Here is a 115,930-nt window from a genome sequence, read left to right on the forward strand (position 1 = left end):
GGTAGTTGTTAAGGGGTTGGGGATGGGCCAGAGGTTGACATATTTCTAGGTGAAGGGTCGTGGAAGGCCTTAAAGTCGTAGCGTGGGTAGTCCTCAGCATGGATTTAATATGGCAACGATCTTCTCCTATCCGAGCAGTCACTAACTCACGATCTTCGACGTTTCAGGAAGTAAACGGCTAACCTCTTCGGAATAAAGGCCAAACGACGTAGTAGAAACTTTAGCCCCTTTTTCTTCATCCTCCTTTCATTTTTCCTCCCTTTTCTAGGTTAACCAGCAGCAGCAGCACCAGCAGCAGCAGTAGCAGTAGCAGGGGCTAGAGTGAAAGAAGCGAAGGAAACGAGCTAGAAGAGAAAATCACTTTGGAGAAATCATTTCCTTCAAAGGTGTCGCAAGTTTTGATACATTGAGAGCTTTTCAAAGATTTTTCGGTTGTCATTTCTTCCCCGTTTAAACGTATTACCATTGACAAATTGTAAGCAGCGATATTTAGGTGCGACTCCTCGATGATCGGTGATCAAAGTTACGGGTCAGTCCTGGTACTTGGTTCCAAAGAACTCGTCCAAGTTCTCCACGTAAGAGATATCTACCTAGGTACGTACATAGACAATATATATATAGATGTATATGGGTGGCAGGTGTAGCGTCACGGACAAAAGAGCAATACTCGCTTGTTCTCTCAACGGTTCCGATAGCGTATTGTCGTTCTTCTTGCCGGCAGCGTGCAACGACGACGTGTATTGTCCTCGGCATGGAGGCGAGTCCACTTGATCACGATCCAGCGGTACTCTAAGCTCGCTCGTGTACCAGATAAGATGTCGATTGAAATTCATGCAGACCTCTCGAGCATCTTCCACCCCTTCGTAGGGGTAGGTGGCGTAGCCCTACTCTTGGCACCTATCGCAGCCGCAAATCGCGGTGGTCCACGAGTATTGTTTCCGGCCTCGAACACATACACACACACACACACGACTCGATACTCATCCTCTCGGCTTTTCCATACTTTTCTTGCCTTTTCCATCCTCTGGAAGGATTTATATTACTTCAAAGAGAACCCTTGAAAAACGAACGAGTTGGTACGTAAGGAACTGGTGGCATTGCGTTTTGCATTGTCTTTCAGATTGGAGATAACGCTGTTCGTTGGAAAAGTAAATGTCAGGGTTCGAAGTGCGCGTCCAAAATTGACTCTAACATCCTCGGATAAAGGATTTGACTTTAGAAAAGTAGAGCAAACGTCGATAACGATTTACGCCGGCAACGTTTTTGGGAGAACAAATTCACAAGGATCGATCAAAGTTATAACAGAGGAGCCGACGAACGACGAGGGCAAGGATAGAGAGGGTCCTTTCTTTCTTTCTTTCTTTCACATCCCCGAGGAGTAACTAACTGAACGAGAGTCGGGATAGAGGGTGTTAAGGTAATGCCCCATTAGTATGTGGAGCCCGTAGTAACACCGTAACACCACCACAGACTGTGGTCAAACCGTGGTGGTTTGTCCCTTTTTTTCCTTGCACCAATACGTATACAAACGTAGTAAGGTGGTCTTAAGCACTCGTCTCTCGGATTTGTAGGAACCAACGTACGTACGCCACACACGTATGCGAACGTCGTAGGAGAGAACGAGACCTGTCAATAGCCGGCTTGTTACAGCGACAATGATCGGCTTAACCAACGGGAAAGATCCACCCACCCGCACGTACTGGATTTTCACGAGAAAGGACACGGGATAGCGATGTCAACATCGTTTCCTTTCCTCTATTTAATTCCGCAAAGATCTCGCGTCATCTTTCTTACCGAATTTATCAGGGATACGAGGCCAAACGAAGCCTGATTTACTGATTAATCGCATACAGGATAATTCGTTCTCTTTACTCGTTGAAATTTTTCTTTTCAAATATCTGTTTCGACAATGTAATTCGAGATAGGGAGAACAGTCTCGAGAGGCGCAATAAATTGGCATAGACAATTTCCGAGATTTCTTCTCGAAGTCGAGAAGAACGATGGGAATGGACGACGAAGGGATTAGGTTCTCTCTATATTTTTCTTCTTCGTAGGTTCGTGGGTCACACGAGACGCGTGCGTGACGAGAAGCTAACTTGGTTATCAGCCAACGTAGCGGCGTACATCGGTGCTATCGCTAAAACCATCGTCGCCATCTCTTTTTTCATTTCGTCTTCCGAGAAGCAAAACTGTACACTCCGCTATCAACAATTGTACAACACACCTATATGCAGTAGCAACTTTATCATTTGGATTTTATTCTTCGTTAACGGACACGTCTTAAACTATTGACTTTTCAAACGATACCTATGAGAAGACAATTTCTTATTGGGTTACGATTATTATGATTTTTCGATTTCACTTCTCCCACTTAGCTCGGCGAACTTTTGGAGATAGCAAAAGGCTTCGTCGTTGTTTCACGACAGTTGTTAGACTCGTTGTTCTATCTCGATCTTCTCTCCGTAACGTGCCAATCCAATTTTCCTCTTTCCCTTTAGAGTTCTAATACCAGAATTATCGTACATAAGTTTTCCTTTATTTCTCGCACTTTATTCTTCGACTTTCCAAAATGATATTGTTCTTTGTTCGAAGAAAATTCGAAGAACGTGCGAACACCCCCACCCGCGCACGATCTAAACCACCGAACTTATTTTCCAAAGGACAACAAGAGATAAGAACGAAAAGAGATAAAAAGATATAATACCAGCTCTTTCTCATTGTATTGTATGCGCGCGCGCGCGAGTTTACTTTATTTTCTTTTTCATAGTTTTCCAAGGAAATGTAATTTAATCCCTTAAATCTATAAAGAAACTCTATCTCGAGATTAGATAAGCTTCGCTTGGAAGGCCTTAAAACGTAGAATAAAACACATATTTTCTGCCTTCGGATTTACAACTGTGCGATATAAGCGGGGTATTGAGAAACGAAATGAAATAATATAATATAGAGAATCAGGTGTGTTTTTTGGAGAAAGATGCAAGTTAAAAATAATTTTGGATATAATAAAGTAAAAAATGTTGGCTTAGGAAATATTGAATTGAAAAGAGAAGGTGGGGAGTTAATATTTATGCATTAAGAAAAACAATTGTGATATGGATAATATTTCTGTAAAAAGAAAAGATTTTAACTGAAGCCCTCCAACACCCGAAAACGGCGGAGTGTAAGAATAAATGAATAAATAATAATAAATAATATTCTTTTGATATACGGTATCCCTATAAAAGAGGCGTAGTTAATTATTTAACGAATTAACGCCAACATATTCGTATTACTCCTCTTATAACTTTATAATATGTACATAATACTCGATAACTTTATCCTAGAAAGTTGTAGGAAGGAACGTGACGTAAGTAGAGGTATCCTCTTTCGAGAGCCACCACCACCCATCGACTTATCTCGATTCTGCAACAAGGATGCAAGTCACCCAGCACGTACTATAGGAAGACGTTGATGTGAATTAATGGAGGCTTTAGTCATAGTTAGCTCGCACGAGAACGACCGAGAAAGATAGGGGTGGGGGTGGGGGGTGGGGATTTGTCGGCGGTACGATATTAATTAACTCGACCCCAAAATCGCTTCTTAACCCCCGTGAACTCTCTTCTAAACGATGCCGCGTCTCCCGTGCCAGGGGAACGTAAAAAGGGGGAACGTTGGAGACTCTGCACTCCATGATTCTCTAACAAATCTCCCATAAATATTACCTTATTCTCTCTCTCTCTCTCTCTCTAATACAAATATGGCCCGTTTGGTGTGGAACGATAGTCTAACGCGTTTTTTCTTCTCATTCATATTACCTCGAGTTTGACAATAATTATTGCGAATCCAGGTATTCTGATATCGAGTAAATTCGAGTCGAATAAGATCCTCGTTGAGAGTAATACGTCCGTTAAGGAGAAATAATAATATTTCACGTATTAGAAGGATCGAGGTTCTTGGTGTAAGAATGATTTAATGGTAAGGAGAGGGTCGGTCGGTGGGAGAAAAGGATTTCTCCGAGGAAAGGAAAGAAAATGTTCAGGTGGAGAAAAAGGGGTGTGCTGGAACGAGCCGAGAAGAGAGGGAAGGATCGGCCTCCGAGAGTCCGAGGGAAGTAAAAAACCAAATTTATAATCCGTAAAAACAATTATGGAGAGCACCCACCACCGCTACCCATCGCCATCGTTCTCTGCAAAAACGGCCAATATCTTTCCTTTGATTTATAACTCTCAGCGGTGGTGTGTGCGTTCGTAGTTCCCAGAAAAGCCCTCATATTAAATAGAATATTCAAGATTTAGCGTGTCCGATCCGTCCAACTTTTCCTAAATCGCGTATGTGCGTGTGTGCGTCATTATAGGTTAAACTTTCACTACAAATCGAATTTAGACGGCTAACGTTGGTCCTAAGGAAATCAACCTAGTCGTCGTCGTCGTTTCAATAAATTCAACGCCATAAATCTTACGCGGGACACGTTATATTCTTTATATGCGTACGCATGTCTACATTCGTGTGTAATACGTGGCGCGTATGTATGCATTTTATGCATATGCCGTCTATGCCCACATCCGGTGCCGCAACGTTTTCGCATTCTACTAAAAGTACTGCCTCCTCCTGGCTTACCCTGGACAGATCATCCAAACTTTCGACCTTTTTTGATTTTCTTATTTTTCCTATCTACGAAAGGCTCGCTGATTTATGTTACATCCGATGCAGTAGACGAAAGTTATGGGACATTTTTACGAAGATTAACGGTCTTAACGAAACGTGTCGTTGACGACACTTTCTTTTTTTCCGAGAGAGAGAGAGAGAGAGAAGAACAAAATTCATTATGATTTATTCCGATTGATCATTTATCGAATTTCCCTATCCCCCATCTTCTAAATCGAGTACGTAAAAATTTGTACGCGCCTCTCTTTTTTTTTTTACACCTCGAATTTCTCCGTTAGTACGTACGTCCGTCCATATCTTTCGTCCAGGAATATCCCCTTCTGCGGTCGGGCAATAAAATCGGACTGTGGGCAGTTTCGAACAGGCGGGACGAACGCCTTATTGCATGTAAAACATTTATGCTCCGTGGATATTGGTATAGTCTCGCGTCCATTCAACGCTCTCGCTTTATTCTTTTTTCTCCAAAGAAGTAAAGGAAACGATAAAGGATAATAACGATCCGCCTTTTGAAAAAGGAAAATAAAAGAAAATAAAATAAAAGAAAAGACACCAAAATCAAACGTGAAAATAGTCATTCGCTATAGTAGGTAAGATGAATAAGCCTTATTAGGCATGTCACGTAGAACAGCACGCGTCCCGTGACGGGATTATAACGAGCAAGATTTTCGCGTATCCATCCCATAACGCAACGTGCGACACCGTTCTGCCGTTACGTTGAACCGGTCGGTCACGTTGACGTTCAACAGTTGCGTAGTGCGTCGCGACGGCCGACGTTAATAACGCGTCGAGACGTCACGCCGAGGATTTTCCCCCTTGACGAACTTATTACCCTCGTTAGTGCAACCCAACAACGACGAGACGTCGTTTCCGATATTCATTTTTTTCCTAACAGATCTCGAATCAATTTATTTGCCAACAGACGCGATTCATAATTTTTAATATTTCCAAAAAAGAGTTACGTGCCACCGTAGATGTAGGTTAGTTTTGAAATCAGTGTCCCGCGACGAGCATAAAATAGCGCTTTATTTGGAGGAGTAGAGGTGGTGGAAATTTAGGGTAGAACGCGGGCGATCGTCTCTCGTTTCGTATCCGTCCACCATCGTGGTGGCCACCCTCGAAAGCTCGTAGTTACACGCTTGAAAATTCGATTCACTTGACAGTTCTCCTCGCTTGCTTGGCGCCCCCTTGAAAATTGAACGCGAGTTTGGCGCACCCAGGGACCGTTTAAATGCCCTTTACCATCTATTTTAAACAATTGTCTTCTTATCCCATTGGAAACTCGTATAAATCAAACTCTCTGTAATGGATGTTCCTCGGCGTTTGTTCGAACGACTCGCGTATATTCAGCCCTTCCAATATTTTTCTTCGAACATTCCTTTCGCGTTGTCTAGAGTTAACGATCAGCTGTTGTTGGCTCGTGTCAAGTATGATCCAATTATCGTTGACCCTCCACGCTATTGACATAATACCCCGTAGAATAAGTAGCCCCCGTTCGCTGGTACACGTATATAGAATATAAGAACGAAATATACGCAGTTTGTGACACACACGCACGCACCCACACACTGTGGGGCTTCGATTCGCGCGGTGCCGATGAGGTAACTTTGACCACATTTACAGTCTTAACGCCAAACGGTCTTACCCCATCCCTCGTGTCGTCCGTTGCAACAGTGAGGCTTCAGTTCTCGACTCAATCTGCACCTACTTAACCTTATTACGATCGCCGTTGAATTCCTTCTTCGGTGTCCGAAAGCGCGTAGCAAAAATACGAATCTCCCTGTGGGCTTGCTTGGTTGGTTGGTTGGTTGATTGTACCTAGCAGAAAGAGAATCAAAAGAATATAAGATAAGTATTTGGAAAGGAAAGAAAATAATAATAATAAAAAAAAAACAAAAAAAAAAAACAAATGGAACCAAGAGTCTTCTTTGTCTTCGGTATCGAGTTTTTCGACTGGGTCCAGAGATCTTTCTAAAGCCTTCGGTAAATTTCTTTTTATGGGCCGAATCTCTGACATCATCGACACCCATAAAATAAGACAGACGAGGACCTCCTCCTCCTCCTCCTCCTCCTATTCTCTTTTGTCGTCTCTTTCGAATCTCAAAGCGACTAAATCAATCGTGCTCTTGCGAAAAAATAGCGAATTCTTCGTTGCTCGATCTTTCGATAATATCAGTATATAAAATACAAAATTAAATACCGTGCCGACGTTGATATAAGATGCGATCTAGGAGAAGGGGATCGACGTTTTTACCGATAGATCTTTTTTCTTTTGGGGGTGGGGAGGGGTGGAGGGAAAGCAGAGTGAAACACAAAGTGCCATATGAGTTTGATTTTTTGGAAGAATGCCATAATGATTCGAGGGAGAGAAGACACCCTCTTTTCCATCTCTCTCTCTCTCTCTCTCTCCCTTTTCTACAAACTTATCCACCGGTCCAAAGCTATCTGATGTCGGTGCGTTATCTTTATGGCAGTGGCGCATACCTACGCATATGTAACACGAGAGAGAGAGAAATGGTTATACTTCGTTCTCGTGGAAATACATTTTTAGCGCATTAACGAATGTCGAAGGAACGACGCGAATCGATTAAAATAGACAAGATCATATAAATACGTACCCTATGCTAATAAGAAAAATAAGTTGGAAGACATTCGGACATTTCGTAGCACTTTTCTTTGTCCCTTTTGAAAAAGTGTAAGAGAGAGAGAAAGAGAAATATCGTCAACGGCACCCTTCTTTCCGTCTTCCCACTGTAGCAAGGGATGATCTGGCAGTACGGCGATCGCGCAATAATACTAAAAAGATAAAACCTCTGGGATGAAGGAAAAAGTAGCGAAGCCGAGCGAAGGACAAAGTAGAAGGAGACGGGAAGAAAGGGGGAAAATGGAGGGTGGTTCGGTCCACCCTCCGGTCCACCCTTCGGACAGGGTCTCGCTATTGCCTCGAAGGCCAGCACGAAGGAGAAGTAGAACCACCATAAGCTGCCGACCACCGCCGACACACTAAGATTTCTTAGACGATCGGACGTCCGATCGGGTGCGTGTTTGTGTGCTGCGCTAATAATGGGCGGGTGGTTGGTTCGATCAGCCAGTTGACCGTGACTAGATAAAAAATACTGCCGGACTACTACGGCCGTCCTATATATCCACTCCTCCCCCTTTCTCTTTCATCCCTTGCAAACTACCACGAATATATTGTAGGGGTAACTCGCAAAGCCGTCTATGTGTGAATCGCCACAAGGGTGGAAGAGGGTAAGAAACTGTCGGCCACTACCGTCGAACGCGTTGTCATGCTAATCGCGTACGAGTCCAACGGTGATACGCGATAGCTTTCCGCACTGTGGCAGGGTGCACCAGGGGATGGGCGGGGGCGGGGGAACAGTTTTACGAAGCTACCAAAAGAAATAAGAATAGCAAAACTTTGACGTTAGGTGCCCGCTTTCGACACTCGTAAATCCAAACTAGGGACTACTAGTTTCTACATCTTCCTATAATGCAAAAAATCGAAATCGTATCCACGCTCGCTAGCTCGCTCGTGTTCCTACCAATACCCCCACGCGAGAACTTGACTTATGAATTCTCTCGGAGGATGGACGACGGTCAGATGCCTCGAGACATAATAAAATAAACTGTCAGCGGCAGCTCGCATAAAAATGCTAAGGAACCCGATAGCCCATATCATTCCCTGCGCGTGCACCGCACAGATGTTCTTACATCGAGTCAAAGAAAATAAGAGGGAAAAAATCACAAATTTCTTCTAACGGTTTCCAACCATTGTCTTATATATTTAGATAATAATAATAATAATAATAATAATATATAATAGTCGAGATATACAATTCCAAATGCCAATGGACTTTACCAAATGGAATTGTTTCTATCGTTCGATGGTCATTCGCGAGTGCGTCCTTGATAAACGCATCGTCGATCGATCGATATCTCTATTTCACCCTCCTCTAAATCATTGCCGAAACATTTAACCTTTGTATCGTAGACGACTACTCCGTCGCCAATTCCATCCTATATCGTAACGATCCATTCATAAATTGGTCTTTCGTCCGATTCGCTATCTGTTATCTTAGTAAAAGAAATGTTCTATGGTTGCAACGCGACCACACCACAATGATTAATAATAATAATAATTAATGATATTCTAGCGTTGTGTGTTTTCCTACGCTTTAACGAAAAATATACACTGTTACGAAAATATACGTAGATTCCAATTTGGAATATCCTTACGGATTAAAGAATTTGACTAGAGTAGTAGCAAGAGGGATGGAGGAGAATAAGGATAGTCGAAGACAGCGTGCTTGGAATAATGATGATAATAACTGGACGCGGTACTCGGAGGAAGTGAGAAGTGGGGATGACCCAGGGGTGGAGGCCCAGGGGTGGAGGCCCAGGAATGGAGGAGGGTAAAGGAAGAGATGGTCGAAGCTTGTATCGCGAGTAGGCGGAGCAAACGGTGGCTGAACTGGCGCCAGGCGCCTCGATCGCAAACCAGGAGTACCAGAACCACCCTACGAGCCGATAGGTATTTCCCTGTGCCTCCTCGTGGGAACACCTCGTGGGAACACCTCGTGAAGAGCGACGGCGCGAGAAAAGCCTGCTACTACTACCCTGCTACCATCTCCCTTTACGACCCCCTCTCCTGTTCTCTCTCTCTCTCTCTTTCTCTCTCTCTCTCTCTCTCTCAATCTTACTCGCTAATTCTAAGTCGGTCTTCGTTTCCATAAAGTATTTTAGTTAAAGTCTTACGCGACATCCAATCCTTATGGAAAGAAACAATTTCAATAAATTTCTTAATGCGTGCAGACTTGCGTGCAAACTCTTGCGTCAGGGTTGCGTAACGGTTAATGACAAAAAAAGAGAGAAGAAAACGAGAAACGAGAAGTTAGGGAAGGGCTGAGAAGATTTTTAACGAGATCATCGCGGTAGATCGCACTCGCCTTCCAGGGGGTTGGTTACCTCTCTTAAAACCGTTAACGATATCACTCGTCAATCACGGTTGATGACGAGCCGATGAATGAGTGATCTCTACACGAAGCGAGAAAAATGTGAAAAAGAGAGAAATAAAAGGAGTTGAAACGCAATCAAATTTGTCTTTTGCCGGGTTGAGGGGGTGGGGGTGCTTCGCACCAGTGGGTGTCCCTCGTGGCTACTCGCATGAACGATCGCGAATCGAATTCACGAGACGACGACGACGACGACGACAATAAAAGTAATTCCATCTGGCCCAAACAGACAGACAGACAGGAGCTGTCACGTTTTCTAACACTTTTCGTTGCATTAAAAAATAGATGATATTTAGGATAAAAAGTAAGGAATAAAGATTGTGGTTTTCGTCGAGGCGTCGTAGCAATTGCCACGAACAATTTGGAACTCACCCCTTGCTATTTCTCTCTCTCTCTCTCTCTCTGTCTTTTTCTGCACTCTCCTCTTAAAGGGAAAAACGAGTGCCGGCACCCCGTAGCTGTTTGACTTAATTTTATGAGGGGTCGCCTGGGACGTTGGGAGGGTGCCGAAGTCATCCTCCGTAGCTCCCCCTCCCCCAACCCTGTTCACCAACAGCACCGACAACCAAAGGAGTCCCTCCTTCTCATCTCGTGGCAATCGGCCCTCGGTACGAGGAGGACGAGGAGAGGATTGGGAGATGAAATCTACCAGCGTGGTGGCTTAGCGGATAAAAATTATCCGTTTAAAGTCGAGAAGCGCTATAAAAGTGTAGTTAAGCTAGGCGACCGAGAAGCGAATCGCACTTCTGCCTGCTTTTTCTCTCTTCTTTATAAGGACGATAACTATAATTGGTAAATAACCAAGGCAAGGGTGGCATCTTCAAGATTGAATCTTCTTCTTTATATAAATTACATTTTTACGAGATGACGTCTAGTTTTAGCTAAAACTTTTTGAGAGAAAATATTTTGAATATAATTGACGCGGGAAACGAGAAAGGAAAAAAAGAGAAATTAATTAAAAAAAAATGGAAGGGAGAGTAAGATAAGGTAGACAAAAAGCTGGTCTTTTGCAAAGAATTGAAAGAAATCCGAAGAAGAAGCAGAAGAAGAAGAAGAGAAAGGGATGTTCTCGGTAGGGAGAAGACGAATGTGCTGGTAGTCCAGCAAGCTTGACTCCCTTGGTCAGAGGTCACACATTGTTCGAGAAAGAGGAAGAAGGACGAAGCTATCGCGTTACGTCGTCTCACTTACGCAAGCACTCTCGTCTAGCGTGGTAAAAAAACACCTGATATTTATGGTCCAGCTGATCGGATGCTTGGACTTTACTCGCTGATCGGATCGCACTAAATCACTAGCGGTCTACGCCTAGGAAGGTCCTGGCTCCGTCTGCTATAGCTGGAACGAGTCCCAGAATATTTTCTGAATAGATCGAATTTCGGTAAATGTTTCATTTGTTTCTAATTTAAATACGTGGGATTAGGATTATCGCAAATGATCGACCATGCTATTAAAAAACAACGTTAATTAGCTCGAATCTATCTGAAATAACGCGTGAGATGTCTCGCGTTGTACTCGATCGTATTTGCGAGCATCCGCGATAGAAAATAAGGAATGGTAGGGTAGTTTGATCTGATTAGCGAGTATCGATCCTTTTTGACGAGCCGACTGTACGACTGGGTCAGGGTAGTCTTCTTCAGGGTCGTTACACCGGTCTCCATCAATGTCCTACCTAATATATCTGCGAGAATTATTGAAAAGTGTGTTAAATAATATTTCAACGAATAAATTAATTTTGTAGTACGGGATATAGTAGGCGTCGTATCATCGTCAGGAAACACCAAGGAAGTGGGAAGGAAATGATAGGAAATAAAAGTCGGAAGACGAGATTTTCGGTATCGATCTGCGATTGGTGGTGGCCGACGAGACTCGGTCAAGGTACTCGTCTTCGTGATCTCTTTACTTCCGCATTTCTCTGCAGGTTTCGTTCATTCCTTCTCATTCGGTGATATGCGACAAGTTTCCATGTGTTTCCTCTTAAACGTGTGTACGTAAGTCTGTGTGTCTCTAGCTACGGATATAACGTACGTGCCGCGTCATCAACCACCGCGAACCTACGTCGTCATCAGAAGTGAAAGATGCTGGCGTCGCCGAATCTTCCCTTTCTCTGGCTTCTCCGTCGCGGAGAGAGTAAACGTGACGTCACCGGCTTAAAGCTGCGACGACGAAATGAGCTGGACCGATTGATTCGTCCTTCCCTTGATTCTCCTCCTCTTTTCCCTTTCTATTCCAATCCTTCCTCGAGTTTTTTTTTTTTCACCTTTCACGACCACACAACCAAAGTCTCGAAAAATATTTTTCTTATCGTTTGGGAGTTCGACGTCCTCTTCGAAACGATGAGAAATGTATTTGTTTGATAACGTATATACCTCTATTCTTTTCATTTCACCTATCCCCTTGACGTCCTTAATCGGTCACTGGGATAATGTATGCATTATTGAAAGAGAAAGAAAGATATGCATATAATATATATTAGTTACATGTTACACGTGTGGTCTACGATAAGACATCGGGGATTGAAAATATCGAGTTGCGAGAAGAAATATTTTTAAGATTAACGACTATAAACAATGATCATTCGACTTGGTAACAATGAGAATTGACTCTTCTCGCATAACCGAGAGCCCTGCGATAGAGTTTAGTGTCAACGTTAAGAAATACGCGATAAGCAACGTGTCTCTGGTCTGATCTAATCTCTTTTGATATTCGATTTAATCCAAATTCGTATACGTAAATCGATTTCTCGATAGGACCGAAACGAAAGAGAAAAAAATATATAGACGAGTACTATGAACGTTCAATAGAAAAAGATAGACAAGACGTGCACGTGCGCTGCGCTATTGCAGGAAAAAAAAGAAAAAGAAGCAAGGTGGTCGAGAAGAGTAGCTACAGAGAAGGGATGTTGATAGTGGGAGGTGATCTACGTCACCGAGAGAGAAAGAGAGAGAGAGAAAGAGAGAGGAAAGAGACTGCAAGAAGGGTGAAGCTGGTAGATAGAGATAGGCCACGATGCTGGCGTGACTTGACAATAAAGCTCGTCTCACCTCCAACTCGTTTCCTGCCTTGTCCTTTCCAACCCCTCGCACGCTCTCTTTTTACTATTTTTTATTCTCCTCCTCTGCAACCCCTTTGTAACCTAATGTAATCTTTCTCTCTTCAACGTCGTTCCTACCTATCGTTTCGCAGAAGATATTTTTCTTCTTATTTACGCGAAAGCAATGCACATTATACTTTTATCCGTGCCTACTGACTTGATTAATTATATTATATCATGCATATTTAAATATTACGGAAAGATTTTTCAATGAAAAATAATCATCGAACGAGAACCTGTTGGAGAACTGTTGGAACGATTAGTTTTAATCCTGTCGAGCAAGAAAGCAACTGTCTGTAGTTAGGGGAAGCTTGTTCGAAATCGAAGACAAGCCTATTGTCAAGCAACCCTCTGTGGACGAGTCGGTTAAATCCTCGTTAGAAGTTTATCAAACTTCAAGCTTGTCAGCGGGCAACAGCTCGTGCGATCTTTCGCGCTCTCCAACGTTGGTAGCTTTAGTTTCGTGTAGGCAATAATTATTTCAATGTAATATGTCAGCTAAATAAATGCACGAGTATATATTGTAATTTTTTCCATTCGTTAAAGAGAGAGAGAGAAAGAGAAATTAATTGACGGGTAATTTAATAGATAATTTAACCAAGGGAAAAAGAAAAACTGGCTTCCAAGGGTCTATGAAAAAATATATAGTTGCGTTAAAAATGAACGCTCAAATAATAATAACAATATAGGTATGAAATAACTCCATGGAGAATTGACGCATAGATAGAGATGGAAAGAATTGTGGAACGCAAACTCGAGCAAAGTTTATCGCGAGCTAGGGGTTTCGGGAGGTGATGCTCGTGGAGGTGGATGGTGGGGTCAGGTTGGAAGAGGTGAACGTTTTGTTTACCGACGTTCCATCCCGATGGATTCATCGTCGAATCGACGCAGTCAGCAGAAACGGCGTTGCAAATAAAGCGAGGGAAGCAGCGCGAGAACGGCAAAGCTTCTCCGCATCCATTTTCTCTTTCCTCTCTGTTTCCTCTCTGTTTCCTCTCTCTCTTTTCTCTTTTTAATGCGTCTTATTTTGATGATTACCTACTACTGTACAATTTGGACATACAATTTGGACATACAAAATTCGGTATTCGACATTTTTCGAAAGGAAAAATATGGGGAAAATGATATTATTCATTAGAAAAGGAAACATTTCGATATGAAAGTTGACAAAGACAAATCGTGTAGCTGGAATTCTTTAAATAAAGATTAACTCGATGCATGACACATAGCAGGAGGATTTAATTACTACGACGTAAGCAAGATATTGGTTTCGCTACTTGAAATTCGAGTAGGTAGAATGCGCGAAAATGTGGCTCTAAGCGAGCAGAAGGAAAGTTTTTAATTGGAAGAGGATACGCGAGAGCTTTTCCATTCTTTTTCGGTTGCGTGCGTGGACTGTAACGAAACGCTGACTCCACGATATTTTTATTTTTTACTTTCATTTTGTTGTCTTATATTAAAAGGTAGTAGGTAGATGGTAGTTAGCAGGTAACGCCGATGGAAACTAACAAAGGTAAATCCAAGGAAATGGTTTTGGATGTTTCGAAATAATACGACTCCGTCGGCTATCTGAAACTGTCGGATTGCGTGTCGACGTTTATTTATAATAAGAAGTATAATAATTACTTTTATGTACACACGAGAGACGATGTAACGGGAATTAAAACATTCTTAAATCGAATCGGACAAGTTTCGGCCAGTGGTGTTTTGGCCGAACGTGACCCATACGAGAAAACAATAATATATATATATACAATAATATATATATATATATATTTTTTTTTTTGTATATGCATAATATTCTTCTAATTAGGATCGGTGGCGTAACTTTACGCGCAGGTTCAGGTATTTTCCTTAAAATATGAACGATTAGCACCGGCCTGTTCATATTTCGTTACGTCCAATAAAATTGTTCCTTTTTCTCGTTTATTATTTCATCTAATCCTTCGTTCGCAAAGTTACGCCACCGTCTAACGCATAAACAACTCGACTTCTTCTTCTTATCGTCGAATTCGTAGAATAGACAAATGGAGATTCTTTCTTCGTCGAAGAAGTCAAGTCGTAGAAATACCATACAGGTATTACCGTATACCGCGATTACTTTTTGTGCCAAAATCATATTAAAACGATATATTTCCCTTTTTACCCCACTTTGGCCGTTTAAGCGCGTGATCTGATCAGTCCAAGTTTCCTTTTTTCCTTTAGTTCTACTCGACTCGCAATTGAGAGAGACCGACCCTATGATAGATATCATTATAATAATGTAGATATAAAAATATAATTTAAAGAAATAAACAAAGTAAGAAAAAAAGACAAAGTTTGATAAGAAAATCAAATGACAATATCGTGTCTATTAGTAAGAAAATGAATAAAAGCATCGAATAATAATTGGACGAAGAAGAGTCCCTATCTCGTATCAAAACTTATACGAATGCCCTAATTGTAAGTAAAATTGACGTTTAGAAGAGAGCGCGCGAAGTTCTTCATTCGCGATAATCTTGAGAAATCATTTTTACGATGGCCTTAACAAGATCCGATAGCTATTACAAGCGATGCGATCATAATATTACATAAACAATGTAGAATGAATCTATGTACACGCGTAGATCAAACGCTAGAGACGAGAATTCTTCAAAAGTAATGAAAAAAAAAACAAAAAAAAAAAGGATCTGCATTTGTTCGCATTCATGCGCGTTCCTTAATCCTACATTTGTCTTAACTTAATTGTAGACACCTTCCCTTCCTCGGCGGCCTCTTCTTCATTAAAATGCACCACCATCCTATGCACGCAGAGGAACGAGGAGAAGACGTTCCTGTCTCTGTGTATCGTCGAAAAAAAAGGAAAAATACAAAAAGAAACAAACGAAAATTCATCTATCCTCATATAAAGATTGCGTTGTTTGTTAACGTTTATGCACGCACGCACGCACGCACGCACGCAAAATAATAGCTTTTTGCTTCTTTACTTTTGTTCGGAATAATTTGATTATTTTGCTGCCGAGATAACGCCCAGGATAGATCTCAGAGAGGTATCGCTCGAACGTTCTTCCCCTTCTATCTTCCTCCCCATTACTCGATCCACAAAAGTTCTCGAAACGCTGTAAAAAAAAAATTATCGAGAAACCACAAGTGATAATAATGAAAAACATCTTGCAACAACCCTTTCGATTAATCAATTTTCAAATGGACATTTAACTAGTCTCTAACGAAACAAAACTTTGGAGAAGAAAATATCCTGAATCGTGGGAAGCAATGCGAGGGATTACAATGTTGATCCGATCCGGAAAAGCTGCTTGCCGCGAGCTTAATCTTATTTAAATGCTGACCCCGAATCGACCTCGGCCTTAATATCGTTACAACGCGTAAAACCGCGAGCAGAAAGTCAACGTTACTCTCTTTTATCCTACGAAATAGGCGAATGAAATTTTAATCGAAGTTATTTCAATCGTTCCGCCTAGAAAATATAAAGGTAGAAAAAAAAAGAAAAAAAGAGCTAACGATATAATCGTTTATAGCGGCATCAATCTCGTTATTTTTCCGACGGAGCACGTAATCGCGGTGGTAATCTAGCCGGCGACGCGCAGCCTCAACGACCACGATGATAAACTTGTAACACTTGGGAAACAATGATGTAATAGTTTTTACGAAGGCTTTAACTTTTCAGCTACCGTCGCGCCGTTTATCTCGTTGCACATCTTTCCGCGTAAACGCATTTAAACGAGCCCCGGTCTGCGATGCCCGGTCCTGCTTTAATGAATTTTTATGCTCTGATACACCGTCCGAAATTTAAAACCAGAAAATATTTACCAAATCATTTGTTTTCCATTTGGAAAGGATTTTCGATCGACTCACCGATTTAAGCATTCGATTTATCGATAAAATCGCGTTCAGGTCCAGCAAGCGCCTCCTCGGCGCTGTCGATGTCATAGGTAAACTTCCGGACTGGCCGGGCCCGGTTGTTGTTGTTGTTGTTGTTGTTGCGGGGGTGCTGGTGGTGGCTGCTGCTGTTGTTGTTGCTGAGGATGTTGATTTTGCGATTGATGTTGTTGCTGAGGTTGCGCTTGCGCTTGTTGTTGCTGAGATTGAGGAACTTGCTGTTGATGATGGTTGTGATTATGACTGTGATGATGATTCTGACGAGCCCTCAATATTTCACAACGTTGCTTGTAAAGATCCCGCTCTTGTTGGGTTCGAGCCAGCTCGACTTTTATTCGTTGAAGTTCGTTTTGCAGATTACTATTGGTCGTCTCTAAATCGTGACGTTGTTGCAATCGTTTGCTGCGACAGTTTTGCGCGTAGCCCCGGTTCTTCAAAGTTCGACGTTTTTGCTTCAAGCGGACAACCTTCGCAAGAGGATCGATCGCTTATAACGTTTTCGTTCGTCCACTAATCTGTTATCTAAATTTCTTTTTCTCTCTCTATCTTATTCGCGCAACGATTAATCGCCACCTCGAGAACCCTATAAACTTTCGTATTCTATGCGGACGAATGAATTCTATTAAAATGTTGTTAACAATTTAACGCGACATTGCGATTAAATGAACGTTTCGGAAAATAAATTCGTTTGTTTCTCGAGGTAGTCGAAGATCAGTCGTTTAAAAGCAACAGAGGTAAATTCTGATCGATCTTTCTGTGAAACGCGTAATAGAAAAATAAATGATCAAGCGGTTATTTGATAATACTTCCTCTCGTCCATAAAACGAATTGAATAAAAATACGAAAGCGATCGAGATCTTACCCGTATTACCTTGATCGAATGGTTGAAAAAATGAGAGACCTGACTCACCTCTTCCCGCGGGCAACCGTGGAGGCGTTTGTTCAATTCGCGTACGGAAAGCGACATGAGGAGCTCGTCGTTCATGAGCTCTTCCTGTGAATTGGCAGGTCCACAGCTCGAATAAAGTCCATTGGGAGTTCTGTGAGCAGGACTGGGACCACTGGCACCACAAGAACTGACCGAGCAAACGCTCAACGGCCTACCCGGTTGCATGGGCATCCCTTGCATGCTATCATCCATGCTCTGCATGACACCCCCGCCCGCGGGAAGCATCCCGCCGCCTGAACCTGGACCACCATAGTACTCGATGTGACCGGACATCGTGATGTACCCACCTGCGAGCGATAACGAGTCTCTCTCGTCGTTAAATTCTCTTATCCGATCGCGTTAGCTACTATTCGATCTAGAAAATCGGTCTAGACTAAGATACTCATTGAAGAATACGATTTTCGCGTATCATCGATAACCAAGTGAGATATGTAAGAGGTAAAAAATACGTTATAACCGTGGGGATATATTACCGGGATGCCTGGTGTGTCTCGGCAAATGTTGAAGCTCCTGAAAATGATGATGATTCGGGGTCGACGAGGACCAAGCTTCGTGATGAGGTTCCTGCGCTTGTTCCTGAGGACAATGAGGTCTCAAATCGAGGGGTTCTTGCCTGAGGGATTGAGTAAGCCAGCCCATGCTGACCCCGGGCCCAACTTGCATGTCATCCTGCAATACGGATCCCGGTTGTTGCAAATGCAAGAGGAGTCCACTGCGTTCGCGAGGATCTCGCTCCGCGCGATGCAGCTGCAACGGGGGTGGAGAGGCAGAGACCGGTGGCGTATCCGGCGGGGTGCCTGGATGCGAAAGGGTCGTCAAATGCGGTGCACCACCAGCACCACCGCCGGGTGGTGCCTTTACCAGCACCCCGTGTTGCACTTGTATATGAGGTTGCCCATACAACGGATGGGGTTGTTCTAATTCGTGGGCCGGTGGGGTCAACGGTGCCAGAGCTAGGCCCTGAGCTTGTACCTGTCCTGGAATTTGCACCACGCTTCCGTTCACCATTACGTTCGGCGAACCCATTCGTACCTGAAACCAAAAATTCGATATCGCCGACTGTAATTATTATTATTATCTAAAATATCAAGTATCTATGATATATATACATATATATATATATCGGTATAATCGAGGGAATCGTATCAAATGAATTCTCACGCAATAAATATGTTTAATATCGCACAGTTCAACGGAATCACAGTTGCGTGGAATCGATCGATTTAACGATCGAGAATAAGTTTGCGAGAAAAGAAAATCGTCGAAGTTAATGACGTTACACGCATTAATCGAGCGAGCAGCGATATCGTCATTATCTCTTGAACTTCACTAACGAACTTCAACTTTTATTAATGACACCAGGGAGATAAGGATATAGAAACGTAAATACTCGGACCGACCGGCACGCTGCTGCTGCACCGTCATCGATATTTTCGCGTTATGCAATCAACTTAAAGATTTATTCCTTAACGTTCCGCGAAGAGAAGCACCACGTGTGCTCCGTGTTCGTGCCTTGACGTACGGACGATCCCGCGATCGGCAAATGCACGATGATACTCTCTCTCTCTCTCTCTCTCTCTCCCCCTCGTTCCTCCATTTACTAAGATTTTTTTCCTTTCTTCTTTATAATTTATCGGCAAACACGTTTTTCATTTTTTCAGTGTCCTTTGGAAATCGAGTCTTTTTTTTCTATTTAATAGGAGAATGAAAAAAGCCAAAAGAGGAGGAGCACCTCTCGCTTGACGTCGGCGGGATCGAGATGATCTAGGACAAACTCCTGGACGTATTCCCTCGCTAGGTGGTCCTCGGCTTCCATCTTAACTTCGTCGACCTCGACCTCCACCTCCTGCGCCTCCACCTTCTCTACCGCGTCCGTTGCAGCTGCATACGTGAGCGTCTCCTCGGTGACAGCAGCTATTCCTCCTCCGGTTCCTCCTTGACAACTCGTTGTTGCTTCTAACGTCGTGACCACCTTTCTTGGGGCACCCTTCCTTACAGCCGAAAAGAAAAATAAACTAAAAGAAAAAAAAAAAAACGAGTAGCAGGTAGCTAGCTATCCACGTGAGTCTTTTCGACGATGCACGACGAACAACAACACTTTCCAACGGAAGAACGATTTGTTTCCTCCTTTCCTAGATCACTTGACACTTTTCCTTCAACTTCGATAACACTCTCGAAGCTTCTTCTTTCCCGCCAAATAATAATCCCTTTTTTTCTCAGACCTTTGAGCAAAATTTTTCCTCGTCAAAATAAACGCGGGTGTTGGTACCGAGAGTCGTCGTTATCACTCCGACAAATATTTCGATATTAACACGAGAGATGGGGAAATGGACAAGGAGAGAGAGAGATGGTTAGATAGACAGATAGATGGGCAGATAGAGAGAGAGAGAGAGAGAAAGAGAGAGAAAGAGAGAGAGATAGAGGAAGAAAAAGAGAGAGAGAGAGAGAGAGAGAGAAAGGTATTAAGAGAAAAAAAAAGAGAGGGATGCGCGCCGGCAGAGCAGAGAGATGCGTCGTCGTCGGTGTCTCCGTTATCTGAGTGGTGGCCGATACGCTCGAGCGCAGCGCGCCGCGCCGAACGTGACGGGGGTGACATGACATTGGCGCGCATGTCACTAAGTGACGTCACCTATGGGGTGGGCGTACTCTCTGGGACCACCCCAAACAACTCTCACGAGTTGGGATTCGTTCGGTTGCCGCCATTTGCTCCCGCCCCTTATCTCCAACTCCTTCCATTTTCAACCACTTATTTTCTCCTTTTGTTCTTTTCCTCTTATTTATTTTATTTCCTTCCTTCAAAGCGTTTCTCTTTTCCAAAAACTCCTATATTATATACAAGGTGGGCCCACCACCAACCACCTCTAACTTTGGAACCACTTCGACATCTCTGCAAATGTTAACTTTAATCTAAGAGCCTTGGTTCCTAGATGCACCCTTTCAATTTCCTTCTTTTTTCCCTTCTTGGATTTTTTTTTTTGCAATTGGTCCCCCTCCACCCACTCCCTCCTCGATATTTTCTCAATATGTCGCGGATAAAAACTTGGCAGAAATGTTTTGCCAAAATACGAAGAAAATTGTAGAATTAGTAGAAGCTCATGGGGGTTATTATTCGTAGCAGTAGTTATATTTCGATTGAATAATCGTTTAACGATCCGTCCCCCCATCTTTCTTATTCTTTTTAAGTTTCGCGTAAACGAGGAACGATCAAATTGGGGCGCGAATATTTTCACGCGAGGACAAGGGAGAATGAGAAAATCGCGGACTCGTATCTAAATAGCTTTTCGCAGACGTCCACGGGTCTTAACCTTTAGCACTTCTTCCTACCCATTCCCGAGATGCCACGACTTTAAAATACTTCATGAATATCAAATTTTCCTTATTCGCTGTCGCACCTACCTCTCAAACCCTCATCTTCCTTTCCTTATTTTTATTCTTCCTCTCTTTCCTCTTCTTCTTTCTCGTAAGATACCAACCAAAATTCTTAACCGTTTTACTTCTAATCCTTTACAAAGGTTTAATCGAATCGAACGCAGATAAGATGCGTAACCTCGTCTAAGTAATTTCTCAAGGTAGGAGGGAAGCTTTAAGGTTCTATCCGTACTTTAATCCTAGGAGAAAATAAGGTGACGCCGAAAGAAAAATTCGTAGAAAATGTTGTTGGTCTAGACGGGTCGAATGTTGGCGAGGGTCGAAATAGAAGGAACAACGCCGATAGGATTGGCCATTTTGTTTGAGAGAGGAATTTGTCGACGCTGCACCTCCGACGACATCCTTCGACCCCCCTCCTCCTTCCTCCTAGTACTCTTTTCTTTCGCACGATCGTCGCTTACGATTTCTCAAGGTGTTCGCAAAATTTTCCGTTTCGCGATACCGACAGCTACCTACCTCTTTGTTCGGCTTCAAAAGTCAAATCTAATTATATTACACATGGGGAGAAGGGGGGCTTTTTAGGTACCGATTTTTCCAATGGAAAAATAAATATTTACCTATGAAATGTGTCGAGATGAACAAATAACTTGCAGTAATCCTAAACTGTGAGGTGAAGACGTTCCAGATTGGTCCCTGTAGAAAATCAATTCACAAACGAGAACTAGAAGAAGTAGAAGAAGAAGAAGACAATCGAATCGTTAGATGCAATCGGAACGACGTTTGCTTGATATCTATGTCAGAAGGCGTGATCGATCTTCCTCAAAGGCGAATAAGTTTGCTTGACTTCGCGCCACTATTAAATCTTTATACCGCGAGGTCAAGAGACGCTGATCTATCGTATCGTTTGGATCAGAGGGAAACGTCTGGCATGCCGCGGTAGTATAACCGCGCAACAAACTTTACCGCGAGATTTACGACTGCAATTGCATTCGAAAAGCAGAGACGGACGAACGAACGAACGAATCAAAAGAAAAAGAACTTTGAAATCGGACGAATCGTTCTTTTCATCTTAACTCCAATGCCAATCTTCGAGTCGTTTATCTATCGGCGTTCAAGATTTCGGAAAACTCCTCGCAAAATTACAGGCTTATCCGATCTTTATATATATCTAAACGATAGAAAAGTTGTTCGCGCGAGATTTATTTGATATTAGTCGAGTTTTCAAACTATACGAATGAATCCTGCTAGTGTTATCTTTAAAAATCTAATTAAAGCCGATACTCTCTGACACGAATATTGGTATTTCTCCAAAATGACCTGATAATCGATTACTTTCCAATTTGCCGTGTAGTATTATTTCTTTCACTTCTTTTTACCATGGCTATTGCTCCTTTCGTAGGTCGTCAAAATTAAGTCATCAGCGTAGTACCTAGATGGTACTAAGAAGGTTAAGTTTATGGACGAGTTTCGGGATGATGTCGAGACCAAGGCTATCCTAGGACAAAGAGAGGAGTAAAGGTGGAACAGAGAAATTGGAGGATGGAGGAAGAGAGGAACGGGAGAAAGAAATGGAGGAGGATGGGGATGAGGATGAGGATGAGGATGAGAAGGGTAGAGGAGGAGAAACGAGGGAGAGTGCTGAGCCAGCATAGCCGGCTTGCCAGGCTGCACATCGATACCAAGCAGTCAGCCAGCGAGCCAACCTACCGATGAACCCACCTCTATACTCACCTAACACCCACAACTCTCCCTCTCTCTCTCTCCCTCTCTCTCTCTCTCTCTTTCTTTTCTAAAAGAAGACGCCATCGACGACGATAGGATACAAATTATTGCACAGCGATATGATACAAGAGAAATTCTACGATTTAAGAACGTTCGATATGATCCATCGTAAATTATAACCCGATAAAAAAAATCTATATAATTTATATCTTCTCGTATATATACAGTATATATAGGAAATAGTAGAAACGATGGTTTGCTGTTTATCCAATGAATAAATTATTTCTCGTCGATAGCATTTCGAAAAGTGCCTTCTATCGGCATTTACTATTGGCAAGTATAAAAAACGTTTAGATTGATCAGCTATGTCAATTCGCGTGGGTTAAATATTTTCTTAAAAAATAGACTGCGAGGGCCCGCGAATCGTTGGATAAATTTTAAAAATGTCCTTCAAAAATCTACTTCCAAATGTATTATAATAAAAGGGTACTTCGCCGTAGAAGGTTCCTTCCGGAAGGTCTCGGAAGTCGAACGTTTAGAACGTTAGTCAGGCTTGCATCAATTCTCTTCCTCGTGTTCTTCCTCGAAGATGAATCGAGATAATGCCTCGGATACGATCTCGGAGGTCTATGCGCAAACTGTTGCGGTGATCGAGTGGCCAGAGCCGATATTTCGAAGGAAACGCTACACCCACCCTCGTTCCATTCATGAGCGGATGAAACGAGAAAGAGAGAAAAATACGAAGACACAAACAGGGGAAACACAGGGAAGAAGAGAGAGAGAGAGAGAGAGAGAGAAAGCATTCGAAGGATAATCCTCGAGTCATTTGTCTGGCAACCGTTGAGACGTTCATTTGTTCGCAGTGCGATGACGGATGACACAATGAAGTAGAGATCGTGCGACGGTCTTCGAACGATAGTCGAGAACAACCCTCTCCCTGTAACTCACTCACCCCTACTAGCTTCTACTTTATCTCTCTTTCTCTCTCTCTTTTTTAGGAATCTGTTTGCCGTCGGTGGTTCAATTATTCTCGGATCATCGCTGCTTTGCATCGGCTTCGCGAACAATCGAATCCTCGCTATTTGTGTCGCAGCGATTAAAAACATAACGTTCATTGACAACAGTTTGGTCCTTCTACGTTTTTAAATGGGGGGGGGGGGTGGTTGACAGGGGCTAAGGATCGCAACGGAACGAGACCGAAAGAGTTTTCTTACTGCGATCCCTTTTATTCGACGATGAATATTAAAAATTGCGGGAGGAAATTTCGAAATTGGTATTGGTATTTCTACAACCACCCACGTTTCCATCTCTTTCTCATCCCCCAAGCTAATATATTTAATTGGATAATAAAGCATCCACATGCTACGAGTAAATATTATATAAAGAAATAATCGAGGAAGGCAGCGGCGATCATCACGCGTGACCACGATGCGGAACACGCGAAAATAATACGAAACGGAAGCAAACGCATTTGGTGATTTCCGTTCGGTGCCGGAACTCCCGTCATATTTGTCACTGGAACGTTATCAACGAGCAGCACTTTATTATTTCAGCTCGATAGGTATGAGCAAAAAAAGGAAAGAGACCAAGAAGATCCTTCGGGATTTCAAGAAAGAATCGTACCGCTTCCCTTTTTGAAGTTATACTTTTTTCTTTAGCGCGTGCTACTCAATTTAATAGCCCTTCGTGTTTTTCCCTCTATAAATTCACTTTTTATGTAGCTAATAAAGTAGCTCGATAATATGCGAGATGATCAATATATAATAATACATTTAAATAGAATTTGTGGACTTTGGTCATTTGAACAATTTTGTCTCGGTATTTTGTTTTTTTGGAAAGAGCAACAAATTGTCAATATAATAAGCGATCGTATGTTAATTAATTATATGATGGAATAAAGAAGTTCTTGGTGTCGAGTCACACCTGGCATCTACTATCCATGGTCGTGAGTTCCAGTGACGTCACGTCCGGCAGTATGCAGAATAAGCAGAAATCGTGTAATCGGATTCCGGCGCATTTTGTAGCATACAACTTTGAAAAAAAGAAGAGACACGCGCGTTACGCAAAATACGAATTAATAAAAATGAGCGAACTTTACTAACCAATTTTTGTTGCGAAAGGAATTTCTGCTTGATAAGGGAAAAAGAGTAAGAGTAGGAAGGAAAGGAAATTTATTTAATTTGTTACCATGTCGTGGAGAATTTTTCGATATAATTCTCAATCATGTTAATCGTTGATAACATTATTATTATCAATATTTTGTCGAAAGAAGAATATTTGCATTGGTCTTCCTGTTATAAATAATTTTGTAACATTGTATATGATCCGATGAAAAAAAAAAAAAAAAACAAGAAAAAGCAGCGTTATCTTAGAAACGTTGCATTTATTCAGAGGCTATCTATCTTCTTATCGTAGACTTTAACATTTTTTCTATTATCTTCCTATTAATATACATATATCATTCCACGTGGCATATTTTTTTTATTTCCATTGCAAGGCCGTCATTTTTTTTTCCTACGCGTTAACGCGTTTCGATAGAAACTGAAACTTGGTCTAGGAAAGAAATAAGAAGAGCGGACGCAGCAAGAAAAAATACGAGCAGAGAGAGAGAGAGAGAGAGAGAGAAGAGGTAGGAATCAAGACAAGGGAAAAGGGTTGAGAAAGCAAACATCGTTAATTTGCACGCAGGATGAATCTGGCAAAAGGTCAACATTACCACCGCGGTATGTATATGCTCGGCAAATACTCTGCACTGGACCGTGTAATCCGTTGGTTCGTTCTTCTTCCAGCAGCGAATTTTGCCAGGTCTCGCGCGGCCCTTGCCCTTTTCGGCCGCTGTTAATAGTCTAATTGGCAAATAGATCCCGCTGTTTTCCAATCGGCCGGTCCTACGTATGATAGATCGATATAACTTGAGTTCGCAGCGGGTGTTTCCACGCCGCTTCCCCCTCGCTTTGATCCAACATCTGTGAACGCGATCTAACCAAATTTTATTTATGACACGAACGGATCTTTTTCTGGTCATTAACGATCGTTAATTAAATACCCACGGAGAATATCAAAATCGTAGGACAGATTGCTGAAAATAGAGAAACAGAGTCGAACGATTACCGGACAATAGTTTGTTAGTGGAGATTCAACCTGGATGTATTGTTCTCTCGAAAATGTCTATTCAGCTTTAATCCCGCGAATCGTTCCTTCTCCAATCGAGTAAATCATCAAACGATGTACATGTTTTTTCTAATTCTTTCCAAGCCTTAGCAAACTTTTCAACCCTTATCGTCTTAGGCTCCAAACTTCTTTTCAACTTTCAAAAAGGATAAGGAAATTTATAATCGTTTACGGGTTTTAGTCAAATTATTCGGAATAGTATTTATAAAATTGTTTATTCAATTTTAATCTTATCTATTTCTACAAGAGATACGAGAGTGGCTTATGATAATTAAAATATGATACAAATATGGTACTCTGTCTCTGTTTTCTCCTCCCTATCGCACATAAAAATACGATTAGCTGCGTAAAAGAATTAGGCGAATACGAAAGCTCGCGCAAAGATAGAAAAATCTTTATAATTGATTCTCTTTCTCCCTTTCTCTATATATTATTCCTAACTACTAGGATAGATAATCGATTAATTACACATTTACATGTTCGCTTGCGAGATAAATAATATCGTTGGCTAAGAAAGTCATGTTCTAAAACATTTTTGTGAAAGAAATACAGGACGTATTTTGCCAAATTACATACGAGTAGTATTTTTAGGTTTCTTTGGAGAAAAAAAAACAAACGTAAGTGCATCAATTATCGAGGATCAACCATTTGTCGGTGATTTGTTCTATCTGTTTGGCGAGAATCGGATTTCTAAGACGTATCTTCAACTCGAGCTTTCCTCCTGTTGGCTTCCTCCCTTCCATTAACTGTAACAAAGAAGCCATCGTGTTATAAAATAAAATAACGGTAATAATATTATACTATGTGTTATGATTACAAAACTTACTGGAAACGAATCATGTAAAATGCATTTCATCTCGAGCGGATGCAATTTTACTGTCACGGTACCCAGCAAACTATCGCTTCTGAAAAATCCTCTATAACGATACAAACGTATGAATTCGATTAGAAAAATTTCAATCGTTCGAAAAATGCAGCATTACAATCTTAACGTTGCTACAGCTTGCTCATGAAGACACTCACGTTAGAAAATCTTGTGCAGCATACGAAAGACAGAGAATATTTTTAAGTGAAAATTTTTTTTTTTCTTCTTCGTTATTCAAGAGAAGAGCTTTATCTTTAATCGAAATAATTACTGTCAATGTGTGGTAGGTCACTTGACGATCAAGTTTACGCGATTTGAAATATTTTGAACTTTTTCGTGAGGTATTTAACAATTGCATAAGCATCGAATTGCATCGAATTGCACATCGAATCAATTGAATTAAGCACTTATTTTAAAGCACTATAAGAACAATTATACTTTAAAAGCCCCTTATATGTAAGTCACATTGAGAACAAAATAAAAATAAATCTGTATTTCTTGAGCACGAAAACTTCATACCTTGGATGAGTGCAACACAGGATGGGGTTCAGCGAGCATCTGTAAGCAACGTCCTAATCCATTTACTATAATAATCTAATAATATCGACTAATAAGTATCTTGAAAAATTCTCGGCATCCAAGATTTCGTGTTTTCAAGTTTTAATAACATTCGATATCAATTTAACGACACCTTGGCAATCAATGTTGAAAAAAAAAACATTATAGAGGATTACTAAGTTTAGAAAACTATGGATAGAGATGGGTGAGTAGGAAGCATTTATTTCTAAACAGTGGGAAATGTTTGCTTATTAGGAGCTGCAAATGATAGCTAGTGAATTATTAAACATGCTAATATTATATAACACAATTGTCTTTTACATCTTTAAAACTTTCACGTCTCAATAAAAATAAATAACAAAATTGCAAGAGGAAACAATATTAACTTTACCCTTTTGCCCATACTTGACACTTGAGAGCATGTCGTTTGAATGACCGTTGGCATTGTCGTGAGGTGCGATCTAAGATTCCTGTTATTGGGAAGACAGCTTGGTACTCTGGATTGCAAGTACCTTTAATCGTCGATGTTCTATCTGCAGGGGGATTGTCCGAAGGATAAGGAAACTCAAACATAACATAAGTATCTGCTTCCCGTGCGTAATTGATACCTCTGATTATCGATATCTCAATATCGCTATCGTTCAAGTCTGTACAACTCCTAGAAAGTAAATCAAATGTTATATTTTAGGTGTTATAGTTTTCTAAGAATGAAAACTCATTTCTCGTACTAACTGAACTATCGCATAAGTTTTAGTTTCATAATGATGCAACGGAGGCGGTAAGGAATCGCGTCTTCTAACGCGTAACATATCCAAATCTCGGGTATATCCTAGGGCGAGTCGTTCCCATCTGTTATATCCCGGAACGTCTCCCAATTGTTTCGAATGATCTCTCGTAGAAAGGCACCACTTAAATAAAAACATATAAATATTTCAATTTCGATTATATTTTCCAATATATTCATTGGAATAGGAATTCAATATAATACTTTTATTTGTTTAATTAATTGATTCTCCAAGTTATCGTAAATTTGTTCATCGCTTCCACCAGATTCCTCCAAACAGTCTTCGCTATTGACCAATTGAAAATTTTCATCTGTTTGACCCGTTAAACCGTGCGCACTAAGTTCCATTTTAGCAACCGGTGACAAAGGTATAGAATTCATATCAACTGGTAAACCAGCTATACTAGCTTGAATCAATGGCTGTATTCCTTTCGCTTGTCTTAAATAATCGCGCGCCAATTCTAAATCTCCATCTTTTTTAGCTTTTAACGCGGCCTGTTTTAATTCGTGTTGACGTTGCTGCAACTGTATCATCTGTTTATCTGCCCGTGTAGTAGCGTGCTTTTGATTTTTATTTACTACTTGAAAGAAGAAATATATATAATAATAATTAAACATTAAGGAAGAGAAAAAGAAATCTTCGAGTTCTTGTTATAAGTGTGTAGAATTCGTGAAGAAATTGGCCGTATGGTTGACTGGACCGGAACTCGAACCCGGATCTTTATCCAGAGCCTTTCGGTAAACCTCTTCGCGAATGTCTATTTATTTTCAATGGAGGTGCTCGTTTTCCGCGTAAATACTTAAAAGCAAACAATTAAATATAATTATAGACAAATACCTTGATTTCTTCTCGGAGGTGGACTTGGCACACCTATTCCGGATGTTCCTTCCGAATTAGATTCTAATTTAGATTTGTCATCTTCTTTCTCTCCTTCTGTCACAGGCACACCAGCAGACTGAGTACTTGTAGAAAGTGGTGAAAATCCTGGTGGAGTAGGAAGTTCATCTAGAGGCACGGGTCTTCCGCGTGCGTGATTTTTAAGTGCTTCCTCGAACTGCTTGCAAATACGACCATATCTTCGAGCTTTAGAAGAATTTCCTTCGGTTTCTGCTGCTGCTTTCGTTCGTTTGTATACTTCAAGACGCTCTTTGAGAGCGCTTTCTATATCTTCTATTCCATATCTTTGTTCCAATACCCCATCATCCATTTTATTTGCAGCCGGTGTATCTGGTTCGGCATGTTGTTGAATTTCTACGTCTTCTTTTTCAACCGATCGTGATGCAGGATCTACAGCTGATGCAGAAGGCCCAATTGGCGTAGGTGGCATATCGGATAAATCAATCGCTTCTCCAGCATTAATTGCCGCAACAACTATATCAAATTGTTTAGCAATTTTTACATATTGCATAGCCTCTTGCATATTACCAGCTTTTTTCCATGCAAGTGCAGCAACCTTATATTCCTGCTGTCGTTTCTTTAACAAAGTTAATGCTTCCTGATCGATTTGAACAACTGGAGCAGCTGGTTCAGCTGGAGCAGATTCTGAATCGGCATCATGTTCAAGACTAGGCGGGGAAGGATTCTCTTCTGGCATTTTAGAGGATACATCGTTGTCTATAATAGATGTAGAAATAAAAATTGGTAGATTCTTTAAAGGTAGACAATATACTAATAAGTCAAATAATACCTGTAGGTTGTTCTGTGGATTCAGAAGTAGCTGAAGGAGGTAAAGGAGGTGGAACATCAGCTTCATTTATAGCAATACCTGACTGAGCGTCCTTTAAAAGCTGTTGCAACGTCTTAACTCCTCTACCAAATCTCCTAGCTTTACTAGTTTCATTTTGTTGTTTTGCTTTCTTCTCAGCTTTTTGATAAAGAGTTAGTCTATCTTGCAGTAATTGTAATTTATCGTCTATAGGACTATCATTTGCCTTGTCAAGATTATTTTCAGAAATTTCTTCTTCAGGATGTACTTCTTCGTCCGACAAAGTAGCCTCATTCTTGGTAATCATATTGAGTTCTTCCTGTTGCGAAAAAGTTCTTGCACATAATTGTGCGAATAAAACATATATTTAAACAACAATTATATATTAAAGTGGTAAAAGTTGTATGTAATTGTACATACCAATAAATCTGGATCATCTTCCCCATCGGATACATCCTCATCTATATCTTTTATACTTTCAGATACCATTGCGTTTAGTTCGGATGAATCTACCCTCTGAACTATTATGATAATAAGTACATTGATATAAATTACATTGACGGTTCAAAATTAACATTATGACGTCCGGCGACACCACAATGGTGTCATACCGCGAAGTGTTGCTCAACGGCCAGTGGCCCCACAGTTGTGCCATGCACAAAGCGTAGTTCTACACCCGGCGACATGCAGTTAGAATACGGCCGGGCGTACACTAAGTAATCCGAAATAGCGCTGCCGGCGCCAAGCGAAGAAATTTTTTCGAAACGCCCGGACGTCAAATGTTAATATGAACAATAAAGGAATATTGAATCTTACTTTTAGGCTTTTGTTTTCGCATTACATTACTGTTATTTGTTAAGGCAGCCAATTCTGCTTCCAAATCTTCGTCATCTTCATCTTCTACAGAAGCTCCAAGGTCGTCAAAATGATCAGGTACTTGGAATATTCCATACTTCAAATAAAAATAGTATTATTAATAAAAGTCAAGTGAAATATGAAAAGTGTATTATGAATAGGTATATGCTAATATGTATTATTAGTGAGATTTACCTGTTCAAGATTTCCAGACCTGGATTGCCTCTTTGGCTCTTTCTTTTTACCAAACATATTGAAATATTCCTCTAAATAAGAAAAATACTGACAAAAGTAGAAATCCGTCGACAAATCACTAAATTATCAATGATCGTACTTGTATCAATGATAACAATACAAAAATATTTGTTGCACCTGTCATCCGTGTTCATGCAATAAAGTCACTATAACTTATCGATATATCGTAAGCTATCGACATATAAGCAATCGATATATCGTACACTATACATAATCGACTTACATTTGCGTCACGAGTGCATGAGTTATTTAGATTAGAGTCAAGCCATGTGCTAGATGAAAACAAAGTTTTATAACCTTTAAAAAATCTTCCTTAAAATGCAGAAATATCAGGAAAAACGTTTGACTCCAAAACACTTGGATCCAAAATGTTTAACATTTTCAGTTTTTACAACAGAAGATATAGAAAAGTTGAGTGTTATGAAAATTAGAACTCCTCTGTCATTCAATATATTGGGCCACCCGTTGAAAGGTGGTTTATATGATCCAGCACTAGGTAATTTCACATTCTTTAAGTCTATATCATTTACTTATATCACATAATTGTAGTATTAAAAACATTCTATTTAATCTGTAACTACATTAACGTTTATCTAATTACAGGACCTTTGCTTGAAAGTTCAGATCCTTGTGCAACATGTGGTTCTACGGTATACAAATGTCCTGGTCATTTTGGTCATATAGAATTACCAATGCCCACTGTTAATCCATTATTCCATAAAGCATTATTTTTGTTGATTAAGTTATCTTGTCTGAACTGTTTTACTTTACAAATCCCAACGCATATAAAGATGTTGCTATGCGCAAAACTAAAGATCCTAGAAATGGGCTTACTCAGCGACATAGATAGTTTGGAAGAAGAAATAAATTCTGTTACATCAAAGTCACAAGATATACCTGAATCCGATCTGGTATATATTCAAGATATAATAGAAACTTATATACGCAATCTCATTAATAAAACAAAATATATACCCAACGCTCAATCCAACAGAACTGTGCTGAATACAAAAAATATTAATGCTCAGCGGCATATGTACATTGATAGCATACTAAAAAAATACACCGTTGGAAAAATTTGCATCAACTGTCAGGAAGCTATACCTAAAATAACAGTTTTAAAAAATAAAATTATGACCACTAAAACCAGCGATGCCAATTTTACATCAACAAATATGATGTCGAGTATGGTAGTTCATAAATTGGAAACTGTCATTATAATGCCCGATCAGTCAAAAGAATACTTGAGAAAGTTATGGCAAAATGAGGAAGATTTTATTAAAATAATTATTCCTTGTTTAAATAACGTCAAAGCAGAGTATGCGACAGATGTATTTTTTTATGATGTCATACCGGTTTTGCCACCCATAGTAAGACCCATAAACTTTCTTCATGGACAAATGATCGAACATCCTCAGAGTCAAGTATACAAAAGTATCATACAAGACTGTCTTATTCTTCGGAATATCATACAGTATATTCAAAATGGTAACACTAATCAACTTCCAGAAGAAGGAAAAATGGTTTTTGATCAAATAAAAGGTAGTACGGCTGTAGAAAAGCTACACTATGCGTGGCAAATGTTACAAACAAATGTAGATCACTTAATGGATAGAGAATTAAATAGAACTCCAGATTCCGCAAATTGTCTTGGACTGAAACAAGTTATTGAAAAAAAGGAAGGTATCATAAGAATGCACATGATGGGGAAAAGAGTTAACTACGCGGCACGTACCGTTATTACACCCGACCCAAACTTAGATATCGATGAAATCGGTGTTCCGGAAATTTTTGCACTTAAATTGACTTATCCTATTCCCGTAACACCCTGGAATGTATTGGAATTGCGAAAGTTGGTTTTAAATGGACCAAATGTTCATCCAGGAGCAGTTATAATAGAAAACGAAGATGGATCTGTTCAACGCCTTAGTCCTATCGACGCAACTAAAAGAGAAGCTGTCGCAAAACGTCTTTTGCCGAGCAGCGATAAAGCTAATCGGTTTTTTAAGGGTATTAAAGTCGTTCATAGACATCTTCAAAATGGTGATATACTTTTGATCAATCGCCAACCAACATTACATAAATCTAGTATAATGGCTCACAAGGCACGCATTTTAAAAGGGGAAAAAACGTTGCGTCTTCATTACGCTAATTGTAAAAGTTTTAATGCAGATTTTGATGGCGACGAAATGAATGCGCATTATCCACAAAATGAACTCGCAAGAAGCGAAGGGTACTTTATCGCAAATGTATCTAATCAATATCTTGTACCAAAAGATGGTACTCCTTTGAGTGGGCTTATACAAGATCACGTAATTTCTGGGGTTCGTTTAACGATGAGAGGTCAGTTCTTTAATCGAACCGATTACATGCAATTAGTTTATTGCGGATTGGTGGGACATAAAGGAGATTTGAAATTGTTACCACCTAGCATTTTGAAACCTATCCCATTATGGTCAGGAAAGCAAATAATATCAACTGTTCTTATTAATATTATTCCCCCGAATACTGCAAGGATTAATTTAAATTCCACAGCAAAGATTAATGTTAAACAATGGCAAACTAATAAAGCTCGCCAGTGGAAATGCGGTACCGAATTTACAAGTCCTGAACAAATGTCAGAAGCAGAAGTTATTATAAGGAATGGCGAACTTTTATGTGGCGTACTTGACAAAATGCATTATGGTGCAACACCATATGGTCTGGTACATTGCGTTTACGAATTATACGGAGGATCGTATTCTAGTAAATTGCTAAGCGCATTTGGCAAACTTTTCCAAGCATTTTTACAACGAGAAGGTTTTACTCTTGGTATAGAAGATATTTTAGTCGTACCAAAAGCAGATATGAAACGTAAAGAAATTATCTCGGAAAGTAGAACGTTGGGAGAAGATATACAAAAGAGTCTATTGGAAATGCCGGCTGATACGCCTTCGGACGTATTATCGTCTAAAATAGAAGAATCTTATTGGGCTGAGCCTAAATTTCGTACTCAAGTCGACCGAAAATATAAGCATGTATTAGACGTCTACACTAATAATATTAACAAAACGTGCCTACCAGCAGGGCTTTTGAAAAAGTTTCCCCACAATAATTTACAATTAATGGTACAATCCGGAGCCAAAGGATCTATGGTAAATACTATGCAAATTTCGTGTTTGCTCGGGCAAATAGAACTGGAAGGTAAAAGACCGCCGTTAATGATAAGTGGAAAAAGTTTACCAAGTTTTCCTGCCTATGATCCAACACCAAGAGCAGGAGGATTCATTGATGGCCGTTTTATGACAGGGATACGTCCACAAGAGTTTTTTTTTCATTGTATGGCCGGTAGAGAAGGCTTGATCGATACTGCAGTCAAGACTAGCAGATCTGGGTATCTGCAAAGATGTCTTATAAAGCATTTAGAAGGTTTAGTTGTCAATTATGATTCTACCGTTAGAGATTCCGATGGTAGCTTGATTCAAATTTATTATGGCGAGGATGGTCTCGACGTACCAGCCTCAACGTTTTTAAAAAAAAATCAAATGGACTTCTTAGTAGATAATAAAAACGTTATTGTCGATCCAAATCTGGTAAGAAATTTAAAACAAGATTCCAATTATGAATCTACTTTAAAGTCTGTAAAGAAAATTAAAAAATGGTCAAAAAAGCATGGCAATTCGTTGAACACAAAGAGAAGAAATGAATTTTTCATATTTTCCGGAGAAAACTATAATCCTAATAGCTCGAAATCGAAACGTATCGATGGAAATAGTGGAAGAAGTAAAGGAACTCTGTCGTTGTTAAGAAAATGGATAAGGATGGACGAAGAAACGAAAAAATCATATAAAAAGCAGTGCGTCAGATGTCCAGACCCTTTAATTTCCAAATTCAGACAAGATACAGAATTTGGGGTACTTTCGGAAAGATTGGAAAGCTTAATGGACGAATATATGTCGAATAAATCTTCTGGATCTAACGGAAAAATCGAAAAGAACGAATTGAGAGATCTTTTGTGGATGAAAGTAATGAAATCTGTATGCCCACCGGGTGAACCAGTTGGCTTGCTAGCGGCACAATCCATAGGAGAACCATCCACTCAAATGACGCTAAATACATTTCACCATTCAGGACGTAGTGAAATGAATGTTACCTTGGGTATTCCGCGATTACGTGAAATTTTGATGATGGCTTCGAAAGTTATCAAAACTCCCTCTATGGAAATTCCTTTCAAAAGGGATTTGCACAATCTCAGCAAACAGTCTAATAAATTACGTCAAAAATTGACGAAATGTATATTGACTGATGTTTTGGAAAGTATTAGAATTGACAGAGAAATGGAACAGTTACCGCATAGACGACTCGTTCATACGTTACACATTGAATTTCTACCTCATAAATATTACAAAAGCGAATTTTGCGTTAATCCAAAAAGTATTATTGACAAAACCGAACAAATGTTTTTTAAAGCATTGTTTAAAGAAATAAAAAAGACTAAATTAACTGGTAATCTAATACACGTCGAAGAAGAAAAGAAACAAGGAAACAACGAAGATGCTTTATTAGACGAAGATGAGCCTGAAGATGAGCCAAAGGAACCTAAGGCAACTGTTAAGAGAGATTTTGGAGAACAACACGAATCGTCCGACGAGGAAGAAGTTGCGGAAGATGCAGATGCTACGGTCAGACGAACGATGTCCCGACACCAAGAAAATCAAGAGTATGAGGAAGATACGGAAGATGAAGTAGAAAATGGTAATGAAAAAGATGACGATAATGATTTCGTAGAAATGAAACCCGATGAAACGAGGAACGAAGATAGCAAGGTGGAAGAACGAGAAGAAGATGACGAGAGTTTAGAATATCAAAATAGTGATGCGAAAGATACACAAAAGAGACGTCAAAATGTATTGAAAACGTATTTGTATGCACTGGAATACGAATACGACCAAGTCAAATCGCTATGGTGCACATTCAAATTTTGGGTTAATAATTTATACTGTCATTATAATATATATATATATGTTAATAGTATACGTTTCGTATTACTAAAATTAGACATTTTGCATTACAGTTGCCACTTAGGATGATCAAGATAGATCTGCCGACAATTATTAGAAAAGCAGCAAGTAAAGTCACTCTCTGGGAAACTCCTAATATAAGGAAAGCATTTACTATTGAAGGTTCCGATGGAGAAACTATTCTTAAAACTGATGGATTAAATATAATAGTAAGTAATCGTTTACGACGAAAAATAAAAAGAAAAGAAAAAAATAGATATATTATAGGATATATCCTAACGCATGCTTGATTTCGTCTCTTTTTTGTTTCTAGGAAATGTTCAAGTACAATGAAATTTTAGATTTATCTAGATTATATTCTAACGACATTTACGGAATTTCGCAAACTTATGGCATCGAAGCTGCTAATAAAGTAATAATAAGAGAAGTTAAAGATGTATTTAAAATGTATGGAATAACGGTAGACTTTAGACATTTGTCTCTAATTGCCGATTACATGACGTTTGATGGTTCATTTAAACCTCTTAGTCGCAAAGGAATGGACGATTCTGCCTCTCCTTTTCAACAAATGAGTTTCGAAAGTTCTCTAAACTTTTTGCGAAATGCTACGTTGCAAGGTGATAACTCATCTTCTTTTTTTCTTTCTTTCTTTATTCGATTACAAAGAAATATTATAAATGATCTTGCGTTTTAATTTTCAGGAAAAAAAGATGATTTAAATTCGCCATCCAGTCGATTGATGCTTGGACAACCATGTAAGTCGGGTACAGGTGCATTTTCTTTATTAGCAAAAATACATTAAAAATATTTCAATACATTTAACGTTACTTAACTCATGAAAGAAACCTTTTTATTGCCATTTAATGGAATCTATCTTGTAAGCTGACTAAATTAATCGCGTAATATTTGACGCGAGTAATGTAAATGTTGTATAAAGAATATAAACATTTTTCTAATATTACAGCAAATAAGTTTTGCCTATGAAGGTTCATAAAAACCATGCTTAATTTGTACATATTGTAAGCCGAGTACACTTTATTTCGCAAAATAGATATACAAATGGGTAAAAGATATAACGTGTTACGGAGAAAATTTTGTTGAGATGTTATACCATTGCATTTGAATTAATAGAAAAGAAGACTATATATATATATACATATATATATAAATATATATAGTATTCAGATTACGATATAATATTTGTGTGACTCGTGCGTGCATATTATTGTTATGCGATAGATTATTTAGCTTAAAAATACAACACATCGAACCATTCGTTTTTATCTATTTGTGAGTTTGGATCGTGCTTAACAACAAATCGTAATTAGCACCAGAGAATTTTTCCAACTAGAACAAAGAATATTGAAAAGTACAGTAATAATACATTGTAATATTTCATTCGAACTACATTAACCGTTTGCGGAGGAAATGATACGAATATGGGTTCGAACTCAGAGCAGCTTTTTAATTATATTACGCGTCGTTGATCGTCCGCCGCAAAGGGTTAATAATTATTAATAATACGTTTGGTACAAGGAATGTTACATAGATTCTGTAATCGTGCTTAATATAAATGAAACAATATATTTTATAAATTTATACGTACCACTTTGCCTTCTTTGATAAAAACGAAAGTAGGCATGTTGGTTATTTCGTACTTGCTAACTATATCTTCACATTCCTCGACATCGACTTTAAGGAAAATGACGTCCTCTCTTTCCTAGAACCAATGAACACTTATTGTACGTCATTTGCTAGAGACGGAAAATAATTTCCTATCGGTTAAATTAATGTACCTCGGCTAATTCCTCGATCTTCGGTCCGATTATTTTGCAAGGACCGCACCATGTCGCGTAAAAATCGATTACAACTAAAGTTTTGCCAGCCTTTTCCAATTTTGCATCCAAATCTGCCTGCAAGTATAAAACAAATAATACTTTTTATCTAAATAAACGAGTGGGTGTACATAGGGCTAAAGGGATAAATTGAATAGAAATCAGTTTGCGATAAGTTATCAAACACTTGATAAATTAATATCTTCAATTCAAATAATTTATATTTGTGTTAAAAGTCTCGCTTTGTTGTGATCATGCGGTTTTTAAAAGATCTCGATAAATAATTTCACCAGATAGCATTGAGATCGAATTAGGAAGGAAAATAGGTGGCAGCAAGTAACAATGATGATATCATAAAACAATCTCGATTAAATCTCTTGCGACATAGATACGTAATATTACGTTAATACTACTAGTCATCGTGGGGAGTCCCTAGTCAACGTGCATAATTATTGATTACATTATTAGCGTTTGAGGAGGAATAACGAAAGAAATGCATTGGATAAAATCGAGTTGGTTTGCACATGTTTGCGGGTAAATTGAATATATCAGAACGACATGTTTTTTCTCATTTTGAAGATCGATCGATCGAAGGCCAGTTCCTGCCACGTAAAAGCATGATATAATCATGCTAAAGTATGTCACCATTGCCGCCTCGATGAGATGCATCCGCTTTTTTCGTTTTTCCAAGGTTATGCCATTACCTGCCGCCCATATACCACGTTCTTTCCTTCTTTCGCGCGAAAATGCGAAAAATAATAAATGATATATTAAAAGTACTTACGGAGCTTTCAACGTGTTCAACGGATTTCACCATCTTGCTATTTTTTTAGGTAGTATTGTTCCTTTGTAAAAGTACGTTCGAAGCAGCTAAGTTTTCGGAATAGACTGACCGACCGCGTTCTATGATGGAACGAAGTGAAACCTCGCGTGTCGCTCTACACTTTTCTCTTTTTCTCACACTTATGTGTACAAGTATATATGTATAAGCGTAATCTTTCTTCCTCTTTCCTCCGAACACGAATGAAGGAAACCGGTAAGTGGAAGGAGCGTGATTAGGGCGAGGCATAAATGCGCGCGAAGCTTCGCGAGAATTATCCAAGTTGGACAACACAATAAAAAGATTAATCGCTCTAATAGCTTTTCGGTTATTCCTAGAAATTCCTTATCGATTATAGCTATTATTTTTGTATAATATATGCGTATTTTTCTTTCTTTTATATTTTCTTTCTCTCCCTCCTTTGCCGATGACTCTTGAAAATGATTGGTAAGTTTCCTTTCTATTACAAGCGCGGGATTTTTAAATGAACGGAAAAAAGAACATTCCATTGTCTGTTCGCTGAAAGCATTGTTATAAAGAAAGACATGAATCGATCATTAGTTGGGGTTCTTCACGAAGGATAAGTTTGGATTCGGAGAAAGAACTCGTCACTCTTCTCTCCTACTTCTTCTAGACATTCACAGATTCATAATGCTCAAAAATGCATGCTGATCTCATGGATGTTCGAGAATGAAACACTTGAAACATGATGAGTAAAATATGTGAAACGCGTTCTTCGTTCATTCTTAGCTTCGCTACAATTAGTCGAGACTAATCGGCTACGTGATAGATTGCATTAAGTTAGTTATGACGAGTATACGCGCTTTTGTTACAACTAACAAATATTGTGGAAGACAATGAATAGGACATATTTTGAACAAATGTATATAAGTAGAAAGAACGTTCGTTCGTTCGTACGTTCATCGAAATTTATGCACAAAACAGCTTAAATTATCTCTTTTCAACTTTATTATAAATGCATCGATTACATCACACATAACATGTGCTGCAAATAATATTATTTTTGGATAATGTCTGCAAAAAGAAGATATTTTTAATGTTTACAAAATGGATCAATCTTTTAATAGATTTAGGATTTGTTGCAAATGTTCCGGGGAAACCGGATTTCCAATAAAAATATTAAAAATTAGGCTGATTTAAAAAAACAATCGTTAATAGTACAAGCGTCGTCATCGAGTAGTTGGAAGCCATAACTAAAGTATTCCTAAAACGACTGTTTAGTGGCATCTAGCGTAACAATATGAAGGAGGATTATTAGAAATTATCTACGTTACCAACAAATAGTTCCTATCATATTTGCTACTTTATATTGGCTAAAGAATACAGAAGTACAAAGAAGTTCAAAAGTCCACTTTTTTCCTAATTAGATTCATTTTTGTTTCTATCTGGATCACCAGTGAGCAATAGTAAGTACTTAACGCGACGACAGTACAATACAATCAGAGAATACAGTATTCTTTGATAACGATTAAATACCCGTGCACGTGTGAGAAGACTGCATTCATAAAATGCAGGGTATGTCGCAAATAAATTATATTTCGCATGTATGTACGGTGAATATTTTCATTTTGATGTAATTATTTTAATGCTCCTGCGCAGTGATGACTTAGTATTTTACCCCCGAAGTCATCACTGCGCAGGAACACTAAAATAATAACATTTAAATGAAAAAAATGCTAAAATCAGTTTTATAATCTTAAATCTTAGTAATTAGGTGCATTATCTCCTTTATACACATGCGCAACATTCGGAAGGTCCTGCAAACAACTTTCTCCAAAAGAGAACTTTAACTAAGAACAATAACTCATTTCAACGGTGGATTTCGAGGAGAACGGATCACAGAACATATACTCCGAGCTTTTATACTACGATAGACATTTGCAACGATTAATTAACAATTATTTCAATGCACTAACACATTTTACTTATATTACAGGAAAATACATTAAAATAATTACATCAAAATGAAAATATTCATCGTACATACACGCGAAATATAATTTATTTGCGACATACTCTGCATTTTATGAATGCAGTCTTCTCACACGTACACAGGTATTTTAATTCGTCAGATTTAACAACAAATCTTAGAGATTTTCGTCTAGTTGAACGTCCTAAATAACCATTTTTTAAAATCTATATATAAATGCATTTCTGAAGGCACACATATATAAAAATTTATACATTAAAAATTAATTATAATTATTTAAAAGTCTATTAAGACTTAGAGTATTCTTTGATAGTATTGTACAATCATAGCGTTAAGTATCTACTATCGCCTGCTGGTGGTCCCGGTAGTAACTATAATGAAACTAGGTGGATAAAAAAGGAGATTTATGAGCTTTTATGTAATTCTGTATTCTTTTACATTAGCAGTGAATTTAGATAGTCACACACACATATTATATACATATAGATCGTATTCCTCGAATACTTGCTTATGCAAAATATAAGGAAAACTTGAATGCGATGACAGCAAAGCGATAATATTTAGGATCGAGAAGCGCATGAGAAGGGATGGAAAAAGAAACGACGATCGTTTTCGCTGTCGAGTTTCGTTGGCTGAGCGGTAAATGGCTTAGAGCGCAGAATCGAGGAGGGCGCGGACGTCGGGTTAGAGAAACGAGAGGAGAAATCGTGTTGCTAAATATAATACGTCGAGGCACGCGGTTTCCAGGACCGAGCGGACGGTTCGTCGAAAAAGTCCGCGAAACTGTATCGTTCGTTCACGGGGCTCCTTGCCCGGACCTTTACGGACACGTTCGTCAGTTCGTCGTTCTCGTACGAGATTCGCCAAAGTTAGAGAAAACCGGTGGTGAATTATTTCTCCATCTCTTTCTCTTTCTCTCCCTCTCTCTCTCTCTCTCTCGCATTCGATTGCAAGGGGGTAAAAGTACCACGAACGCATTTTTCTTCTGTGTACGTATTTATATATATATGCGAGCGGGTGGGTGGGTGCACGCGCGTGATCAACCGTTCGTCAACACGAGTAAGCAGCTAACACCGCTGAATTTTCCTCGGTCTCGTGTCTAATCATAGAAAATAGAAGCACGTATCTTTTTTTCGTCATCGTTGCCCCGTGCGACTTTTTTTTTATTTAATTCAATATCCTATAGACGAAAATCACGCGCTATACTCTTTCGTAATTAATTTCTCGCGTTAGTTTTAGAGTGTCATCGATTGGCCCGGTAATGTAAAACGTACCACCATCATATCCATTTTGGGGTCCGGTGCAATTATTTTTGGCAATTTTTCTTTCATCTAGTTTAGTCAAATTAATGGCGGTGAAGAAGGCAATTGAATGACACTTATCTATCGATCGTATATAACGTATAAATCGTCATTTCGCGTGGGAGGTAGAAAATGAAATTGTTTGACGCAAAATTGAAACAATTCTCTAAGCTGACGGATAATTTATCGAGCCTGTCTTCGAACGTTTCATTTCTACGAACACACACACGTAGGAATTTATGTACATATAGTACGAGGTATATTCGTAGTAATCAGTTTGTTGACGAGTTAACATGTTAAATTCGTTTCGAACAGGCATTGTTCTTTTGGCATTATTACAAGATGCATAAGTAATACTTACATAGTACGAGCTCGTTGAACGCGGCGCAACAAACTCCAAATCACAACACGATCGATAGAATAGTAATATAATGATGAATGAGATGCGATCATGCGATAAGTAATCATCGAAGTATCTTTGCGCGAAATTGATTCGTCCCTGTAACGGAACGGAATATTTGAAACGCTTAAAAAAATAATAAGATACACGAATATACGCATAATAGAAAAAGAAAGTAATAAGGAACGTTGCCTTAATATTTTGTCATACGTTGCAAGTATCGAGCGCGAAGAATAAACGATTGCGTAGTCTCCGATGGGTTAGTTCCACCTATTTTTTCTTTTTTTTTTCTTTTTTTTGCTATTCAACGTTAAACGTATGCATAATGATGCGTATGGACTAACGTTTAAAAGTCAAGATACGTGTATACTTAAAGAGAATGATGACATAGCAAATAGTACCGAAGTAATAATTATATTTTTTATTCTCAAATGGCTTGCATATTTTCGTAGTAAAACACACAGTTAACACGCGCGAGTTCGACTTTGGAAGGGACGAAAGTTTTGAAAGCTTAAATGCTTAGGACGACAAGGGCCGCGAATCGATAAGGAAGAGTCTCGGTCAACGTTTTAAATCTCGTCAAAGGAAAATAAAAATGTTTGCTTGTTCGCCGCACGCGTCAAACTATATCTATATGTTTAATCACTTATTTCGTTCATAGAAGAAATAAAGGATCCAAGCCAATAATAGAGATGAATATTCCGAAAAGCGACGGCCTCCTGTCTGTGGTCCTACCTTCCGAAATTCCATCATCTGCCAGTTCGCAACAACTCTTTATAAATCAGGACCAACAGGTGTGTGTTTGTATGACATAGATAGCGCCTTATTATCTCTGGTTCACCCTTAAGTCACGTTTCTTCTTTCGTACCTTTCTGCAAAATCTGAAATCTCAACTAATATTAATAATAGGACGAGGAAGCTTCGGATTGTCCGCTTTTGACGCCGAGTCCACCTCCGGCCGTGCAGATTAATAATTCCCTCGAATCGGCCCCGATATACAGGCCTCTAGAAGGAGTACCTTTGGAGATGATAACAACGCCAACGCTCGAGAACATAAATGAGGAGGATGGACTTAATGCGTTTATGAATCTCGTTAACAGTTCGTGCAAACCTCTCCACGATGGTATGTACCGTGGTAAAGGCCTACAATCCATACATGTTTTTATTATTTTCCCCATTTATCTATCTTTCTCTGCAAAGCGCCAAAAAAAAATGGAGACACGTGTAGTAGATTTGTTTTTTGCTAGGTGAAATCGTTCGTTGCATGAATCGTAGACGCGATTCGATTAATGCGAGGAAAAAAAGGGAGGCATGTTACTCGAATGATTTAGTCGGTAAAAAGAAAAGAAAGGAAAGGAAAGGAAAGGAAAGGAAAGAAGAATTGATTCTCGTGACTCGACTGCATTGTTGTTGACATGGTCGTCGCGCGGCTCTAAATATCTTACGTAATCATTCGTGGTCGTCATCGTTGTAGTCATAAACGCATAGAACGCAACAAGGCGCCTGGTCACCAGGATCCAGTTTCAATTTATATCGCGATTTATCTTGACGAACTTGTTCTACCGCTCTCGTAGTTCCTACCCAGAGAAAAAGAAAACAAATTCATTGAAATAAATTGAAATTAATAAGAACGAATTAAAACTAATTGCGTTGATGATAAACGTACGAGTACAATTACGGCAGCATTATTATTTCATTTATAATTGTAGGATTAAAAATAGTATTGTGTCTTGTAAATCCTTATTTGATAAAATTATTCAATTTGAACGATTTTTAGAGCCGAGTTCGCGCGATCCGATGGTGGAATCGAGCACAAGCGGTAGCAGCAGCGATACGAACGAGCCGGTTTGCGCTCAATTACTTACACAGCTGAATACCGCTTATCAACATTTAGCACCAGACGCACAAGCTCTAGTAAGTATTTAATTAAAGTGATTAAAGTGTCGTCGGCAATCGAGTTACTTATCGCATCGAGTTTCCTCGAGTGTCGAAACTCGAGGTGTGCCATCGCAAACCCGACAATTTTTCTTTTTAAATTCTTAATATTCGCGGTTTATCATCATCGAATATCGAATCTATTTCATTCATGTACAATGGAATCTACGTTATTGGTATGTATATTGGATTACGTCCAGTGAAATTATTCATTCGACTCGTGAAGTTTGGGGGACACCCCACGTAGAAACACGTTCTCATTTTTATTTTCCGAGTTATACGTTGGGCTCTTTTTTCCCTGCTTTTTTTCCTCCTTTTTAGTCGACTTTTGTCTGGACGAGCAAGATGCGTTTCCAATTATTAACAAAGCCGTCAGCCGTCGTTTGGTATGAAACAATTATAGTAGGATGACAAATTTGACAATACGACGGAGAGGGATAAAGAAAAAAAACATTTTATAGAAAAGGGATGGCGGCGATTGGAAATCAATGCTACTTGCTGAACGACTAATATCAAAATTGGAAAGTTATTTAAATAAAAGATACAATATATATATATGAAATGGATTTGCAACAGGTTAGAGACGAATAAATAGGAATGTTTAGTTAGAGAATCAGCTGATAAATCATCGACGCGTTGTACTTACACTTATGCATACGTATCGTATATGCGTCCTATCACTTGCACGCCAATAAAACGATAATGAATCGCAGCTAGACGCAGATAGATAAACGCAGATAGATAGACGCGTTTGGTACACACCGGTCTAGCGTTATTTATAAATTGTTTGCTTGTACGCGCACACGTTGCGATTGACACTTGTAACTCGAGCCTTGGCCGATCACCTGCTTATTATTTTCCCCATTGGTCGCTCTGTGTCTTGCCTTCCTCGACCTCATGACCGGGGATAGAAAAATCTTGGTGGAAAGATGTGACACAAGCGGTGGTCATATGCCGTGTTGTCTATTAATATAATAATGCTGTGGATCATTCGAGCTCGTGACAGGATTTATTAATAAAATAGGAAAGACTGTAGAATAAATTTACGACGATTGAAGGAATATGGTGGTGGACATTGGCAAGATCAACGATACCGTTAACGGCCATTTAAAAGACCGAGAAGAAAGATCTTTGAACGACACCGTCGGGACGCCAATTCGGTAAAGGAACACATCGCATCGTATCGAGATATAGGCCAAATTATATTGAATATTTGCCAAGGATGTAATGCTCGCTTGCGAAATGAAAGAAAGGACGTCGTCGCGATGCCTCAATTATCAATGTCTCTTTCTCTACCTCTCTCTTTTTATTATTAAGCAACCAAATTTTGCGAATGAAAACACGTTTCGATAGCATCTTGGTATGAAACGCAAAGCAATGTATATACGGCTTAATTACGAATTCGTATCAATTTATGAATCCGACTTTTATGTTTCGTCTACTAATAACCAAGTGCTTATCGCTTTCTAACAAATCAAAAAGTATACTCACGCCATAACTCTACAGTTTTACAATCAGGAGAATGGTGGGAAGCCACCGCTCGTTGGGATACAACTGGTCGTCCCCAAATCACCGAAAGATTATCGATTTATGAAATGGAACTGGCCTCTGATAAGAAAGACTTGTTTTTGGTCGTTGATGTCGGTTTTGGCTGGATGCACCGCTCTTGTCATAGGTGTCCTCGCGACGATGCCCAAAAGGTAGGATTTATCTCATCATCCAGGTATAATACAATTAATTATCCAGCTGAATTCGACGATTTTGATCGTTTCTAAATTTTTAGATGCGATCCTTCGGTAGAATGGTGGCAAGGCAACGTTTTCTACGAGATCTTTCCAGCTTCCTTTCAAGATTCCTCGAAGGGCGGCGACGGTATCGGTGATTTACGTGGCATTACTATGCGCCTGGATTATCTCAAGAGACTCGGCATTCGTGGAATTCGTTTGAATTCGATCTTCCCAGCGCCGCACTATCCGGAATATTATTCGGACGTTAGCAACATGACAGACATTAACGTGAATCTCGGTACGTTGAAGGATTTTGAAAAACTGGTACACGAGATACATCGTAGAAACATGAGCATTATCCTGGATTTACTGCTTTATCCGTACGTAAAGACCCTCGAAGGTGAGGAAGTGGCAACGATTAAGCCGAATAAAACGGACAAAGCGATCCGCGAAAGAAGAGCTCTGCCAAAGAATTCGGTACTCGAAGATGTAGTCCTGACAACGCCTCCTGGCTCGATTCAAAAAGTTCAAGACACTTTGTCGATGGTTAGCAGTACTTTAGCACCCTTCGAAGAACCAAGAGCTCTACCAGTTTCCTCGGATTTCATCGGTAACGATCATCCGATAAGTTTGGCTATTAAAACGTGGCTTGGTAGGGGGGTCGATGGATTTTATTTGAAGGGTCTCGAACGTTACGTTCACGAAAACAACTTTCCAAGTATTCTAAGATATTGGAAATCGTTGTTAGGTCCTCGGAAGATACTCATTTGTCACGTGGATGCATTAAATGCTGCGATGCATTTCGACAGATCGAGAAACACCATACTTACGAGGATAGATCTGATCGACGTCGCTTTACGCGTATCCAATGGAACTGAGGATATAAAGGCGCAGGTGGAAAGTATTACGAAAGGTATACTTTTCGAAAAAGCATCTTACCCGTGGGTTCACTGGTCCATCGGTGGCGTTGATTTCAGAAGAATCGCTTCGAGTATCAACGTCAAGAACGCTTCGATGGCTGTCTCTCTTTTGGCTTTGATGCTTCCTGGAACACCTAGTATATTTTATGGAGACGAGGTAAACACAAGTTTCATTAAAACGAGATAAATTAATTTCAAAGGCTAAAAGTATCCTTAAGTATTTTTATATTTAGAAAGGTATAATTGATTGCGAGTGCGAAGATCATCAGGATTTGGAACATTTGCATAATCTTGCACCGATGTACTGGGAGAAGAAAGACGGATTAGATGATAAATTTACATCGATCGGGGTCACTGCCTGGTTGCCCGAGGCTTCGAAACCTTTGGAAACGAGTCTGATCGGTACGATAGCTGAAATGACCAAATTGAGGTCCGACACACCGCCGATTTACGTTAAAGCTATTGCCAAAGATAACGGAGTCATAGCTAACTGTGATATTAGGTAATTTCATATTTAGGAATTCTCATAGAATCCTATTAAAATTCGTTAGAACTTAAGTTGATTATTTCCTCAGATACACGAAGGATGAGATTATCGTGATAGAACGTTGGTATCCTCGAAGAAACTCGTACGTTTTCGTTGCCAATCTCGGCAACGAGTCAAAATCGAAGGATTTGTCGTCCCTTTATTATGGTGGTCACGTCGTCGTTGGACCAGCAAATAGATTGAAACAAGATGTTTTCTTCAAGGAACTTAACGTTCCACCTGGTGAGGCTTTCGTCATCAAATTGGACAAGTGAGAAAATTCGAGCAGAGTTCCTGAAAGCAACAAAATAAAATGTCGACTCATATATTTTCGGTGACGCGTCTAGTGCCAAGTGTTACACGTATTATCCTACGGAGGAAGCAGCTTCGTACCGTAACAGTTCAAGTTACTCTTTATAATTGTCTTTACGATTATCTCGAGACGAATTTTTTCTTTAACGACTTGATCGTGACCACCGGTAAGAAGCAGTTAATTAGGTACAAACACCGCTCGGTCACAACATTTTTATCGCGAAATGAAGTTTAAAGTACAGCAGGGAAAAAACTACGACGACTAAAATGTTCCGTAAGGTTCTACGATACGATCTACCGCGATCGGATTAATCGTCACGTCTGTAGAATCTTTATTCACATTCCGAAAGAACTAAGACAGTACGATTTCGTAGATCGAGTTGATTACTTTATACGAGTCTCTATGTGTTCACTTTGATAGTCTGCCGGCCTGTGGAACTTTCAATCTCTAAAGACACAACGAATGTTATTCTTTTTTAATTACACTCTCGTCAAGGATCGTCAATTCTCTTGAGTCTCCAAATAATTTGATTTACTTGGAATTTTTAACGGAGATGCGATGAATATTTACCGAAACATTTTGACATGGAGGGGGGGGGGGATACTTTTAATTAATATAAATATACACAAATATTTTCATGAGAATATATCTACCGCGATAAAACAAACGTTAATCTCTTTTTAATGCGTACTCGCGTCGACGATGATTTTAATCACGTCAAAGAATAAATATTTCATTCGATCAAATATTTTCTAAAAATTGAAATATATAAGTTTTCGATCGATCGATCGATCGGAATTCAAGCAATTTGCATTAGAATTATATCTTTTCTATGTAATATATCTTTGAATGCGTCTGTGTATGTTATTTCGGAGAAACCTTAACATTCCCGAAAACGTACTTATATGAAATACATATTGTACATAGCACAGATATTCTCTCTATCCTAACGTTTATAAATAAATGAATAAATGAATTGGTTTTCTTTTTAAGAACTCGACTCGATAGCCAACTTAATATCTGGATCGTTCGCGTAACCGTTGTATGGCCTTAAATGGTAACGTTATGTGAAAATTGTTGTCAGAGAGGTTGCCTTTTTCAAACTTTAATCCACCCATCGATTTTCAACGCTAAAGGCACAAGTTGGCAAAGTTATATCGAGAATAAAAAGTAGTTGAACAAGTTGAAAAAAATGCCTTTTCTCCATTTACCGTGAATAACAAGTTGCGATGAAGGATAATTAACTTATGCTCTCGCAAGAATAAAGCAACAAACTGATGAGTTTTTTAGCAACGGCTAGCTCGTTAATACAAGGGAGAAGTATTACGAATAAAGTATTAAAAGGATCTTGGCGAGGGAAAGCTTAGGCTCAAGAATAAATTGGTCAATTTTATGATCAGTCTATTATAAACGTTTGCGAGAATAAAATGGAAATGGACATCGAAGTAGGAAATTATAAGGAACTTGGTGGTTTCCCTTCAGAGTTTTGTTCGTATATGAAGTAACAATTGTTTCATTTCAGATAGCGAATTTCGAAGAGCTTTCCGATACTGTAAAAGTCTTAACATGGAACAGGAGATGCCTTAGTGTCGTGGGAATATGGCCTTTGAACGTTCACGATCCGATATTCCTTGGTTCCTTTGTGTATTTGTTAATTCATTGTATTTTAGGAGTCATGGATTTAACTAATTACTCGAAGAACTTTGATCTTATTGTTGCAAACATTACGGAAAACTTGGTTATGCTAAATACTCTCATCAAAATCACTATCTGCAGACTGCATAAAGATTCGTTGGCGCAATTTTTGCTAAACATAAGAGATGATTTTAAAATTGACAATTACAAGAATCGCAAAGAAATGTCGATATTCTTCAATTACAATAGATTATCTTTTCTATTCACTGTAGCCGCATTATCTTCTATGGGTTTTATCTCGATAATTTATTTCTCCCTGTCATTGATAACAAACGTGCAAATGGGTAATTATTCGGAACATTTACAATTTCAACGCTTGAATCGATCATTTAAAAAGTTCTAGCAACGCATCTGCAAATGTGACGAACGAGATTTTTTGCAGTTATGGATAATTCGTCTTTTGGTTATCATCTACCTTATAAGACACGGCCTATCATAGAAATCAATGGTAGTACTACCTATATTCTTAATTGTTTATACCAAGTTATTATATTACCGTTGATTACGTTCGGTTCCGTTGGTTTCGATTGTTTCTTCATTACATTGTCTCTCCATGTAACGGCACAATTGTGCTTACTAAATAGCAGAGTTAAATCAGCTTTGGAAGATCCGAATGGTTGCCAAATCGGAATGAAAAAATTGATTGATAAACATCATCGATTAATAAGGTAAACTTTTTCTTGTTATTTCTCAATGTTATTCGAATATGTTTCGGGAACGAGGACTTGAATTTCTTCGCAGCTTGGTAGATATCCTGGAGGATGCTTTTAACCTGGCAATTCTAGAACATCTCATTGGAACGATTTTTAATTTGTGCATTTCCGGTTATAACACGATAGTAGTACGTTTTATTCATCGATAATAGCAACAATACACGAATCAGTAAACAGTAAAAATCCTAATAAACTCTTACAATTAATCATTTCAGCGTTCATCCAGTGGTAAATTCCTCGAACTTTTTCTCTTTACCGTATTCTCAAGTATCATCCTGAGCACGTTGTTCGTCTACTGCTATATCGGCGAGTGCATCATTCAAGAAGTAATTAATATAAACGTGGACAATATTTATTACAGAATATTTTTAAAATTGATTAAATCTTCATTAATTTAGAGCACTAATTTTGCCGTGGCATTTTACGATTACGAATGGTATAACATATCTCCGATCGATTTGAAAATGGTATTAATTTGTATGATTCGAGCAAACAAACCGCTGCAATTAACTTCTGGAAAATTTTTCGTCTTATCTTTATGCACTTTCACCGATGTAAGAATTTTTCCATAATCACACTTTTTAATTACATAGACGGTAAGTAAATTTCCTTTTAATTTTCTCCGTGCTTTTATTCTTTTTTCACTTTTCTAGATATTGAAAACTTCACTTGGATACCTGTCGGTGTTACGAACATTGTTATAATCGAAGAAAATCGATAGAGAAATAACTCGTACGCAAATTTGTGTCCTATTTATGTTTGATTAAGTTGATTATGAATATGTCGTAATATGTCGTTAATAGAAATTTCCTTTTCGTACTTACTTACGTTCATTTTTTTTATTATATTAGTGTATTAAATATATTACGAGAGTTTGTATTTTTTAGTAAATTTGTCTAGAATTTTGCGATTTACTTTTTTCGAAGGAATTTGACGTCGATGGAAAATTCGCTGTTTCACTGACAGGAATCTATTTCGTTTCTAAAATAACTGTGCGACCTTTTCTTCGACGAGAACGGGAAAAAACGATAAATGTTTCGAAAAAAAAAGACAAATTGTATATCCTCACGGTTACCAAAGTTTTTTTTCTCGTATTTTCTTCTTTTCTTTTCCTTCTATTTCGTAGAGAATTCATAAGTTCGGTTATAGTAATTCCGAACGAAGGAACTTTTCAACTGAATTATAGGGTAATGAGAAAGGGTTGATATAATTGTAGAGCTTAGAAACTTTGAAAATGGAAGAGCTTGAAACTAGCTCTTCTTACAATCCAGCCATTATTTTTTACTAAAGACGTATTAACTACTTGATTAAGGGAAATTGCATAATCGATGGGCTAAAGAAGAAAAAGAAAAAAAAAAGTAAGAAAGAAAGGATAGGATAACTGTATCATTCATGCGCATTTACCATTCTATTGTTGTAATCCATTATTAGAGGTTCGTCGTCTAGCAGACCTATCAATTTTTCTTACCAAAACTTGGATAACTTTTTTTCCTTCGAACGTCCAAGTTTACCTCTGGAGTGGATCGGCAGTTCGAGGGCCAGTTTCTTGACAACTTTCGTGCGAATCAAATGGAAAATGAAGGAAAAGTACGAGTACAACTGTACACATCTTTTAATTAATTTAATACTAAGAAGAAATCCTTTTCTACGCGAGTTTACGTGTTCACAAAATATCAACTTTGTTGTCGTTCCAGGGTGTTGAATCCTCATATGCCATTAAAGTGTTAACATGGAACGAACGATTGCTTCGTATTTCGGGTATTTGGCCCTTGCAAGTACGCGACTCGATATTTTTAATATATTTTATCTACGGATGTCTCATCACGTCTGCGAGTTTTCTCAATCTCTTCGATCATTTGTTGGATTTCGATTATATTATCATTAACCTTGTAGAAAATATATTAATGTCTACTACTCTTATGAAGATGATCACTTGCAGAATAAACAGCCGACCGATTGCTCGGTTCCTGAAAGAAATTCAACAAGATTTCTCCGATAAAAATTATCGTAATACGGAGGAGAGATCGATATTTTATTATTACAATAAATTATCCTATAGATTTATCGCGATAACTGTATCATCGATGACCCTGGTACTCGTCTCGTATTTCGTTAGAGAAGCTCTAACGTCTGTGCAATCGGGTAACGTTTTACATACAATTATTAATGTTCTATTATTCGATTAGTGTCATTTATTTCAGTTATGCCCAATGCAACTTTCGAGTATCAATTACCTTACAAAATAAAGCCACTCATAAAGCCAAAAAATACGATGAGTTTCCTCCTTGGATGTATATATCAGAGCCTGTCCATTCCTCTGATCGTTTCCGCTTACGTTGGAGTCGATTGCCTTTTCGCTAGTTCGGCCCTTCATATAACTGCCCAATTCGCGATACTAAAACACCGAATTGCGGAAAGTTTAGAGGATAGCGAACGAGGTTTAAGGAAAGTAATCCTTGAACATTGTCGTCTAATCAGGTAAGAATTTGAGGCTCCTGTTAAAGTGCCAATAAATGGAGAAAAAAAGACTATGATAAATATTTCGAAAATTAGCTTTTTATTTTCACGCCAAGTCGCAGTGCTTTGTCCTTTGAATTGTTTTTTACGAGAAATCGAGACAAGTGAAGTTAGACGATTGACTATTGACTAATATAATTGTAAGTATCATTTCGAAAGTATACTCAACGCATTTCAGATTGGCAGAAACATTGGAAGATAATTTTACTGCAATTATTTTTCAACAATTATTAGCGACTACGTTTCAGCTTTGTTTGGCTGGCTATCAGATGCTCGTGGTAAATAAATACGATACTATACTTTCTTATTTACTTTTTTCCCCAACAGTTTCAATAATTACTCTTTTTCCTTCTCTTTTCCAGTCTTTGGCCAAAAAAGAAGATGATCAAGTTATTCTTTTTCTAATACATGCTTGTGGATTATCGACTACGTTATTTGTATATTGCTACATCGGCGAAGGTCTCATTCAGGAAGTAATTCGATTCGAAATTAATTTGATCTACCGAAACGCTAAGTTATTCGCAATGTAATCAAATTAGATATTTTTTAACTTAGAGCATGAACTTGAACGAAGCGTTTTACAACATCAAATGGTACGATACGTTATCGACAAATTTCAAATTAATTTACATTTGCATGATGCGCACGAGTAAACCACTCCAACTGACATCTGCCAAATTTCGCGCCTTATCGTTGTACACTTTTACCGATGTGAGCATTCAAATTTACTGAACTCTAACTGTACTTATATCTTTTTTCTTTAATACATTAATTCCAACCATAGAGAACAATTTCATTGGATAATCAAATATATTTATCAATTGTACTTGTAGATACTGAAGACATCTATGGGATACTTATCCGTTCTACGAACATTTTTATAAATTGATTTACCCGTTAAAGTGTTTATACAAATTGTTGCATAATAAATTAAATGTTATAATAAAAATCTTACTTGTTAGAGACACACGAGGAAAGATTGAGCCATTATTTTCGTGAAAATATATCAACAATTGCTTTGCTTTTATTTTTTATACACGTTGTATATAAAAAATAAGTTTATTTAAAGCTATAATCATGTATATAACCGTTGCAGTACAACAGCTCGATAGTGAGAGAACAGAGAACTAAAAAAACTTGTCGTTTTATGTGTTCCATAAATTGCCACCATATTTATGCCTGATGAATAGTTCTTTTCAAAACAGGTAGAGAGCGTTTCTACGTAGAGTCTTTTCTTTGGAGAGTTTGCTTCTTTAGAGTTTCCTTGCTTTTCGATGTACACAGCACGTGCCTTCTTGGTTATTTCCGGCTGTTTTTCCAATGTGTAAACTTTGTAGTGCGTGTTATACGTGTACCATTTATAACATTAATTATTAAATGAAATAGGCGTAATTTTTTGGAATAGTATATCAAAATGAAGAATAAACCGTTACGACACAAGGGAAAAAATACTTTTCAGGTACTGTAATTACATGATTTCTAAATACTTTCTTTGTAAGATACATTTTTTATTTCACATTTGATCTAGCATAACATTTTATTCTACAGTTTAAAAAGTTTTCCGAACGGGTAAATGAAATAGACATTGATATTTTTCATCGCGTTTTACACAAAAATGAGGAAGATGAAGAGGAGATTGAAACATATTTTCATGAAACACTGAAAAAATGGAACCTTTTGAATTTAACAGAGGGCTATTGTAGCTTTAAGAAACAAGTGCATGATATTGTTACTCTTCCTCAATTGTTAAATAAGAAGCAGTATGTAGTTGATTTACTTTTGGAATATCTAAGAAAACAAGATGTTTTGTTTTTACAACCTATACTAGAGTGAGTATTGCCGAATTTCAATCTTAATGTATCAACGTTTATTATTATAACGATAATTGAATGATATATAACATATGCACCGTTGTATATTACAGGTTGGTAGTAGCTTTAGCAAAAGATCTACAAAAAGATTTTTACGAATATTTTCCGGAATTTTTAAATATCATAGTCAGTTTATTAAAAACAAAAAACTCGGAACAAATAGAATACGCATTCGTAGCTCTTGCCTATTTATTCAAATTTCTATGGCGATATTTAGTGAAAAATGTAAAAACCGTTTTGGATTTACTATTGCCATTATTTAATGATACACAGCCATATTACATTAATAATTTCGCTGCCGAAAGTTTTGCGTTTGTCGTTAGAAAAGTTAAAGACAAAGAAGAATTTGTCAAATTATTGTTAAAATTAATGGAGAATAATGAACACGGTGCTATTGGTTGTGGAAAATTAATGTTCGAAGTAATATCTGGGACGCCAGGTCAATTTCATTCCTGTGCAGAGCAGATGCTATTGATTTACTTTGATTCTCTTAAAGATGAATCTATAAATCAAGATCTCGCGTATACAATCATAAAACAAGTGGTTAGTTGTATTCTAGAGAATATACATTATTCCAAATGCGATGAACTTTGGAACACATTCTTTAAAATATTAGATACAACAACCAAGGAAATTGTATTGGGAAGAAAGAATCACGTAGAACTTATTTTATCTCTCATGAATATTGTTCTCAAGCATAAAAATGGAAGGATGCTGAACAATCCTGCACCTATGATTAAAATGCTGACGCATATGATTGACGATTTTCCAAAAAATAATGTTTTATCGGAGATTATCAATGCGCTAATAAATATTCTTCTATCTGATGTCAAATTGACTCAAGGATGCTCTGGTATTATGCTTAATAAAATAATGTCTATAGATAATGTAGAATTATTATACGATGCGATTGAAAAATTGATACATTATTCTTCATTCGAGTCTCTGGTATTACCACATTTGCTGAAACGATGTAATACCATTGGAGTGAAATCTGAAGAAGTAAAGTTATTAGGTAAAATAATAAAACAAAAAGTACCTCCTTGCCTTTGGGGTTTAACTTTGAACAAATGGAGGAAATACAATCTGGATATGAGAGATATGTCGAAGGAAAGCATAGATTATTTCTTGAAAGAATTGAACGGCGTAATGGATTCTACGTCATTAGATGTTTTTTGGATTCTAATGATAGTATCACATATTAAATTTCTTCCCGAGGATATTAAGGGTTCGGTAAGGAAACAATTTCTGACAGTTTACGATGGAATACTGCATTACGAAAATACGGAAAATTCGGCAGATGTTATGAAACTTAAGAGGCTTAATTTTATATTTTTGTTTTTACTCGATACGATGATTCATATTTTGAGTAAAGACGAATTTGATGAATTTACCAAGACGCACGATATACAGATAATGCGGGTTTTAGAAAAACAGAGCGATGATCCTTTCATTCTCAACGCGGTAGATCTGTATTTAACGTTTTACAATGGATCGCAGTACAAGGAAAAATTCTTCAATCAAGTATTTTTTGACACGTTACACAGTTGCATAGTTAAAAAGTTAAATTCGCCTATTCATCTAATTCGTTTGGTCGTAACACATATTTATTCATTATTTGCTAACGTCGAAGGTATAATGCTATCCAAAGAAAATATTGATAAGAATCCTCTGGATCTGATTTATTTAGCTGAAAGTACGCCACCGACGATACAAAAATATCGAGATAAGTTGTTACATTTACAGAGTTTAACGTTTGACAATAATGCTATAACTAATTTAGATCCGAAGTATTACGAAATTCCTCTTAGATATTTATTAGGCAATTTGTATATTAATTTTTCATTATTATGGGATCCTGTAAATAATATAATAGCAAGCTACGCTAACAAAGCTTGTACTCAATTTTGGCCAGTATTTCTTTCCGAATTAAAGGATGCAAGTGCAACTAATAAGACATATCAGGAAATATATCGATGTGACATCATTGAAAGTTTGAAGTTAGAAATATATAAAATAGATGATAAACCAGATAGTAATAATTATCAAATTCTCCTTTGGAAGTGCATGTCTAATTTTGTTAACTACTGTGAAATGAAAAATAGAGATTTGACAAGTTTTTTCATCGAATTCGTAAATACGAACTTTTTCAAATTGAATTCCGAAGATGCCAAAGTTTGTAGCATTAAGAAACATGAAAATGCATCTATTGCAAACGATAATATGAACAAAAAAGACGGTAACGAGGATGAGGACGATGACGAGGACGATGATGACGACGATGAAGCAACCGAAAAAGACGTGTCTTCAAAAGTAGACAATACTAAATTACCTGTGCAAGACAGAATACACAAAGTAAAATTATTACTCGCTCAAATGGAGATATACGGGAAAATGAACAATCCAACTGTATTATATAGAGAATCAGAAATGCATCAAATATATTTGGATTTGCTTACTTCTAAGAATACTGAAATACAAAAGGCTGCTTTAAATTGCCTTTGTACATACAAATATAAATATCTTTTACCATACAAGGATCATTTGTTTAATTTAATTAGCGAAAAGAATTTTAAAAATGAACTCGCACGTTTTAATGTCGACACGGAAAGCAAATTTATATTGGACGATGATCGCGACGGGCTTATGCCTGTATTGATGAGAATAATTTATGCAAAAATGATCATGAAAACTGGAATGCGAACTGGTGGTAAGGCTGGTGGATTGTTAAAACGTAAAATTATATTGCGTTTTCTCGCTGGCTCTCGAGAGGATGAAATGATCATGTTCGTTGAAATGGCTTTTAAACCTTTTCGAAGATATTTATCATTTTCTACAAACATTAATGTCGATTTGAACGAATTAATAGAGAATATCGTAAATTCTATTGATTTAAATAACGTCATCCCACCAAAACGTTTATTAAGTATCGTGAATTTATTAGGAATAATGATTGAACAATTTGGGGCGAAAATGACAAATCAAATTTTACCCTATTTACTTGGCATACTGATGTGCATCGGGGCCAAAGTCAAAGGAATTTTACAAAGATCGGATCAAGTCCATTCTGGTTATTTATCGAGCATCAAAAATATTAAAACTAATTGTATCGCTATAATGTCAAGATTCTTTTCCCATTTTGAAGATTACCAATGGAAAAGGCACGAAATAGATGCCGTTTTAAATGTCATAGTATTTCCTTGGTTGGAAAAATTACCCATGGAAGGAATTCATAGTCCTACAGCTTTGTTAAAATTATTTATATCTTGGAGCCAAAATTCTCGTTATTATCCTTTGTTCGTAAGACATCAGGAGAGCAATATCGATATTACGGTTCTTCCATACGTCATGAAACTTTTATTGGGAACGAAAACGCATCCGTCCGTGATTAATGCAATTTTGGAGATGATTGAAAAGATGCTAACAATGGAGGATTACGGAAAAAAGAATTCAGATGCGAATCGTATGGATGTAGATATGCCTGTTGAACCATTAACGTCTGTCCTTACGAATTTACTTCCTTTAAATGATAAACTTTTATCGGAGGGTATTAATTATGGATCCGTTATTTTACTTCCACACGTCGATGATATTTTAGAATATATGAAGAAAAAGCTTAAGAACTTTAGCAGAGGTATGAACAAAACTGAATTAACTATTCTATCGCGTATCTCTGAGTTTGCAAAGGATCCCGATACGTGTGATACATTATTGGTACTTATTTTACCAATATTAATTAAAAAAGCAGCAACGTGTGAAAGTGAAGACATTATTATAGAATACTTAACGACCGTTACAAATCTCATAAAACACGTGAGATCACCGGAAAATCATGTTAGAGCTATCGCACCCCTGCTTGGTACGATATCGTCGGTACCTGCTCGCAAAATTTTAATACAATTGTACGATATTATTGCTGAAAGATCTGCCAAGGAGGAAAATCAATCACTGATCAAGCTAAATTATAATTTATTATTGGGGCTCAATGCGTGGGATCGCAAGTGGATTGAACAACCTGATTTTCAAAAAAGACTGGATACCTTCAACAATATTAATCGTTTAATCGAGTCGAATGAGATGACTTTAAATTGTGGCGTGTCTATTATTTATAATTGTTACTTCTTTTTAAAGCATGATTCGGATTTAGCTATTAAAGATTATGCTGGTCAGTGCCTTAAGACTCTTGGTCCTAATTTGGCAAGAAAATATAAAGATAATCCATCTGAGAGACGTTATATAATGGACGAAACGATCTTACAACTTATAAAGAAAGGAATAAACAATAAGTCTGAGGTGTTGTGCTTCCAATCGATCAGCTTTTTAGGACATATGTCGTTAGAATGTCCTGAAGTACATCCTATTTTACGCGACTTATCAGTGTTATGCAACAAAGCAGATCCCGAAGTAGACTTTTTCGAAAACATGCAACATTTGCAAATGCATAGAAGAGCTCGCGCATTGTTGAAATTCTGTAACGTATCTAAGACGTTGACCAAACGGCCAAATCCAAAAACTCTCACGCAATTTATTCTTCCACTTGCTTCAACCTATTTGTGTAATGAAGCTTATTTAAATAAGAACAACATGATAGATGCAGCTATTGAAACGGTTGGTACCGTTTGCAAACTTCTACCTTGGTATCACTATGAAATCATTTTGAAATATTATTTAAATGCGTTAAGAAGAAATGTTCAATTTCAAAAACAAGTCATTCGATTAATTGTGACAATATTGGATTCTTTTCATTACGATCTTTCGAAATACAAATCTTTGGAGCAAATTTCCCAAAAAGAATCGACATTGTCTACCGATGAAAACGAATTGCTGAATGACGTGAAAAACGACGATGAGGAAGAAAATGAAAATGAAAACGAAGAAGACACGGAAGAAAAACTAGATATGGAGTTGAATAATGAAAATATTCCTGATATAGAAGACAACGATGACAAGATACAAGCAGACTTGCCATTATTGGAAAGACAGATAATACTGTCCCAATATGGAGCAAAACGAGTTATATTTAATATATCAAAAAGACTATTACCACAATTATATCGTTCTATCACGGCAAGGACCCATCAAGATAGTACGCACAAGATTAATAAAAAAAAAGTAATAGCCGATACCGAGGAAGAGGATTTAACGAGAGTTCCTATTGCGTTGGCATTAGTTAAGTTATTGCAAAAGCTCCCAGAAGATATTTTGGAGTTCCATCTACCGGGGTAAGTGCATGCCTCTTATTCTTAATAAAATCATGCTAATAAGCACACTTTCCTGATCTCATTATACCTTATTAATTTTGTTTCTTTTTTCTTTTCTTTTATTTTTCTTCATTTTAGTATCTTCATGAAACTTTGTACATTCTTGAAATCTCGCCTAGAATCTGTAAGAAGAGTTACTCGCCAAGTATTACAGAACATAATGATTACTTTAGGACCAAAGTATCTTCATCATCTTTTAAATGAATTAAATAGTCTTTTAACAAAAGGCTTTCAAGTTCACGTTCTCGCGTATACGATACATTCTGTTTTAACTGTTTTGAAGCCACAATTTCAAAAATTTGATATCAATAAAAACTTGCAAAGTATCTTATCGGTAGGTCAAACTTTTTTATAATACGCAAATGTATATTATCAAAAATTAACTTAATTAATGTTTTAATAATATAGGTTTGCGAAATCGATCTCTTCGGATTAACTGCCGAAGAAAAGGAAGTAATTGGTATTACCAAACGTATTACAGAAGCTAAATCAACGAAAAGTTACGACATATTTCATATATTGGCAGAATATATAACAGAATCTTGCCTAATCGATTTGATAATGCCGTTAAAAGATGTTCTTGTAAGAACACATTCGCATAAGATGGTTCAAAAGGTTGTGGAATGTTTCAAAAATGTTTCCCTTGGTTTAGCAGATAATAATTTTATATCGTTGGAACAAATGCTTATATTTTTGTACGGGATCGTATCGGAAAGTATTCCACAATTATTGGCGAAAAAGAAACAAGAACGATTAACGGAAAAACAAGCGGAAGTATTGCAGAGGCAAAAACCAGATTGTTTGTTAATACCTGCAGAACCAAAAAATAGAATGGGAATAAAGGCAGCGTCTAAAACAACATCGAATACGAATTTTCACGTGATGATTGAATTCGGTTTAAAGTTGTATCATATATTTCTAAAAAGAGAGAAAGTATCCGATGTGGAATTCAAGCCATATTTGGAGCCCCTCGTATTGGTTTTAAATAATTGTTTGAAGTCCCAACATGTTAAAGTAAATTTATACATTATATTAATACTTATTGTTACGCATGAATTCAATCAATTTCGATCTTTCTCAATTTTTCTTTTCGTACGTTTCACAGTTGTGCACTCTAACGTTGCAATGCTTAAATTGGATACTCAAGATGGATTTAGTTTCTGTTCGCGAATCAATAAATGACATTTGCTCTACCATTTTCGACATTTTACACAAGTATGCAGCGGCTGGTTTGAGCAAGGGAGATAATTTTGATCTCGTGATGGCAGCATTCAAATGCATGTCAGTACTAGTTCGCGATGTGAAGCATTTTACAATTAGTACTGAACAATTAAAAATTTTACTTTTATACGCCGAACAAGATCTGCACGATAGCGATAAACAAGCAACAGCTTATGGATTGCTCAAAGCTATAATCAAAAGGAAATTAACGGCACCGGAAATGGATGAAATTATGAAAAAAGTAGCTACATTGAGTATCACATCGGAATTGGAACACGTCAGATTACAGTCGCGAACCGTATTTTACTCGTATCTCATGGAATATCCTCTTAAGAATCGTCTCGACGATCACATAGCATTTTATTTATTTCAATTGGAATACGAAATGCAATACGGCCGTATTAGTGCGTTAGAAATGATTCATAGCATTATTACAGGATTTCCATTGGTAATTTTTTTCATTTTTCTTTTTTTTTTTTTTTTTTTTTTTTTTTTTTTTTTATATTTTATAATTAGTGATAGTCTCGTATAGTTTTAATTTACATATATATTATTTGCAAATTTGTTCTTTTAGAAATCGCTTATTAAATATGCAGGACTTATATTTGTGAATACCGGTGCCCGATTGGTAAACGATGACGATCCGGTATGTCGAAAACTTTGTGCAAAATGCATTAAAGAAATGTTAATACGACTACCTCACAACGAGAAAGATAAACTTTTTGATATAGTGTTTACCTGGTTGAAAGACTCGCAGGTATTTTTTTCATGAAATCCCAATCTAATCATAAAAAGAATGTTTACATATTTTTTTTCAAGCAAATATTTTAAAACAACAAAAGAAAAAATAAAATAATTGTTTTTCCTTTAGATAATTCATCGACGTTTAGCTGCGCAATTATGTGGTTTATTTGTTGTTGTTGAAAAGGGGAAATTTGAGTCACGTCTGACAAATATTTTACCTGTTTTATCGCAGCAATTTTACGATAACATTTATCAATTTAAACAATTTAAACCCGGTTATTTCGTAAGATTACATTCCGAAAAAGAAAAGAATAAAAAGTTTTCAAAAAATTGCAATATAAAGGATCCAGAACGATTAAAGGATCATCACTTGTATCTGGTATTACAATTATTATTAAAATTGTCGGCTTACTGCCCAGGATTTCTAAAAAATAAAAAATACGATAAAGAAATATCTTCTTTCGCTGGTTGGTTAATAATTGATTATTTTAAAATGAATTCTATACGTACATAATTAATTTTGCTCGGCGGTACATAATTAATTTTGTTTTTATTTAGAGAACAGTCAATCTTTGTTGGCACATTCACATCTGTGGGTTCGTTTAGGAGCCACGCAGCTGATCGGTTTTGTACTCTCTGTTCTCGATGTGAACAAAATTACAGAAATTTTACAAAATCCCGATGAACATTCTACAGTAGAAAATTATATTTATTCTAATCCTATCGATACGTTAAAAAGTTTATCTTTGGATTTAATTGCACAACTACAACCAGATATGACGTTTGAAGAATTATCGGACCAAGTAATTAAAAACTTGATTTTCATTGGAAAGATTTTGAAATCAATTAAGAATTCAGACGACGATAACGACAAAGACCATAATAAGGACAAAGGTGACAATATTTTATCTCTTAATTGGCTGATGAGAAGATTGAGAAAAAGTGTGAATATAGAAATAATTCAAGCACCTAAATCGATATCGGTGGTAAGTAGCTGATTTAATGAAAATATTGCCAAATTTTGATAGTCTTTCTTTGTTACGAATACATAAATGCATTATTATCAGAGAAGTGCAGTATTCAAATGGATCGCCGGTATAGTGGCTACTATACCAATCGGAGAATTGAATTCAATTCTTTTTAATTTAATGTCTCCGTTGGTAAGAGAAATGTCAACGATCGAAGAATCGAATGCTCCTTTGCGTCAATTGGCAAAGGAGGTAGCTACAACGATTAAAAAACAAATAGGTGCCGAAGAATATGCGAGATTACTTAGTAACGTTCAACAAAAGCTCGATAGTAAGAAAACAGAACGGCGAAAGATACGGAAACAACAGGTAAATTAACTTTGATAAATAGAATGTCGTTAGACTTTGCTAAAGCGTAATTTTTTCTATCAAACGTGTATTTAATTACAGTTTGTGACGGACCCGGAATTAGCGGCGAAACGTAAAATTGCGAGACAGCAAAAAAAGAAAGAAAGTAAAAAGCGAAAGTTAGATAACGCAAGAGGTAAAAATGTATCCAGGAAACGGTCGAAAAAAGAAATTAATTTAGATAATTTTTAATTATAACGAAAGTATTTTGTACATATATATATGTAACATGTTTATTTAAAGTAGTAAATATATTTGGTAAAAATTTTTAAATACTATTTTCCAACTTACTGTAGACGAGTTTATAATAACAGGGATGTAATTTTTATCTTATCTAGTAATAGTCGGAATTTTCGTAATATTCTTATCGGTCAGCCACGTGGATGTATTGAACTACGAACTTTATTGAAACACGTCCATATACTCCCTTTCTCGTGATTCTTTCCGTTCAATTAAGTATTCAACTACACTTTAATTATCACTAATTTGTGATTCCGTATCCCAAGTCTTTAATTATGTATTTATTGCAATTGACAGTTATTTGAAAGAAATGAAAATGACGCTGACCTTCAGAATTAGACACAATCATAAACTAACTTTGTGTCGTAAGTTTATCGGGGTTTAAAAAGCAACGCATTTCAACGCCTACGCTAGAAATGGTTACATGCCGTGTGTCTGCGTGTATCCATATACATTCGTCGAAGTACGGCCAATTAAGAAACTTCTTGTAGCTCCGACATCCATTATAGTTTCGGGCAAAGAGCCAAGTACTTGATTTGAGTAACCTGTTAACTTTTTGTCAAAGCGTGATATAATTAATAGAACGTTTATTATTGGTGTGTACTTATTTAATAGGAATATTCATTAATCTTAGATTAATTTAAATAGATTTAGTAGATTTTTTCAAGTAGAGTTGTCAAAATGTACATCAGTGTATTATTATGGACAATAACAATTTTGTTAATAATTTTTGAATATATGCAACGATGGAATCAGAAGAAATATCCACCAGGTATAAATATTAATGATTAATATTATAATAACTGTATAAGATTGTAGTTGTATTAATTGATCGTGTGATCGAATCTATCGTATTCGAAGCTCGCTTTCGCATAACATCTATCCTATATAATATAATATTAGAAAAATATTCTATATGTTTATGTTACGTAAATGTAAGCCAATGAATTTTTAGGACCGTTTTCTTGGCCGTTAATCGGTAATCAATCTATTTTGAAAGGATTTGTTCGTAAGCATGGTAGTCAACACGTGGCATTTTGGAAGCTTGCTCAAAAATACAAAAGCGATGTAATAATGTTGGATCTAGGTATGCGTAATATCGTAGTAGTAGTTTCTGGCGCAAAGACTGTCCACAAATTACTACGTAACCATAACTTTGATGGTCGGCCTTGGAACGAATTTATTAAGTTACGTAATATGGGAATACGAAAAGGTACAACTATATTAACTATCTACGTAACGTAGATACGATGTATTAAGTGTACATACGAATAAATAAATATAATTGATTATATTTATCTTATAAATTACAATACGTAGGAATTACAATGAACGATGGAGATGAATGGAAAGAGATTCGATCGTGGGTAGTACGAATGCTAAAAACCCTTGGATATGGCAAACAAGAGATGTCAAAGCTCATCCAGGATGAAATAGTAACAATTGTAGAAAGTCTAAAGAATGGTGGTATATATCGATTGAAGCCGATTATCACACCTGCTGTCCTAAACGTTCTTTGGACTTTCACAACGGGAAAACGAATCTCTGATTTCGAAAAGTTTGTATTCGTATGCTTCGTTTAAACATTTGAAATATTATATTTCGAGATGTAGGAAAATATGTTTCTATATTTTTACGCACACGTATAGATTGCAATATTTTATCGGACTGATGGAACGTCGTTCTCGTACCTTTGACTTAGCTGGAGGAATTCTGTCTACTTTTCCTTGGATTCGTTACATTGCACCAGAAATTTCGGGTTACAATCTTCTCATCAATGTCAATAATGAATTGAAGCACATACTAACGGTATGTTGGAACAGTATCTTCGTCGAAGCCAATTTGTCAAACGATCCTAACGATTTTCTCCAATTTGTTTGTTATTTAGAATACGATAAACGATCACAAAGAGAATTATGTACCTGGCAAAGAGAATGATTTGATCGATATGTTCCTTCGTGAGATGTACAATGAGAAAGAATCTAATCGCAATTTTACAGGTGAAACTAACTCATTCCTTTCCTATCGACGTTTATCGAACTAATAATTATTTTCCTAGATGATCAGTTGCTATTGATACTGGTGGATCTCTTTATTGCCGGCATCAATACCACTGCAACTACCTTGGATTTCCTTCTTTTGCACATGGTCGTTTATCAAGACGTACAAAAGAAAGTCAAGGAAGAAATATCATCAAAGATAGGGTTGACCGAGTTTCCAAAGTTAGAAGATAAGTCCAAGTAGGTATTTAATTGATTATACGATGGTGCATGGTTCGTGGTGCATGGAATAGTGTCTAGAATGAAAAAGCCAAAATTCTTTATTGTCGCAGGCTCGATTATGTAGAGGCTGTTATTACCGAGGCTCAACGTATTTGCGGAATAATTCCATTAGCTGGGCCACGACGAGTTTTTGAAGATACGATTTTCGAAGATTATACGATACCAAAGAATGCCTCTATTCTCATAAATCAATACAGTGTCCATATGGATCCAGATATATATCCGAATCCGCACGAATTTAAACCAGAACGTTTCCTAAAGGATGGCACTTTTAAAATGGATCCGAATTTGACTCTTTTCGGCAAGGGTAACAACTACAAATTTATTTCTGACCTTGCAGTTTACCTTTTATAGCTGCCCATTGCACATGCACCGTTGTAACGCTGCTAAATTAGTTGACTTTATTTTTTAGGAAACAGACGATGCCCTGGCGAGAAATTAGCAAAATCCGCTATTTTTCTTCTGTTCGTTGGTATTATGCAAAAGTACACGCTACTTCCTATACAAGATAAAGGACCTTACGTCATCGAAATAATTCCAGGATTAACACTATCCCCAAAACCTTACGAAGTACTAGTTGTACCGCAATGACTATATAATCTTTATCTTATAATAACTGACTTATTATAGGATTTATATAAGAATTTTTCTTATTCTACTATAAAATAATTTCTTATAGTTAATTTTTAGTAATTATCTATGATATATTTATTTGTACATAAAATTAATTCAATTCGTATTTTTAAATGATATATAGGAAACGGAGGGTTTTATTCACTGGGTACTCTTCAATTTTTCTTTCTTGCTGTAAAAACGACTGTTTCTGAAATGACTAATAATAATAATAATTATTATTAGATTTATTTGAAATAGACATATATGTTAAACTCAATCGCAAGATCAAGCAATCTGTATAAGTTAAACGACGCCACATTTGTTTGCCGTACAACGCTGACTCTCGGAAGAAAATTTTCGTTAGAATACGGTTTGTTGTTTCAACAGCGTAAAAATCGTTTTACGCTTTCGAGGAAATCAAGCTATTTCGCAGAAGTCCAAATCTATCACCAGTGGCATGTGCCACGTGGCGTGCATTTCCCTACTTTATATCGGATCTCATCGAGAGCTTAAGGTAGTACGGTTTCGGTGATACAGTGAAACTATCGTAACCATTCGGATCCGGTATGCCATGGGCAGGTGAGATATCAAAGTCGAAATAATATATAAAGTAAACGAAATATAAGAAATATGTTGAACGAGCAAGTAATTCTCCAAGACAACGTCTCTTTCCTAAAAATGATGCAACAGAATATGATTAGATAACGAATGAAAATCATAAATATAGTTTTCAATGAGAAATCACCTAATCCGAAAGGTATGTTCCAATTGTTTTGACGAAATTGACCGTTCTCGTCGAGAAAACGCTGAGGTCGAAATTCTTCCGGATGATCCCAGTAAATTGGATCATTGTTAACGCTGAAAAAGTCGTAGAGTATCAACGTATTCTAAAAATAAAGAAACATCTTTTAAACGTCCTAGCTTATATGATGACATTTTTCAAATTAGCGAAATCTGACCTTAGGTATGCGATATCCATTAAATTCAACGTCAACAATGGTTCTGTGTGGTACCCCAAAAGGTGCCATGACCAAGTATCTTTGTGCCTGCGTTAATAATTACATAATATAAATACTTGACAACTTTCCTGATCTTATTAACAACGATAGGACGAAGTGTACCTCTGCTAAAAAGGCTTCTATCATTGGTAAAGCGGAAGAATCTTCGATTGTCGGTGCTCGTGTTCTACCGGTTTGCTTGTCCAATTCCTCTTTAAGCGGCTTTACCCATTGAGGATTCAACGATAAAAATAATATGGTAATAGCCAACATGTCGCTCGTTGTTTGGGTTCCGGCAAGCAAAAGATCCAGACAGAGGATCATTAAATTCTCCCCTAAGAATTATTTTTCTTTTCAAAAGAATCAAGAGAATAAAAGAAATATTTCGTAACGCGACGACTTACGGTCGAACACTTCATCGGAATTGTTTTCTTTTCGAGATGCTATTTCCATTAAAAAAGCTTCGATCAAATCTTGCGGCTCTTTTCTATCCGTCAAATCTAACTCGTGTTTGGTAATCTCGTCGTCGATGAACTTCCATTGCATTCTCAAAATTCTCATAGTTTCGTCGTAATTGCACCATTTCGGCGCGATGAAACGTAGAAACGGCATATGAGATAAGAGTCCACCCATAGTATCCGCTATCCTATATTTTACAAATCTTATAATTAGCATCTCATTTATATCTCGAATAATACTTGACAAAATATCTTAGCACCTGAAAGAAGCATGAACACTTTCTAATATTTCAGTGGACTTTTCATCGTCGTATTCGAATCTACATCCGGTCAACATCGTCCATAATGCATTAATTACAGCTACGTCAAAGGCGTTGTCCATCTGTACTGGCCCGTTTTTGCATTGCTTTCGTAAATTCTCTACGAGATATTGAACTTCTGTAGTCAATCTCGTGGCCATAATCGATTTACCGAAGCCAAATGATCGAAGATGACGCATCGTGAATCTTCGACATTGAGACCATGTTTGACCTTCGGTGAACAGCACTCCTTTCTTTTTACCAAAAGAACGGACTTTGAAGAAAAATGACTCTGGGCGACCATTAAATTCGTCTCGAAGCATAGCCTCTTTCACTAAATCATAAGTCGAGATAATAACAACTTTTTGCCATCCCAATTTCAATCCTAAAATCGGCCCGTACAATTTCTCCAATTGTTTAACCGCCAAATGCGTAAATCCGTGTTTGGATTGTAATCGTTTGAAAGTCACTAAACATCCTATTATCGGTAACCAAAAAGGACCTGCCAAAATGTATAAATTCTTCTTATTTTATTTCCATGTTGTATCACCGTACGACAGAGAGATACGGAAAAAAAAGACTTTTGCACGAGTATTATCGCTTTGAAATTTGTCTTTGATACACTTTTACTGTTAATGACACTTTTTTCTTATTCTTAAATTAGAACACGTTTAATTGATTCAACGTACCTGGTGGAAAATATTTTGGCTTAAGGCAATCGTAGATACAGTAGAGGCAAAAAATCGTGAAAATAAGAAAGACCGTCGTCAACAACATCTTTGTTCGCACTGATGCCGTCTTAATCCCTTGACGATCTATATATACACAAATGTCAAAAGACGTACTACATTATGCCTATCTATACAAAGTATAAAAACAAATTTATGGCTAAGATGTTATCAACGTAATCCTCGTGACCTAAGACGAATATAGTCTCTCTCTCTCTCTCGTAACGGAAAAATTGTAATAAAACAAATTTGATTTATTCATATTTGTTAAATTTTAACAGCAAATGAGAATGGATTTTTACTTTTTCTAAACGCTTAGCAAATTATAATCTGTTATATTTTAAATATAGATTTATCTCCATCGAGGTAAAAATAAATGGGCGTGTCGGTGAGCGTAGACACACGCATAGAATCAATAGAACGATAACTTTAATACATCTTTAATCATTATTCACTTTTTTTTAATCTTTCTGTCACATCGTTTTTTTTTTTCTTTTTTTTTAAATTACCAAACGAAACGTTTATATATGAAAGAAATATTTAACGTGTGTTGCATATATTTACAAATACTTTCTAATGATTTGAGTTTTCGATTAGAGTATAAGTGTATAGAGAGAAAAAAAAAAAGACAATTTTCTGAAGAGGACAGTCTAAACGCGCATAAAAAAAGTTTAACCCTTTGCTCTCAAAGCTTTTTTCGTTCGGGCGAATTAGCAACTCGAATAATAGGTCATTCTATTTCGTAGAATACCCGGCTTATGGTATTGTGTATGCTCAATACACATGCCTAAATAAACATCGTTATCCCTCGAATTATCGTGTTAAGTTGAACGATGATCGAGGATTACCTCTCCAATGCAAAGGGTTAATAATCTAATAATTCAGTAAAGTGTAGCACGACAAAAAACTGAATAAGTTCCATTTAAGTTGCGTGCACGAGTTCCATGTGTGTGTGTGTTTTTTTCTTATTATTTCTTTGTAATACAGAGTAGATCTTGTAACGGATCGATAAGGAAAGCCGACGAAAGTGAAAAGTAAACGTTTACAGTATTAGCTGTTTTCTCTTTTTGCTTTTCGATCGGTACATCGCGATCGACAGAACTCGGTCTTTTGTGTGTCTCTCTCTCTCTTTCTTTCTCTCTTTCTCTCTCGGTCATAGACTCGTCTACTTGACCAACGATTAAACTTTAGAAACGGATGGTTCTATGTCAGCATTTCATTTATACAATCGTCGGAGAGAAGAGGAGTGTGGGCGCCGAACACTTTCACCGAGAATACGGACATCGGTATAACGCTACTGCGATACTTTCACTCAAATGACAAAGGCACGAGTGCATATCCGTGGGGGCGTTGCATCATATAAACACACAGAGAGTGCATCGGTAAAAAGAATCAAAAAGATAGATAGAATCTTAACAAAATGTTTAATAAACTTTTTATTTGTAACATCATTAATTAACAAAAAGAAATAAAGAAAAACGAAAACTGGTAAAAAAGGAAAAAAAACGAACGATAAGAGCGATGAAATTCCCTGAAGCGTATAACAACAAGAGGAAGACTTGGTACCTCAACGGGATATCCTCAACTTAGGTTAAACTTACTAAGGTAATATATACAAGGACTTATGTTACAATACTATTACAGCAAAATGTTTGTACAGGTATCGAGTCGACGCTTTCGCATCAGTCCCTTCGACGCGAATTAACGAGTGCGAAAGGTAATGTTGGAAGACGCGCCGTTTTGATTGGACGTTGGAACCGGCGGAGGTAGCAAGCTTTCCGCCAATGAGGACGTTCTACCCCCTTGGATGGAGGGGCTCCATCTAACTTGGTTTGTTTCGACTAGCTGTTGCTGATTCCCTTTATTTTGATTTCCTGCAAACTGGGGATTTAGCGGGATCACTTGCGAGTTCTGTTCCCGATCGTCCTTTCGATCGGACCATCCCTGATGATGATGATGAGGATGGTGGTGATCCTCGCTGGGGAACCACTCCGATATCCATACCGGTTTCCAAATCTTCTTCCACGCGGGTACCCAAATCTCTTTCCAAGCCGGCACCCAAATCTGCTTCCACGCTTCCTTCCAAGCTAATTTTTTGTCTGGAATCCATTCGAGCTTTTTCTCCGTTTTCCAAATCTGTTTCCAAGCTTCCTTCCACTCCAACTTCTTGTCCGGCACCCAAATCAACTTTTTGTCTGGCTTCCATATCTGTTTCCATTCTTCTTTCCACGCCAACTTCTTGTCTTCAACCCAGATTTGTTTCTTAGCAGGTCGCCAGATCTGCTTCCACGCTTCCTTCCACTCGAGTTTCTTATCCGGTATCCATATTTGTTTCTTTGCCGGTTTCCAATATTTTTTCCATACCGGCTTCCAGATCAGTTTTTTCTTCCACAAATCGTGACTGGTATATTCCCAGCCGTGATGGTCCTTACCGTGATAATGTTCACCCGGTATACCAATTTTTACCCATTCCGGTATCCAAAGTTTCTTCCAAGCCGGCACTTGAATTTCTTTCCAACCTGGCACTTGTATTTCCTTCCACACGGGTTTCCAAATTTTCTTCCACTCGGGTACTTGAATTTCTTTCCAAGCTGGAACTTTGATAGGTACCCATATTGGTTTCCAGATTTTTTTCCACGCAGGTACCTGAATTTCTTTCCACACTGGCACCTGTATCTCTTTCCAGACAGGCTTCCAAATTTTTTTCCACGCCGGTACTTGAATTTCCTTCCAAACGGCCTTCTTAGTCGGCTCCCAAACAGGCTTCCAAATCTTTTTCCACGCAGGTTTCCAAATTTGTTTTTGAGCCGGTTTCCATATTTTCTTCCAGCCTACTTTCCAAGTCAATTTCTTTTTCCAATAACCATGATCATGATGATCATCGTGATGATCGTCGTGATGCTCTTGCGCGTGGTGCTCTTCTATGGCTCCACCAAGGTTATCGCCACCACCTCCGAAACCTCCACCGTAATCTCCAACACCTAAACTACTACCGTAGTCTCCTCCGGCATCTCCGTTCCAATCGGCCAATCGTTTTTCAGCCGCTGTACCGTACCTGCGCGTGTGTGTGCATGTATCAACATTTATCGATATTAATAATACTACCAATAATAATAATAACAATAATTGTGTGTTCATTTATTCGTTCTTGTTCTAGATACGCGAGAAAGTATAGAAATACACGTACGGAACTTGCTGCGGTTGCTGTTGCTGTTGCACTTGTAGTTGTATTTGCTGTATTTGCTCCAAAGCCTTGCCCGCCACAAGAAAGATTTGCAGTAGCACTACTAGTGCAGTCTGAAAACGTTGCAATTACAAGAAAATTATAGAATTTCACCGTGAGACATCGATCTATCCACTTCAATGGCATTCGTCATTCCATTATAATTTACAGGGAAACTTTCAGATTCGAGAATAAGTAAATACCTAATTTATATTGCTTTCAGTTTTGTCTGAATTAAAATCGTCGCAGAGATAACATAAATTCTTGTTGGTTCTATGTCACAGCTTTGGCTTCTTCAGCTGTAAAGGAGTATCGAACTCTAAAGAACGCTAAAGAACTTTCGAAATTCACTGGCGCACGATAATCAATGAGAACCGATCGATCGAGCATAATTCTTTGCGTAAAATCGGCTTTCGCTCTTTAGCACACTTGGGGAAAAATTGATTCCACTAAAATGACTTGAAGGAATTTCAATCATTCTTAACTGGGCTCGCCGAATTTCAGGTACAAACATAAACGTTTTATTATTTTGAATCTACTTGACAATATATTGAAACTAGACGGCTTCTGATTAGTCACTACTACTTACTCAGGTATCCCTTTTCAAGTCCATCGGACAGAGAAAGATAAAAATCACAGAAATATGAGGCAAAGGAAGAAGTTAGATAATATAAAATATATAATAAAGAAGAAAGAATGAATTCCAACTGACCGCGCATCCCGGGCGAATCCTCATATTTGTTGGAGTGCCGCCCGTTGGACTCGGGCTACACGTTCTCTTCTTCCCTAGGCGCTGGAAAACGTGGTTTACTTCGTTCAATCAGTGGAACGCCGTAGTTATATAGGCGCGTATCCTCCCTTGGGGACAGAAGGAAGGAGCCAAAGCGGAAAGTTGTGGCGATTGGAAACGCGGTGGGGCTGCTGGTTAAGTAAGCTGGAGGTAGAGGTGGACTTGACTGGGTGGAGAAAAAGATATTCACTGTGTCCTGGACACAGCGAATATACCTGATTCCGCAAGTGTACCTGACTCTGCCCATGTTTGTGTTGATCGTCGTCGCGGTAGTCGAACTCTCCCTCCTTTTGCTTTTTTCTTTTCTCTTCGTTCACCTGCTTTCAATTTTTTTTTAATCTATCCATTTGTTTTTTCTGTATTCCTTCTTTTTTCCTTCCTTCCTTCCTTTCTTCCTCTCCGCTCCGCTTGCCCTCATCAGGCAAGCAGGCCATCGGTCGGAGAAAGTGATCGAGCGTACGATCCAATCTTAACGGGCCATGTATATCAACTTCTTCGCTTCTTTGATCACGGACAAGTACCCATTGTACTTTCGACCATGACGAAGTTCACGGAGCAAGGTTATACGCCAAGGCTATACTACCTCTTGATCCAGATTCTTATCCGAGAATTACTGACTTCTAGGAGAACGTGCGATATTCGATAGTTATCTCGATTAATTTTCGAATTATAATTTTGTATTTATTCATAAGGTATTGTTTCAAAATGCTATTCCAAAAACGGTCACTGTCCTTTTCACTTTCCTTTTCCTATAGGTCAAGTTTATTGCTTACTGAGAAAACATAAATGACTTCGGATGCGCATGCGTGCGTGCGTGCGTGCGTAGTCGCGAAGCAATCATTGTTAGAAAAATGGAAAGTAAGGAAGAAACAAAAATGCAATTGTCTCGTCCAAAAACGGAACAACGTATCAATAGATGGCTATACCGGTTTCATCAATTGCCACGATTACGTGGTCGCTCCAGATTTCCAAAGGTAGATACGCGAGAGCAATCGGCATACCGAGAAACGTTTCACCATGACCCATATCGAAACTTCCGGAAACTTTAAAATAAGAATTATTCAAATAGATTTGCGTTTACAATCTACCACGACTTTTTTACTAGAAGAAATATGTACGTCAGCCCATCCAGGTAATGCGTAGGCGAACGGATTTCGCTTTCCATTATTTCATTGCGCAAAAATACGATTATTGATTTTCTATTTTATTTTATTTTTAGAACACCAGCGATTTATCTAATATTTGAAAAATGTCGAAGGTGCGACAACAGTAAATAGAGATAGATATATGTATATGTATTTTAGAAATTTCAAATTGAGGGGTCTGTTTGACGTAGGATTCAGCCTAGGACCTACGATTAACTTTCGAAATCTCTCTTTTTCGGTCCCTTTTGAAATATCCGTAATATAATACACGCTCTCGAAACTTGTCTTCTTTGATATTTGGGTCGTGTCGAAGGGAAAAGGGAAATACTCGTAATTCATTTCTTACGAAAGTAAAGCGAGTTCGTAACACAGTCGAAAGACTACTATAATCTGGTTCACTACCATAAACACGAAGAATAACGTGTTGGCTAATCGATGGGATAGCTTGTATTCGTTGTTAAATATCCATTCGAGACACGTCCCGATCGAGAATCCTTCCCGTGGTGCAAACGATTAGGTGCAAACGATTAGGCGCGAACGGTAACATCGCGTTACGTTATCGATTACAATTTCTACATACCGAACTAGATTTTATCTTAGTAATACTTCATAATTATTTATCTAGATGTGTAATTTGAAGGATCGTTAGTGCACCGTTATATCATTTCTCGTGTGGAGTTAGGCCGATTCCGTTCTGGCATTTGGCCTCGGCAAAATGCTCGAACGCGACGGTAAATAGAGATTATGGCTACGCGTGTATTCGGGCCCGTGTAAAGTCGAACATCCGGTCGTTTCGGCGTAGAAAGAAGAAGAGTTGTTCAGTGAAAGTAACAAGAGCAAGTGGCCAATTGATGTAAGAGTCCGCTGCTGCTATTGAACCATGGGTGTTTTATTGTTGCGTACCAACACCGTTCGTGGCTCTATATTCGCATTACGTACATTCTAATTATTTACGTAGCAGAAAAAAACTATTCTGCATCGAAATTTTGTCCGAAATGGAAAGAGTTAAAACGTACAAACGTTTTCCTATTTTCTCTGATTCATTCGAAATTAGCATTGAACGTGCTAATATTTAAATTATCTGTCATTAACTTTCCTCATTATAACAACTTTATGAAGCCGAACGCATTCTCAAGAATAGTAGTGGAAGTTATTAACGTAGAATGTACTATTTACGAAAAGAATTGTTACCAAGTATAAGCATTGCCATAACTTAAAAGATATGGTATGCAACTAGTAGCATATACTACAATATATATGTGTGTAGAGGTTGGAAAAATAGTACATTTTTCCGTGTCATTCTTTTTATTTACGTTTTCTCGTTTTTGTTTCATACATATAAATAAAGAAATTTCCCACGTAGAAGACGGTTCGTTGCTCTTCTACTTCAACCTTCGCTCCTTTGCTCCTGTCCACGGGAAAGTCGCAAATGGGAAAGGTATATAAATACATATACACGTATAATTCTGATTGAATCGCAAAGCCGTATTCCAAAAGGAGTACGCAGAGACACGACATGGCAATCTGAAAAAAAAAACAAACGTGACGAGCAGGTTTTCGACCTTTTTAAGATACCAATGGTACACACGCGCTTCCGCTATATGTAACGAGCGAGAGTCGCTTACATATACTATACATACTGGTATTTATTGTAAGTAGAAACCGGTATAAAGATGCACCGATACGTTCTTTCCTAGTATCACATCTCGAAAGTGAAATTTATTAAGATCTACGATCGTTGAGATGCGACCTATCAAGTGAAATCTTCGCATAGATATGTCTAATAAATGTTGACGATTAATGCACATATAACTTTTTACATGATCCTACTTCGTTCCCCCCAAAAATTGATACATCAATTTTTCTAATTATTAATCATGTGAATTTTGATATTTTTCGCCAAGTTAAAAATTGAGAACCGCTGTAGGGAAAAAAAAAAAGAAAAACCGGATGGAAGAGATCAGAGGGACAAAGAACCGAGGAAAGGAAAGAAACGTGCGCACATGCTCGTCGTCGTCTCTTTGGCCTGTATATATTTACGTGAAAGTGGCCTTGCCAGTCTCGACTTACTTTATGAGGACAATACTTGACTATTCGCGTACTGCATAACCTACGACAATTGGCCAACATCGAAAATGGCGCTCTTCAAATGTATTTAATATTGATACTTGTTACTTCAGAGACCGATTTCCAAAAGCTTAGCAATAGATCACCGTGACAAACGGTGGTAGCATCAAAGTTCTGCCCATAAATTCATGCACGTTTCACTTTCTATTGAGTAATACGGGCATTCGTATAAGTATTCGTGGTCTATGGCATATCGCACATAAACTATTAACGACTTTCGATAACAGAAAACAAAAGTTTTCGTAAACAATTGCGTTTTTTAAGAATCAACTACGTAATTTGTTAGACTAATCGACTAAAAATACGTTAAAGTGTTAATTACCGAATAATTATTCACTTATTTCAAATTCTATAGAGATAGCATAATTGGATTTGATAAGAAGAGTAGAAAAACTTTGACAAATGTACGACCACACTATTCTTAACTATAGAAAGTCATATAAAGAAAGATCTTGAGAAAGTATATGTAGTGGTGGTAAGAGTTGGAGCAATAATAGTAAACGCAGTGGGGGAAACAGCTTTTAAATTTGCTCTACGAGCGATCCCAAGTGTCATACTTTTGCGATATTCGAAGGAACGCCGTTACTCGATACCGAAATACGATCTTGGAAATATTCGTTAAATATTTATAGATATTTTGACGGTAGATCGTTCACGCTATGCTTATTTTTCTCTATTTATTATCCACACCACAGGTACACGCGCAATCCCTCGAAACGTCGATTCACTTTGCATGCAGATATAAGACGTGTCGTTATTTTCGGCATCGCAAATTGATTTAAATCATATTCTCGCTAGTAAATCATATTGAAATACATCCAAGTAGTAAGTAATATAGACATTCATAAATCAACTTGTATTTTCTATTGTATGATTTATGTATCTTCAAGTTACTTTCTACCAGATAGATAAAATCTCATCATCGTCCACTGTAAAGACGAATACAATAAAATCAAGTAGATAAACTTTTAACAAAGTTGATAATTAACTACACACAATTTGTAAATAAAAAAAGGGAGAGGGAAGAAGAATAAGTTTGAATAAAACAGAAAGTTGTAAAAGAATTCATAGCGGATTGATGGTCTTTCTCGTTTTTTCCGTAATTAATAACAATTAGGAAAAGATAAGAGAAACGTTGTCGTACATCTAGTTATATTAGGTATTATATTTGCTTATCTACCGTACATTTAATTCATTCATTAGGAATGATGACAACACGATCAATCACATTTTTAGTCGAATCGAAAGCGCCGTTCACTTTCTTCGGTGCGTTTACGCAAACGTATTCGTTTGCGTTCGTTGGTTTTTATCGCAACACGAAAGAAGATTAAGAAGATGAACCGGTCGTGCTACTTCCGTTCTCACAACGACTTCCCCATTCTCTCCTGGTAGATATTTTCTTTCTTAATCATCCCACACTCGTTCAAACACGATCATGGAGAAAGTAAAGGTCGTGAGTTCGTCTCGCGACCCTGGTAGCCTTCTCAACATCTACATGTATGCTTCTTTTCCCCATCCCACGATATCCTTAGAAAGCATCTTCCTCATGGTAATCCTTCTCCGTCATCTAAAAAACTGTACTTTCATCGACTAAACGCACAAAAGCGACTACCGATTAGGTTACAAACTTCAATCGATTTATTTGATTTCTCTTTCTTCATCGTCTATAGATCGAATAATTAAAATCTTGACATTCAATTAATTGTCGATTTGAAATCTATCGATTGGGGATATCAATCAATTGAACACGTGTTAGAAAAGAATATTTATTATAATAAAGTAGATGCAAAAAAAACGTACAAAAAGTATCGATGCGCGTGCAATAATCTAATCTTCTTATTTACAAGGGACAGGGACTTGTGATTTCTTCGGCACCTACAAAATAATGAAATCGCAATAATACGAGCCAAAAATATTCTTTGTCCTCCTTATTTCGATGCGATGGCTGAAACACAATACTTTATATTCAACTCGATAGGACAATCCCAAAGGATTATCGTCGAGCTTAAAGTTATCGATTTATACTTCAAACACGTTCTACGAATTTGAAGACAACTCTCTACCAAGTAGTTTACTTAGATCTTCAAGCGACTATGTTAAAGTTATACATTATTTATAGCCATGGTGGCCTTCGTCGTGATGGGATTCTATTTGTACCCAAACTTTCTCCCAAACGGGCTTCCAAACCTTTTTCCAGGCTGGTACCTGTACGTCCTTCCAAACCGGTACCCATTTGCTTTTCCATTCGTCCTTCCATACCTGTTTCTTTTGCGTGACCCAAATCTGTTGTTTTTTAGGTATCCAAACTTGTACGGACTCTTCCTTCCATACAAGTTTCTTATCCGTTATCCAAACTTGTTTCTTTTCGGTCTTCCAAATTTGCTTCCATTCGGCTTTCCATTCAAGCTTCTTGTCCGTAACCCAAACTTGTTTCTTCTCCGTCCTCCAAATTTTCTTCCAGACCGGCTTCCAAATGAGCTTCTTTTTCCAGAGATCGTGACTGGTATACTGCCAACCGTGTTGATCCTTACCAACGTATTGTTCACCAGGAATACCAATCTTTACCCATTCTGGTACCCAAATTTTCTTCCAGTCTGGCACTTGAACCTCCTTCCAAATTGGTACTTGAATCTCTTTCCAAATAGGCTTCCAAACCTTTTTCCAAGCCGGTACCTGGATCTCCTTCCAAATAGGCACTTGGATTTCCTTCCAAACGGGCTTTTGTACCTTTTTCCAAGCTGGTACTTGAATTTCCTTCCATTCTGGTACTTGCACTTCTTTCCAAATTGGTACCTGAACCTTTTTCCATTCTTGTTTCCACGTCAGTTTAGATTCCGTTTTCCAAATCTGCTTCCACTCGGCCTTCCAAGTGAGCTTTTTTTTCCAAACACCTTTTGGCTGATCATGAGCAGGTGGACCATAAGACGGTGGCGGGGGGCCGTAGGAAGGTGCCGGAGGACCGTAAACAGGACCAAGCGCGGATCCTCCGCCTCCTCCTCCGTGATGTCCTCCCCCAAACGAATCAAAACCTCCATTTCCACCGCCTCCGTGATAAGAATCGCCACCCCCATAGCCGCCGCCGCCACCGCCACCACCACCACCGCCGTGGTGAAAATCGCCACCCCCGAAGCCTCCGCCGCCGCCACCATGATGAGAATCGCCACCCCCATAGCCGCTATCGCCACCCCCGAAGTCTCCACCGCCGCCACCATGGTGGGAATCGCCACCCCCATAGCCGCTGTCGCCACCACCGCCGCCGCCGTGATGAAAATCGCCACCCCCGAAGCCTCCGCCGCCGCCACCGTGGTGAGAATCGCCACCTCCATAGCCACCGCCACCGCCACCGCCGCCGCCATGGTGAAAATCGCCACCCCCAAAGCCTCCGCCGCCGCCACCATGGTGGGAATCGCCACCCCCATAGCCCCCGCCGCCACCACCGCCGCCGCCGTGATGAAAATCGCCACCCCCGAAGCCTCCGTCGCCGCCGCCACCACCATGGTGAGCATCGCCACCCCCATAGCCGCCGTTGCCACCATCGCCACCCCCGTTGTATGACGATCCGTGATCGTCACCTAACGAACCATGATCTCCTCCGTAACCGCTATCGGAAGATCCTCCCCCAAAGGATCCATGGCTCGATCCATGACCGCCTCCCCCATTGTAAGAATCTCCACCGAAGGATCCGTGACCACCACCATTTCCAGAAGGCGCCCCATAGGACGACGAAGGAGCACCGTAAGAAGACGATGGAGCGCCGTAAGAAGACGATGGAGCGCCGTAAGACGACGAGGGTGGTGGTGGTGGTGCCCCGTACGAATCGGAAGGACCTCCGTTCGGTACTCCATAAGAAGTGGCAGGTGGGCCATACTGTGGACTAGGCGGTGCCCTAAAAATATTTACAATTAAACAATACGCGATTGATTTGTCATCGTTCAATTATATATTTTTTATTAGGAAATTTACTCTTTTTTCGTTCTGATCGGATCTCCAATGATAGAGACGACGAAAAGGGATCCCAGCAATACCTGAAAATTACGCAGAATTAAAATACACATATAGATATTGACTCGTCAAGGATAAAAAGCCTTTGTTTTACGCCCAATTAACCTGCAGTTCGACAGAAGTTACGCGCATGAACATATAATCGACGTGTAGCCGTAGAATAATTATACGCTTTTCGCACGATAATAGTTAGCGGTGCTGATATTAGGAGAATAGAAAAACAACGGTAAACGCTGATCGTTCAATTAAAAATGCTAATTGGAAGAAGAAACGATAATTGTTCGGCTGATTACACTGCGTCTCTTTTAATTAACGTTATACGACTTTTCACCGAGAGAATCCGATGATGTTAAGCATCTCGTGCGATTTTATGTGCGGCGCGTCATTCAAAAATGAAAGTCTCTGGAAATTGGGTCGAGAGAACCCTCGATACTCTCATCTTTTATTTCTTTTTTTTTGTTTTTTTTTTTCTTTTTTTTTCACAGCTGAAAGATCGTGAAACTTTGTCCATCCATTAAGTTGGACCAAGCGAAAGTACAGGTATGCCATCATTCCGTTTTTCTTTCTCATTTGATTTTTACCCTCGAGCAATTTCATCTTACATCCGGTTCTTTATTGCTCTTCTTCGGAAGATACTTTTATTACAAGATATTCGTTACGAAGCAAACAAGTATCGCCTATCAATATTAAGATGGAAGACCGAGCTTTTTGATTAAATGTAAATATTCTTCTGAATTTGTCCCTCATTGTTTTTTTTTCTCTTATACAACTTTCCATTTCATCTAGTGGAAAGTGATGAGAGGACTCAACATATTTGCCAGCTAGTAGAATACCAACAATACTCGTAAAAATGTATGTAATAAACCAATCATCAAATAAATGTTATTCATGAGATCCTAAAATACAAAACATACGTTTATTATGCTAGACGCTAGACTTTAGACGCTATAGGATAATAACGATACCATTCAACTGAAATAATTAGAGAAACGCGTTATGCGTTTTATTTGACGTGTATACGACGACAGTACCATTTCTATCTTGACCTTTTTCTCGTATCTCTTTACTGTAGATCGTAAAAAGAAGAAGAAGTTTTTAATATTAGTTAATATATTATATTTTTGACACACTCGACAAGTAATTACGTGGAATAATTCAATGTCCTATTCAATCCTTCCGATCCTATCGTGACAAGTTGATACACTTTCTCGCACGCAAAGGATTATGCGAAAGCATCAAGCTAGCAGAACGATACAATTTTCCCTTATAACGTTCGAATCTTTATAAAATGAATAATAATATTTCTATCGATGGAGACTTTACTATCAGAAGACTATAAAAATGTACTACGAGCATAGCCGATAACGTCAAATAGATCGAGACAAGGACGTTGTTGAAATTGAAAGAAGAGAATCACTTAATCGTTGGACAGAATAAACACCAACAATCACACTTTCCTCGAGGATTGCACTGTCCTCGCGCACTTGTTAATCACACCTAACGTAAGATCGTTAAAATTGGAGATAGAAGAAGACTGACCAGTGCGTGCAGCCGCATCCTCGATTTCCTGGAGTCCTCTCGTTCCCGACGATCAAACAAAAAGGAGCACCGAGTATTGGGTGCTGCTTTGTTTTTGTTACGGTTCGTCACTCTTCTGACGAATTACTCCTAACATGCGAAGCTTTTATAGTAAATGCGTTTCTCCGGTTAGACTCCTCTAGATGCCCTAGGCATAGAGACATACATAGAGAAGTGGACGAATAGGTGGAGGAGGGGCATCAAATAGAGGAAGAGTGTTCAGTTATACGGGACTCCCAAGCTACAACATCCTGAGTTCTCTTTTGGAGGGGATCCAACGAGGAGACGTCCTCGTTGCCCACCTCCTAGACGAGAAAAAAGACAAGGCGAAGGAGACGACCTCTCCTACTTTAGTATTCTTGTCTCCAAATCTATTTTATATCTGAATGCAACGAGATAGAAAATTGTATCTCTATCCTTCCGTAGAAAGGGAAATACCAATAAGATACGATCAAATAGTTAGGTATGTAAAAAAGGAAGAAGTAACAACAAGACAGGAAGTTAACGTGTACGTCTATCGACAAAAATTCTATCCCATCCCATAAGAAAAACAACTATTTGAAAGATCGCGCTTTCACTATCGCGAGAATACATAGGCGCTTATGCTCGAATAGGCTACGGTTAAGTTCAAGATCTTTTATAAAAAAAACGTTGCTCCGAAGCAGGAAGATTTGAAACGGGTTCCTTGCACAACGATCGAATTGCCTTCAACTTGCGCAATTAACTACGAAGATTAGATTAGACCACGTACGAGTTGCCTACAGATTACCGTTAGTCTATACAAAATATTCATGAAACAAGGCGTGAAAACTAATTTCCTTTTTCTTTTTTATCTAAAGTAAAATTCCAAAATAGTTTGGTGCTTTGACCTTTAACGGAATGATGGAAGATATTCTTCCTAGTTGTAAGAGAAGTAAACTTCCTGTAGGAAAACGTTTAACATCCATTAATACGCTTAAACGTGATTTAGCCAGTTGCATCTTTGACTTTCTTTCGATCCGAGGTTATGGGAAGATCATGCTCTTCCTTTCACTGGTTTCCTTTTCTATAATATATGAGAGAAAGAGAGAGAAATTACATTTTCATCGAACATCTTCTTTTCTGTGCATCAATGTTTTCGATGCTAATCTCTTTTCTTTTATTCTATATATTTTATTCTTGATTTTCTACAAATTCGTCCTCTTTTGACGTTTCTATGGAAGATTTATAGACTCGTTTTTGTCTGGTTTAGTGCGATTAACTTTCCACTTACGAAGAGAATCCTACCGGTTTTCTCGAAAGCACTTGGTCACTTCGAATTGTCCAACATAATCCTCGTTTGGTAATTCTCTTTTTTTCGAATGACGATACTTCAACTTTGAAATCTTCAAGTTTTATTGCCAGGAAATACAATACTCTGGCCCGATGTTCCTACGAATTAGACGCAAAACCGACAGGCCGCAATAGAACATTGTGGATTTCACTTTTTTTATAGGTTGCTTTCAAAAATGTACACATCGTAATATTCCCGATAGAACAATTTCCTTAAGGGAAGTTCTTTTTAATATTTCCAATTTTCGTAAATCCTTCTACCAACTAAGATAATATCGAATTTTCATCTATATATATTTTGTGAACAAATAATTATTTCTTATAGTTGTAACACTTAATCAACTTAGAACTTTGATGAAAGTACAAGGATTGAATTAAACCACCCGGCCACGCGTCCTAACTTTGATTAATAATCTATATTTAATGACGGACACTCAAGCAACGAAGATCTCTAGAACGGTCATCGTCACGAAACGTTCACTTTCTTTCCGTGTTTACATAGCAATAATCAGCTGGTCATTTGCAACAGCGAATAACTCTCCACGTATCTATTATATACGTAGATCTTCCTGTCAATGAACTCTCCGAATAAACAACAAATTACCAAAAATATTATAATTATTGGTTCAATAAAAAAGCTGTTTGAGTTTCAGCTTGTCTAAAACTAGGAAACAGGAAGGTATTTTTTTGTTACTTATTTTTTTTTAATTCCTCTGTCATTCCTAACTTATGCGGGTTGCTCGAACTGCTGGTGGAAAATTGTGCAATCGATTGATTATTTCGTAGCGTTACACAAACGCAAACTCGTCAATTTGCAATAACGATCGAAAGGTATGTAGGTACGAGCATTTATTATCTAGGAGATCCACTCTCGGCTTATTTTAAATATGAACATTAGAAATTATATTTGATGATGATGATAATAATTAGTCGTTTTGTTTTTGGCCGCACCGCCATGCATGCCATGAATATCATGTTTTTATTTCCTAACATAAGGCGTATTTGCGGTACGACGCTAAAGCGATCTGTTTCAAGCCATTCGTCTGTTACTACAAACTGACAGACTATTAAAATTCGCCAAAAATACCTTGTATAAACTACATGCCACGTATACCACAGTCGTTTCAACATCGAGTTAGCATTTATTTTGTATTTTCGTCCTAATTACCAAATTTTTTCTCTACGACAAGTTTCGTAGAATGATTAAAAATATCTGCTCGCGAAGGAATATCTCATTTGGCTATGGCTATGGTTATGGTTATATGGCCTTTGAGCGACAACGAGATCTATTTTCAAAAAATACATTCCTTTTTTAGAGAGCACACATATACAAGTAAGTTATGAGAATTTCACAAATTCAACATTCCGTTCACGCGAGGAGAAATACTTTCTTGTACGAATACGTACGTACGTGTAAAAGAAGAAAAAAAAAACTTATTTTGTAAGTATTAGCGTGTGAACTCGCGCGAAAGTTACCACCGTAGCAAGTAATGCAGGAAAAATTTTATCGATCGTATAACCAATAGAGTCGTTAGAAAAAGTATTGTGTAAGAAATAAGTGGATCTCTGTTTGATTTGTTCAAACTCCTATTGAGATTTCTTCATTTTTTTTTTTTCAAGGATTACAACGATCGAAGAAGAAAAAAGGTCGTACTCATTTTCTTAGCGATTCGTTATCGGCCAACCTCGATCGTTGCATCCTGTCCATACCTAGGATCGATCTTCCTAATTGCATCTACTCGTGTCAGCGCGTCGTCGATATCTAATTGATCTCGCTAATGACGATGCATCGTACATCATTTAGAATTTCGCAAGCTCCGCCGACGACTCACTCATCCCAGCTGTAAAAAATGTGCGTCATCGAGTTCATTATCAGGCAATAATCATTTCCTAACATGACAAGCAAATTCTTTTGAATTCTTCGATAGCTCTGATTTCAATCAAAATTATGATAAATCTTCGAGAAAATGCCATTAATAGAAAGAGAGAAAGGCTGATTTGCCACATGAAAATCCATGGGGGTCAATAATTGATAAGGTCCACGTTTAAAAGCCTTTCTTGTATGTATTTAAGGAAATATTTCTATATACATTTATACGTACCATAGTGAGATACATAGCTAGGCTTCTAGAAAATAGTGAATAACGTTGTATCTCAGCGAGAGTTTCTCGTATCGTCTTGTCGACACTTTTTTCTCTTTTCTTTTTTTTTTATCGTCCATACAACAGCCAAATACTCAAACGATGACGCCTATACCTTCCACTTTCTCCCAAGTGTCTATGTATTCCTTGCGACGTGCCGATGTGCCAACGATAATCGTCTTGCCATTTAGAATCTCTCCACGATTCATAATAGGAGATGGATACGTGTTCGCGAAAGAGGCAGGACACAAATGTTTTTATTTAATTATTATCCTTAAAATAAATGGTATTCATTTTTTTCTGTTATAATTTTTTCGTTTCATATTATATTAAAAAATGGTAGCCCCCTTTTTCTAAGTGGTATCTAAATTGTGCAAGAACTGTTAGAACGAAGGAAGTGAAGTAAATGTTGTAAATGATGTTCGTGACATGAGTTCTTATTTTCTCCGTGTAACGTGCCACATTTCTTTTTAACTTCGTAATCGTTTGTTGTATAACGCGAATTACGCGCATTAACATATTTAATCCCGATTAGACATAGTTACATAGCCTGGAACATGGTTTACTCGTTACTTTCGAAAAACCTTTTTTTAAATGTCTACGAATAAAGTGAAGAGAAAAATCACGTGAAACGTCTCATTTATACTTTACAAGTAAGATTCAATAGACGTTAAATAAAACGTTGACATTGTCGAATGTCATGAAAGGTTTCTCCAGGCATGGAATGAACGTATTAATTGGTGCATATGTCTTGTTCACTTTCGAACCTATATATACTTGACTCTCCAATTAAAAATGTAACTTTCTTCGTGTAAAGAAAAAAAAGTCACAGAGATACCGGCGCGATAAGATCATTATTAATTAATAATTTTATCATATTATTAGCTGTAAGAAATTCAGCAAATCATCAAGGTTTTAATCAAATAAAAAACATTTCAGAAGCGAATATTTAAGTCTTTCATTTTGGGTATAATCAGTTGTGAAATGTCCAAGTTCCTGAAATTCCAAGAACTGGAAATTAATCTGGAAATCAATAGATTAAGTAGACATTTACATATATACATATATACATCTTTAAATCCGCCATTTAGCACAGCTTCCTGTACAAAGAAAACCGATAGAGTTATCGCATGGTTATAGAAATATATTTACCTTGCCATTTCTTTAAACGTCTAGCAAATATACCTAAGCTAAAGTCAAGGTTCAAGTTAGTCGGACTACCTGTCTTTACATTATTAACTTTCCAATTACCGTGAGAGAAGTAACAAGACAGGTGATTGGAAATGGTATAATCTTAGGGAAGATGTTAAAAATGACTTAACAATCGAGTCAAAAATGATTGTTAATGTGAAGAATGAAATCCTGTTAAATAATCATTTACATTGGATTTGAAATAACGACGCGGGGCGCATAGAAAATCGTAAGAAAGGATCCCCCTAGGATAGAAATCGAATGCGCTGTGAATTTTCTCGCAGTCGTAAACGTCGCAAAAACAATAATCAAAAGTCAAGAATACGACAGACGCCGCCATCATAGATCTTATCAATAATCAAAGATTTGAACTTAACGTAGCTCGATCGGGTAATTGTTCTTATTGATTTCATTTAATCCGACTAATTTTGTACTAATAAAAACGAAAGGGAGAAACGCGAATACGTAAATAACGATTACTCCCTATGATGTGCTTCGAGATATTATTCTAAAATCGGTCGGCTTAAAGGAGAGCAGTAAATCGTCGCGGTTTTTTGGAAGAGACAAGGCTCTCCCTCGTTTATCTTTCTGTTTTTCGAGAAGATGCCGAACATAGTTTGAATACGTTAGCCTTCATCCATATCCATCCATATCCACTTTGATTTGTCTCTTGTAATTCTTTTCATATCATACAAGCATCGGGTACATAATAAAAGGAGTCAAAAGAAAATACAGGTCGTTGGCGTGTTGGAAAATTTTTTCAAAGCAACGTCCCCCTGCTGTTTGCGACGCAAGGGAGAAGAAGAAGAAGAAGAAGAAGAGTTTCCAAGAAAGCGAACGCCTTCTCGGTATAATTACCACAACTGCGTTTACATATTGGCTCGGTAACTGGCGGCGTGGGTGTTAGAAGAGCATATGTGTAAACAGTAATAAAACATGTTAGTCGTGGGGCTCCTGGACCGATCCAAAGCGTCCACCTCCTTCTCATCGTCAGCGAACACCAAACGAGAACGTTCCTTGAAAAGCTGCGATGGGCGGGGCTGGACCAACCTCTAAGATCTCTCCCTGTCAAATTAAAGACCCTAAAGAGCTTAGAAGAATCAGCTGAACGAGTCGGAGATCGCGGAAAAGCCAGTCTCGCGCGAACGACGTGCTGGCACGTTAAACGTTTTACCTTCGATGTAGAAAGAGAAAGAGAGATAAAGAGATATCAAACGATCAATGATGGAATCAAATGGGAATTTTGTATTAACGAGAAATCCAAGATTCCATTTGGAATTGTCGGGGAACAACAATTTTGCCAATTGGACTACAGAAATCTTACCAACGATCTGCACTTTATCAAGCGAATATTACTACAATTTTCCCGGGGTCCCGGAAATGTTGAGATTGGAGACTACTCGAACATCTACCAGCACGAACATGAACAGTCCTCGCCATCTCTCCTGTTGGACTTTACCTCTGATCGGTTACAAAGTAAACACCAGCTCGCCTCGTTACGAGAAACCACCCTATTCATACATAGCTTTAATAGCTATGGCTATTAATTCGTCACCGAAACAAAGACTTACTCTATCCGGTATCTACAAGTTCATCATGGAGAGGTTCCCTTATTACAGAGAAAATCGACAGGGTTGGCAAAATAGTATTCGACATAATCTCAGTTTGAACGATTGCTTCGTCAAGATACCACGCGACAAGAGTAATCCCGACGAAGACGAAGAACATGGGGGGACAGCAGGTAAAGGCAGTTATTGGTGTCTCGACCCATCCGCCAATGAAATGTTCGAGCATGGTAATTACAGGCGTAGGAGAACTCGCAAACAACGAGCCTTTTTACAGAGTCAAGAGGAATCCCGAAGATCTCTTTTACAACTTTTAGACGATGATCGAGGAAATATCGAAAGATGGTGCGATACCGTTGAGATTCGGAACACAGAGAACAACGTAGAGAAGGAGAAGGAAGTGGATTACGCGAGTGGTTCGGAACGTTGCGTTAAATCGACCATGTTTACGATCGATAATATTTTAAGGAAAGCAACACCCGAGGCTAAAAGTTAAATTTTTATTACCACAAAATCCTCTTATATCTATTTATTAAAGAGAAAGAGAAAAAATGAAAGAGAGAAAAAGAACGTGTTCCATTTCTTCCATATAGCGTTGCTGTTTTCGTTTTTTTTCTTCTATATACAGAGGACTAAAATGTATAACAAAGCTAGCGTACAATATACAATATAGATTACATTGTAATTACATATATTAGGTACAAATGAAACTACGACGTGAAAGCCGTTACTTTGGTGGAAGACAGTTAATAAAACGGTGATACGCAGCTTCTCTTACCGTTTGTGCGCAGAGCTTGTATGTTAAGCTTTAGTAAAAAATATCTTATATTTATATACACGCCTCGCAAGAAGCCTTAGTTTCTTTTAAATCAATTTATAAACAGTCATCGGTTCCTTGCACACGCGCACGCAAGCATACTCGCGCCTCTTTACTGACTCATACCAAATGTGATAAAAGAGAACGCGTTATTTTTTCAAATGCTATCAAATGAATGTCTGTGTTTCTTGTATTGCGTAAATTCTATATAAAAACTACTTTGTAAATGAACGATCGATCGCGTTCATGCTAGTCCGCGTTTGTTGTACAATTTATAATACTTGAAAAAGAATCCTATAACTTTCTTACCTTACAATTTGACTATTCTTATTTTGTAGATATAAATGCAGTAATGTGTGACACTGGCGTGTTAATTATTTATAATAAATATATGCTATAGCATACGTAACACAATATGCAAAGATATAGGACATTTTTCATACCTTTCCGTAATTATCTATGCTAAAGTAAAATGTCACTAAGCATTTGGATTTTTTCTCATTAGATTTAGATCGAAGTCCATCATATCTTTAACTAATTCCTGCAACAGCATAATAAACAATAAATGGATCAAGTGCAATTTTTCTAACGAAATAAAACAGACCAATCGTAAATGGAAACAAACCTCGAATGTAATCGTCGGTTTCCACCCAAATTTCTCTTTGGCTTTAGTAGCATCACCCAAGAGAACATCCTAAACGAAAGATATTGAATATAGATAAAGCTAATTGAATCTGTCTGAATTCATATTAGCATTATTATTGGATTCTTACAACTTCCGTAGGTCGGAAATATTTCGGATTAATTCGTACTAATACTTTTTCGCTGTCCGCGTCTTTCCCTGTTTCGTTAACCCCTTCTCCTTCCCATTTAATAGTACGTCCAACGTACTGGAATGCAGCCTCTACAAATTCTTTTACGCTGTGAGCTTCTCCCGTGGCTATAACATAATCGTCTGGGGTTGATTGTTGAAGCATAAGCCACATTGCCTGCAACGCGTGTGTTTCAATCAAATTAATAGCTATCTATTAGAGTACTCGAGAGAAAATAAAGTACTCACTTCTACGTAATCCTTAGCGTGACCCCAGTCTCTTTTAGCGTCGAGATTTCCTAATTCAAGAACATCTTGCAACCCCAAATGTATCTTTGCTATAGATCTTGTAACTTTTCTTGTTACAAAATTTTCCCCCCTTCTAGGACTTTCGTGATTGAATAATATACCATTGCAAGCAAACATATTGTAAGCCTCCCTATAATTGACTACGATCCAGAAGCTATACAATTTGGCGCATGCTAAAAGTATAATAAATGATAAGGTCAAAAAAAATAGAAAACTCTTCTCCGGAATAATGAATGCACTGACCATATGGGGAACGTGGATAGAATGGAGTTTTTTCGTTCTGTGGTACTTCTACTGCCCTACCATAAAGTTCAGAAGTCGATGCGTGATAAAATTTTAAAGATTTTTCTAAACCACACGTTCTTATCGCGTCTAATAATCTCACTGTACCCACGGCATCTACTTCTGCTGTATACTCGCTTACTTCAAAACTAACCTGAACAATATATCATAAAATAAGTTAGGTAAGAAAAATACATCGATATTGGGCTATTACGGAGACACTCAATGATATTTATACCAACCATAACGTGGCTTTGAGCTGCAAGATTATATATCTCAGTTGGTTGCACCGAACTGATTACTTTGACCAAACTACTCGAATCTGTCATATCTCCATAATGTAATTTCATTTTACCCTGACGATGGCATTTAGGATCCTCGTATAAATGCTGAATACGAGCAGTATTAAAGGAACTTGCTCTCCTAATAATACCATGCACATCGTATCCCTTTTCTAATAAAAATTCAGCCAAATAAGAACCATCCTAAAATGACAAGAATTACACATTGGTAATTAAATGAAATAGAATTGTCTTGTCTAAAATTTCTAGATTAATCTATAATAATAGATAAAAAATGACAGATAAACATTTGTTGTACCAAATGCAAACTTACTTGTCCAGTAATACCCGTAATTAGTGCCACGCGTCTATCGTCTCCGGTTGCCATTTTAAACAAATATTAATTAATACTTCTTAATATTTTATCAGTGTTTATCAGCATTGATGGTGATAAGTTAACCATTACTAACACAAATGTACAATTAACTTTTCGATAGCATAACGATTCAACTATCGATATATCGAAAATTTAAATCGATCAAATTGCCTAACTACGTCGACACATTGCGCAATTTAGCTGACAATAATGTAACTTGATATTTTTTTTAATTTATCATATTTTCTTACATTTATCAAACATTATCGGTCATCAAAATACCTATAAAACAAGTATTTCATAATATTTATTTGTTCACTTTAGCTACATAAACAGATGGCGCAGCGAAATGCAAATACAATGATGTTCCCTTACCCCAGTAAGTGGAAAGTATTAAATGAAAGAAAAGATATTTCGAAATATTTGAATGTGTACTCATTATCTCCCTAATTTTCCACAATAAACTTTTTCTTGCCAAGGAGATTTCTAACAATTTGTGCTAATTTAAAGCAAATGTTCATAGTGGTAATACTGAGTATAAGGGTCTTTGTTTTACCGCAAAGTTGGTATCACCAAAGTATCCAAAACATCATCATCGGTAATAGGTCTTTTAATCAACATGAAAAGTAATGTTCAAAACTTTATAAACTTCGTAAATAAATATCTTTATGGACGTAAGACTTTCAACAATGTAAGTGCTAAGCTTGAAAACGCAGTGGTTAATACAAAAGATCAACTTATGAATGTAAGTATATAAAACTCAAATATTTAATATAAAATTATATGATATTGATTATATGTTCCCGATTTCAGCATATCCAAAATTTAAACATTGTACAGGAATTTCAAGCGGTACCACTGAAATCAGAAAAACCAATGCCACACAAACTCGTTACTTGGTGGCAATGGTATCAACAATTAACGGGTCTACATTCCGTAGAGGAAGCTAGACAACAAGTCATTTCATTACAAAATCTTCTAATCAAATGTCAAGAAAAGAGACGTTGTACTCGTCAAGAGGCATTTATAATAAATCAAAAAATAAAAGAAATATATAGCGAGATGTTAAGCACAAAAAGAGAAGATCCCAAATACGTCAAATTGACGATGGAAGAAAACAACAGTCTTCGAGAACAAAGTATAATTACCGACAAATTAATTTTATTAGAAGAAGAAGAAAAAGATAATTTTTTACATTTAACAACCGCTATTAAAGAATATCACGATGCGCAAACAATGAATTCTCATAAACACAAATATGTAACTATCTTGGCAACTATAACTTCCGCAATATTATCAATTATATGTTCATTGATATATCAAAATAAAAGGTCAGAGGACATAAAGACAGTTGTATCTTTTATGCAAAACAATAATGAATCTTATGAATCTAACTTTAAGAAAAATATTGATTCTTTAAAAGAATATTTCGATGAAAAAATTTCTAGTAATAAATCTCCAAACCAAGTAGAAAAGCAATCACAAGACACATGGAAAACTTATGCGACATGGAGTTGTTATGTAATTACTGCTATTTGGAGCATAAGAACTTTATTTGGTTCCTAAAAAAGCTAAACTTTCGGTGAAACATTTCATTCTATATTATTTTTTCCGCATATCTAAATATATTGCGATACTAAAATAAGTTTTTATCTATTTTTGTTTATTTTATTAAATATTTAATTTAGAAGAGTAATACGTTTCATGAATCCAGGTTCACAAAAAATAACAGAAAAGAAAAAAAAAATACAAAAATTACAAGCAATCAACATTTTCAGAACTTTATATATATGAATTTCGTATTAGTTGAAATACTAATTCAAGAAACGAATTTATTTGAGTCCTTTTATAAGTTTCTCTTATTTTTATATTTTTATATTAATGTATCTTAACATTAATAAACAGAAGTGTATTATAACGATATAAAGTTTTAACTATGTATAAATTTAATTTTCTTTGATTAAATTACATGATTGAATGATTAAATTAAATTAAAAAAAAAAAAAACAGATAGAATACAGATTGGAATAAGTTACAAAACTTATGCCACAATACAGAAATTTGTTTAGGTATATTTCAAATTGTTCTAATAAGTCTCTCAAGTAAAAATATGTCTTGTATATAAAACTTCAAAAAAAAATTGTATCAATCACTTATGCGTTTCTCTATTTACGTAAGCAAACTTTTTATTGGTTCCATGATTTCCATTCCATCCCATCTGGTGGTTTTCTTTCAACCTTCCCCTTACCTACCACTGACCAGTTTGTACTTAAAACGGTACCACCTGATTCTAGCTGTTTTATTCAAAGAAAAAAATCAGTCACCATCGCTATCTTCGTATTTTTAAATTCACATGTCAATAACATTTGAATCATATTTCATGCAGTATTTGTTATTCGTCACACATGCTACTTACAAAAGATTTATTCATAGCACGTCTAACTTCGTCAGAACCACTGCCATATATCTGTTGGAAAAGGGCATTAACAGCAGCTTCTCCTTCTGGTTTTTCTTCTGCTTCTTGTTTTTCTATTTCTTTTTCTACCTTGTTCCAATCTTTAGATTTTTTAGAAGAACTCGGATACTTTGGTGGTTGATTACCACTTTGAAGTATTTCTTCGAAAGCATTATTGAATGACTTAGGTGGCCAAAAAATACTCAAATACCCAATGGTAAGGAATAAATAATTTACCTTGAGGTATTGGTTCAACCACATTTTTCACTGGAGTTCCATCTAAAATGGTCCACCTTAAGCCATCTTGCTTCTTCAATTTGATTTCTATTTTAGATGGTAATATTTTGTATGAACATTGATCTGGTACTATTGGATGAGCCAAGTCCAATTCCAAGCTATAATCGCTACCAGAAGGTAGCTTCGCAGAAACACTTAGCTAATAATTATTAAAACGTGCTTTAAAAGGTCTACGCATAGAACATTGAATTTTACAACCATAATACAATAAATAGCACTTTTACGTACCGTAGTCTTTTCATAAACAATTTTTACACTTTCTGTATTTTTGGCAAGTATTGTGATGATAATATGTGTTTCTGTTTGATACCAATCATGTTTGATCTTCGGGATTGGCATCTATAACAAAAAACGCTACTAGCTATATATGATTTTTAAATACACAAATAACTAAAACACATTTGTCATTAACAGCACAATAATATTAATTAAATAATTCTTACATCATTTTCTTGAGTTTGAATCGATCCATCTCCGCTGGCCATTTAATGTATTAAACTCCAAACTTTTGAAAACCGACAAGAAAACAAGCTTTCTCTAATTTTCAGCTCCTTAAGAACAATCTGCTCCGAATGTTTGATTGTTGGTATCGGTTATATTTACAGATCATTTTTTAATGTTGGTATGAGCTCGAAAGTTCAATGACCAATTACTGCTCGAGTCTTGGAAAAGTATAATATCGTGATATTATTAAATGAAATACTTATTATTTGCATTAAATATTTTCTATTGTGACTTAAAATTCTATTGAAATTTAAGCCAATAAATGTTCCATCAAAATAGAACAGTACTTCCAATGTGGTCGAAAATGTCTTATATATTAAAAATAAAAATCTTTTCAATCTATTTTTTTAATGTAATATTATGTAAAAACCTTGTAATATTAGATAATACATTAAATAGACGATTTAGCAAAAAAGCTGTAATATAATATCTTGCATAATGGCATTTTTTACCAAGAAACTTTCTTCTTGATCGTAACGCCACGTAGGCATGCAAACTGATACTAATTCTACATAATATCTAATGGCTGCCAACTCATCAGGAGGTTGACTGAGGAATAATACATCTCAGAATATTTTTAGGGACATAACGTTTATTTTCAAGTATTTCATAAATTTATTAACTTGTATTGTTATATATAAAAGTAAAGTACAATGGAAATTCTAAACATTGGAATAATTCTTTTAATGTCAATTATAACGAATGTCAACTGTATCAATTGGTACTTGGAGCCAAATACTCACAAGTGTTTAAAAGAAGATGTTCAAGCAAATGTATTAGTTACGGGAGAATACTTTGTTTCCGAAGAATTCGGTCAAAAAGTTGATTACGTGGTACTTGTTGTCTTTCTTTACCTAAAAACTTTTGAGACTTTTATCCTGCAATATGTCATAATTATTTACTTGATGCTAGTATTACTGTCTGTCTCGCTGTCACTTTTATATGTCTGGAAATGATTTGTCTATTCATTTGTATTATAGATCAGAGATACCAAAGGACACATACTTTCTCAAAAAGAAGATATTCCGCATAATAAGCTATTAAAGTTTTCATTTATTACTGAAACTGCTGATACCTTTGAAGTCTGTTTTATTTCACACGTATCAAGTCGTAAGTTAATATTTTCTATAATATAATATGTACGATATGCATTACTATGATCACGAGGTATTCTAAAATCTCTTTTAAGATGATAACTTATCGTTCAGAATTATGTTAAGTTGTAATATTAACTTTTCCAGATCAACGTGGCGTGAAACAAGAAATAATGCTTCTTACAAAACGTGGCATTGAAACAAAAAGTTATGAAGGTGTAAGTTATTAATGCATTGAAATTGAATTCATGTGAAATCATCTGTTCCAATTTGGTAATGAACGAGTTTATCTACATATATGAATTATTAATCTAGATTGCAGAAGCAGCTAAATTGAAACCCGTGGAAGTAGAATTGAAACGTTTGGAAGATTTATCTGATGTCATAGTACAAGATTTTGCAAGAATGCGAAAGAATGAAGAAGAAATGAGAGATACTAATGGTATTAGCACATTTAGATTATTTATCAAGATCAAAACGGTAATGTGATTGGAATGTTAAAACATTTATTTTATTTTCTTTCAGAGGCAACCAATGCACGCGTGTTGTATTTCAGTATATTCTCTATATGTTGTCTTTTAGGACTCTCTACTTTGCAGGTCTTTTATTTAAGACGTTTTTTCAGAGCAAAAAAATTGATAGAGTAAAAAATATATATATAAATATTTTTTTTAATCCGGATCATATTGGACATGTATGTTGTGTAAAATACATTTGAAAATATAAAATAATTTTTTAAATAATCGGATTGTATTAAAAATACATGAATATGTCATGCCTATCATTAATAATATTGTACAGTGATATCTAATTATTTCTTACATTTGTTAAGTATAAATTGAGTAAATACTAAACAATTAATTCGATTATTTTCCAATTTTCATGCCAATTATATTATGAATTCACCATGTATCAAATGAGTTTGTATTGTTCGACTCTAAAGATATACCTATAATAGATTTAATAAATCTGTAATAAAATACACGATTTGAAAATTCCCGCAAATTTGGACGTAGTGAAGGTAGCCATGTTGGTTTTCGTAGTCAATGAAAGTAGTCCCGACGTGAACGTTATTGTTGCACAACTTGCAATTGCATATTTACTGTCTTTTTTCCGTCACGCAAAGTCGATAGAATCACGTTTAGGTTAGAAAATGGCGAAATTGAGACGTATGGCTTGGGGTCTTTCATCCAATTTTGCATCTAATCGTTACTTCTCTCGTTTGTTAACGTAAGTAATTCTTTATGCATATTTTCCTGTTATTCATACTTAGATTTTTATCGTTGAAAAGTTTTATATTTGTTTATGATTGAAATAAAAGGAAATCTTGTTCATAAAACAAATGATTTTTTCGGTAGTAAAGATTTATTGTTTAATCTCTTGTAGTGATAAAATGTCTTAAAAATCCACAGTGTACCATGGTGCAATGTCCACACGGCTTCGTCACTTAATGGAATCTCTACGAATTCTGCTGTTGACACCGATACTGCATTGATTATTAGCGATAGCTGTGCGAAACGTCTCAAAGAAATAGCGAAAGAAAGTGCATGTTTGAGGGTTACCGTAGAAGGTGGAGGCTGTTCTGGATTTCAGTATAAATTTGATTTGGATTCAAGCATAAATGAAGACGACAAGTAGGACTTAAGAATGCAGTGTAGTGTTTGATATGTGTGAAAAATGTATAAATGTATAGATGCAAATGTATAGATGCATTTCTGTTGCAGAATATTTCAGAAGGATGGTGCTAAAGTGATTATAGATTCAACGTCTTTAGAATATATCAAAGGGGCTACTATAGAATATCATACAGAGTTAATACGTTCTGCATTTAGGATCATTAATAATCCTTTGGCAGAACAGGGATGTAGTTGCGGTGCTAGTTTTTCTATCAAAATCAATTAATTTCCTTACTACCAATTTTTTAACTGTACGTTTATAGGGAACTACTTTAGATATATAATATTTATAAATTTCTGCTACTTTAGGATTGGCCTTTTTTTCTTTCGATTGAATATTATATATATATATATATATATATATCGGTATTCACAAAATAAGAAACTTATGTACAAACAAATTGTAAATATAAGCATTATGAAATGTTGTAAGTTAAGTGTTTCGAATAGCAATGCCAGATAAGATTAGATTTACAATGCGTGAACCACATTATTGTTACACCGTTATATTACCTTTCATAATATATATTTCCTATCTCTAATACTTCATTCATAATATTTTCAAAAAACACATTCAATTGTAATATTTTATTTTGATTTCATAAATAACATAACGTAACAGAATCAGAGAGCATTTTAGCATGTTTCTTCTTGCTAAAAATCAGAGTATGAGGACAGATAATATATTGTTCGTTTGGTATGAATTCCTTATATACATAACTTTAAATCGATCAATGAATATGATTATACTAATGTTGTCAATGGAATGTCTCTGATCAATTGTCAGTAACTGAATGTAAATCATTTTTGTTTTCCTTTCCTATTATTCTATAACATAATAGTTAAGAGACATTAATTGATATCTTAGAATATAATTGAACAAAGCATTAAATGTCTTGTACCTTGTTTGCTAATTCAAACTTTAATTGTTGAATTTCTTCTGTCTGACAAATAAGTTTATCATTCATATTAGCAAGATGTTCGCTCATAGTACTGAGTTGTGCTTTATAGTTTCCTTCTTGTGTCTCTTTATCTTTTTGCAAGCTATTGCAATTGGATAGAGCTTCCGAAAGTGCTAACTCACATTTTTCTCTTTTCGATTCACATGTTTCCAAATGTACATGCATCACTTCTTTCTAAAATATTAGATATCATTTTGTAATAAAAAATTGACTGGCTCAATTAGGAAATTCAAATATTAAGAAGAATATAAACGTCTCAGTAATTACGTTAGCAGCCATGGCCAAATTTTTAACATGACAAATGTGTTTTTCCATTACTAATTTATTTATCTCATCAAGAAAGTATTCTCTTATTTTTGCTTCGCGAGCTTCTATTTCCTCGGGTAATGCAAATGGTGCCTGTAATCTTCCAATCTGCAAAACGACGCAAGAAACATTAAACGATAGGAAGGGAATCTCGGAAGAAAAAAAAAAAACTACCATATTATTTATTTTTACAGGATTGAGAGATTCCTTGGCGACTGATATATTTGCTTCTTGGTCTTTATGTTCGTATTCATCGTATTTTATTTTAATCATGTGGTATTGCGTTTTCCAATAATGCAGTTCTTTTTCTATGTCATAAGATTTGGAAGATTCATAATCATTTTTTTCGTCTGTTAATTTTTGAATTTTACCATCATTAAAAGATTTAGAGGATCTACGCGATGGAGATGGCGATGAAATCGGAGAAGAATCTATTTGATAATGATTAGAAAATCCTGCTCTTTGTTCACCATCGTATCCTTCCTTCTTGCCTTCAGTACTAGACCAAGATATAGTTTCTTCTTGTCTTTGCTTTTCGTTAAGTTTTCTCTGTAAATCATTTCTCTCCCTGTCCAACTTATCAATTTCTCTGCGATGCTGACAATCTAATACTACTTTAGATTTTTCAGCATGTTCTAACTTATATTCCAATTCTTGTATTCTTTCGCTTAAACTTTCAATTTCACTATCCTTATCCGCTATTTGCGAAAGCAATTGAGCATTTTCAACTATCTTTTTTTGAAATTCTTCGTCTAAGATATGATTCGATGAGGCAGGTACTTGAGTATTATTATCCGATAGTTTGCCTTTCCCTTTCCTAGATTTATTTTGTGCTTTATCAAGTTCATCCTGCAATACAGTTATTCGTTTGGTCAACTGTTGATTGCGGAAAGTCAGACTATCTATTTCTTGTTCCGCTCTACGAAATTCTACTTCTTTCTCTTTTAATTGTTCGCGTATCTCCGCATTACGTGCTTGTTCATCTATCACAGCCTTTCTTAGAACGTTCGCCTGAGCACGAATCTGTGAATAAAGTATATATTCCACAGGTTTAGATAGTTATCCATCAAAGAAATATGGCTGTATAAATTAAAGGAGTAGCAGATGGTAAGAGATAAGATTTCTATTCAACTGTAGATTTACATAGTTACATTGGATTAACTTACTTTCGAATATTCCGTGGCTATCTTTTGATATTTTGTTTGCAGTTGCCCATCGACTCCCTCCATAACTTGACTCCACTGTCACGTCTTTATCGTGCTACTCTAATTTCGTGTATATATCAATTTAACAATCTAACATTGTTATAATATTTGTCGCCTAGTACTTCCTGTTTTAGGGCACACATCAACCCCGATCGCAAATGACACCTTCCGCGAATAGTTCATAAGTCTGTGGAGTAAGTAACAATCGAACGAAAGGAAGCCACACTATGTGAGACACCGTATCAGTTACGAAAGCTTACAAGCAAGCTTTAGGCGAGCACGAAGCATGCAAGAGCTTAAACAGAACGTCCCAGTATCTCCTTATCTTTTATATATCGAATTTGATATTCGGTGCAACAGCACGCACCGTCAAGTGACAGCCAATTGTCAAGATACGCCGTCGCATCGGGAACAACTTAATCACCCTTATATTTTACGGATTTATTTGGAATTCAATCGGTACTTCACCGACGGTAGGAAAGATTTAGATCCAGAAAGATACTTATACTTTTCGTGTTTAATTCTCACGATTGGTTGATAATACGGAACGCTATGTAACTCGATAATTTGATATTTATTACATTTTCTTTATCTTTCATTTTAATTAAATATAGTATGAACAATATTCGTGGCAGATTTGAATATCTCGTGCTTAATATCGATTGGTCGTTCATCGAAGTAAACGCCTCTTTTTCCTATCGATAGATGGCATTCGAAACAGTCGCGTTGATTGGTAGGATCGTTTGGAACGCGCGAAAACAATCATGGCACTAGCTGTCTAATTTCATGTAGTTACGTTGAGTTCTGTGCAAGTTTTTCCTTTATAATTCAATATTGGCGGACTTCTTTTGGAAGATTCATCGACGCCCGGAACAAAGTTTGTTTCATTAACAAATAATCTAAAGGAGGTAAGAGGGACTAGATCTATTACTGCATTACTAATACTACTGTTATTGTTTTTTCTTGCAATGTTCCATCATGGTCGCTGGGCGAACATCTCTTAATGATAATCGTTTAATTTGAAATAATCCTACGTACTCGTTCTTATCGTTTTAAGAAAAGCTTCACAAAGCTATGTTTCGTACGTTGCATAGATATCTTTTTGTGTGTAAAGTATTGGGGGTAAAATATTTGGTTGCATCCGTGGGCTAAAATAAAATATCGACTTTTTATTTATTAATCGACAGAAATCCAAGTACGTTTTTGTAATAGATATAAACACGTTACGAAGTACCTTAGCAGCGTGCGAAGATAGTAAACACTTTGGTTGTTTAACCTTGCAGAGAATAAGAGGAATCTTTAAATTAGAATATAATATATCTAATTCTGATTATCAGTTATATCCAGAGTATAAACGCAAAGTTACATAGGAGGATTAACTAGAAAGTAACCCATATAACAGGAATTGCGTGGACGATATATTTATCAAAGTCTTACGATTTATAACTCGAAGATAAGCAGCATTTATTGCTATCGTTTTGTGTCGTCCTTCGATTTTGTTATTTGCGTGTCAATACTCGAAGACATCCGAAGACAAGTCTGATTGCTGATAAAGAAGATCGACGAGATATATATATATATATATACATATATAGAAAGAGAAAAAGAGAGAGAGGAAGGGGAAAAGAGAATGAATAGGGAGATAGTCCATTGCACAGTTTGCAATTTTAATGCCGCTTATACAAGAAGGAACATTCTCCACCCTCCGAAGACTCCTGCAAGCCTTTTATGCCAGCGAAAACGCTGAATTTACATTTTCGCTTTTGTGAAAACCACAGACACGCTGATGTCGCTTATTAAACATTCTGAAAGTCTGTTAGGAAGGACGGTTTATATTCTTCGTCTCTTTCTATATTTCCCTCTCTTCTCCATCTTTATCCAGGTTCATTGCTTCCTTACGAATCGGTAAGATTTTTCAGAACTTTTGAGATTTGATCTTGTCTCACTCTCTCGCTCTATCTTTTTATGATTACACACTCGTAGTAGGATGTACAAAAGTGTCATTCATGTTTAATTACGTGTCCTTTCTCTCCATCTCTTTCCCTTCATTCTATTCTTTTTTTATCGACCGTTGGTGTTTATGCGGAACGGGATACCATGCCCGAAGTAAAATTACACGCGGAGCTAATTGCACATTTAGGTATGCAGGACGTGATTCGCGCGTGAGGAGGAAAACGTGCGATGACCGTTGAAACGTAGAGATTTTGTAAGTCGAATCGAGAGGGAACGAGTCTTAACGTTCATTTAAATAGTTTTGCGAGTACTTGTTATTCGCCTGTATCGAGTGAAAAATAATTCTTGACAATTTTCATTTTAATTAGAAAAAGAACGAGGAAGAAAATATATCCATTATAACGATTGGACAATGTTGTCCAAAGTATTTCATTGCAACAGGTTTCTTTTTTCTTTCTTTTTTATTTATAGCTTTTAAAGCAGAATGAACCACCGCTATTTTTTTTTTTCGCTAATACTTTGTCATGATATTAGGCGAGCTCATTAGTTTAAAGTTCGTTATCTTAATGCAAATACTTGCGAAGGTACATTCGTTTCCAGTCGAGAACCGTTCATAGATTCTCTCGCAAACTATGCCGGCATTCGTGGCGGTCATGTAATTTATGGTAAAACGATCCTGTGGTTAGTCTACAAACGATCATTATACATATCCGACGTTCTTCTAAATATTTCTAATATCTTCGCTGGATAAACCATTATAATCTTGGAAGCTTCACGTGAGAAAGAAATATGTTTTTATATTGTAATATGATTTAATGGTTGAAATTAAAGTCCGTATATTAACTAACTAACTTTATGATCGATCGAATAGATATTCTTAGGTTTCCGATAATTATTAGATCGTCTTGTATATATATTTTTCTATCTACACGTTTAGAAACCGTGTAATGTAACGTCGCTCAAGTGCGACACCATCGTGATCTGATGAAAGCGAAAAAAAAAAAAAAGAGGATCCTACGACGTCATCGAAGGCTATTTATCGTGTCTATCCTCGAATTTCTGATGCGAAAAAAGAGAAAGGAGTGGGCGTGGGGGTAGAGAGAACGAAGGGAAAGAAGAATTTTGTTTCGATATTCATTCGAAATTATTCGTGGAACGCGGTAATTGGTATCGATGAATTTCGCATTGGCAAGACCCCCGGATAATCACGTATATACTTGGATATTTGCGTTTTCGTGCTTGTACACGGACTATCCCTTTATTTCTATCTTTCTCTCGTAATCGGAATTAGACTCGGTCACGTGTCTATTCGTATCTCTTTCTAGCTCGAGAAAGAAGGCTCGGCCGAGCGATCAAAGCTCTTGGTTGACGTCGATCGCTTCGATTTTCCGTCCTCGCAAGCTTCATTGAGCAGCTTTTTCTATGCTCCCATACTTGTACGTTCTGCTGAAACCTGTTTTACCTTTTCATCGCGTGCAAGAGAGAGAAAGATCTCCCTTGTCTCCCTTCAGGGTTGGGTCCATCGTTAGGTGGGCTCTAAAATTAGATCGACGCTCGATCCATCTAATATCTAGTCGGAAGATTTGAAAAAAAATTCCTTTCTTTGATTCTTTTTACGATATCTTTTTTTTCGTCGCGGCGTCTGAGAAAAATGAGTAAATTGTAATTTATCGAATTTAGTTAGGTGAACGACGATCGTCACCAGAGACCGTTTCAATTTTCCCATCCAAGTCTACGCTAGCTAGGTACGTTCGGCTCTTTCGTCGTCAGAGGCATAACTTCGTTCAAGGATACAATAAGCGAGGAGCATCATCGTGGAATGTAATTAAGCTAGCGACGCTGACGGAAGACGGCTAATGTCAAATTACAGGATGTCCTCTTGGGACTCTCTTTCTCTCCTCTTCCTCTTCCTCTCTCTCTCTCTCGTCGTTCGTCATACTGATATATTTGCCAGCCGACCACAACTTTGAGGCCTCATCAGACAATTCGGTTTTACTAATAAAAGTTACATGCGCTTCGATTAATTGCCAAAAGTAATTCTTCTAAATGAATTTTTTGTCGCTTAAATTTCGCCAAACGTTTATTTTTTATTTTTTTGTAATTTTGTAAAAATCGTACTCGCGCACAAGTATTACTTTACTATTCTTTTCTCCCTGACATGAGATCGACTCGTTAAAGCTCTTTCTCTCTCTTTCTCTCTCTCTCTCTCTCTCTCTCTCACCCTTAAAAACAATGAAAACCGAGTGATATTTAATAGCGGTGGAACGAATCGCACAACGTTAAAGTCTCATTTCTCGTGGCGATTTTTCAATTAAAATGCGATCATCTCGCAATATCGACCGCGCGCGAGATATTTTTCGCGAAAGTGGTCTGCAACGATTGTCGATAATGCGATGACGCTTTTCCATTCGTTTTCCACGTAAAGTCTGCATAGGGGGTGTGCTAGGTGAAACTAAACGCTCCAATATTTCCTTCACACACAAATAGAGTTACGAAGAAGATTCTGTTATGAGCATTCTTCCTGTTCACCTAGTATACAGCGGCAATCTGGACTATTATTCGGAATAAAAATGTAAGCATAATAGGTTCCCGAATCGATTGCGCGTTTCGTTGGTTGTATCCGTAGATTGCTAGGATGGGAAGGAAAGCAGTGCTTTTAGTAATGATTCGCCGTTCGTTCCGAGGGCTTCTGAATTATAACGGTTTCGTTCGAAAGTTCAAACAATACCGGATAGGACCGTTTGGAGTATGCATTTTTAGCCTTTCATATGTGAAGCCGCGAATGAGGACGACGAACGAATACACGTGCTCGCTTACATGGCCGTGTGCACGCAGATGTAAAGGACCTGGAGAGAAGGGGTGGGACTATTACCAAAGTTTTGAGATATAGGAATACTTGTTTTTTCGCAAAAAGTAACCGCACAGCCCGCTTTCTCTCTCTCTCTCTCTCTCTTTTTTGCAGTATAAGCTAAAGTATTCGTGGCGTTGCGATTTTGAAATATCTGTCCAAGTACATAGGTCGCATAAAATATTCTATGTGGGTGCATACGGATATGTGAAATGTTTAGCGAAAGGATTTAGACATAGAGACGATTAATTCGGTGCTGCTTAATCGTCTGCTAGATGGTAAGGTTCGATAGGAAAAGGTCGAACCCTTGGTAACTTGACCTGTCGTTAAAGCCACCAGGTTCTCTCAGCTGCTGTCTTTCTATCTCCATTTATTTTCTCTTATTTATCTTTTCGTTGTTTTCCAAAGCTTTGGTTACCGGCTAGATGAGTAAATATGCTTTACTACCGTAAAGGGAGAGATATAGAGACTATTTCCTCTCTCTCTTTCTCTTTCTTCATTGTCTCCTTTCGCGTCTCCCCTATTGTTTTATTCCTGCTCGAAGCGAAACCTTCGCATGACGAGCTTGAATTCAGATGTATCCGTTGTCTGTCACGTTTTGCGTTGTCTTGCTAAAACCCCATCACGTCGTCGCGTTTCAACGAGGAAGGCATTAGTCTTTGCGTCATGTAAATGTCATATTTAAGCGAATACCGCGATACATATATCTCTTTTATTTGACTTTCTTTCGAAGCTTATGCCAGGATCTTTCGGGAAAATAAACGAATAGGTTTAATCTATTTATATGATAATATTGTGACTCGACAATTTCTTTTTTGTCGAAGTTAACAATAAGTATCCAGTAAAAGTTTGCAGTGTAAAAAAAAAACAAAAGAAAGGAGATTGATAGTCATTCGATTCGATTCGACCTAGCGATACCTTTTGAATCACGGTGAGACGTTCAAGGAGAGCGATCCAATTTGCGGAAAACAATTTGCAGGCGGATTCGATGGCGACAGCCCGCTCTTCGATTACACCCTACACGTCGTAGGGCTTCGTCGAGGGCCGACCCACGTAATTGACCAAAGTTTCCTTCCCTGCGCAATGCCGTCGCACCGGTATACCTTACCGCTGCCGCCACCGGCAAACCGGTGGTATACTCGTATCACGGATCAGAAGATTAATTTCCTGAGGTTCGTTGGGACTTTTATGGCGGTTGCCATCTAGCAGGCATTCTTAATCAGCCAATCCAATTTCAGGTTCGATTTATCGATAGTTTATCGTCTTCGAAAGAAGACTCTTTTAAAGTATAAAATACTTGACGAGATGCATCTACATTTCTTTCCGGATCTCTTATTTATCAGATGGGATAGGATATTATTTTCTCGAGAAACACGTATCTCGATCCCGAGTTAAGGATTTACATTTTTTCCCGATGTATGATGGAGAGAAAGAGAGATCGAAGTACGGAGACTCGTTCGAGCGTACCGTCTCGAAATAACAAACGACGTAGCATACTATTCGAATCCTGAACGCGCTTTACCGTTCACCGAACACGTAGACATTTGTTCTTGTGTACCACGTTCTCCCGGGTATCTCGGGAGTAGGATCTGCGAGGATCGATTCTTGGATCCACGCGAAAGTGTGAGTTACGATCGAGTCACGAATATCTTTCTCCTCTCTCTCGCCGTCCTTATTTTACGAATATTTCCCTGACAAGTTAAATCTTTGAGGGATTATGCATTACGAACATAGCCATGGATAATTCGCTAAATGTCCGTGCAACGTGTAAAACCGAAGACAACGAACCCCGATCGAGATTATTCTAATTAAATGCGAAATAGTATTTTCTATGGGTTATCTATTTTGTTCACGTACAGTTATAGGTATAGTCTGACTTGTCTCCGAGGCGAGCAAGGGCATTTGCGCATTTGTCTCGCAATTGTCTCACAACTTTGAAACAGTCCGGATCTAACCGGGGAAACAATTTTCTCCATCTTTTTATTTCTCAAGTAAGAACGAAATACGAGAGTTTTACGTATACGTTTTGTTTTCTTTTCGAACAAAACGAAGGAAAGTTTTCACCGTTTGGGAGCAGGTGTCTCTTCTATCCGTTTTTGTTAAACTTCTTGGAAAAATTTGGTGAATTAAATAAAATTCCCATAGAGTAGTTTATTTATGCGCTTCTTCTATCGTTCGCAACACTCCGCTCACGTATTCGGCTAATTTAACGAGTGTAGAAGATATTAATTAATTAAAAGATCGATGAACAGTAGCCAGCAACAGCACGCCGACCAATTAGAATTAATTGAAGTTCCTCGTTTCACACACACACACATTTTTGCTATATTGGTAATATTGAAATTTGAAAATTTGATTCCGAGATATCATTCGCATATTAGCGAGATCAACGCATGCACATATCGTTAACGAAAGGGTATTGTTATCGGTGAAAGAAGTTTCTATGAGAATACATACGTAGGGACGTGCTTTCTGGTGAAAGGCAGATATCGAATCGATATATTGAACGAGGGAGATTGTCGATACCGTCGAATATTTAATGTTTAACGTAATAATTTATCGAGCGTGGACGAGAAGAGGCTCTCTTTTGGAAGCTGACTCTTTCATAAAAATTCCACGGCCGTTGGGAAAACACAAAATAAAAAAGAAAAAAAGTAGGAACGAGGTGGAAAATGTGCGTCGATCAAGGGAGGTGGAGTCTCTCGGCAAAAAGTAAGGGAACGGAAGGGAGGGCAAAAAATAAAGAAGGCAAAAAAGGACAAGGAGAGATTTTTGATTAAAATTATCCTCGTCCGCTGGCAGTATCGTTAACATATTGCTCGTTTGCACATTTTTCTAATAGGATTTTTCGACACTTGGAATTCGTTTTCTCGCGATGCCATTTTATTGTTTGGAGAGACTTTTCGTATGACAAACGATTCGACTGCGGTTCGCCTGTTTGCGAGCTTTATCTCCGCCCCTTTCGTGTTCGCCGTCGAGCGATGCGAGAAAAAATGGCAGAAAGAAAATTTATACGAGCCGTGCCTACCACTACCACCATCACCATCATCACCAACCACCACTACCATCATCGTGGTCGTCTTCCTTTTCAAGGACCCTGCTGCTGCTGCTTTTGTCACGAAGGGTGAACTCTTCTTTCTTCTGATTTATACCCATAGAAGAACGATGATGACGGTGATTTTTGACGATCCCGACTCTTCCTTTTTTCTTTAACAGGAATTTCTTCATTCCTTACATTCCTATGTGTTGGTCACAAAAGTTGTTGGTCATAGTTTCTATAAGACTCCTTCGTTTTGCGTAATCTCTCTACTTTTTGTCTTCTTCTTGTTCCGTTTGAAGCTTTCACTCGTACAAGTCTATTTGCAGTTTAGTAAATCCGCGATACAATAGGCTTCTTGGCTTAATCTGGCTCGTGACTAATCCATCTCGGAAACTTGGCCCGACGTATAAACTTCGTCTTTCTCCAAGATGGATGGACGTATATACCTTCAGGTAGTTTACGTAAATGATTAGGTTGCTATGCGTGCTCGCCAACTTTTAACAGGATTTCCTTATACTTCTTATTTAAAAATATAATAGGAATAATTTATAAATTGTTTGTACAGAAGAGAAAGTCTTGTCTCTTTAGATGTTATATTCTATTTCTTTTCTTTTCCTTTTTTTTTTCTTTTTCTTTTTTTTTTTTTAAACGATATTCTCGACGACGACGACGTCTTTTCGATGCACTCTTGAGGACTCTCAAGACTTGGTGAAAATAACGGGACGGCGGCAAAAGCGCTGAGCGGTGAGTTCTTCGAACAGTAAACGCCATTTCAGGGGTTCAAAGTGCTCGAGATCGCGAAGGGCTTCGTCCTACCTACCCTCATACTCTTTCTCTCCATTTCTCTCTCCTTCTCTACCTCTTTTATTTCTTTCTTTCTTTCACTCAGAGGAACGGCATTTGGGGTGACAGTTCCTTTGAAAAGGAGGATAATGAAATCTGCGGCTGGCTTCGCACGATGGGACATAATCGTCTAGCTGTACACTCGATTTCGCTGTAACACGCGTTGAATCGCTTTACGTAATAGAGTTTTGTCTTCATTCGCTTTAATCCCTATCGTGCATCTGCCTAGATCGTCTTTTTTTTTTTTCGTATACCTTTACTCCAAGTTTTTTTTCTTTTTTTTCATTATCTAACAAAAATATGTGCATTTTAATTATCTCGAAATATGTAAAAAGATGTAAAAAGACAACGTCGGAAGGTCGGCGGCGGCTTAAAGCGGATCGATCTTACATAAAAAAAAAAAAAAAAAAAGAACGAAGGAAAAGAGAAGGGTTTTTCTTTTCAGATTTCAACGATTTATCGATTCGTGGTCGAGAAAGGTGTTTTTAAATTGAAACATAATAGATGGATAGAGGAGGGCGAAAGAAAAGGATCTGTGCTATCTTTCCACTCGAACGCGTTCATCCGTAGTAAAGGAAGAGAATTCTACCTTCTAGATATTATAGGAGGTGGGAGGAAGGGAGCTGGAAGAAGAGACTATTTAGCCTAACGAGAATATAATCGATGATTTACAGTCCCGCGGTTTAATCACGCGAGAAGATAAAACCCACCAACGCTTTATCTCCTCTCCTCGGTAGTTCGGAGAAACGCCACGAATTCTCCCCGAATTCTCCCCTCCAACCGACTGACTCTAATCAACCCTCTTATTCTTTTCTTTTTCTCTTAACCGAAAGTAAACCTAACTGAACCTTTAGTTAAACTTTATCTAGCAATTAAAGCTGTAATAAGTTGACGCTAATGCGAGCACTTTGATTCGTTAGATGTCTTAGAAATATCGTTGGATAGTTAGATGATGCTATTGGTGCTTCTGGGAGAGAAAAAAATATCCAAGTTGGAGCATCGCCAGGAACAAATAACCTATGTATTCGCATGACAGCGCGTCGCTTTGTAATGCGAGTGATTTTCGGATCTCCTGAACATTGTGTTCGTCCACCTACAACGTAAACGTCATTCTTTCTCTCTCTCTCTCTCTCTCTCTTTCTCTTTCTCTGTCTCTTCCTATGTGAATGAGATTGGAAGCACACCCTCGAAATGCATTGCGTATCGCGTGTTGCGTCTCTCTCTCTCTCTCTCTCTCTCTCTTTCTCTGTTCTCTCGTGTGATGCATCGGTTTCGAGTTTACAAACAAATATCGTTCAACGTGAACACGCGCGGAATCTGTTATCGTTACACGCTTCCACGAAGCTTCCTTCCTTTTTAACAGCTCGGCGCGATAACAACAACGTACAGAGATCGAAAGTTTCAGTTAGAAATTTGTGCAATTTTGGATTACCCGTTGTTATCGTAGATAAAAATTTTTAAGGGGAATTTGATTAAATAGATTCGAAAAAAAAAAAAAAAAAAAAAAGGGAAAGACTTTCGATGTCGTTAGGAGGGGGGTTAAATTGCGAATCGTGCCTAATCTCTGTAAAAGATAGAAATAGTATTCTCACGAAGCGCAAACAGCTCGTAGCTCGTTGTAAGTTTTTTTTCTCTTGCCCAGCTAAGAAAATAGGAAAAGATAAAAAGAAATGCGGGGCGTCGCGTCGCGTCTCATTGAAAAGCTCCGTAAAACCAGCCGTAAAAATCGTTCGCCGTTCACTTTCTCTCCTCTTGGCACCTCACCCCTTCCTTCTCTTTTGCCGTTGCATCGACGCTTCATTGAAGGTTTTATGCACGAGACCGGAGCTTCTTTACGGGGCCGCGAGTTTTATGAGATGCATATATATATATATATATACACACATGGATAACCGATATCAAAGAAGAAGAAGAAGAGAAAGGAAAGAAAAGAAAAGGCTTTCTCGCGCCTGAAAGCTTCGTGAATATCACTCGAGATATCTTCGTACGCGCGGAGCTTCGTTAAGTCGATGAAGAAAAAGATTGGAGGTTATTTCGATTGTGAAATATCTTTTCTTCCTTTCTATGTTTCTCGTTAGGATAATATTGGTCTTCTGACGTAAGAACTAGACAGGGATGAATATGCAGACATTCATGGGATATCTCGTTTGTTGATTCGTAGACGAATGCTCGATAATTCGTGGATTATCCGACTCCTGTCGCATCCATTATGTATGTATCAACTAGTTCAGTGTATATAGGCATCTACTGATTATGGGTTGGCTTGCCAGTTGGGTCGTACCTAAAAGCTAGTGCAGCGTTATCCAACTGGCGATCTGTGAAGCTAATCAATTTTTTTCCTAGAGTAAGAATGCGATTGCCTGACGGCTCAGGGCTACTCTATTTCGTCGAATGCACAGCTTATGGCATTTTTTATGGCTAATACATATGCTTAAATAAACATCGTTATAGGTTGAATGATCCTGTTAAACCGAGTGGTGACCGCTAGTAACCTATAAAGGGCAACGGGTTAATAAATTGGATGGTCCTGTTCGTCGCGGCAAATATTTAAATGAAGAAGGGGCTTCGTTCGAAAGCGATTTAACATCGAACGGTGCTCGGAAAAATTGTCGCAGCGCTTAGCAAACATTAAGTTTGGAGGAGTGGACTCTCTCTCTCTCTCTCTCTCCTGGTGGCTGGTGGACGAACAAAAAATACAAGAAACAAGAAAAATCAATCGTAAACGCAAGCTCATCGAGGCGAACGAACGGAAAAGGATTTTCGTCAGCCGCGGGTCGGGTGTTTATTCTTATTTTGGATATTTTTCTTTTTTTTTCCCTACGAGCAAGTATTATATATATATATATATATATATATATGTGCACGTAGATATCCGTGGCAACGGCAAGGTGACGTTAATTAAGCCGTGCGAAAGCGAGTAAAATCGATGTGCGCGCTTTAAAGCGGCCTTTCTCCTCGCCCGGAAAATAATTGGCGGCATTCTTTTTTCATTGAAATAGGCGCAGAAGGTATACGTAGACTCGGTATACGTAGATACCGGCGCATGCGCGGGACAACGAAAACGTTTTAAAAAGATGCTTAAATAATTCACGAGCTTGCGAGCTGACGGCGACGCTTCTCTTCTCTTCTTTTCTTTTCTTTTCTTTTCTTTTCCTTCGTAGTTTTTACTTGAAAATTATTAGACGAGAGAACGTGAACGCGAATTATTTTATGCCGGCCGCGTTCGAGTTCTTCCACGTTATTATTCGAGACAAAGCCGACCAATCAGAAAAAGAAAGAGAGAGATAGCGATCCGAGAGAAAGTTGAGAAGATTTTTTTAACTTTTCTTACAAACGATATCACTCACAAACTGACTTCACTTTAATGAAACGTATCGACAAAATTAAAGGAATTATCTTCTTGATCAGAAGGGGGGGAGGCAGGGAGGGCCAGCTGCGTCAAGATTTCGATCATTGGAATATTCTTCTATTTTTTCTATTTTCATTTGTTTATTAATCATATCGCGAGTCCTTGTTTTCCACGTTTCGTACGTAAGTTCTCGTTATCCCACCTCCGGGCAACTTGGTTGCAATTAAACGAAACGACGTCGTGTAAGTCGAGAGATACTGGTGCCATTAATAAAGAAAAGAAAAAAAAAAAGAAAACAAAGAAAAAATGGAGAAAAAATAAAAGAAAAGAAAGATAGAGGATGGCCCGAAGTTTAACGATGTCTTGTATTTCTTTTTCCTTATTTTTTCTTTTTCTTTTCTCTTAAATATAAAGCATATCTCTCGCGAGCTCGTTGCGTCGACCTTAATAACCGAGGGTGTTGCGAAACGAGCGAGGAATAGGAAAATGAGATTAATGGCAACCTAAAGAATAATGCAAATTATCGATGCAAGTATATTATATCGATATCGCGTAATTATGAACGTTAAATATATCCTATCTTTAAAGAGACAAATAAACAAAAAAGTATATGTAGAAACTGAAAAATTGAAAAGAAAAAACGATTAATATGATTTTTGTTTGATCGTATTTTTCTCGTGATCGTGAAGAAAAAGTTTGGAAGAAATGTTCGTGCTGCTTGATGGCATATCGAGGTAATCGCTCGTGCAAGAAGCTGTCATTTCCAGAAGAACTACGTTCTTTCCTTCGACTTTCGCGTATCGTCGAGCATAAAGTCGTTGGATATCATTGACGCAACAATGGAGAGGAAAAAAGATTGGCCAAAATGTCCAGCATATCTCTCTCTCTCTCTTTCTCTCTTTTTCTAGTGAACTTTTAGAATTGGAATACGGGTCATCGGGTATCCCGAACAGAAATAATACCTGGAGCACCGTTTCGAACGTTAGAGCCGAATGCCAGCGGCCGAAAATTCTCGACTACAAATAGAAACAACCTAGAGGAGAAGATGCTGTATCGCTTCATATATTCCTGGTGTCAAATACGTGTGTGTGCGTGGTTATGTATGCCTATCGTACTTGCCAATAATCGTAAAGTCCGATTTGTATCTAAAGCCGAGTAAGGAGGGAGCCTGCGCCATTGTTCGAGAAGTTTGCTCGAGCAGCAAAATGATAATGAGAAAATATCAGCTTCGACATCTATGATTAACAGAGATATCTATGGATTATAATAGACCGAGAAATTTGATCGTCTCTCTCGCTCTCTCTCCCTCTCTCTCTCCGGAGGATTAAAAGGAAGTAGAACGTGCCGGCCGACTTTGCACGAGATGTGGATCGCGACTTTCCGAAGCGTTCGACCGGAAGTGTAGATTGCGAGAGATGCCCGAGTTAGAGTGTGTGTGTGGAAAACTCGATTCGAAATATATCTGGTAGATGTGCCGTGACACCTGCTTCTGACCGCTTAATTGCCACGACGAGGCGTTCTGGAAGCGATTCGAAATTATTTCGGGATGTATGAGAAGGTCGTTCTCCTCGTCGCAGTACTTGATATCTTATGAAAAAACAAAGTCCTCGAGTTTCCCATAAAATTAGCGAATGGAGAAAAAAGTTTGAACAACTCGTTCCTATCCAATCTCATTTGCGGGATCGACTTTGGAGCCACAGGTGTTCATTTTTCTATGGTCTTAGGTTTATTCATTTTTTTTAGGACGAACTTTTCTCGCTTGATTAATTTCGGAGTAGCCATAACTCGCAATTTTGAATATCGTTTACGTTTCGTTACGTGCTCGAAATATCTCTTATCCCCGCGCACATTAGAGTACAAGTAGAAAGTTTGTTAGTAGTTTGATCGTTTCGTCTAATGGTTGAATTATCCGAATACCCAGCGACCCGTTTCAACTCCGTCGACGTTGGGAACGTTCTTACTCCCGTAGCGCCGAAATCGAATTTCCGTGAAATCGAGCGAGAATCGGTTGTCGGACAAAGTGACCGCCATAGTGGTACTTCTTACTCTACTCGACGAGAACAAATTTCTCCATCTCCGTCTCTCTCGTTCGCGTTTACTATGTTTCGGCTTTCGAACAGCTAGAACGTTTTTTCCACGGCGATGATTTTTCGAGGTTGGCGAATTACACGCTTGTCGGATGCAGTGCTACGTTGTGTCGCTGCTAGGGAGGCACGTTGCCAGCCCTCCTCCTCGTCCTCGACGTCCTACCGACTTCGTCAACGATGGAAAGAGGAAAAAAAAAGCTAAGAAATTGGACGGAAAGCTTAGCTAACGATAATTGAACCGGTACGTGTATTTTTCCAAAGGCAAAACTCTCTCTCCATCTCTCCATTTCTCTTGCCGCTCGCAATACTTTTCTTTCTAGAGCTTTTAAACTCGTTCAAAGTTATATGTATTAAATCTTGGAATATAGTTAAAATCGAACTCGTATCGATGAAAGGAAGGATCCTTGGTATACCTTGGCAGTTTGTTCGAAGCCAAGAAAAACAGCAAAGACTGGATGGAGAGTGCTCGAAGGAGCATTTAATTTGTCCGGACACAATAAGAATCTCTCTGTTTCTTTGGTTCGTCGAGAAAAAATGGAAAGAAAATATTCGCTTGCATCGTAAGATTAAAGATGTCGCTCCGAAGAAAGTATTAGTGGTGGAAGACAATCTTTTAAAATAACCGCGTCGTCCGCGCGTAATTCGCGAAAAGAGTAGAGAAGAAGAGGAAGCTCGTGCTCGTGCATCAGGAGTGGGATTAAAATGGTAACCGCCGAGTGGAAAGAGAAAAATCGTTCTTTTAGAAAAGACTTTTTTTTTATTTCTTCCTTTTTACGTGTTTTTGCATTTTGTACTTTTAGCTCTAAGCAAAAGTGTCTATGTCGCAATCGTAATCGTCGAAAAGAATCTCTTCCTCGGGAATATCCGTAATGAAATTGAAAAAATTCGATACGAGATCCTTCTCTGCAGAGAATTTTGATATACCTTCTCTTCTTTTCCTTTCCGTTAGTGCATACGAATAAGAGAGAGAAAGAGAGAGAGAGAGAGAGAGAGAAAGTTCGCGAAGTTTATGTCTGGCCGTGTTTTCACGTAGATGCATGTTTATTGCAGCATTAGTAGGAAACCGCAGCGTGCGAGGATAAAGCCAGCCAGGCCGGATTCCCTTGGTTTACCCTAGGATTTGATCGTACCAGCCGCAAAATATCCTCTCTCGAGTCTAGTATCTCTTCCATCTTCCACCTGTTTTCGTATTACCCAATGGTAAAACTTGGTTCTTCGAAGAAGACGAGTTTTATTTTATATACCTTGGCACATTCATCCCGTCCTCATCCCGATAGCAACTAACAACGGACAATAAGTGAGGATAAGAAGAAGGGCGACCAAGTATGAACACGGAGATAGCGATAACGTTAACGCCGATAACGTTGGTCGAACGATGATTATTAATCATGTGCAGGTCGCGCGTGCGACTGTCAGCACTGTGTGGGGTCTGCAGGCAAGCTTGACTAATCGTTTCGCCATTACGGATTAATATACCCACCGGTGGTCGACGGTTCTCTTGCATTTACCTCGTCTCCCTATCCTTTTACCGAGCTTCTCTGCTTCTGGTTTTATGGAAAGCCCACTCTCCTTCTCTCGTATTCCGTCTTTCTCTCTTGATGCTGCCATATCGACGATTTAATATGCCATAACTCCGAGACAAATATTACGAAATTTTACTGCCACGGCTAATATACACGCCAGTTATTTGCGTATTCGTAATCAAAAGAGAAAGAGAGTCAGCTCTTAATCCGTTCAACTTTAACGCGATTAAAACTTTTCTCATTCAAATGTTCACCAAATATTCGCTTTCTGCCAAAAAGTGTAAGTAGGAACATTGTAAATCTTACCAAAATAAAACTTCATTGATGCTAATTAATTTTCTCCGATATTCACTAGTATTTAGTTTCTTACGTATGACAATTTAAATGAACGGATTCGATCGATGTTATGAAATTCATAATGAAACGTAGTGAAACATTACATAATGAAGTTAGGTCGTTGGTTGTTATCATTGTGCTTTATATTATTTGGACGAACTCGAAACACAACAGTACACGAGTCGTAGGAAGATATTCGTTATGCAGTTACACGCGTATATTGTGTATTTCGCGAGGAGAGTAAGGGATGAATTATTCGTTGTCTCTTGCACTCTGTACCCCTTGGACACTGACACTGCGTTGTCCTGTCCAGCCTGTTGGCCCCTCTGCCTATGACACTGTCATCCATAATGTCTGTCGTCTAGGTATGACGTCTCTCGCTGTTCTTCTCGACGTCTAAAACTCGCTCCAAAAAACAAACCACCACCCTATTTTCTATATTACCCTTATTTTTTTATACTACCAGACGAAAATCCGAAGAAGATTTAAAAAATTGTCTACGTTATTATATCTTTCTATCTTCTTTAAATTCTTATAAACCTTGCCTGAATTTTTCGTTTCGACTATAGCGAAAGAGGCTTTCAAAAAAAAAAAGACTATCGCAAAATCAGATTCCGGTTTTCTATAGAATTTAAATTATAACCTACCGTCATTTCCAAGCATTTGGGACGAATGCGAATGCAGTCAACCGAAGATAGACCAATCCTCGAATTGTTCTTGGGAAAACCTACAGAAAAACTATAAAAATTCTGATGCGGCAAGGAAGGTGAGAGTAGCATATCATGCCTTATGGTTAGGATAGTGGAGTAGGTCATGATTTCTCCCAATTTTTGAAAATGGGAGAGAATCAAGGCTCGCGTGGGCAGGGTCGCATCCCTGAAGTAGATCCTCTTTCACACA

The 115,930-nt window shown here is 37.6% G+C and overlaps 17 protein-coding genes and 1 long non-coding RNA gene across 27 annotated transcripts; 10 read left to right on the top strand and 8 right to left on the bottom strand.

Annotated features, from left to right (window-relative positions):
• Positions 1–14,313: 14,313 nt before the first annotated feature.
• Positions 14,314–19,620, bottom strand: LOC106791263 (hybrid signal transduction histidine kinase B-like). Of its 3 annotated transcripts, none has more exons than XM_014756782.1 (5): positions 19,305–19,620; positions 18,046–18,604; positions 17,534–17,859; positions 16,600–17,090; positions 14,314–15,845 (listed from the first exon to the last, which is right to left on the bottom strand). In XM_014756782.1, exons 1-4 carry the CDS (start codon positions 19,386–19,388, stop codon positions 16,671–16,673), a joined length of 1,389 nt encoding a protein of 462 aa, XP_014612268.1. In that variant the 5' UTR covers positions 19,389–19,620; the 3' UTR covers positions 14,314–15,845; positions 16,600–16,670. The 3 variants fall into 3 exon arrangements, with proteins under 3 accessions (XP_014612268.1, XP_014612267.1, XP_014612266.1); XM_014756781.1 differs by having other exon boundaries at positions 17,525–17,859; XM_014756780.1 differs by lacking the exon at positions 19,305–19,620 and adding an exon at positions 18,734–19,200 and having other exon boundaries at positions 17,525–17,859.
• Positions 19,621–26,036: 6,416 nt separating this feature from the next.
• On the bottom strand, positions 26,037–31,011 carry LOC106791253 (coiled-coil and C2 domain-containing protein 1-like). 4 transcript variants are annotated; one of them, XM_014756766.1, is made up of 11 exons: positions 30,798–31,011; positions 30,564–30,699; positions 30,168–30,268; positions 29,730–30,066; positions 28,880–29,656; positions 28,246–28,619; positions 27,990–28,165; positions 27,649–27,915; positions 27,219–27,257; positions 26,661–26,751; positions 26,037–26,580 (listed from the first exon to the last, which is right to left on the bottom strand). In XM_014756766.1, the coding sequence occupies exons 1-11, from the start codon at positions 30,852–30,854 to the stop codon at positions 26,461–26,463; spliced, it is 2,475 nt and encodes an 824-aa protein (XP_014612252.1). In that variant the 5' UTR covers positions 30,855–31,011; the 3' UTR covers positions 26,037–26,460. The 4 variants fall into 4 exon arrangements, with proteins under 4 accessions (XP_014612252.1, XP_014612251.1, XP_014612253.1 ...); XM_014756765.1 differs by having other exon boundaries at positions 28,246–28,622; XM_014756767.1 differs by lacking the exon at positions 27,219–27,257 and having other exon boundaries at positions 28,246–28,622.
• A 46-nt stretch (positions 31,012–31,057) lies between these two features.
• Positions 31,058–36,985, top strand: LOC106791252 (DNA-directed RNA polymerase I subunit RPA1). The gene is made up of 5 exons (XM_014756764.1): positions 31,058–31,353; positions 31,461–35,821; positions 35,911–36,066; positions 36,171–36,474; positions 36,559–36,985. Exons 1-5 carry the CDS (start codon positions 31,176–31,178, stop codon positions 36,657–36,659), a joined length of 5,100 nt encoding a protein of 1,699 aa, XP_014612250.1. The 5' UTR covers positions 31,058–31,175; the 3' UTR covers positions 36,660–36,985.
• On the bottom strand, positions 36,861–38,847 carry LOC106791255 (thioredoxin-2-like). Its single transcript, XM_014756769.1, has 4 exons — positions 38,477–38,847; positions 37,654–37,770; positions 37,464–37,577; positions 36,861–37,204 (listed from the first exon to the last, which is right to left on the bottom strand). The coding sequence occupies exons 1-4, from the start codon at positions 38,507–38,509 to the stop codon at positions 37,142–37,144; spliced, it is 327 nt and encodes a 108-aa protein (XP_014612255.1). The 5' UTR covers positions 38,510–38,847; the 3' UTR covers positions 36,861–37,141.
• A 2,209-nt stretch (positions 38,848–41,056) lies between these two features.
• LOC106791259 (neutral and basic amino acid transport protein rBAT-like) lies at positions 41,057–48,209 on the top strand. 4 transcript variants are annotated; one of them, XM_014756775.1, is made up of 8 exons: positions 41,057–41,452; positions 42,826–42,958; positions 43,074–43,287; positions 43,942–44,078; positions 45,618–45,799; positions 45,883–46,903; positions 46,980–47,248; positions 47,322–48,209. In XM_014756775.1, the coding sequence occupies exons 2-8, from the start codon at positions 42,857–42,859 to the stop codon at positions 47,545–47,547; spliced, it is 2,151 nt and encodes a 716-aa protein (XP_014612261.1). In that variant the 5' UTR covers positions 41,057–41,452; positions 42,826–42,856; the 3' UTR covers positions 47,548–48,209. The 4 variants fall into 4 exon arrangements, with proteins under 4 accessions (XP_014612261.1, XP_014612260.1, XP_014612262.1 ...); XM_014756774.1 differs by having other exon boundaries at positions 41,060–41,452; positions 45,606–45,799; XM_014756776.1 differs by lacking the exons at positions 41,057–41,452; positions 42,826–42,958; positions 43,074–43,287 and adding an exon at positions 43,740–43,869 and having other exon boundaries at positions 45,606–45,799.
• Positions 48,210–50,870: 2,661 nt separating this feature from the next.
• On the top strand, positions 50,871–53,421 carry LOC106791260 (odorant receptor 47a-like). The gene is made up of 7 exons (XM_014756778.1): positions 50,871–51,580; positions 51,688–52,135; positions 52,195–52,471; positions 52,689–52,788; positions 52,873–52,983; positions 53,066–53,221; positions 53,344–53,421. Exons 1-7 carry the CDS (start codon positions 51,563–51,565, stop codon positions 53,392–53,394), a joined length of 1,161 nt encoding a protein of 386 aa, XP_014612264.1. The 5' UTR covers positions 50,871–51,562; the 3' UTR covers positions 53,395–53,421.
• A 339-nt stretch (positions 53,422–53,760) lies between these two features.
• Positions 53,761–63,253, top strand: LOC106791256 (small subunit processome component 20 homolog). Its single transcript, XM_014756770.1, has 11 exons — positions 53,761–53,969; positions 54,059–54,339; positions 54,435–59,603; positions 59,721–59,976; positions 60,051–60,656; positions 60,748–61,311; positions 61,438–61,620; positions 61,735–62,074; positions 62,166–62,593; positions 62,675–62,944; positions 63,026–63,253. The coding sequence occupies exons 1-11, from the start codon at positions 53,925–53,927 to the stop codon at positions 63,173–63,175; spliced, it is 8,292 nt and encodes a 2,763-aa protein (XP_014612256.1). The 5' UTR covers positions 53,761–53,924; the 3' UTR covers positions 63,176–63,253.
• Positions 63,254–63,681: 428 nt separating this feature from the next.
• Positions 63,682–66,207, top strand: LOC106791258 (probable cytochrome P450 305a1). The gene is made up of 8 exons (XM_014756773.1): positions 63,682–63,995; positions 64,179–64,436; positions 64,544–64,781; positions 64,873–65,032; positions 65,112–65,223; positions 65,283–65,463; positions 65,556–65,812; positions 65,918–66,207. Exons 1-8 carry the CDS (start codon positions 63,905–63,907, stop codon positions 66,094–66,096), a joined length of 1,476 nt encoding a protein of 491 aa, XP_014612259.1. The 5' UTR covers positions 63,682–63,904; the 3' UTR covers positions 66,097–66,207.
• A 122-nt stretch (positions 66,208–66,329) lies between these two features.
• Positions 66,330–68,679, bottom strand: LOC106791257 (methyl farnesoate epoxidase-like). The gene is made up of 7 exons (XM_014756772.1): positions 68,565–68,679; positions 67,837–68,377; positions 67,523–67,764; positions 67,242–67,453; positions 67,080–67,166; positions 66,866–67,007; positions 66,330–66,792 (listed from the first exon to the last, which is right to left on the bottom strand). Exons 1-7 carry the CDS (start codon positions 68,650–68,652, stop codon positions 66,602–66,604), a joined length of 1,503 nt encoding a protein of 500 aa, XP_014612258.1. The 5' UTR covers positions 68,653–68,679; the 3' UTR covers positions 66,330–66,601.
• Positions 68,680–70,287: 1,608 nt separating this feature from the next.
• On the bottom strand, positions 70,288–73,652 carry LOC106791264. The gene is made up of 4 exons (XM_014756783.1): positions 72,850–73,652; positions 72,539–72,744; positions 71,791–71,900; positions 70,288–71,658 (listed from the first exon to the last, which is right to left on the bottom strand). Exons 2-4 carry the CDS (start codon positions 72,560–72,562, stop codon positions 70,305–70,307), a joined length of 1,488 nt encoding a protein of 495 aa, XP_014612269.1. The 5' UTR covers positions 72,563–72,744; positions 72,850–73,652; the 3' UTR covers positions 70,288–70,304.
• LOC106791265 lies at positions 71,839–72,545 on the top strand. Its single transcript, XR_001382160.1, has 3 exons — positions 71,839–72,021; positions 72,111–72,330; positions 72,420–72,545. It is a non-coding gene; the product is annotated as an uncharacterized LOC106791265 (long non-coding RNA).
• Positions 73,653–86,359: 12,707 nt separating the features above from the next.
• LOC106791234 (forkhead box protein D5-A-like) lies at positions 86,360–88,172 on the top strand. The gene has a single exon (XM_014756734.1). The coding sequence runs from the start codon at positions 87,333–87,335 to the stop codon at positions 88,170–88,172; it is 840 nt and encodes a 279-aa protein (XP_014612220.1). The 5' UTR covers positions 86,360–87,332.
• Positions 88,173–88,193: 21 nt separating this feature from the next.
• LOC106791247 (GDP-mannose 4,6 dehydratase) lies at positions 88,194–90,662 on the bottom strand. The gene is made up of 7 exons (XM_014756758.1): positions 90,511–90,662; positions 90,138–90,380; positions 89,857–90,049; positions 89,554–89,786; positions 89,267–89,482; positions 89,119–89,187; positions 88,194–89,034 (listed from the first exon to the last, which is right to left on the bottom strand). Exons 1-7 carry the CDS (start codon positions 90,562–90,564, stop codon positions 88,972–88,974), a joined length of 1,071 nt encoding a protein of 356 aa, XP_014612244.1. The 5' UTR covers positions 90,565–90,662; the 3' UTR covers positions 88,194–88,971.
• Positions 90,663–90,721: 59 nt separating this feature from the next.
• Positions 90,722–92,479, top strand: LOC106791248 (coiled-coil domain-containing protein 51-like). The gene is made up of 3 exons (XM_014756760.1): positions 90,722–90,764; positions 90,877–91,297; positions 91,366–92,479. Exons 2-3 carry the CDS (start codon positions 91,172–91,174, stop codon positions 92,116–92,118), a joined length of 879 nt encoding a protein of 292 aa, XP_014612246.1. The 5' UTR covers positions 90,722–90,764; positions 90,877–91,171; the 3' UTR covers positions 92,119–92,479.
• A 117-nt stretch (positions 92,480–92,596) lies between these two features.
• On the bottom strand, positions 92,597–93,960 carry LOC106791249 (protein SGT1 homolog). Its single transcript, XM_014756761.1, has 5 exons — positions 93,748–93,960; positions 93,533–93,643; positions 93,245–93,443; positions 92,969–93,168; positions 92,597–92,846 (listed from the first exon to the last, which is right to left on the bottom strand). Exons 1-5 carry the CDS (start codon positions 93,787–93,789, stop codon positions 92,739–92,741), a joined length of 660 nt encoding a protein of 219 aa, XP_014612247.1. The 5' UTR covers positions 93,790–93,960; the 3' UTR covers positions 92,597–92,738.
• A 330-nt stretch (positions 93,961–94,290) lies between these two features.
• On the top strand, positions 94,291–95,810 carry LOC106791250 (transmembrane emp24 domain-containing protein bai). Its single transcript, XM_014756762.1, has 5 exons — positions 94,291–94,641; positions 94,789–94,918; positions 95,050–95,120; positions 95,218–95,344; positions 95,428–95,810. Exons 1-5 carry the CDS (start codon positions 94,462–94,464, stop codon positions 95,547–95,549), a joined length of 630 nt encoding a protein of 209 aa, XP_014612248.1. The 5' UTR covers positions 94,291–94,461; the 3' UTR covers positions 95,550–95,810.
• Positions 95,811–95,954: 144 nt separating this feature from the next.
• LOC106791251 (iron-sulfur cluster assembly 2 homolog, mitochondrial) lies at positions 95,955–97,048 on the top strand. The gene is made up of 3 exons (XM_014756763.1): positions 95,955–96,132; positions 96,315–96,536; positions 96,627–97,048. Exons 1-3 carry the CDS (start codon positions 96,056–96,058, stop codon positions 96,802–96,804), a joined length of 477 nt encoding a protein of 158 aa, XP_014612249.1. The 5' UTR covers positions 95,955–96,055; the 3' UTR covers positions 96,805–97,048.
• Positions 97,049–97,151: 103 nt separating this feature from the next.
• On the bottom strand, positions 97,152–99,495 carry LOC106791246 (girdin). 2 transcript variants are annotated; one of them, XM_014756756.1, is made up of 5 exons: positions 99,013–99,495; positions 98,021–98,869; positions 97,808–97,954; positions 97,481–97,714; positions 97,152–97,406 (listed from the first exon to the last, which is right to left on the bottom strand). In XM_014756756.1, the coding sequence occupies exons 1-5, from the start codon at positions 99,073–99,075 to the stop codon at positions 97,380–97,382; spliced, it is 1,320 nt and encodes a 439-aa protein (XP_014612242.1). In that variant the 5' UTR covers positions 99,076–99,495; the 3' UTR covers positions 97,152–97,379. The 2 variants fall into 2 exon arrangements, with proteins under 2 accessions (XP_014612242.1, XP_014612243.1); XM_014756757.1 differs by having other exon boundaries at positions 98,039–98,869; positions 99,013–99,493.
• Positions 99,496–115,930: the final 16,435 nt, after the last annotated feature.

The sequence above is a fragment of the Polistes canadensis genome, unplaced genomic scaffold (assembly GCF_001313835.1).
Source record: "Polistes canadensis isolate GaletaPanama2010 unplaced genomic scaffold, ASM131383v1 scaffold_293, whole genome shotgun sequence".
NCBI classification, from domain to species: Eukaryota; Metazoa; Arthropoda; class Insecta; order Hymenoptera; family Vespidae; genus Polistes; species Polistes canadensis.

Excerpts from the sequence above, each read along its gene's own strand:
- LOC106791256 (XM_014756770.1), top strand. The coding sequence starts at position 53,925 with ATGAAGAATAAACCGTTACGACACAAGGGAAAAAATACTTTTCAG. Across the intron at positions 59,977-60,050 it reads ACTTGCAAAGTATCTTATCG|GTTTGCGAAATCGATCTCTT; the intron begins GTAGGTCAAACT and ends TTAATAATATAG. Across the intron at positions 62,594-62,674 it reads CACCTAAATCGATATCGGTG|AGAAGTGCAGTATTCAAATG; the intron begins GTAAGTAGCTGA and ends CATTATTATCAG.
- LOC106791234 (XM_014756734.1), top strand. The coding sequence starts at position 87,333 with ATGATGGAATCAAATGGGAATTTTGTATTAACGAGAAATCCAAGATTC.
- LOC106791260 (XM_014756778.1), top strand. Across the intron at positions 52,472-52,688 it reads GAACATTGTCGTCTAATCAG|ATTGGCAGAAACATTGGAAG; the intron begins GTAAGAATTTGA and ends AACGCATTTCAG. Across the intron at positions 52,984-53,065 it reads GCGAAGGTCTCATTCAGGAA|AGCATGAACTTGAACGAAGC; the intron begins GTAATTCGATTC and ends TTTTTAACTTAG.
- LOC106791259 (XM_014756774.1), top strand. The coding sequence starts at position 42,857 with ATGAATATTCCGAAAAGCGACGGCCTCCTGTCTGTGGTCCTACCTTCC. Across the intron at positions 42,959-43,073 it reads TTATAAATCAGGACCAACAG|GACGAGGAAGCTTCGGATTG; the intron begins GTGTGTGTTTGT and ends TATTAATAATAG. Across the intron at positions 46,904-46,979 it reads GTATATTTTATGGAGACGAG|AAAGGTATAATTGATTGCGA; the intron begins GTAAACACAAGT and ends TTTTATATTTAG.
- LOC106791258 (XM_014756773.1), top strand. The coding sequence starts at position 63,905 with ATGTACATCAGTGTATTATTATGGACAATAACAATTTTGTTAATAATT. Across the intron at positions 64,782-64,872 it reads CGAATCTCTGATTTCGAAAA|ATTGCAATATTTTATCGGAC; the intron begins GTTTGTATTCGT and ends GCACACGTATAG. Across the intron at positions 65,813-65,917 it reads TTTGACTCTTTTCGGCAAGG|GAAACAGACGATGCCCTGGC; the intron begins GTAACAACTACA and ends TTTATTTTTTAG.
- LOC106791246 (XM_014756756.1), bottom strand. The coding sequence starts at position 99,075 with ATGGAGGGAGTCGATGGGCAACTGCAAACAAAATATCAAAAGATAGCC. Across the intron at positions 98,870-99,012 it reads TAGCCACGGAATATTCGAAA|ATTCGTGCTCAGGCGAACGT; the intron begins GTAAGTTAATCC and ends CTTTATTCACAG. Across the intron at positions 97,715-97,807 it reads ATTTGGCCATGGCTGCTAAC|AAAGAAGTGATGCATGTACA; the intron begins GTAATTACTGAG and ends CTAATATTTTAG.
- LOC106791253 (XM_014756765.1), bottom strand. The coding sequence starts at position 30,854 with ATGTTTGGTAAAAAGAAAGAGCCAAAGAGGCAATCCAGGTCTGGAAAT. Across the intron at positions 27,258-27,648 it reads TGTCAAGTATGGGCAAAAGG|ATGCTCGCTGAACCCCATCC; the intron begins GTAAAGTTAATA and ends CGTTGCTTACAG. Across the intron at positions 26,581-26,660 it reads TTTTACATGATTCGTTTCCA|TTAATGGAAGGGAGGAAGCC; the intron begins GTAAGTTTTGTA and ends TCTTTGTTACAG.
- LOC106791264 (XM_014756783.1), bottom strand. The coding sequence starts at position 72,562 with ATGAGGATTCGCCCGGGATGCGCG. Across the intron at positions 71,901-72,538 it reads GGATTCGCCCGGGATGCGCG|ACTGCACTAGTAGTGCTACT; the intron begins GTCAGTTGGAAT and ends CAACGTTTTCAG. Across the intron at positions 71,659-71,790 it reads CAGCAACCGCAGCAAGTTCC|GTACGGTACAGCGGCTGAAA; the intron begins GTACGTGTATTT and ends ACACACGCGCAG.
- LOC106791248 (XM_014756760.1), top strand. The coding sequence starts at position 91,172 with ATGAAAAGTAATGTTCAAAACTTTATAAACTTCGTAAATAAATATCTT. Across the intron at positions 91,298-91,365 it reads CAAAAGATCAACTTATGAAT|CATATCCAAAATTTAAACAT; the intron begins GTAAGTATATAA and ends TCCCGATTTCAG.
- LOC106791251 (XM_014756763.1), top strand. The coding sequence starts at position 96,056 with ATGGCGAAATTGAGACGTATGGCTTGGGGTCTTTCATCCAATTTTGCA. Across the intron at positions 96,133-96,314 it reads TACTTCTCTCGTTTGTTAAC|TGTACCATGGTGCAATGTCC; the intron begins GTAAGTAATTCT and ends AAAAATCCACAG. Across the intron at positions 96,537-96,626 it reads AGCATAAATGAAGACGACAA|AATATTTCAGAAGGATGGTG; the intron begins GTAGGACTTAAG and ends TTTCTGTTGCAG.
- LOC106791249 (XM_014756761.1), bottom strand. The coding sequence starts at position 93,789 with ATGGCCAGCGGAGATGGATCGATTCAAACTCAAGAAAATGAT. Across the intron at positions 93,169-93,244 it reads GGTTGAACCAATACCTCAAG|AAATACTTCAAAGTGGTAAT; the intron begins GTAAATTATTTA and ends ATGCTTTCGAAG. Across the intron at positions 92,847-92,968 it reads GTGCTATGAATAAATCTTTT|CTAGAATCAGGTGGTACCGT; the intron begins GTAAGTAGCATG and ends TGAATAAAACAG.
- LOC106791247 (XM_014756758.1), bottom strand. The coding sequence starts at position 90,564 with ATGGCAACCGGAGACGATAGACGCGTGGCACTAATTACGGGTATTACT. Across the intron at positions 89,483-89,553 it reads ACGCTAAGGATTACGTAGAA|GCAATGTGGCTTATGCTTCA; the intron begins GTGAGTACTTTA and ends CACGCGTTGCAG. Across the intron at positions 89,188-89,266 it reads ATTTCCGACCTACGGAAGTT|GATGTTCTCTTGGGTGATGC; the intron begins GTAAGAATCCAA and ends TCTTTCGTTTAG.
- LOC106791263 (XM_014756781.1), bottom strand. The coding sequence starts at position 19,388 with ATGGAAGCCGAGGACCACCTAGCGAGGGAATACGTCCAGGAGTTTGTC. Across the intron at positions 18,605-19,304 it reads CCGCCGACGTCAAGCGAGAG|GTACGAATGGGTTCGCCGAA; the intron begins GTGCTCCTCCTC and ends TTTTGGTTTCAG. Across the intron at positions 17,860-18,045 it reads GAGACACACCAGGCATCCCG|GTGGGTACATCACGATGTCC; the intron begins GTAATATATCCC and ends TATCGCTCGCAG.
- LOC106791250 (XM_014756762.1), top strand. The coding sequence starts at position 94,462 with ATGGAAATTCTAAACATTGGAATAATTCTTTTAATGTCAATTATAACG. Across the intron at positions 94,919-95,049 it reads TATTTCACACGTATCAAGTC|ATCAACGTGGCGTGAAACAA; the intron begins GTAAGTTAATAT and ends TAACTTTTCCAG. Across the intron at positions 95,121-95,217 it reads AAACAAAAAGTTATGAAGGT|ATTGCAGAAGCAGCTAAATT; the intron begins GTAAGTTATTAA and ends TTATTAATCTAG.
- LOC106791252 (XM_014756764.1), top strand. The coding sequence starts at position 31,176 with ATGCAGAAATATCAGGAAAAACGTTTGACTCCAAAACACTTGGATCCA. Across the intron at positions 35,822-35,910 it reads GGTGCACATTCAAATTTTGG|TTGCCACTTAGGATGATCAA; the intron begins GTTAATAATTTA and ends TTTGCATTACAG. Across the intron at positions 36,475-36,558 it reads GCGAAATGCTACGTTGCAAG|GAAAAAAAGATGATTTAAAT; the intron begins GTGATAACTCAT and ends TTTAATTTTCAG.
- LOC106791257 (XM_014756772.1), bottom strand. The coding sequence starts at position 68,652 with ATGTTGTTGACGACGGTCTTTCTTATTTTCACGATTTTTTGCCTCTAC. Across the intron at positions 67,765-67,836 it reads AGTGTTCATGCTTCTTTCAG|GATAGCGGATACTATGGGTG; the intron begins GTGCTAAGATAT and ends TGTAAAATATAG. Across the intron at positions 67,167-67,241 it reads TAGAAGCCTTTTTAGCAGAG|GCACAAAGATACTTGGTCAT; the intron begins GTACACTTCGTC and ends TTATTAACGCAG.
- LOC106791255 (XM_014756769.1), bottom strand. The coding sequence starts at position 38,509 with ATGGTGAAATCCGTTGAACACGTTGAAAGCTCC. Across the intron at positions 37,771-38,476 it reads TTGAACACGTTGAAAGCTCC|GCAGATTTGGATGCAAAATT; the intron begins GTAAGTACTTTT and ends TTATACTTGCAG. Across the intron at positions 37,578-37,653 it reads AGATCGAGGAATTAGCCGAG|GAAAGAGAGGACGTCATTTT; the intron begins GTACATTAATTT and ends CATTGGTTCTAG.